The 136,969-nt window shown below is 60.6% G+C and overlaps 3 protein-coding genes across 4 annotated transcripts; all 3 read left to right on the plus strand.

Annotated features, from left to right (window-relative positions):
- Positions 1-11,441: 11,441 nt before the first annotated feature.
- Positions 11,442-55,130, plus strand: LRRK2 (leucine rich repeat kinase 2). The gene is made up of 49 exons (XM_054696796.1): positions 11,442-11,631; positions 12,489-12,574; positions 15,568-15,677; positions 16,916-17,007; positions 18,295-18,429; positions 19,263-19,397; positions 20,769-20,900; positions 21,214-21,333; positions 21,875-22,017; positions 22,085-22,164; positions 22,711-22,817; positions 24,273-24,402; positions 24,807-24,931; positions 25,897-26,000; positions 26,512-26,656; positions 26,736-26,875; positions 28,954-29,082; positions 29,217-29,393; positions 29,824-30,082; positions 31,497-31,685; positions 32,157-32,278; positions 32,501-32,573; positions 32,887-33,077; positions 34,674-34,924; positions 35,029-35,177; positions 35,571-35,664; positions 36,123-36,309; positions 36,970-37,151; positions 38,285-38,514; positions 38,743-38,870; positions 39,156-39,374; positions 40,432-40,633; positions 40,811-40,899; positions 41,068-41,255; positions 41,681-41,835; positions 42,382-42,528; positions 42,593-42,784; positions 43,271-43,417; positions 44,153-44,253; positions 44,794-44,984; positions 47,369-47,529; positions 48,614-48,784; positions 49,321-49,421; positions 49,998-50,192; positions 50,625-50,818; positions 51,702-51,771; positions 51,948-52,132; positions 52,952-53,104; positions 53,537-55,130. The coding sequence occupies exons 1-49, from the start codon at positions 11,442-11,444 to the stop codon at positions 53,940-53,942; spliced, it is 7,602 nt and encodes a 2,533-aa protein (XP_054552771.1). The 3' UTR covers positions 53,943-55,130.
- Positions 55,131-61,120: 5,990 nt separating this feature from the next.
- On the plus strand, positions 61,121-111,034 carry LOC119247122 (uncharacterized). Its single transcript, XM_037513335.2, has 62 exons — positions 61,121-61,177; positions 66,396-66,449; positions 67,014-67,242; positions 67,825-67,942; positions 68,367-68,427; positions 68,551-68,645; positions 69,779-69,989; positions 70,464-70,586; positions 70,762-70,885; positions 71,876-72,011; positions 72,971-73,063; positions 73,591-73,675; positions 74,082-74,219; positions 75,293-75,442; positions 76,962-77,056; positions 77,556-77,681; positions 78,541-78,788; positions 79,854-79,906; positions 79,995-80,095; positions 80,250-80,401; positions 80,651-80,789; positions 81,870-81,974; positions 82,050-82,244; positions 82,719-82,958; positions 83,090-83,246; positions 83,870-83,995; positions 84,337-84,478; positions 85,021-85,209; positions 87,092-87,215; positions 88,606-88,739; positions 88,980-89,372; positions 89,769-90,008; positions 90,249-90,641; positions 91,038-91,277; positions 91,379-91,481; positions 91,776-91,909; positions 92,362-92,541; positions 92,938-93,116; positions 93,289-93,380; positions 93,487-94,442; positions 94,682-95,074; positions 95,176-95,278; positions 95,471-95,709; positions 96,162-96,341; positions 96,798-96,948; positions 97,218-97,814; positions 98,121-98,241; positions 98,354-98,445; positions 98,699-98,877; positions 99,271-102,053; positions 102,563-102,640; positions 103,712-103,747; positions 103,942-103,968; positions 105,395-105,436; positions 106,353-106,382; positions 107,456-107,487; positions 107,570-107,732; positions 107,999-108,036; positions 108,154-108,264; positions 109,258-109,297; positions 109,693-109,801; positions 110,654-111,034. The coding sequence occupies exons 1-62, from the start codon at positions 61,174-61,176 to the stop codon at positions 110,868-110,870; spliced, it is 12,618 nt and encodes a 4,205-aa protein (XP_037369232.1). The 5' UTR covers positions 61,121-61,173; the 3' UTR covers positions 110,871-111,034.
- On the plus strand, positions 85,216-92,225 carry LOC129146018 (mucin-19-like). 2 transcript variants are annotated; one of them, XM_054696759.1, is made up of 4 exons: positions 85,216-85,400; positions 86,287-86,328; positions 87,183-87,227; positions 88,053-92,225. In XM_054696759.1, exons 2-4 carry the CDS (start codon positions 86,310-86,312, stop codon positions 91,727-91,729), a joined length of 3,741 nt encoding a protein of 1,246 aa, XP_054552734.1. In that variant the 5' UTR covers positions 85,216-85,400; positions 86,287-86,309; the 3' UTR covers positions 91,730-92,225. The 2 variants fall into 2 exon arrangements, with proteins under 2 accessions (XP_054552734.1, XP_054552733.1); XM_054696758.1 differs by lacking the exon at positions 85,216-85,400 and having other exon boundaries at positions 85,432-86,328.
- Positions 111,035-136,969: the final 25,935 nt, after the last annotated feature.

Consider the following 136,969-nt stretch of genomic DNA (forward strand, 5'->3'; position numbering starts at 1 on the left):
CTACTCTCATCTGGGGTCTTCCTAAACTGGCGTCTCTTAGAAAACGTGTCTTCTTCAGTGCGGTGAGAGAGGTTTATCTGCAAGTGGGCACACAATTGAAAGAGGAAACGCAATTAGAAGAGAGGGAAACGGCAGCAGGGCCGGTCTGGACAGTGGTGACGCGGGCTCGGGCTCAGACACAGAAAACTTGCAGGAGATGTTGTTGAAATAGATGACAGAGAAGTGGAGACAGGCCGAGTGCGTGACTGGGCGGGTACACGGCTGAGCCCGCCAGCCCGCCTGAAGCGATGTGAGATCAGGGCTCATTGCAAGCCCCCTTGGCATTTTCAAGGAAACAGAACAATCTTAAAATTTGTACGAAACTACAAAAGGTCCTGAACAGCCCCAGCAATCCTCAGGGAAAAGGGAACGGGACCCTCCCCGTGGCTTCACGCCCCTTCGTGAGCGCGATCAGAACAGCGTGGGGTGGGGACAAAACAAGGCACAGACCAATGGGACAGAAGTGAGAGCCCAAAATAAACACGGGAGCCAAGTGTGAGCGATCAGCTCTCAACACGCGCGGACACTTACGATCAGGTAGAGTCTCTTCAACAAAAGGGCTGGGAAACCGGCAGCCGCAGGCAAGAGAGTGAAACCTCCCGGCAGCCCCACCAAAACCAACTCAGAAAGGGTCGGAGACGTGGCCGTAGCCCCCAAAACCATAAAATACACAGAACAAACCCAGGCAGAGCCGTCCTTGGCACTGGCTCCGTGTTGTCACCGGGGGTCGAGCCTAAGGGCAAGGCAGGCAACAGCAAGAAAAACAGGACTGAGGCGAGCTGCGGGCTTTGCACGAGGCAAGGGTCGTCCTGACAGTGAGGGGCGCCCTGCTGGGTGGGGGCAGGATCCGCGCACCATGCAGCTGACGAGGGTTCAGCTACGAGACCTGAGCGCTCATACATGTGACAACAAAAATCCAGTTAAAACATGGGAGCAGGACTAGAGGCTTCTCAAAGACGCGCACAAGCCAACAGACACGTGAGCACTCTCGGCACTGACACCAGGGAAATGCAAGCCCGACCACGCGACACTGCCCGCCCCCCCACGAGCCCATGTCAAAAAGACCAGACACAATTGTTGAGAAGGAGGCGCCCTCCTGGAGATTTCTCAGAATGTTAAAAATAGAGCTGCATGTGCTGGAGCAGTTGCACGCGTAGGCATTCATTTGAAGACGGTGACAACACAAATTTGAAGGGGGATAAACTCGCCTCCATTCACCGCGGCAAATAGTCACAACAGCAAGATGTGGAGACCAACTAAGGGCCCAGGACAGAGGAGTGGATTAAAAAGATGTGGAATACGACTCAGCCACGAAGAGGATGGCTTCTTGCCAGTGGTGACAACACGAGCGGAGGGGGTGCTGGTGAGTGACGCGCGTCAGCGGGAAGCGAACGCCAGGTGATTGGGCGTCTCTGCGGCACATAAAGAAACAGCAAAACAACCAGCAGATCTCAACAAAAATAACCTGGAGACTCAGGAAAAATGTAGAGGCCACCAGAGCAGCAGGGCTGGACGGGTGAGCGGAGGGCTTGCTGCGGCAGAGTGACGCCCTAGGACTTTGCTGGAGGGTGTTTTAGGTCACACACATATCGGGGTGTGGAGTTGCACCCCTAAAATTTATATGGTACTGTAAAACAGCGGTAAAGGCATGAGATTCTATGAAAAGATGCAGGTTTCGCACACATGAGCTGCGGCGGGTCCCCGGGGATGCGTGGCCTGTGTGCTGCTCCCCGCCCGCCGCCCGGGGTCCGCCTGTGCTGATGTGCGGCCATGGAGGGGCGCAGGGGACTTAATGCTGCTCAGACCTATGAACCCCTTTATTGTAAAAGTAAAATGCAGCGTGAGTTAGACGCTTGGATGATGCTGTGGAGGCGCCTCTAGGCCACGAGCAGCCTGGGCACCCCGCCCCCCAATAATCCCATTACTGTGGTGGCGCCCCGGCCTCCCAGCCCCCCCGGCGCCCCCTGGACCCTGGCTCCGCAGCCCCCGGCCCCCTGGACACCGGCTCCGAGGGTGGGGTGGCAGGAGACCCTCTGTGGGGGCCCCCACTTGGTGCTCGCTGCGCACCCCACCCTGGCCGCGCCTCAGTCTCTGGAGGAGGCTGCGCTGGGAGGCCCCGCTGGGCTGGCGCCCCTCAGGCACCTCCAGGCCGTTGCCTGGGTCATCTCCACGCCAAGCGGCAGCTGACACCCCCGGCCGGCTGAGTCACCCCGTTATGAAATGCCCACGTCTCAAGCAGGAAGAGGGTGGGCAGAGCCCGCCTGTGGGGCCCAGGGGAGCCTGAGGCTGCGGCTGACCGCGGCGGGCAGCAGCTGTTGCACAAGCCGCGCACACTGGAGTGGGGAACCCACAGCCCCACGCCCGCGACACTCACTTTCAGTTTCCAGCTCCAGGCCTGCCTCTCCCCGGGGGCCGGGGCGTGTTCCGTGACTGGGGCGGACGCTGGCCTCCCCCAGCTCCGGGCAGCCTCAGTCCAGCTTGGCCAAGGCCGTTGCCTTTGGCCCGCAGTCCCCAGGCTGGCCAGAGCCCAGCGCTCCGTGACGGAGGGAAGGGGACAAGGCAGGAAAAAGGGCCTGAGCCGCCGCCTCGCCCGGCTGCTCGGCCGGGGGCTGCTGTGTTCGTGCGGGACTCACGTCTCTCTCTGCAGCTCACATCAATGTGACTTTCTCCCTGGCTCGACTCCTTTCTCGCAGGAGTGGGGACATGGCTGGTGAGGGCTCCCCCGGCCCTCGGGGGGCACTTGCGGCTGTCCCTGCCCCGGCCACACTCTGGGGAGGCCAGTCCCCGCTTAGACAGCTGCCCTGTTCCGCAGCGCCCGCCCCGCGGCGCCCCTGCTTTGCCAGGACCTGGCGCCTGCCCCGCTCACGGCCCCCGGGGCCTGGTCTGCCGGCCTGGGGCTGCTTGGGGACCCCTCATTTGAGGCTCTTGAAGGAATCGTCCCGGCTACAACATCATGAGCCCCCACAGCTGAAGATGTGCCTGTGAGCCTGAAGATGTGCCTCAAGCCTGAGAAGCCGCGAACAGAGCTGCCCTGTAAAGAGTGTGCTTGAAACATGGAAAACCTAACTACGGGCCCCAGTTTCGCGCTGTTCGAATGGCAGAGCTTTACTTTTGCTGCTGTTAGGTCAGAATAAATCGGATGGCATCTTGAAACAGAAGCGTGTGCTTTGAGTGCTGGCCCAGCGGCGGGCGAGCCCCCTCACCATCGTGCAGAGTCGCAGCTGCGAGACCACAGCCCCTCCCGGGGCGAGGACCGTCCCCAGCAGGGACGTGCGCAGGCGGGCGGCTTTGCCAGGCTGCAGAGGCTTTCGCGCCCGTGAGATCCCCTGGGTTAGCGTGGACCGACATTAGATGGTGCTCGCGGCCAACGCGTCATTAAAATGAACGCATCACAAACTCAGGTAAAACAGGGAGGGGCTCACACTTCATTCCACGAATACTAAAACCACTGACATTGTTGCATTAAAATATGCAGCTTACCTGGGAATGACTGACTATGTTTATATTTAATTCTTTCACCCAGAAATCCGGAACCCCCACGCACCCCAGTCCGCGGGTGTAGGCACCCTGGGGGCTTCCCACCGGCTGGGCATTGCGCGCTGAGTGACCTGCACATGGGCCTCCTACCGGGTTGCTTTTGGGATTTTTACCTGTTGTTTCTGTTGCTCCTGTCCCCGGCTGAGCGTCCGGCTCCAGGGTCCTGCTGTGGACATCCAGGCTCCCCCTGTCACCGCGAGGCGCGTGTGGGCTCCACGGTCCTGCCTCTCGGAGTGACTGGGCTCCTGCTTCTGTCCTGGCCTGCGTGCCCCCAGGGGACACGGTCACAGAGGCGGGGCCAGCAGGAACGCCCTGGGCTCCCGCCAGCCACCTCCAAGACGGGCCACCCCAGGGAGTGCCCCACCGGCCACCCTTCTTAGGCCGCCGGGAAGGGTCTGTCTTTCTGTCCAAATTTGTGAATTAGTGTTTTAGCAACGATGTTTATGGAAACACTCCCCAAACACACCGCTGGGCGCCGCCAGCGCCCCTTTTTATCTTTGCTTCTGGAACGTGGCCCCAGCGCGTGGGTGGGATCTCGGGGTTGTGGCACAGCAGGCGCTGGCGGCCTTGTCGCGGGGTGCAGGGGTGACATGAGGCGCTGAGTGGCTTTGCCAGGCGACCCCGCCACAGCCTGGCTTCGGGGCTGCCCCGTGCCCTGACCACGCACCCCTGCCACCTGCTGGGCTTTGTGCCCCGACCTCACTCGGGGGTCACTCGTCCCCCTCTTCACGCACCTGGATTCGCGGGTGCAGCCCCCCAGGTTTCTGTTGAGGATCTTTGCGTCTGTGCTCATTAGGGAGGTCGGTCTGCAGAGTTCTTTCCCCTTGTCTTTGGTGTCAGCGCGGCCGTGTGGCGGAGCCTCCTGCAGGGCGGTGGGGCGTCCTTCCCAGGGCTTGAGAGCCCTTGCGGGACGGGTGGGCACATCTTCGAATGCGTGGAACTCACCTCTGAGACCACGCGGGCCTCCGCTTGCTTCTGGGGAGGGTTTTGATTACTGTTTCCATTTTGCTGCTGCGATTGGCTTGCTTAGGATTTCTACCTCTTTACTCAGCGTGGGTGATTGTGCGGCTCTAAGACTGTGTTGAGCTTGTTTGCATATAAATGTTCATCGTAATCTCTGATTGTCCTCGGGATTTCTGCTGCATCTGTTGTAATTTCTCCTCTTTCATCCATGATCCTGTCTATTTGAATTTTCTCCCTTTTTATCTTTGTGACCCTGGCTGGAGGTGTGTCTATTCTGTTTATTTTCTCAAACAACCAGCTTTCGGTCTCATTGATCTTTTGCATTGTCTTATTTATTTCTATTTCATTTACTTCTGCTTGTATTTTTATTATTTCATTCCTTCTGCTGGCTTTTGGGTTTTTTTGTTGTGCCTTTTCTAGTTTTTCAAGATGGGAAATTAGGGTTTTTTTGTTTTTGTTCTTTCTTGTGTCTTAGTGTATTGCTGTATACTTTCCCGTTATTACTGCCTTTGCTGTATCATTCTGAAAGTTGTGTCCTCATTGTCATTTGTCTCAATGTATTTCTTAATTTCTTCTTTGATTTCCTCATTGATCCAGGGATCTGTCAGTAGCACGTTCTTCAGTCTCCAAGTAATGTCTTTATGGTCAGAGAAGAAATTTGGTGTGATTTCGATCTTCGTGTCTCTGATGATGTTGGTCTCGTGGCCCAGGCCTGGTCTGCCCTGGAGAATGATCCCTGTGCGCTTGAGTAGAATGCATAGTTGAAGTTTTTTGGCTTCGGGGTCCTATAGATGTCTGTTTTTTGGGTCCGGGTGGTCTAGATCTTTATTTAGGGCTATTGTGTCCTTGCTGATTTTTTTGTCTTGTTGATCTGCCTCTTGAGAGTGAGTGGGGTGTTGAAGTCTCCTTCTGCATGTGTATTTTTTTTTAAAGATTAATTTTTATTTATTTAAACAAGCACTGGGGTGCAAGCCAGAGGCACGGGAGGGTGAGAGGATTCACCAGAGACAGAGCAGGGAACAGAACAGGCAGACTGACGAAACACGCTGCTGAGGGGCGCAGCGGGCGAGACAGGAGAGGTCTGCGCGCCATGTGGGAATCTCCCTGGCCGGCCGGGAATCAAACCGGCGCTGCAGAGGCTGTGGACAGCTTCACAGCACTGCGCTCAACCTGCTGCGCCCCCGGGGAGGCCCTGTGTTTTCCTTTGACTCTTAGGTGTGTTCCCCGAGGCAGCACAAGGTTGGGTTCTGCTTTCTAACTCAGGCTGCTACTCTGTGTCTTTTTATTGGTGCGTTGAGTGCATTAGCATTGAGGGCATTCCTGGTGGCCGGAGACTGTCCTTGCCGCTTTGTTCATCTTCCATGGCCCCTGTTCAGTGCCTTGTCCAGTTCTTCCTGCCCATTTCTCTGTGGGGTTAGATTTTAAGGCTTCTTGTCATATTTCTGGGAGTGGGGTTAGTAATACTGAATTTCCGAAGATCTTGTTTGTCTGAGAAGGTCCTTATTTTTCCTTCGTAGATGAAGGAGTGTTTTTCGGATGAAGAATTCTTGGCTGGTATTTTTTGTCTTGGAGTTGTAAAAAAATGTTACTTCACTCTCTTCTTGCCCGTAGTGTCTCTTCAGAGAAGTCTGATGTCAGCCTCATGGGTCTTCGTTCCAGGTTACCCGTTTCTCCGCTCTCGTCAGCTTCATTATTTTTTCTTTCTCTTGGACCCTTGGTGACTTTGCTATTATGTGTCCTGCTGTAGTTTTCCTTTCATTATGCTGGGTTGCTGTCCTTCTAGCTTCCCGAATTTCTGTTTTCATTTCCTTCTTCAGGTTTGGGAAGTTCTCCTCAATGACCTCCTTGGGTCGCTCTCCCTTCGCCTTCCGGGATTCCCGGGGCTTTTGTATTTCCAGACAACTCTTGAAGGGCTTCGTCATTCTTCTTCCTTTGCATCTCTCCTTTCTTCTTTGTTTCCTTTATATCCGCATCTTCGAGAGTACGGATTCATTCTTCCAGTTCACCTATTCTGTTTTCATGGCTTTTCCCAGAATTTTTAGCTCCTCCGTTCATCTTTTAACATCCTGTGTTTCCTTTAATTCCTCTTTCAAAGATTCGGTCTCGTTCTTCTGTTTGTTGATTCTATTTCTCAAATCACTTTTTTCCTTCTCTGCGGTTTCTCTTAGCTCTTCGGGTGTTTTCATTGTGGCGATTCTGAATTCTCTCTCTGTCAGGCGGGGAAATTCTCCTGTGCCGGTGTGGTTGGGTCCGGAGGCTGAGTCTCGCTGTGGTGCATTGTTTGCAGGAGGCTTGCTTGACCATTTGCTTTCTTCTTTCTTCCCACTGTTTGCTTCCCGATTTGTTCTCTGCTTTGGCGGCTGTGCCTCTGGTGCTGCCAGGCGTGACACTGGGCATTCCTGTGGGGCTTGGCCATCTCTGCCTCGGGCCTGGGCTGCTGTGGTTGGGCACGTGACTGGTGCCAATGGGCGGGTCCGGGTGCGCCTGATGGATGCTGGAGTCCCCCTATGGGCAGGGCTTGGGCACGGGGTTTCCCGCCTCTCCCGCCTGGGCGCCCTTGCAGGATGGCTGGTGTGGGAGGGCGGGGTCGCAGGTGCTCCTGACAGACCTCGTTGGAGAGAGTTTAGATTTAAAATGAAAGTCAGCTGCAGGGCCAGGTCTTGGTGGCACACCCTCTGCGCACCCCATCAGCTGCGCTGCTTTCTGAGGCCACCTCACCTGCTGCTCCAGGGGTGGCAGGAGCCCCATGTCCTGGCCCCGCACTCGTGGGTGGGGAGTTTCAGTGCAGCCTGTGATGGCTGGAGGGCTCTCCAGAGCCTGCTGTGCAGTCAAGAGACAGCAAGGCCCGGATGCACTTAGCCGAGCGAATCCTGACGCCCTTGCGCCAGCTTCAGTGGCCTCCTGAGCCCCTGGGCAGCTGTCCCTGTGGTGACACGGCCACCGGGGGGCCTGCTGGGAAGTCTCGCTGCAGATAGCAGTGTGCTGGGCCTGGCTGTGCCTCCGGCTTAGCGACGTGTAACTTCTCTGACACAGCTTCTTGAAAACAGAAGTCACAGCTGCCTCGGGCTCTGACCTTGAGCCAGCTACGAGGAGTGTCTTTCTGGCCTAATGCAGGATCCAGAGGCTCTCAGTGACTTTTTATTTACAATTACCCATCTCACCAGTGGCAAAGCTCCCCCACAGTGGTCTCTGCGGAGAGCTGAGGAGCCCGGCTGCGCTCTGCCTGCCCTAGAGTCCTTTCTGCAAAGACACGTCACCCCGGTTGGGGGGTGGGCAGCAAACCCTCTTTGGGGCCATTTATAAATGGATACGTGGGCGCGGCCCTTGCAGGGCCTGCTGGCTGTGTGGGCGGGAGAAAGCCGGCAGTCCTCAGGGGACACGGTGCCAAGGATGGACTCCGGGCTGGTGGGCGTGGGCCTGGCGGGCTTTGGGGTCCTTGTCGCCAGGGGCCCGGGGCGTCAGTTTGCGTTTTCCTGCCCTGCTTGGCCACGTAACTAGCTTGTGTATATTCATAGCGTGCTCAGTCATGTTATCCAAGCAAGTTTGCTGCTTTTAAGGCAAACGACTGTGGCTTGTACCCTTTGTGTTCTTTTCTTATGCTAAAATGCCACTTGCTGTGGAGGATTGGAAAACACAGGGACGTAGAAGACCCTAAAGAACACCTTATTCTGCCCCTAACAGGAGCCGCCTCTGCTGGTGTTTGTCTCACCTGCTCTCAGTAGTCTCATCAGCAGGCACTGTTGGTTATTTTTGCAGCATTTGGATCAAAATTCTGTGATTTTATGACGTGTTCCTCACACATAACCTCCCACACAAACTGCAGAGACGAAGTTGGTGAGCGGAAGGAGGCATTTCTCCAGTCATGGAGCTCAGTGACGCTGGACATTTATTTTTATTCTGAAATGAGTGAAGGACACGAAGCGCAGACTCCGACCTGTGCGGGCGGCAAGCAGGAGGCGCCCCTCCCCTCCCAGAGGCCTCCCGCAGCCCCTGGGGCATGTATCACCCCCCTGAATAACATTCGCATTCAGCCTGTCTGCATGTGGCCCGAGTGTGTGGGAGTCCCCGGAGGTGGACACGAAGCCACAGATGCGTGGAGGCCGCACGCGCCCGGGACTCCGCCGCCTCCGACTCGGCACCTGCTCTTGGCGTGCGAGGCTTCCGGTGCGGAGGCAGCAAGACCTGTCCCCCAACACGTTTCTATACATTTCCTTACCCCATAGGTTTTTGCAGGTGCTGGGGCCGAGCGTGCGTGGCGACCTCGCGACCTTCCCCCTCTGTCAGTTGCCTTTTCTATCTTTTGTTTGAAATTAAGGTGTCGGGCCTCTCTGGTGGCGCAGGGGTTAAGTCTCAGCTATCGCTGGCCACTGTGGCCTGAGTCCCATCCCTGGCCAGGGAGCGACCCACAGGGCCCAGCAGACCTCTCCTGTCTCCCCCTGCTCCCCTCAGCAGTGGGTTTCAGGCGATCCACCTGTTCTGCTCCCCACTCTGTCTCTGGGGAGTCCTCTCCCACACCTCGGCCTGCACCCCAGCTCTTGTGTGCAGAAATAAACAAATCTTTAAAATTAGGGTGTTTTTTCCTGTGTGGTTTGTGATAGGTCTTTTTACGTATTATTTGTCTCTTTCTCGGGTAGACCCGTTGCAAAAATTATCCCCCAGTCTGCGGCCATCTTTTAAGTCCACGAAGTCTTTTTTGCCAAGTTTTGAATTGTGATGATTTTGACCATCTTTTCCCTCTGTGAGTTTCTTCTTATGTGAGGTTTTTCCCTGGGATGCCCGAAACTTTCAGTTTCATTTTTCAGATAAAAATGCCCCGTCCACATGGGATTTATTCTCTAATGTGGGGCGCGGTAGGGTGAGGGTTTGGTACTTTTCCCCATGCCCGTCGGCCTCAGACTGACTTACCAGAGAGCCGTGTCCTTCCCATGGCCGGAGAGCGGCGGCGCCCGTCCTGCAGGTGAGGGTGGGCGCTGGCTGCTCTGTGCTGGTCCACGGTCCCCTCTTTAGATGTGCCAGGAACACCCCAGCATCCCCGCAACCTGCTGAGGACGCTGTGCTCGTCCGAGGCCACGGGGGTGTACAGACTGGACTGCGACCCCCTCGGGGCTGCGGGCGGGGCTCGGTGTCCCGTCCAGCGGGCCTGGCTGGATCAGCCTCCTTGGTGAAGAGGAGAAAGGCTGGCAGGGCCTCCGGGTGGCTCTCCCAGTTGCCCTCTCTGGCCGCTCAGGGCTGTCCCCCTGTTGACAGTGCCGAGAGCTGTAGCCTTGCTGAGCGTTGCACCAGGTTGGGGATGTCGTTTTGTGTTACTTTGTGGAGAACCGGAGCCTTCTTGATGTTTCACCTCCTCACCAGGTGCCGTGGCCAGACCACCTCCTCCCAAATGGAGCGTCTTACGTCTTCATAAAGCTCTTCAAACACGCCGTGGACATGTTCCCAGGTGTTCCTGGTTTCTGTGGACACAGACACACACCCCCCCTCATGCTCGCAACTGTGTTAATGGTGTCGAGACTCAGCTTCCATTCGATAATGGCCTCACACTGTCGACCGTCCACACTAAATGACACGCATCTCCCCTTGGGGGCCCCACCCTCGTCCCTGTGACTTGTAAGAACTTTTGAAAAAATTAAAGCTCATTTGTTTTTTGTTGTAGCTAAAGGTTTATTTGTTGGGGCCTCCCTGGTGGCGCAGCGGTTGAGCTCTGGGTTGCGAAGCTGCCGCAGCCTCTGCAGCGCCGGTTCGATCCCCGGCTGCTCCCCGGCCACCGGAGGGGGGTCCCACATGGCGCGCAGACCTCTCCTGCCGCCCGCTGCTCCCCTCAGCAGTGTCCTTCGGTCCTTCTGCCTGCTCTGCTCCCCGCTCTGGCTCTGGTGAATCCTCTCACCCTCCCGCGCTTCTGACCGTACCCAGTGCTTGTATAAATAGATAAATAAATCTTTAAAAAAAAGATTTATTTATACAAGAACCGGGGCCTAGGCCAGATATGCAGGAGGGCAAGAGGATTCACCAGAGACAGAGCGGGGAGCAGAACAAGCAGACTGACGAAACTCACTGCTGAGGGGAGACAGGAGAGGTCTGCTGTGCTATGTGGGCAGCTCCCTGGCCGGCTGGGAATCGAACCCGTGCTGCAGAGGCTGCGGACAGCTTCACAGTGCGGCGCTCAACTGCCTGTGCACAAGGAAGGCCCTTCATTTAATTTTCAACTCTTTTTGGAATTTCTTTCGGTTTTGTTATCACCAGTAATGTCCATTTTGTTTTTCTCCCTAGAAGCAGCCCAAGGAGGCACAACCCCCCTACCCCAGCCCCACCTGTGGCGTCACTCTGGGCCATGGTCCCTCCGACTCGGGACCGTCAGAGTTCCGGGTTTGCCGACCGCTGGACGTTTCGGGAGGCCTGGGGACACTTTGCTCCAGCACTGCAGTCTTGGGGTCTGTGACCCTGGGGCTCTGCAGCCCCCCAGCCCAGCCTGCCAGCACGGAGGCGACCGTGACGGGCGCGTCCAGGAGAGGAGACACGTTCTCACTTAGACCCACATTTGTTTGCAAGGGGCCGCGTGTTTATTTCTCGCAGTGGTCGGGAGGGAGGCATGAGGGAGAATTCCCAGGAGCTTCCGAGAATCGAAAAGGCTGGAACCGGTCGGGAGGGAGCTCAGCCAGGGCGGGGATACTGTTCTGACTGGAAAGCCCTACGCAGGGAAAACCGCGCAGAGGCCCCGCGGCTGTGTGGGTGCCCGGAAGCGCGCCGGTCCTGCCTGTGTGGGCAGCCTCAGGCAGAGGGGCCCTGCAGGAGCCTGATGCCCTTGAACCCCCCTACCCCGCCGTGACCCAGGGTGCAGGGATGAGGAGGGCCCCAGCCCCGAAGCGGGGTGGTGGCCACACCCTAGCCCCACCCGTCTCTAGGTGGGGATGACTCAGGCCCAGGCGCCCCCACGACAGAGCCCGCTGGATGTGGAGCTCCCAGCTGTCCACACTGGTGGCTGCTGGGGCAGCACTGGCCGCGGACACTGTGGCCGCTTCCCCGTCCAGTCTCAGCCCCGACAGCTGCCTGCTGGGCCGCCGGCTGGAGCAGGAAACACCGTGTCCCTGGGGCCGCCCTGTGCCGCCCGCGCTCCAAGCGGGGCGGCCTGTCCAGGAGAGCGGCGCGGGGCATGTGTCCAAGCGGGGCGGCCTGTCCAGGAGAGCGGCGCGGGGCATGTGTCCAAGCCGGGCGGCCTGTCCAGCGAGGGCGGCGCGGGCAGGTGTCTCAGAGCCTCTGCCTCGGCCAGTCCCAAGCCCGGCGCGCGCAGGCCGCGGGCCTCCGGGCTGAGTGCTGGGGTCCAGCGCCCCCCCTGGCCTCGCGCCCTCGCCGGCCTGGGGGAGCGGCGGCGGGACCCCCGGGAGCAGAGGGGGAGCTGGCCGGCCTCCTCCGGGCAGGCCAGGGGGGAGCCGCCCGGCCAGGGGCGAGTCCAGCGGTGTCCCCGGCGGCCTGGAGTCCGGCCTGGCGCAGGGCGCCTGCTGGGCCGGGGCCGCCCCCTCCGGTCCTTTCCCGGCCCGAGGCGGCGCCGCAGGAGGAGCCGCGGGAGGCCCAGCCCCTGCGCGAGGCGAGGCCGGGGGCGCCGGCGAGGACGCGCCGGCCGCGGGGCTGGAGACGGCCCGGGCCGGGCGGGGCGGGGCGGGGCGGGGCGGCGCGCGGGGCGGGCCGCGGGGTGGGCCGGGCCGGGCCGGGCCGGGCCGGGCCGGCGGGCGGGCGGGCGGGCGGCCGGGATGGCGGGCGCGGGCGCGCGGGGCCGCGCGGAGCAGCGGGAGCGGCTGCGCCGGCTGCTGGGGCGGCTGCGGGCCGGGCCGGGGCGCGGGCCCGGCGCGCCGGAGCGGGCGCTGGAGGAGCTGCTGCTGCTGACCTTCGCCGACCACGGTGACCGCGCGCGGGCGGGGGGGGCCGGGGCCTCGGGCCGCGCTGACCCGCCCCGTCCGCAGCCGCCGAGCTGTTCCGGGGCCGCGACGCGCACGGGCCGCTGCTGGCGCTGCTGGACGCCCACCTGGGCGCGGCGCGGGTGCAGCAGGTGAGCGGCGCCCGCGGGCGGGGCGCGGGGGCTTGGGGGGCCGGGCGGGGCGCCGGGCGGGGGGGCTTGGGGGCGGGGGTTGGGGGTTTGGGGGCCGGGCGGGGGGCCGGCGCCGCGCCTGGACGCAGAACGGGCGGAAAAGCGAAACTTGGAGGTTGCGTCACGGGAAGCGGGCGCGGCCCGGGCCCCTCGCTGCCCGCGGCGCCGCTGGCCGGGGCGGGGGGGGCGGGCGGGGACCCCGCGGCCGCGACGGGCCCTCCGCGCGGGGTCGGGGTGTCTGGGCCGCGGCGCCCGCTCGGCTCCCCGCGGCCCCCCAAGCCCGGTCCGGGGCGCAGCGCGTCCGCGCGGGGCTCTGCTCCCGGCCGGGGTGGGGGGACCCCGGGCCGCGCCCCCGGCTCCGGCCCCCGCGCCGTCGGGCCGGGGCTGCGCCTGCGGCGGGGGGTCCAGGCCCGGCCGGGAGCGCCCCCCCCGCGGGGCCTCGGGAGTCCGCGGCCGGCCCGGGGTCGGGACTGGGGGCCGCGCCGAGGCGGGTCGGGGGCCCCTGGAGCCCGCGCGGGTCCGCAGAGCCTTCACGCCCGCGCCCCGCTGCCCGGGCCCCGCCGCCCTGAGCCCCGCCCCGGGCCGGTCCCGGCGTCTGCGCGCCCCGCGTGGCCGGGCGGCCCCTCGGCGTGGGGGGGTTCGAGGGCATCAGGCTCCCCGTGCTGGCGCCCCGGCCCGGACCCGCTGCTGCTCCGCGCCGAGAAGCGCCCGCGGCGGGCTGGGGGGGCGGCGGGGAGGGGGCGGCCGGGGGCGCGCGAGTTTGCTGTCCCCAAGCAGGACACGCGCCCCGGAGCCAGACCCCGCGCTGCGCCAGGCTCTGAGGCCTGTGCCCGGTTTCCGCCTCCCTCTCGGTCCGAGAAGCCAGCGGGGCCGCCCCCACCGCCTCCCAGCCCGGGCCGCGCGAGGAGAGGCCTGAGCTGCCTCCCCGGACTGCTCTGCGGTCCCTGGCTGGGGCGGCAGCAGTTTCCAGGGGGCCGTCGCCTGCGTCCTCACCGCAGGCGGGGACTGTCCTTGCAGGATGAGCCTTTATTACAGCGGCTGCTGGGCGGTCCCTGTGCTTTGCTACCAGTGACCTGTTTACTCACAGAGGCTCCGTTGCCTGAATCTTTTTGCAAAGCGCTTCTCCTGGTGCTGAGAAGAGCAGGCGTCCCCAGCAGGCATGTCCAGCCACACAGGTGTCCCCAGCCACGCAGGCGCCCCCACCAGGTGTCCCCACTCGACGTCCCCAGCCACACAGGTGTCCCCAGCCACACAGGTGTCCCCAGCAGGTATCCCCAGCCACGCAGGCATCTCCAGCAGGCATCCCTAGCCACACAGGTGTCTCCAGCAGGCATCCCCACCAGATGTCCCCACGAGACGTCCCCAGCCACACAGATGTCCTCAGCCACACAGGCATCTCCAGCAGGCGTCCCCAGCCACACAGGTATCCCCAGCAGGCGTCCTCAGCAGGGATCCCCAGGCTCGCAGGTGCAGGGACCAGGTGACATCTGCTGCGACTTAGCACTTACCCTCTAGAAATGGCCGCATGGCATCTCAGAGGCTGGGAGGCGTCTCTGTGACTCCTGGAGGTGCAGAAATAGCCAGTGTCTACAGCAGCATGGTCAGCGCTGAGGGAGGGGGAGGGCGTCCTGCTTCAGCACAGGTGTCCAGCGCTGCGGGGGGGCGGGGTGACTCGCCAGCGACCGGGAGTCACAAAGCGGCGCAGTGGCAGGTGGGCCGTTGGGAGCCAGAGGAGCCTGCAGGAGGCCGGTGTGACCACCGTCTTGGGCGCCCGACGGTTGCCCCCAGGGAGTGAGGTCCTTGTGGGGATGGACATCCTCGCCTCGGCGCCCGCCCGCCCAGCTCTCCACTCTGTCTCTGCCCAGCACGCCCTCTGCCCGGCCTTCCCGCGTCTGTCCTGGGAGGGTCCGTTTCCCTGATTGCAGTGGCCACATCTAAACTTCCGGAGCCGCTCCACCCCAGCCCGTGCTGTGTGCCCACGCCCGGCCCACAGCCCGCCCGGGCTTGCGACAGGCGAGCCACCGCGCCCGGCCGTGGGGCAGAGCCTGGGCTGCGGCCGCGAGCCCTGACACAGAGGGCGGCAGCCACGTGTGGTTTGGAGCTCGACAGTCATCTTAAAAACGTGTATCAGTGAACTTTGCATCTGTTAGAAGAGCCTCTTGCTCGAGGGGGTCCGCGTGCAGGGCCTGTGTGCGGCCCTGCCGGGAGGGATTGTGTAGGGGTGGCCGGTGCACCCTGGGAGCTGGGCCCTGAGCCTGCCCTCCTGCTTGGCCCCTTTTTCTGAAACGGATGCGGCGTCGTGGCTTTGTCTAAAACCCACTCATCTGCCACTGTTTTCTCTCTGCGCCGGGGTGGGCATCCCTGATAAATTATGCTCCCCGCCTGTCTCCACACCCCCGCCCACTGCCAGCCAGTGCTTGTCCCTGAGCCCGACCTGAGGTGGAGGTGCTGGCCCCGCCATGCTCGCTGGAGCGTGTGTCCACGGCCTGCCCTGGAGCTGTGGTTTCTCTCTTCCTCTCTCTCTTTCTTTCTCTCTTTCTTTCTCTCTCTCTCTCTCTCTCTTCAAGCACTGGGTACAGTCAGAAGCGCGGGAGGGTGAGAGGATTCACCAGAGCCAGAGCGGGGAGCAGAACAGGCAGAAGGACCGAAGGACACTGCTGAGGGGAGCAGCGGGCGGCAGGAGGGGTCTGCGCGCCATGTGGGACGCGCGCCATGTGGGACCCTCGCCGGAGGCCGGGGATTGAACCGGTGCTGCAGGCAGCTTCGCAACCCAGCGCTCAACCGCTGCGCCACTGGGGAGGCCCTGGAGCTGTGGTTTCTGGGTCTGCCCGCTGGGGAGGGCCTGCGGAAAGACACGCCGCGTGTGGGGCTTGCTCCCGGCCCGCAGGGCTTCGTGGGCACGGAGGGTTGTGCCCGCCGGCTCGCTGCCCCTGACGCTGTGGCTGTCCCCCCAGGTGGGCTGGTCGCTGCTCTGCAGGCTGCTCGAGGTCTGTCCAAGCTCCACGGAAGGCCTGACGGCGCCCCCCGACATCGGCCCCGACTGGGAGGTGCTCGGGGCCCACCAGTAAGTACTGCAGAGGCAGGAACAGGCTGGGATTCAGTGGGGGCCAGCACAGCCTCCTTCTCAGGGGCTCCCCCGTGGGGGCTATGCGGGGTGTCTGTGTCGCTGGCTTGGGAAACACATGCTGGAGGGAAGTGCCCGGCGTTGTTTTCATCATCAGAACACGGTTGGTTTCTCTTAGACTTGTGAACTCAAAACAAGAAGAGTTTTTGCTTATTAATAGTACAACTGGCCAAACCACTAGTTCTGCAAAAAAATACAGGAACTGAGAAGTCTGAGACTAGTAATTTAAAAGGTTAGATGCCGCCTGGAACGAGAGCGCGTTAGTGCGTTTCAGGACGGCATTCAAGCCCGAGGGCTGCCGGCCCCGGGTGGTCAGGCCCCGGCCCTGCCCGCAGCCTTGCCAGCTCTCAGCCAACAAGGCGCTTTCTGAAAAATGTTCCAGAAAAGTCCTTTCTAGACACTTCAGTTCTTGACAGTTGAGTGTATCTTCTGCCCTGAGCTTCTGCTCTTCACACCTGACTCCCCCGTGAGCAGGGCGGAGCCTGTTTCCTTCCAGCACGCGACGGTGAGTGTCCCTGCTGCAGCTGCAGCTGCGGCCGCGCCTCTCACTGCTGTCGGCATCAGTGGGGGCTGCGACTGGGCAGGGCAGATGCCCGCGGGTCCCGCTTGCCGAGTGCCTCTGCCTGCAGCCCCCAGGCCTGAGGGCATCCGGGAACAGCTCATTTACCGCCAGCCGGGTCGCCATCTCAGACTCATCCCTGGACTCCTGAGGCGGCGCTGGCCTGTGGCTGCAGAGGGGTCCGGGCCGGCCGAGTCGCCGTGGCTGCGGGGCTGTTGGAAGCTCAGAGGGTCATTCTCTGGCACAAGCTGCTCAGGCCGAGCCACACCAGCACACGCCCGTCCATCGTGCCCCCGCCCCCCCGGCCCATGCTTATCCCTGGGTCCCTCGGCTGGAGGTGGCCACGTGGGCGCACAGGCGTGGGGGCCCCGCAGCAGACGCTCAGGCGACCCAGCACCTGGACCACAGCTCCTGCAGTAGGAGACTTCTGCCCCAGAGGCTCCTGGGATTGAACTGGAAGGTTTAGAGGAAAAGCCTCGACTTCTGAAAGGCTGGTCACCTGCCAGCGGCCGGAGAGGACCTGGCTCAGATGGGGGGAGTGCGGGCGGGCAGGTCCCCGGGGTGGGTGCAGGGAGAGACGGCCCCTGACACTCACCACGGCTTCTGCCTCCGTCCACAGGCTGGTTCTGAAGATGCTCGCGGTCCACGGCGCCAGCGCCGACCTCTGCACGGTGGGGCTGAAGGCCCTCGACCTCCTGCTGGCGGCTTCAGGTGCTGGTGGAGTCTGAGTGTGGAACCGCAGGCGCTTCTAGCCGGCGGCTGCGCGTGCCTGGGTGTCTGTCAAGTGCAGTGACGACATGTGTTCTGTGTCAGTGATCTGAGAGCTGATCCGTTCTCGCTCCTGATTTCTTTACTTTTTCTCTCAAAAATCCCACCTGACACCACCCCCCATCTGTATCTGTAGCCCCAGCGCCGCCTCCCACCTGCTTTGGCCTGTTGGCCATTCATTTCCCTGCCTCCTGCTAAGGGCCGGCTGACAGGAGCATTCAGAGGCCAGCAGCCTCCTGAGGGACGCCCGCCGCTGCTGACGTCCTGCGAACGGTCAGGTGGCTTTGGGACGGTTCCCCAAGCTCCAGGAGAGAGGCCTCTGCTCTGCCCCTGGCGGCCGCTGGTGCCCTGGTGGAACGGGGACGTGGGGTGACGAGAGCAGGGCGGGAGGGCCGTGGTGGGCGTCTGGGGCCACGCTGACGGGGGCTGCGGTCTCTCCGCTCGCGGCCGGGGCTTTCCTTTTTTAGCCTCCGGCCATGGCAGGGCTGAGTTCCCGTCTGCAGTCCCCCGGCCCTGGGGTGAGACGGGCAGCAGGACATGGTTGGGGACTCGGAAGCGGATCTAACTCTTTCCACGAGGCCTCGGACCTCGCGCGGCAGGGGAGGTCTCCCTGCACGTCTGGAAGCTCAGCGCAGACCCTCGCTGGCGGCCAGCCCGCAAGCTGCCCAGTCCCTGGCTGATGAGCTCGCGGGTCTCAGAGTCTCCACTGGGGCGTGGCCGGGCCCCTCAGCAGCGCCTCGCGGAGGAGGAAATGCTGGTCCCCGCCCTGCCCAGGCTCACGTGGCCAGACGAGTAGCAGAAGTGGAAGCCCGATGTCCTCTAGCTTCAGGCCACTTGAGCCTGTTTAAAGAGCCACATGTGGTCAGTGGCTACTGAGGTGGACAGCAGGGGCAACATAAAACATGGTTAGAGGAGCCGTCCAGTGGGGAAGCTCCTTCATGGGAAGGAGAACCACGTGTGGCCAGAGGACGCCGGGTGCCCCTGCGTGGACACGTGAGCCTTCCCAGCCCAGCCTGCCCCTGCCGGAGCCTCTGCCCTGTGCCTCGACTCTCCAGTCTCTCCTCGGGGGGCCCAGGGCAGGGAAACTGGCCCGGCGCTGGTCATCTGCGGCCTGGGCTGAGCATCTGGGACCGATGAGTGTTTCAGGATGAGACGCCTCAGCTGTCCCTGTCCCCGCTGGAGAGGCCACGGCGCCGCAGGGCGGCTACTTACGGCCTGTTCTCTCGGCAGGGAGGATTGCGCTGCTGATTCTGGAGGAGGAAAGTGACGTCTTCCTGCTGGTCCTCAGCGCCATGCGCAGCTTCGCGGCCCGCAGTGAGGTCCAGCAGTTGGGCTGCCGCGCCCTGCACGTGCTGCTCGAGCGAGGTGCATGGATGTGGCCTGCCTGGTCATGGCGCGAGGGCCGGGGGGTGGGGGAGGAGCGGTCGTGGCCACGAGCCCCGGGCTGTCGAGGATGGACGGGCTGCCTGGGCAGTGACTGATTGGCGAGGCTCGTCTGCCTGGGCCCAGGCAGGGCTGGCGCGCGGTGGGCGTGGGCTCCGTGCCCTGGGCTCCTCCTGATGCAGTACGTGGGGCGCAGGACCCTGCCGGGCGCCCTTGGTCACAGCGGGTGGGGGCCTGTGGCCCACAGGGGCATCTCTTTGGAGTTGAGCCGTCCTCCTGGGCCCTGGGCAGGTCCCTTGCCTGCGCCTGTCGCTGCTCGTGGAGACGCCTCAGGGAGGGGAGATCTGAGCAGTAGTGTCAGGGCAGGATCCTGCGCCTCTGGGGGCTGTGCCCAGCGCGCCCCGCCCCGGCAGCCCCGGCCTTCTGTGTCCGACCTGGGGCAATGCTGGAGCCCCCCGTGGCTGGGCGCCCTCGCAGGGCAGGTGGAAGGAGACTGTCGTGCCCCCCAGGGCAGGCTGGGCCCTGTCTCTGAGCTGGTCACTGCGCCTTCGAGTCCCCCTGACAGGGTGGCCCGGGCGCTCCCTCCTTCTACCCCCACCCCCACCCACGGCCGCCCTGTTGCTCTGCCGTTTTCTTCAGAATCCCCTAAAAAACTGTAAATTACTGCGTTCTCCCCTGAGAATCCTTCGGCCGCTGACTTGCTCATGCCCGAGCACATGGCGCGCCCAGGCAGAGCCGGGCCCTCAGCCCCAGCAGGTCTGGCCGCGCGTGTGTCTCCCCGACGGCCTCGGCTCTCAGCGGCCTCTGCCTTCCAGTCTCCGAGGAGCAGCTGGCGGAGTTCGTAGAGAACAAGGACCACGAGGTGCTGCTGGAGGCGCTGCGGCTCTTTGGCGGTGATGTGGAGGTGGTGCTGCCCGCCCTGCTGTGCCTGCACGCCCTCGCCGTGCCCTGTGAGTGTCGCGGGTGCTGCGGGGCGGGGGTGGTGCTTGGGAGCTGGCCCTGCCGAGCCCCTTTGCTGGTTCGTGGGGTGACTTACGTACTGGTCCTGCCTGCAGCTGGCTCTGGTACGCTCTGACATGTGGGGGCTGGAGCGTGTCTCCTGCTGTCTGGACCCAGGATGGGGAGACGCACAGGCTGGGGCGGCTGTGGAGCCTGGTCCTGAGCGCAGCAGAGAGCGAGTGACCAGAGATGGGGGGGCAGGGGTCAGGCGTGACCAGGGAAGCCCATGCCAGTGGGCAGGGCATGCGGGAGGGGGCTCAGGAAGGTGCGTGTGTGCGCGCAGGCATGGCTGTGTGTAGTGTGTGTGGACACCCAGGCACCTGTGCGCCCATCAGTGGCGGGAGGGGCAGCAGGGCCAGTGCTGACCCTGGAGGCCGCCAGACCCCCTGAGCAGAGGTGGCAGGGCGGAACCAGGCCGGGGTGGGGCTGCGTGGAGCGGGTGCAGCCGCCTGTGAACCAGCACAGGCCGGAGGTACAGAGGAGCAGGCGCGCCCAAGCTGCCTGGGTTGGCCCCGCCCTGTAGGGCGTCCCTGGCCGCACCCCTGTCCTCGCGCCACCCTGTGCGGCGTCGCTGGGAGCAGATGTGGGGGCTCGGGGGCAGGTCAGTGTGTGGAGCCCAGACCGGGGAGGCTCTAAGCCGCTGCTCCCGAGGCCACATGGCGGGGCTGAGCGGTCAGGGCCGAGCGGTCAGGGCATGGCAGTCCGTGAGCCGAGAGTGCCCCTTTACGTCCTCGTCCAGCGAATCATCTGTGTCCGGGTCGTTTTCCGCCCACCGTTTTCCCACAGAGCGAGTGGTCTCAGGATGCAGGGGTCAAGGCGTTGGAAACAAAGGGCGTGGTGGTCAGCGGGCGCCGTGCCTGTCGCAGCTGAAAGACGCCGGCTTTTCCGTCCAGAGCAAACCATGTCTGTTGCTCTGGGTAAAACGTTTGTTCCAGGCCGTTCCCTTCGTTAGCACACAGTCCCCTGTGTCTGCGTGTTTAAGTCAACACTATTGAGAATGTGTTTCTGGGGAGGCCGTTCACGCCAGGAGGGGCCCAAGGCCCCTGTGGACGCCTCGCTGAGGCCCAGCCTTGGCTCTGGCCTGTGGCCGCCCCAGCACCCGCCGCCTGCTCCCTCCTGCTCGGAAGCCTGACTCTTCAGGAAGCCTGACTCTGCAGCCTCCAGTTCCTGAGTGACAGGCACTGGCCGCCACAGCTGGCCTGTCCTCTTTGTGGCTGCCTGACCTCCCTTCTGGGGCCGGGGAGGCACCACACAGGACTTCAGCAGGGCTGTGGGGCCTCGGAGGGTGCTGACGCACTCCGCTTGACCCTGGCTCCCCGCAGGCAGCAACGTGGAGGTGCTCATGAGCGGCAGCGTCCGGTGCTACAACGTTGTGGTGACGGCCATGGTGGAGTTCCCTGGCCATGAGGGCGTCCAGGAAGTGAGCTGCAGCCTGCTGCACCGGCTCTCGCTGGGTGAGGCCCGGCGCGTCTCCGCGGGCGTCCGTCCCGGCGCGTTCTGGCGAGTGCCAGCTCATGGCCAGCGGCCCTGGTGTCAGGTCACCAGCAGTGTCACCCGTGAGGGTGGGGTGTCGCGGTGGGGCCCCGCCGCTGGCCGCCCTGGCCTCCTTCTGGGCGTGGGCGGCGTCAGGGCCGCAGAGGTGCAGAGGACGCACAGGGCAGGCGCTCCTGCCAGCTGCTTCCCCCTGCTTGGACACGCCGACCTGAAGGCTCTGCAGGACCCGTGACTGCGGCCGCCCAGCCCAGCTGCTGTCTCCCTCGCCTCCAGGCAACTTCCTCAACATCCTGGTGCTGAACAAGGTGCACACGTTTGTGGTGGCAGCCGTGGGGCGCTTCCCGGGGAACGCCGCCCTGCAGGTGGCCGCACTCAGCTGCCTGGCCCTGCTCAGTGAGTACCCAGGGTGGCCATGGGGGACACCACAGGGACCGGCCGTGGGGGATGCTGCGGGGACAGTGGTGGGGATGCCCCCAGGGGCGGCCGTCGGGGAGCCCTGGGGCCAGCGTCTATCCGGAGAGGCCTCGCCCTCGGCACACACTGTCCCCGCAAGCTCCTTGCCTCACCTGCACTGGGAACGGGAGCAGACGAAGCGGCGCGGTGGGGAGGCTGTGCGCAGAGCTGCCTGAGCCTCTCTCATCTGGCCGTGGCTCCGTCCCCGGAGGACACGTGGGCCCCCTGCCACCAGAAGTGCGCCTCCAGCAGCCCCTGCTCAACCCCGGCCCCGGGCTCGGCCCCCTTCAGCCTGTCAGCCCCGTCCGTGCTGTCTCCCCGAGCGGCCACTTACAGACGGGACGGTGGGTGACGCCGGACGTGCTAGACGGGCCTTCTCCTCCCCGAGGCCGCTGCTCCGAGGCCCTCGCCCCACAGTGACGTCTCAGGGCCAAGCCTCACGTCTGGCTCGCGCGACTAACCACGTCTTTGCTTTTTCAAGCCGAGACCATTTTCTTGAACCAAGACTTAGAGGAAAAGAGTGAGGCCCCAGGCGCCACAGCAGCAGCGGAGGACGAGCGGCTCTTCTGGCTGGAGGCCTGTCACCGCGCCCTGGCCGGCCACCGCAAGGACAAGCACGTGCAGGTTGGTCTTGCCGCTGCCCGCGGGGCCTGTCCCGTGGGGGCCGGTGCTGACGGGCGTCTCCCCGCAGGAGGCCGCATGCTGGGCGCTGGACAGCCTGCTCACGCACCAGCGCAGCCTGCACCGGAGGATCGGCGACGAGGACGGCCAGTGAGTGCCCGCTGCGCGCGGGGGCCCAGCCGCCTTCCTGGCACGTCCGCGGGCCGTGCTCTGGCGGAGGGAGCTGTGCCTTCGCGTTGCCCTGAGCATGCCGGCGTGTGCGTTCTGACCCTGCCGTGGGCCGGGCCATGTGTGTCTGGGACCTGCTGTGCCCTGGGTCATGGCGAGGGCATCGTGCACCTTGGGGCTGACCCCAGATGACGCCAGGTATCAGGTGCCCACAGGAAACTTAGCCTGGACGCTGCTGAGTGTCTGACCTGCTTTGGACGCTCCTGCTTTTTGACCGTTTTCGGTATCTCCTCACCTCTGTTGCCTTCTTCTCGTTTTGTCTCTAATCATGTCCCTCCACCTGCCGGCTCGTCTCTCCACCGCTTGTCACTTTGAAGACAGGCGTCCTATTGTATTCAAAGCGTTGGACACTCATGTCCCCTTGGAGCTGTGGGGTGCTGTCCTCTCGGTGGGCGCCGTGCTGGCGAGCAGAGGCTGGTGTGGTCATGCGAGGTCACTCACCCCGGCCCTGTGCTGGCCTCCTGACAGGTTCCCTGTGCACCGGGAGGTGATGCTGTCCATGCTGATGCACTCGTCCTGCCCGGGGGTCTGCCAGGCCGCCACCAGCGCCCTGTCATCGCTGCTGCAGCAGAACAGTAAGGGCACCCCCCCCACCCCGTGACTTATGGTAGGAGCAGCACAGTGTAGTCAAGGCAGGCACGGGCTGTGTCCTGCACACTCGGACAGAGCAGGCGAGGCGGAGGGTGGACACAGTACAGCTAAATACAAGCAGGTGTTTTTCTTCTGCACCTCAAAGCATTACGTGCATAGAGTGTAACCTGCATAGAGTGTTTTCTTTTTTTGCAGAAATTGTATCATTTTATACTGTTTCTTTGGTGTGAGTACAAGAACTGGGGTGCAGCCAGAGGTGCAGGGGTGAGAGAATCCCCTAGAGACAGAGCGGGGAGCAGAACAGATGGATCCACTGAAACACACTGCTGAGGGGAGCAGCGGGGAGGCAGGAGAGTCTGCTGCACCATGCGGGCTGCTCCCTGGCCGGGGATCGCACTCAGGCGACGGGGGCTGGTGATAGCTTCATGGTGCTGAGACTTATCCCCTTGCACCACCAGGGAGGCCCTGACTTTAACTCTTTTCTAATCAAGTTTCACACTTTCTTTTTTCTGATAATAAATTTAAATCCTCGCGTCATTTTTTTCCAGCCGGTGGTTTCCCGAGAAGCTCCCGTTCTGGTCCGTGTACCAGGCCCTTGTGGGCTATAGTGGGTCTTGGGGGGATTCTTGTGCCTGCAGTAAACCACAGGCGGTCACTCCTGCCCACCTTTCTTCCTGCTGTTTTCTTAATAGCAGAGATGTTCTGGGAAGGCGCTGGCTGGATGCACAGTCACGGCTGTAGGATCTGGCCAAGTGTCCACGGGGCGTCTGCTACAGCGTCACCGACGCTGGCCGGTCGGCTCTGTGCCTTGGAGGGACATGGCACTGCCCGGGGCGGGACCCAGACGCAAACCAACTCTGTAGAAGCAGTTGTTTGTTTTAAATTTATGTGGAAATTTAACCGGTTCCCTTATTTTGACCGTTTTTCTTTTTTTAAAAAAAGATTTATTTATTTATATAAGAGCTGGGGTACAGGCCAGAGGTGCAGGGAGTGAGAGGATTCATCAGAGAGAGCGCGGGGCGCAGCACAGGCAGACGGACCGAGAGCTCCACTGAGGGAGCAGCGGGGAGGCAGGAGAGGTCCGTGCCCTGCGGGCAGCTCCCTGGCCGGGGATTGAACCCGCGCTGCAGGGGCTGCGGACAGCTTCACAGCGCTGCGCTCAACCCGCTGCGCCACCGGGGAGGCCCTATTTTGACCATTTTTTCTGTGAAAACACAGGACGCAGGATGTATTGCTTGGGGCGCCTCCGCTCTGTGTGTAAAATCCTCGAAGTGAAACCTCAGGAAAAGGTGGTAAATGAGGGTGGGAAGCAGGCCAGGCCCTGCAGAAACAGACCGGCCGGAGCTGCCAACGCCTCCTGAGCTCGGACGCTGCTCGGCTGCCCATCGCGAGCCGGGAAACCGGCTTTGTCATGTAGGTGATGGGACACGTCCTTACAGCCAATTTCAGGAAGGTCCTGCTGTCCAAAGGGATCCACCTGAACGTGCTGGAGCTGATGCAGAGGCACGCGGGCACCGCGGAGGTGGCGGCGAGCAGCTGCCGCCTGATGAACCGGCTTTTCCAAGGAAGGCAAGAGGCGTGGAGCCGCTTAGCTGGTCGGCCCTGGGGGTGGGCATGGGGGCAGCCGGGCTGCGCCCTGCTGGCCGGGCCCTGTTCTGTATGGGGTGGGGGGCACGGTCAGGCACGGGGCCGTGGTGGGGGGCAGGTCAGGCGGGGCCTGCCTTGCCTCGGGGTGTTGAGCACGAGCCTGGCCCCCGCCCAGGATGGCGGCACGTAGCCTGTCCCAAGTTCTCCCCAGGAAATGCAGCGGCGCCCGCTCCTGGACTGGCGCAGCTGCTTCTGTCCCACCGCTCGGCCCCTGCTGCGGCGCTGCCCGAGACCCTGCTGCCACTTGGTTTGCTTCTGGGCTGTTGCGCTGGGCTTGCGTGGCAGAGTCGGGGCGCGCTTTTAACGGGCGTTTCTGCCTTCCACAGCGACGCCTCCCTGGACACGGTGATGGCCGTGGTCCCCAAGATAATCGCGGTCATGCGCAGCCACGAGGCCGAGCTGCCGGTGCAGCTGGAGGCCACCCAGGCCATCCTGCACTTCCTGGACCCAGGTGGGTGGCGAGTGCTGGGTTCCCTGCTGGGGAGCCCCTGCGAACCCTGTTAGCTTGGGCAGCTCCCACCGCTGGGCCCTGCTCAGGGGACGTTGTTTGTCCCGGAGCCCCTTGCACCTGCCCTCCATTGGTGGGTGTGAGCGCGTGCACAGGCGGCTTATAGGCGCGTCGCTTGGAACCGGGTCTACTGGGTACGGATGTGCCTGTCCCTGCACCCTCGCCTCAGCCCCGCTGCAGCTGTGCTCGCCCCACACAGCCCGGGACGTGCTGGCCCTGCCCGCAGTGGCGCCCCAGCACCCCACCCTGGCCCACGGCCCTCAGACAGTCCGGGGACAGCTGACAGCCGGCCACAGCTGACGCTCGCAGGAGCACGAAGGGAAAGGCTGTGGCTCGCGAGGGGCCTGGGAGGCATGATTGTGAGCTGTCGGCGTAGCGTCCAGCTTCTTCTCTGCCTGGGGCTGGGCTGAACATGGGCGCTGCCAGGCACCTGGGGATGGTCAGCAAAAGGGCGTGGGGCGGACTCCAGCCTGAGTCCATTGGTCCGGGCGTCCAGCCTCCTCGTGGCTGACCCCTCCCGCGCCCGTCCCCCGGCCTCTCTGCCGCTGCCGCACAGAATCTTGAAGGCCCTGCCTGCGAAGCCTCTGGCCCCCTCCACGCCAGGAGACCCTCTCGCGTGCCTCTCGGGTCTGCGATGAGAACCGTTGCTGTGTGTGCCTCAAGTGGGGCCCCTTCCTCGAGACAGAACTGCCTCTCAGAAATCAAGCGTGTGGCTGTGGGTCAGCGCTGACCATTCTTAGCAAGTGGCAGTTTTTTAAATTTTTAAATCTTTACGAGAAAAGTGTGCATTTATCCCTCACACGCGTTTATTTGCACATTCATGTGTTTATGTGCGTTTGGGCTTAATTGCACACTTGTGCATTTCTTCACACACCGGTGCGTTTATTTCTGGTCTGTCCTGCGTGTAGGCGTGCCCGCGGAGAGCGGGGGAGGCCCGCGCCAGCTGGACGCGGCCAGAGAGCAGTGCTGGAGAAGCGGCCTGCACAAGCTGGTCCTGGCGGCTCTGAGCCGGGTAGGTGCTGTGTCCCGTGTCCGCGCTGCTAGCCAGACCCTCAGATGGGGGTAGAGACTCCCAGTGCCGCTGCTGTCAGCTCCGTCCCCATGTGGACACGCAGGCATTTGCTCCCGAGATCCTGTCCAGGCTGGTTTCTGGAAGGAGAGGGGCCAGGAGACCGGCCCTGCCTGGGTCAGGAGGTGCGGCCTCCTTGGGGCTCCGAGCCGGCAGCCACTGAGACCCACCCAGAGGGGGAGCGTCCCAGGGGCCTGGGGTGGAGGCGGGTGGGAGGCTGGGAGTGGCTGCAGGGTGTGGGGCGTCCCCCACAGGCCTGGTCCTCACAGCAGGTGGCTCTGCAGTCTGGGAGGGAGGGGGTCCCGTTTTCTGTGTCTTGACTTGCCGGCTGGAGGGACTGCGGTTTTGGGGCATAGTGCCGGCCGCGGCGCCCCCCTGCACCCCGGCCTGAGCCCGGCCTCTGCTCTGAGGTGGAGACCACATTTCTAACGGCGGCACCGCCCTCTGATTCCAGTTCCCGGGGCACCCTGGGCTCCAGCGGGGCGGCCTGCGGGTGCTGTCCACGCTGGCACTGCTGCCCGAGGCTGTGGAGGTGCTGCGCCTGGACGGCGCTGTGGACACGGTGCTGCCCAACCTGCAGGGGCACCCCCATGACGCAGGTGCGCGCCAGGGCCTGCCTGGGGGTCTCGGGCTCCGTCTCACATTTAAAGCCATTTCGCTCATTTTCTTCTGTTCCAGAAATCCAGCATCTGGGTTTAAGTCTGATAGGACATCTGGCCACGAGCACCAGCCTGAGCACCGGAAAGGGCCCCCTGCTGGCCGCAGTCCTGGTGTCCAGCCTGCGGCGGTTCGAGGGCCTGGCGGACGTGCAGATCGGGGTGCGTGGGCACGGCCGGCGGCGCCTCTTGTGCACCGGGGGGCGTCTAATCCCGGCAGGCGGAGGGTGGGGAGGGTCTCTAAGCCGCTCCTGCTGCTCTCCGGAGCCCCCAGCACAGCAGGCTTGTCTTCCCCATGAAGGGCAGGACACGCGCTGAAGAAACTCCCGCTGGGCTGGGCCTGCTTCGCTTGCGTTTCAGATAAATTGCAGCAGCAGGTCTCTGCGAGGCCCGTTCTGCTTCAGCATCAGCTGTTTCCATCAAGTCGTTTTGCCTCTTGTTTTTTTTCTTTTTTCAAAATTTTTTGAAGATTTATTTATTTATGCATCCCAGAACTGGGGTGCAGGCCAGAGGTGTTTGAGGTGAGAGGGTTCCCCAGAGACAGAGTGGGGAACAGATCAGGTGGATCCACTGAGACACGCTGCTGAGGGAGCAGCGGGGAGACAGGCGAGGTCTGCTGTCCCATGTGGGTAGCTCCCTGGCCAGGGATGGAACTCGTGCTGCAGAGGCTGCGGACAGCTTCATAGGTTGTGTCTTAACCCCTTGTGCTACCAGGGAGGCCCTTGTTTTTTTTTCATGCAGTGAAACATTATTAGTATTTTTCATCAAGTAAAATTTAAAATGTGATGTTATTCATGAATTGTCTGTATGAGGAATCCAAAATGCTAGTGCAGGGCTGAGGGGTGCCCGAAACATGCGGCAGCGCAGGATGGTGCAGGCGTCCCGAAGCCCCCTCTGCTTCCGTCAGGGGCCATGTGGCTCGGCCTTGGCCAGGGGCACAGCCAGCCGGGCCCGCCCACCGCTTGTGTGTGCACGAGGAGCCGCGTGGCCAGTGCTTTAGAATCCCAGGGCTCGGGATCCCCCACCTTTGTAGATGAAAATAACTTGCAGAATCCTGCCTTCTGCGGTGCACCTGCCGGGGTAACTCAGTGGGCCGGAGCTGAGTCCAGGGGGTTGTTGGCGGGGGTGATCTGTGCATCCAGCCTGGTTGGGGGCTGGGGTCTGGGGCACTGTGGAGCCAGGGGCTGGGGACCCGGGGGCTGCCTTTGGCCTGCTAGCACTGTCTCACGGTTGGTGTTTATTGGCTTTAAATGTGAATGTGCATCTCCAGCAGGGCCGGCCTAGGCCTGGGAGCACCTGTGGACCCTCAGGAGCTGTTCTGGGCGCCAGCTCTGTTTAGTTCATGTCAGGGCGCATCAGGACAGTGTTTAGGCTCCAGGCGTGTGACTGACGCCAGCATGTCTGTGCTTCCTCGTGTTCACAGTCAGCGGTTGAACCTGCCCCTCTCCGGGCCTCCCGTGTCCGCCTTTTCTCTCCTGCTAACCTTCGATTGGTCTCAGGCTCCAAAAGCATACTCTTGCTTTACCAGCTTGTCTGTTGGCTGGGTTCTCTGTGTCCACAAGGGAGTGGTCAGTGTCACTGATGCCACCCCGTCCATCCTGCTGTGCAGGCGCACCCACCTTCTTCAGGGCTGAGTAGTACTCCGCCATCTGCCCTTGGGCCCTGGGACTGTCCACAGCCCTTGGCGCTTAGGCACGGAGCAGTGATGACCTGGGGCGGTTAGCGCTTTCCATGTTTGGTATTTTTCAGGGAAATACCTGGAAACTCAAAACAGCAGTTTCAGTGTTCAGGCAGTTTTACCCACACTGTGCTGAAAGGGAATAGAGGCTCCCCGTGAGCCCTGGGTCACACTCGTCCCTGGAGGCCCTGGACCTCACAGCTCCTGCCGCGTGCCGGGCTGGGGTCTGGGCGTGCGGGGTGGCCGACCAGTGAGCCTGTGCTGGGGCCGGTCTTCATGAGCCTGAAGGAGCAGGGGCTGTGGTCGGTCCCGTGGGGCAGCTTTCCAGAGGAGGCACAGAAGCAGCGAAGACCTCTGCTGGCTGCGGTGAGGCCAGCGGCCCCTCCGGCCCATGAGTGCGGCCTGCAGAGGGCGCGTGGCCAGCGAGGCCTACGTGCTCCCCTGGACTTGGTGCTTTAGGGCCTGGTGAACACGCCACGCAGGAGGCAGTTGCCCCTCTGCGGGAGCCCCTAAACCCTGGAGCGCCCCTCCCGCCACGCGGTGGTGACGTCGCCCCTTGCAGGGCCTCCGGACGGCGCTGAGGACGCTGGAGCTGTGGGCGCCCTTCGCGGGGCTGCTGCTGCGGCACAACTTCGACGAGGTGCTCTCCCGGCGGCTGAGCGCCTGCGCCCCCGAGCTGATGGACCCGCAGGTGGGGCGGGTGGGGCTGGGGGCCCAAGGCTTAGGGGTGGGGGGGGCGGGCCAGGGATCGGCGCCGGGTGTGAGGGGCCTGGGGCTGAGCGGTGGGGCGTGTTGGGGGCCGCCACTGACCCCGCCTCCCTCCAGCTCCTGGACCTCGGCTGCAAGTGCCTGGCCAGGCTGGCTGCGGAGGACGAGGCGCGGGGCGCGCTGCTGCGACGGGCCTGCGAGCGCGACGACGGCGTCCTGGCCGAGTGTCTGCTGCTGCTGGGGGCTGACATCAACCACGCGCAGGCCCCGGGCGCGCCCGCCCTCATCTGCCAGGTGAGCCCCCCGCGCCCCCTGCCCCGCTCCGGAGGTCCTGCGGGGCCTTCCCACTGGCGGGCTCGAGAGTAGCGTCAGGGGCGCGGCCTCCCCATACACCCCGTTTATCTCGTGGCCATCTCCAAGCGCTTTCTCTCTGCGGGCCCCGCGAGCCCCTGCCAGCTCTTTTGAGGCGCTCTCCCCCCTGCAGGCTGCGGGGAGCCACCCTCAGTGGTGACCGGCACGTCCAGCGTGCGCCTTCCCTGGGGGTGGACAGAGCGCGCGTGGGACGCAGTGTCCAGCAGGCCCCGCCGCCACCTGTGTGTCCTCCGTGGGGGGTCAGGGCCTCAGGGCCGCGCGCTGCCCAGTGACCCTGGGGAAGCCTAGCCCCCCGCCCTCGTGCCCCCCACCGTCGTGCCCCCCGCCTCCAACGCCCCGCCGCCCGCCGCAGGTGTGCGAGGAGGCACGCAGCCCTGCGCTGGTGGAGCTGCTGCTGCGCCAGGGGCCCCGCGAGCAGGACGTGCGCTCCGCACTGGCCCTCAGCGTGTCCCGGGGCGACGGGGCGGCCATCGGGCTGCTGCTGCGGAGACTCGCGCTGGACCCGGCCCACGGCAGCGCGTGCCTGGGCGGCCTCGGCCTGCGGAGGGTGGAGCCCGCCTGGCTGGCCCCGCTGTTCGCTGACCCGACGCCGAGCCCCGGGGGACAGTCGAGTGAGTGCGGGCCGCGGGGTGGGGGGTTGGGGGGGTGGGGGGTGGCTCCGGGCTTGCGGCTGAGATGGCACTTGGTTCCTGTCGCCGGCACAGGCACCACCGTTTGGGTTTTTTTCCCTCGGGTTGTAAAATGCTCAACAGTGACCCGCATCCTGCAGCTCCCGGCTCACGGGTCGGCCAAGGTGGGCACCCCAGGGCAGAGCCTCCTGCTGGAGCTCCCGGTGCTGGGGCCTGCTCGGGGATGGGTGAACCACCCACTGGTCAGCCTGGCATTGCCCTGTGCCTGAAAGGCCAGTGTCCTGCTGCCTGGCCACCTCCCTGGGCGCCTCCTCCCACCCGAGGAATCCCCCAAAGCACATCAGTAACAGGTTGGCTTGGCTGTCGCCTGCTCCCCACCCAGCCCGGCCCAGGCCACGGGTGCTGTCCCTACCCCCCCTCACCCCGGGAGGTCAGCCGGGGCCCAGTGCTTCCCCAGTGCCCCCTCCCCATTCTGATCCCTCAGCCCTGGCCCTCTGCCTGTCTGCTGCGTGGCCATCCCGCAGCGACCGCCTCAGGTGGCCTGGCTCTCAGACACGGGTGTTGCTGAGGCCCGGTTGGGCCCGATGTCTTGAGAGTGGACATCAGGGACGCCCCTCGGGTCCTGGCAGCCTCTGGGGCCAGGGCAGAGCCCATGAGCGCTTTCCCCCTGAGGTGTTGTGTGACGCTTCTGCGGCTGACAGGCCTGTCCAGGACAGGCCCCTGCGGCCTCGAGGGCCCGCCCTGCCCCGACAGCCACGCCCAGGCCATGTGCCACGGGCCCGGCCGAGCGGACTCCGGCAGTCACAGGGCTGGAGGCTGGACCCCTGATTGCTGCACACACACACTGTGGCAGCCGAGGGCCGCCCCTTCCTGCCTGTGTGGGGCAGGCGCCTGGTCCTGTGAGACCCCACGCTGGCCTTGCTGGCCTAGGGCCCAGGGCCCAGCTCTGGTTCACAAAGGCCGGCTTTGTCCTCCGCACGCAAGCTCTTGCTTTTTTTAAGAAGATTTATTTATTTATTTATGCATACAAGAGCTGGGGTGCAGGCCAGAGGTGTGGGGGTGAGAGGACTCCCCAGAGACAGTGGGGAGCAGAACAGGTGGACCCACTGAATCCCACTGCTGAGGGGAGCAGCGGGGAGACGGGAGAGGTCTGCTGCGCCGTGTGGGCAGCTCCCTGGCTGGGGATGGACTCAGGCCGCAGGGGCTGGGACAGCTTGAAAGCCCTGAGACTTAACTCCTGCGCCCTCAGGGAGGCCCAAAGCTCTTGTGTTTTCAAGATCATTAAACGTCAGCCCTCAGCTGCCCGTGGGGGAGCGAGTGTGAGGGGATGGGAGAGGGGAGTGGGCTGCGGGCCGGTCCCTGCACTGGCCGCCCGCTCAGCCGCCTCTGTCTGCAGGTGTCGGGGCCGCCCTGGCCAGGATGGTGCTGGGGCACCAGAGGAGCAGCCCCGGGGCGGGGGCAGAGGCCCCCCGGGGCGAGGGCAGCCTGGCTGGAGACGCGCAGGACAGGTGCGAGGAGTGGACCCTTGTCACCGAGTTCCTTGTGGACGGCGTGTTTTCCCAGAGTGACGACCCCGACAGTGAAGGTATCTGCTTACCGTGAAGCACCGTCCGGCCTGCCTTAAAGCTCACCCCGCTGGGGGCGCGCCCGGCCTGGGGACCCAGCCCGACACCCCTCCTTTGGAGGAAGCTGCTCGGGCTGGACGTGTGGATGCCCGGGCTCCCCACGGGCTGCGCTGTCCCGAGCCCCCGGGCGAGGGTGGGTGTGAGTCGGGTGCCCTCCCCGCCCGGGACCGCCGTCGCCCGAGGGGCTGGCGTGCGAGGTGTCTGTCCACACGGCGGGACTGGGGAGGAGCTGCCTTTATTAAGATCAAAACTCCCACGAGCGCTTCCAACCCGGCTGTAGGTAGCTGGGGGAGGTGGGCGAGAGACGTCCACCCACGTGAGAAGCCACAGCCTGACGCTGCAGGCCCTCCGAGGACTCCAGGCCTGCGGGACGGCGGGCGGCGGGGGCTTTCTCGCTGTCGCAGCCTCTGCCCGCTTCTCCTCACATCCAGGCAGCGAAGGCTCCGATCCGGCGGGAAAGCTCGCACGCTCGGGCAGCCCGGGCGGGTCTGGCCACCTCCTCGCCTCGCCGCGCCCCTGCTACTTGCCCCGGCCCCTGCGCCCCGCCCTGCCGGTGAGGACCCCGCCCCATCACCACGCCGCCCTCACCCGGGCTGGGGCCGAGACCCGGTGCACCCCCATGGCGCGTCCCCCTGCGGCTGTGGGGACTCCATGTGCTCCTGGCTGCGGGTGCCCCCCACCGCTCAGACCCCGAGGGCTGGGGGGCTCGGACAGCCCCTGAGGCTGGGATGGCCCGGGGGTCTCTGCGGAGTCGGGTGGAGCGTCTGTCTCCCAGCAGGGCCCCATCGGGGATCAGGAGGACTCCAGGGAGGGGAGAAGGAGCGTCTTGTCCCCCGAGGACCCCCCGCGTGAGTGTGGGCCGTGGTGGTGTCGCACCCGCCTCCCCGCTGTCCCGGTCACCTTGCCCAGCCCTGCACGTCCTGCTCTTGAGCTGCGGAGATGAGACGGGGGTGGGGGCGCTGCAGAGGCTCGGTCCAGGCTGCTGAGACCTGAAGTGTGACTGGCGCCCTCTGTGCCCTCGACCCTGCGCCCTCCGCCGTGTGCCCCACCCTGCCCCGGGCAGTTCTGGACTGGCCTTCCCGCCGCGGGTCCCTGGTGGGCGGGCTGTGGACCGCCCTGGCAGACTCAGGGACCTGCCTCTTTTGGCTGGTTGTGACCCAGGGCCCTGGGGCAGCCTGTCCCCCCCGCCCCCGGAGACGGGGCGCATCACGTCCTTGGACTTGTCGGCCAACGAGCTGCAGGACATTGACGCCCTGGCCCAGAGGGGCGGGCTCAGCGCTCACCTGGAGCACCTGGAAAGGCTGGAGCTGCACCAAAACGCGCTCTCGGGCCTCCCGGCCCAGCTGTGCCAGGTGCGCCCTGCCCAGCCCCGCCCCGCTGCTGCCTGTCTCCCTCCTCGCTGCCATCCCACCGGCCCCCGGCCCCTGCCACCCCGCCCCCGCAGCCCCCTGCACCGGCCAATTCCATCCCTGCCCCCATCCCTGCCCCCTGCCCCCCGATGTGCCACCCCCGTGCAGCCACCTCCCTGCGCTGGTGTGCCTGTGACTTCAGGCCCCGGGGGGTGCTGTCTATGTCCTGGACGTGACTCCCCTTCTCTGTTTGCTCAGAAACGCCTTGAGGGCGGCAGGAGGTGGGGGGTTCGCAGACCTCTGCCTCTGTCCGGCTGTATGAGAAGGGGCGCGGCTGCGGCGTGAGCCTGGCAGACCCTCTGTCAGATGAGCTGGGCCTGCGCAGCCCCGGCCTCAGGAGACAGGTGGCCCAGCGTTGCCGTTTTGCTCAAAGCTCCTGTTTTGGGCGGGGGCGACTTTGCCTCTCGTGGTCACATCCTGTGCTGGAGGTCAGGGGCCAGCGGGCAGCGGCCGGGGCGAGTGTCTGGGTTACTCAGCTCACGTCAAGCTGTGTGTCGAGGGTGTGAAGGATCAGACCTGCTCAGTGTAAACCTGCTGTGGCACAACGTGGCGCCCGCCCTGCCTGGGGGTGCTGGGGCAGCGTCGGGTCCTCCTGCTAGGGTGGCGTGTGCAGGGGAGAGGAAGGAAAGGGGTCCCCACGGCGCCTGTGTGCGCGGGGTCTCCTGCCCCCCAACGGGGCGGGACCCGGGTTCTCGCACTGGGTGGGTCTGTGGGTGCAGCAGCTCCTGGACCCCGCCCGGGACAGCTGCGGGCGCCCCCGCGCCCCCGGGAAGGGCGGCTGGGGCGGCGGGGTCCACCCGCGTGGCCTCCAGGGAGCTGCGTCGAGAAGCAGGGCAAGGAGAACGGGGACTTGGCCTCGGGAAAGCAGAGCCTGACGGCGCGGGCACGCCGGCCCCGGCGTGGGAGACGGACACCCGACTCGGCCTCGCCCCAGCCCTGACCCCGAGCTGTTTTGCCGTCGCTGGTAACTGAGTCTCGCTCCATGGAAATATTCTGATCAAACCTCAGGAGCTGGTGACTCACCAGCGTCTGCTCTGACCCCCGGGCAGCGCAGGGCAGGCGCTAGAGCTCTGGGGCCGGGGGCGGCCCAGGGCTGCGGGTTGCCCGGCGCAGGTGGATGCACGTCTGCGGGGTGGAGAGGGGGTTGCTTTTGGTATTTTAGCTCTTTGGCAAATAATCCTGATGACAAATAATCCTGACAAACATTTAGAAGACACAGACGGGGCAGGTAAACGGGAGCTTTGCGTTTGTCGCGGTACGATCGGAATTTGCTTCAATGGGGATTTGAGATGTAACGTTCCTTGGAGAGAGGTTCTGCGCAAAGTGTGCGCCCGCAGCGTGCTCCCGTGTGTTAAGTGTGTTGGTGTGTGACATTCTAGTATTTCGAAAGCCTGACCCGAGGTTGCCGGCCCGCGAGGTCACTCTCAGGTTGCCCAGGCCTGTCCTGCTGCTCCCCAGCGTCCCACGGCCCCGCCCGGCCTGCCCATGGGGTTGCGGTGCCCGGTGGGCTCGGCCGGCTCAGGCGCGCCTCTCCCGCAGGTCCTGAGGCGCCTGACGCACCTGGACTTGCACAGCAACAAACTCACGTCCTTCCCGGCCCACGTGCTGAGCCTGAGCCGCCTGGCCTTCCTCGACGTGTCCAGGAACGACATTGGCCCCCGTGTGCTGCTGGACCCGGCGTTGTCCTGCCCGGCACTGCGGCAGCTGAGCCTGGCCCACAACCGGCTGAGCAGCGTGCCCGAGGGCCTGGGCGCCGTGGCCAGCGGGCTGCAGCAGCTGGCCCTGGAGGGGTGAGTGGGTGGCCATGGCCGCAGGCCTGGGCTGCAGGGCGGCCGTGGTCTGGCCTCCCGTGCCCTGTGGGCGCCGGCAGCACCGTGCTCTTGTTCCCGGGCAGGAACGAGATAGCTGGGACATGCCCCTGCCTGTGCTTGACGGAGCTGAGGGCCTTAAACCTGAGTAAAAACCACATCTCGGACCTGGCGGGCGGCTTCCTGGAGGCCTGCCCCAGGCTGGAGAGCTTCAGCGCCAGCATGAACCTCCTGGGTAGGGCTCCTGGCCCAGGCCCTGGGCGCTGCGGGGAGTCAGGCGCAGCCTTTTGGGGGGACGTGGCAGTGTTGAGAACCTGGCTGTTCCCGTGCAGCGTGCCGGCTGCCATGGGGTATCTGGGCATGGCCGACGTGGGGGGTGGGGGCATGGCCTGGAGGGAGCTGTGGGGGGGTAGGGGTTGGGGACGGGGGGTCGCGGCCTGGACACACTGGACTCACAGCCCACATCTCCCCACCGTCCGCTTTGGGCCTAGGGGGCCGCAGGCTGAGCTGGGGCTCGGGCTGCACTGAGGGCGTCCGGGTGGGCAGGAAGGCGCCTCGGCGGCCACGCGCATCCTTGCCACGGGAGGGGGCCAGCAGATGCCCCAGACACTGTCTCTGCTTCCTCCAGCCACCTTGCCCACCCTGCCCCCCTCCTTGACGAGCGTGAAGCTGGCCCAGAACAGGTTCGCCTGCGTCCCGGACGCCCTGCTCAGCCTCCCGCAGTAAGTGGCTCCGGCGGGGAAGGAGCAGGTGGCGCCTGCGGGTCCAGCCCCGGATGTCCTGCGCTCCGGGGCCCCTGCGCACACTAGGGCAGCAGCTGATGGACACGTTCATGTTTCTGAAGCAGAGAAATCAGGTCTCGAGTGGGTGCAGCCTGTGTGTGCCTATTGCACACCCCACATGCCCCCCACACGCCACTGACCTCAGGCAAAGGCGGGATCCCAGACCCGACCCCGGCAGCCTCACGGGAGGGTGCGGTGCAGGCACTGGGCCCTGTAGTTTGTGGGCTTCTAGCCTGCGGCCCCGTGGAAAGGGCGCTGGTGCCGGCGCCCACAGTCCTGGAGTGCCACAGGGTCAGCCACGGGGTCCGCGCTGAGGTCTTGGTCTCATGGTGAAGGCGAGGGGTGAGGCGGCTGTGTGTGCTGGGCGCTCACTGGCCCTGTCCTCTCCCGGCTGTCAGCCTGCGGTCCTTGGACATGAGCAGCAACGAGATCCAGAGCCTGCCGGGCCCGGCGCACTGGAAGTCCCAGAACCTGCGGGAGCTGCTGTTTAGCCACAACCACATCAGGGTCCTGGACCTGGGCGACAAGGCCTGTGCCTGGGCCCGGCTGGAGAAGCTGCACCTGGCCCACAACAGGCTGAGGGAGGTAGGCCCGGCCCCGGCCCCGCCCAGGGCCAGCACCAGCCTCACCTCTGCCCGTCTCAGAGCCTCGTGTCAAACCCGCTACTTGCTGTTTGCTGCTCTTTAAAGGAGTCGGGGTTGGGGGAGACCCTGGGGGGGCCTTGTGCCGCCGTTGGGGCCTAGGGGCTGTGCCAACGCGGCAAATCATAAAACCTGAAAGAACTCGCTTGTAGGAAGCAGAGACCAGAGGTGTGCGGGCGCGACCCCCGCTGTCCTGAGCCATCTGGGGCCCGCGGGGTGGGGGGCAGCTGCCACGGCTCCCAGCCGAGTCGGCCCCCAAGTTTGCGTCCTCGTGCCCCTTGCCAGACGCGCTCCAGCCGCTGTCGCCTGCGCTCCTGGGCCCGGCCCGTCCCCCGCGCCCCTCCCCCTCACGCCCCCCACCCCTCTCTGCAGGCGAATCGGGGTGTCTTCTGTATGAAAGCAGCGTGCGTGCCCGGGGGGTGGGAAAGGAGACGCCCCGTGTATGCGACAGCCGTGCAGGGCATCTGCATGGGGGGGGTGTCTGCGGGGGGTGCTGGGGTCCGGAGAAGCCGGCGGGGGGTGCCCAGGACTCCCTGGGGCGCCATGTGAGCCGCCCGCTCCCCGCTGCTGCTTCCCGGCACTGAGCGCGGCCCTGTCTCTTAAGCTGCCCCCCGAGATCGGCTGTCTGCAGAACCTGGCCTCGCTGGACGTCAGCGGCAACGCGGAGCTGCGGTCCTTCCCCAACGAGATGGGGAAGCTGAGCAAGATGTGGGACCTGCCCCTGGACGACCTGCGCCTGGATTTTGATTTCAAGCGCGTCGGCTGCAGAGCCAAGGACATCATCAGGTGAGGCCGCTCCGCCTGTCGTCTCCGCCCCCAGCTGCGTGGGCGTCGTGGTGGGAGCGGGGCGAGGGGGGCCGCGGGGCGGGCCGTGGCTCCCCAGCCGGCCCTCCTGGCCCCATGGCCTCAGGATGGGCGGCACAGCGGTGTCCGGTCAGGCGGGCCCCAGTGTGTCCCCTGCCCTGCTGCACACGGTCACCGAGGGCCTTGGGGTCAGCACCCTGCCCGCGAGGGCGACTCCTCCCGGTACCGAGACCAGCCCCCTGCTCCCCGCCACGCCTGGCTGCACCCTGCAGAGTCCGGCTGTGGTGGTGGCTCATTCCAGCCTCCGGCCCTTTCTGGCAAGCAGCTCCGAGGCCGCCCCGCCTCTGCCCGCCCCTCTCCCCTGGGGCACCCTCCCCACCCGGCCAGCTCCGTGTGGACAGGGGCCCGCACCCCCAGTCCCTTCTGCCTGGTCCTCCGAGATTTCCTTGGGCCCCTTTATCCCTCCTCGGGAGGACAGCCTGGGTCTTCGTCCACCCGCTGGACGTAGTTTGCAGGGGAGGGTCGGCCTCCTGCGTCCGTGTGGCCCCGCCGTGGCCCTCCTGCTGGCGTGATGTCCGAGTGGAGCCGGCAGTCCTCACCAGATGCACTGGGGGTGGGGGTCAGCCCGCTGGCCTGTGCCCTGTGGTGCCCCATGGGGCCGCAGGCCTGCGCTCGTGCGCCCACGTGCATGTGTGAGTGTGCATGCCGGGGTGTCAAGACACAGAGCACACATGTGCACGCACACGCTGGAGCACGCACACACCCACCCACGGGAGCGCACACGTGCACACATGCTGGAGCACAGACAGGTACACACGCTGGAGCGTACATGTATACACACGCTGGCACACACACCCACGCTGGCGCACGCACCACTTCTCTCCGGTCTCTGGCGTCCCGGGCTCTGCACTTTATATCCCGCACACGGACGCGGGCGCTGTCTGGGGCTGGCCTCGCGCGCTCCCCTCCGCCCCGGCACACGCGGATGTCTTAGAGACATCGGAGGCGGGACCGAGCCTCGGCCGCAGTGTGGTGTCGGCGCACGGGCCCCGTGGCCGCCGTCACCAGCACGCTGCGTCACAGGCTGCCCGCGCCTCACGGCTGCCCCACGCCAGGTTCCTGCAGCAGCGGCTGAGGAAAGCCGTGCCCTACAGCCGGCTGAAGCTGCTGGTCGTGGGGAACGCGGGCAGCGGCAAGACCACCCTGCTGCGGCAGCTGATGAGGGCCCGGAAGGCCGAGGCCGCGGCGCCCGGCCCCACGGTGGGCATCGACGTCCGGGACTGGCCGGTGCCTGTGCGTGGCAAGGGGAAGCGCGACCTGGTGCTCAGCGTCTGGGACTTCGCAGGTGCCTCGTCCGGGGCCCCTCCTGTGCAGTCGGGGCACCCGGGGGCGGGGGGCTGGAGTCGTCCCAGAGCCACTAGTGTCTCCTCGTTTCTCCCGTCCTGGGTGGCCCGGGGCGGCCCCGGGCATCGGTGGCCTGCGGAGCCCGGCGCCTTGCGGGGGCGGCAGAACAGCCTCTCCACGTGGTGGCGCCTCCCGCGGGTGGGGATGGACCCTGCGCGTGTCCCCGCAGGCCGGGAGGAGTTCTACAGCGCCCACGCCCACTTCATGACCCCCCGCGCCCTCTACCTGGCCGTGTTCGACCTCAGCAAAGGGCCGGCCGAGGTGGAGGCCATGAAGCCCTGGCTCTTCAACATAAAGGTGCTGGACTTGGACGTCGTGTGTGTGGTGTGTGTGTGGTGTGTGGTGCGTGCGGGGTGTGTGTGTGTGTTGTATGTGTGTGTGTGGCGTGTGGGGTGGGCCGGGTCTGGGTGAGCAGGTGCTTCTGTCCCCTCACCCGCCCGTGGGGCTGTGTCTGGTGGGCATTGGCTGGGGTCAGCCACGCTCTGGAGGGTTCAGCCACAGTAAAGTGCAGTGATGGGGTGACGTGGGCCACCCACTGGCCCCGTGTCTCCCTGGCCTCTGTCCTGACCCCGCCTCCCGCAGGCCCGCGCCTCGGCGTCCCCCGTGGTACTCGTGGGTACTCACCTGGACATCTGCGAGGAGGGCCAGCTGCAGGCCTGTGCAGCCAGCGTGGCCCAGGAGCTGCTGGGGCGGCGGGGCTTCCCGGCCGTGCGGGGCTGCCACTTCGTCAACGCCACGCAGGACTCGGACGCCCTGGCCAAGCTGCGCACGGCCATCATCAGGGAGAGCCTCGGCTTCAAGGTGGGCCTGGCCGCGGCCTCGGGGTCTCCTGGCTGCGCACTGGGGCACATGACCCTTCACAGCGCTTCCCATGTGGGCCTGCGTCCTCTCACCTCCGCAGCCCTGTGGCCCCGAGTGCCGTCCCTGCATGTCCCTCCCTGCTCTGGCCCCTCTATCCCCCTTGGGCTCCTCCTTGGAGGAGCCAAGTCCTTCTTGGTCAGCCGTGCTGTCCCTTCCTTGGGGCCTGCCATCGCCCCCTCTGGGATGCCGCTGCTTGTCCGGCTTGTGGGGCTGCTGGCCTTTTGCTGGCCAGGTGGCTGGCCGGCCCCTCGGTGTCCTGGCTGTGTCCAGCTTGTGGACACACTCTGGGCGGCCAGACAAGCTCCGCCCTCCTCTGGCGAGGTGCATCGGTCAGGGGGCGCCTGGTCACACGTGCGGAAGGCCCTGCCTGGGCTCCGGGGACTGCGCTTTAAACCGTGCCGGGCCGCCCAGCTCGGCTGCGCCCACTACGTTGTGCCCGTGGGGGGTGCTGAGAGCCGTGGCCAGCTGTGGGCCGTGGTGTTGTGTCTCGCGGGAGAAGGACGTTCACAGTCCGTTTTCGTCCCTGTGGGACGGTTGGGTGCAGGGGCGAGGGGCTGGGGACCTCCCTACGGGAAGGGCTCCGGGGCCTGGCCCTCGGGGTTTACTTTACGCGCCCAGTCGAGATAGCAGGTCGAGCACGGCGGCCGGGTTGGCAGGCGGGGAGTGCAGGGTGGGGGCTCATCTCCCGAAGTTCACAGCAGGGCGGCGCCCCTCCCAGCCGGGCCTGCAGACCAGCTCTGCGCGAGGGCCTCGATGGGGCGGGCCCTGACCCTGACGCTGCCGCCATCCCGCTAGCTGTGGGGTGTGGGATGGTGGGGACAGGGAATCCTTTGCGAGTGGGGGGTGCCCGCAGTGCCCAGGGGCTGGGGGGCTGGGGGTGCTGGGGTGGCCAGGGGTCCTGGGCGAATGTTTCCATGCCGGCTTCTGCAACGTGGGGTGTCAGTTGGGGGCTGCCCCAGGCCCTGAGATGGGTGGTCAGCTGGGTCCATCTCTGCAGATCCGGGCCGAGCCCGTGGTGGGGCAGCTGGTCCCTGCCTGCTACGTGGAGCTGGAGAGGCTCGTCCTGGCGGAGCGCAAGAGCATGCCGGCCGAGTTCCCCGTGGTCAGCCGGCAGCGGCTGCTGCAGCTCGTGAGGGAGCAGCAGCTGCAGCTGGACGAGAGCGAGCTGCCCCAGGCCGTCCACTTCCTCAGCGAGTCAGGTGGGCACCCGGGCTGGAGCTTGTGCGCGCCCTTCCCGCTGCCCCAACCCTGACCCCCGCCCCTGATCCACCCGACCTGCCCCCCTCCGTCCCCTGCCCTGCCCCTCCGTGGGGTCCCACATCTGCCCCGGGGGCCTTCCCCCCACCGCAGCCGTGCTCAGCGTCCCCCCGCTGCAGGGACCCTCCTTCACTTCCAAGACCCCGCACTGCAGCTGGACGACCTGTACTTTGTGGACCCCAAGTGGCTCTGCAAGGCGGTGGCCCAGGTGGGTGTCTGGCCGCGGCCGCGGGGCAGGAGGCGCAGGCGGCCCTGGGGTCGGGCTGTGCTGGCCCCACGCGCCCGCAGCCTGGCCAGCCTCGGCGGGTAAACGCCTTCCTGGACCCGCGGAGGGAGCCGGGGCGGCTCTGGGGGGACTGACGCGCGTGTCCCCCAGATCCTGACGGTGAGGACGGAGGGGTACCCGAAGCACCCCCAGGGCATCGTGTCCCGAAGAGACGTGGAGAAGTTCCTCACCAAGAGAAGGCGCTTTCCCAAGAAGCACCTGCCGCAGTACTTCAGCCTCCTGGAGAAGTTCCAGCTCGCACTGCCCCTCGGGGAGGACCTCCTGCTGGTGCCAAGCAGGTGCGCACCCCTCGGGGTGCGCCCAGAACTCTCCGCGCACGCGCCATGCTGTGCTCACAGCTCCGCAGCCCGGCCCTAGCTGCGTGGTGCGGGGTCACGCCGTGGGGCCGCAGCGCACCTGCCCCTGGAGGTGGGGGTGAGGCAAGGGGAGGCCGGGGGTGGGCCCGGCGGGGTCTGGCCACCACGCAGCTGCCTTGGGGACCAAAGTGCCCCAGGCCTGATATTTCCGCACTTTTTTCTGGGCCGTGCGTCTTTCTGAGTTTTATTTGATCCCTTAATGGTCATGCGTGATCAGAGGAGCCCGGGTGAGACCCTGGGTTCTGCGTCCGCAGCCCTGAGTGGTGCCGGCTGGCCCCCGGCGGGCGGCCGCTGAGCCGATGGGGGCGCAGAGGAGGGCATGCCATGACCCTGCGCCCCCGCCTCAGCCTGCCCGGCCACACGCCGGTGATCGAGCTGCCCCACTGCGAGAACTCGGAGGTCACTGTGCGGCTGTACGAGACGCCCTGCTTCCCCATGGGCTTCTGGCCGCGGCTCATCAACCGTGTCCTGGAGATCTCGCCCTACATGTTGTCCGGGAGAGGTAGGCGTGGGCGGCCAGGCCGGGTGTGGGTCCACGTGGGTCAGCTAGAGGGATGGCGGGAGGGCGCGGTGGCCGTGGGCTGGGCCTGGCACAGGTCGGAGCAGCCACCTGCACACCGAGGTTGCAGTGTGCCCCCTCAGTGACGATGGAGCACAGATGCCATTTTCCCGAGTTCACTTCCCCGTGGGGCAGCTGAGCCGGGAGAGGAGCAGGCGGAGCCGCAGCGCGCACGAGGGAGGGTGGTGAGGGCTGGGGGCAGGCGCCGCCCTGCCGTGACAGGGACCGGCTCCGTTTAGGACAGGCGCCCATTCTCGGCCCCTCAGCACCGGGGCCTGGGGCTGGTCAGGCCACCTGCTGGGCACTTGGTTTGTTTCATTGCGAATTTCGGGTAAAGAGCAAACGTCGCATCTAGCGAGCCGGCGAGAGCGCCTGCGAGTGTGGCTTGCCTGGCACGGCCACTCGAGCAAGGCCACCTCCCCCCTGGGCCACGCCTGCTTGCCCAGGGCTCGCCGTGGCCCCGGCACACGAGGTCTCTCCTTCCTGCAGAGCGCGCACTGCGCCCCAACAGGATGTACTGGCGGCAGGGCGTCTACCTGAGCTGGTCCTCCGAGGCCTACTGCCTGGTGGGCGCCGAGGCCCCGGACGGCCGCCCCGAGAGCTGCCTGCGGATCACCGTCCCCTCCTGCAGGAAAGGTGGGCCTGGGAGCCGGCTGGGGCGCCCGCTGTGTGGGGTGGCTGCTGACCGCCCTCTGCGCAGGCCGCATCCTGCTGGGCCAGGCGGTGGACCACATCGATTCGCTCCTGGAGGAGTGGTTCCCGGGGCTGCTGGAGACAGACGTCTGCGGGGACGGGGAGACGCTGCTCAAGAAGTGGGCGCTGTACAGCTTCCGCGATGGCGAGGAGCCCCAGAGGATCCTGCTGGACGACCTGGCCCGGGAGGCAGAGCAGGGTGGGTCTGGGCATCCCTGACCGCCGCGGCCCGTGGGGCCTGGCTGTAGGACGTGGGCGGTGCTGCGTGGCGTGGCTCACACGGCCAGGGTGGGGGCCAGTGATCAGATGTGGGCATGGGCAGCACTGGAGTCCACCCGCCACCTAGTGGACCTAGGAGTGGGCTCATTGCAGTCGATGTTGATTGAGCCTTTACTGCTTGCTCTAGCTTCCTAGAGCAGGGTGCAAGGAGTCAGGAAACATGATTATTTCTGTATGTCACAAGCACAGATTTAGCTACATCGAGGAAGGATGGAGGGGCCCAGGGGCCCGGGGTGGCAGGTTGTGGGGGCCTTGGGGACACGTGTCTCAGGTGTGAACCTGCCCCTCAGCCAGAGACGGTGTCGCACGCCCGCACTACCTCTGTGAAAATCACATGGCGTAAAGGTCAGAGTCCTCATTCACCTGGGAAAGAGTTCAGTTTCCTAAAGGCGTTTTCTGTCCCCAGGAGACCTCCTGGTCAGCCCAGACGAGCCCCGGCTCACGGTGCCCATCGCCCAGATCGCGCCCGACCTGATGCTGGCTGACCTGCCCAGGAGCATCGTGTTGCGTCGTGAGGCCCTGGAGCTCCAGCAGGCGCCCGAGCTGCTCCTGGGTGAGGCTCGCGTGGGGCCGAGACTGAGCCGGGGACGTGGTGTCACGATCTAGAAAGTTCTCTTCGTCAGCCGGCACAGCCTCTGGAGCTGCTGGTCTGCTGCAGGCTGAGCTCTGAAGTGACTCGTTACAGATCCGGGGTTTGCTTGGGTGGAGGCAAGACAGGACGGGGCGAGGACAGGGCTCCAGGGCAAACAGACCTGGAAGCAGGTCCTGGGTGGGCGGCCGAGGGAGGCTCTCAGTGCCGCCCGCCCTTCCAGCTGCAAAAAGACCAGGAGCCCCCCCCCCCCGAGAGAAGCAGCTGCTGGCCGCGGCGGCCATGGCGCGTCCTATTTAAACACACACGTGAGGCCTTGGGTGGCCACTCAGCAGCTGGGGGCCCTTCCCCTTTGGGGGCTTCCCCAGCGCCGTGGAGGGAAGGGCTGTGGTGAGGTGCAGTGCTGCATCAGGGTGGCAGCGGGCAGCAGGCAGCGGGGTGGGCGGGGGCAGGAGGTCAGCTGATTTTCATCCGGGCCTCCCAGTGGTGGTCACAGGCACGGCTTGTTTTGTCAGGGTGCGGGGAGTCAGCGCTAATTTCCAGCAGAGACTGGGGCGAGCGTGCTGGGCGGCGGTGGGGAGGGCCTGAGGCAGGTAGGGCTGCGCCAGGGGCCAGCCCCCACACACAGCGCCAGCCGGCCACTGGGGCTGGGGTCACCAGGGCCCCCAGCGGGGCTCCAGGACCTTCCTCTCTGCCCAGGCGACGGCAGCTTCGGCTCCGTGTACCGCGCACGCTACGACGGGGAGGAGGTGGCCGTGAAGATCTTCAACAAGCACACGTCGCTGCGGCTGCTGCGGCAGGTGAGGCTGGCGGAGGGGCGAGGCCCTGGGCCCAGCTACAGGCCGGTGCTTGGTCTGAGCATGGCCAAGCATGGCGGCGCGCTCCGGGACCGGGACCTGCCCTGCTCCTCTCCTGCAGAGGGGCGTCCTGAGGGGCCTGGGGTCGGCGCAGCCACAGCAGAGGGAGGTGGGTGGCTGGGGCCCCAGAGCGGGTGGCCCAGACCAGCAAACACGCGCCCCGGGCTTGGAGCTGAGTGGAGTGGGCCCCCCCACCCCCAGCAACGCTGCCGAGCAGGGTGCGGTGAAGGCCCACCCCTGGGCCGGGCGTGTGGGTGGTCACTGGGGGGTAAGGTCACTGCAGGGTGGGCGTGGTCACTGGTGGGTGGAGGGAGACTTGGTGTCTTCGGAGCAGGAGCAGCACTTCCTTGGACACCCGCCGGGGCTCTGGTCTGGGGAGGACCAGAGCTCCCAGGCCATGTCTGCAGGCCCTGCCCCCTGGAGGCCAAGCTGGGGACAGTCTGGGGCCCTCTTGGTGCGCACCTGAGAGCTGCCTCCCCGCAGGAGCTGGCCGTGTTGTGCCGCCTGCACCACCCCAGCCTGGTCTCCCTGCTGGCGGCCGGCATCCGCCCGCGCATGCTGGTCATGGAGCTGGCTGGCAGGGGCTCGCTGGACCGGCTGCTGGAGCAGGGCCCCGCCGGCCTCCCCCGCACCCTGCAGCACCGGATCGCCCTGCACGTGGCCGATGGCCTCAGGTGAGCCATCCCTGGGGGCCGCCTGGCACTGCCCATGGTCCCTTACCACCACCATGCTGTCCGGCTGCCCACATCCGGTTCATCCTGGCGTCCTGCCCCGAGCTGGTCCCCACAGACTAGTTCTGGGGGGGGGCGGGGCTCAGCCCCGCTGGACGGGGTGCCCTCTCTGTGGCACCCCCTGCTCTGCAGCCCCCCAGGCAGTCGTGGACCTGGGCTGGTGGGCAGCACCACCCACACACAGCGTCAGGCTGTCACCTGCTGGAGAGGCCGGAACCAGGGAACAGCTTGGTGTGGGGGGTGGGGGGTGCGGACGCAGATGTGGGTGGCTGCAGTCACTCTGGGCAGCAGCGGACAGGCTCCCCGTCCAGGGCGCTCTGCTCCCAGCATCCCCTGACCTCTGTGTCCCCCCGGTGCCCATAGCCCAGCGCCCAGCGAGGTGCCCTCATCCCCAAGCCCGCTGTCTGGCCTGTCCTTGCTTGGGCAAAGCGGGAGGCTTGAGGAACTCGGGTGTCCCCGGCCTCCCATGCGCTGTCCACTGTGCCATGTCTGGGCCCTCGCGGAGAACGAGGTGGCCACTGGCCGCTACCTTGAATGGGAGAGGAAAGGCCTCTCGGCAGCACGGACACTTGACAGTGACCGAGCCCCCCCCAGTTTACTTTCCTGGACTGTTTGCTGACACCTGCGGTCACCTGTGCCATCACGGCGGACCGACTTCCACTCATGGAAGCCACGCGCTGGGCTGGTGCAGCTGTGAGGCTGCGCTTGGGAGGAATAAACCCCGAAGTGGGACAGCCTGCCCCCAGGCCCTCCCGCCGGCTGCCACAAGGGCAGGCCCCGGGGCCCCGGGCTGGTGTCTGCGCTCTGTGGGGTGGGCGGGCCTGGCTGCAGTGGCTGTTTTCCTCCTGCCCCCGCCTGCCCTGTAGGGCAGGAGGCACTAATGGACGCTGCTGAGCCCTCAGCAAACTCCTTTCCAGTCCACCGCCCATGTGACGGTCAGCTCATTAGTGGATGCGTCTGCATCTCAGCCCCAGGCCAGGCCAAGATGAATAGGCCCAGTGTCCGCTGGCAGCTAGGCCGCACCTCCTGCGGCAGCACTTAGCAGGTGTCCTGTCCAGGTAATGGGGTAAATATTTGTCGTAAAATGTCAGCCATGCCCTGGAGCTGCAGGCGGACACAGGAACCCGGTTTGCCTGTGTGAGTCCCATCCAGAAGCGACGTGGGGGTCCCTGAGGCCTGGAGGTCCGGGTGCTGGGGCCTGAGGACGGCCTGCAGGTGCTCCCGGGCACAGGCTCAGTGGGCGCCCACTAGTACCCCCTGCCCTGCTGGGCAGGGGGAGTAGGAGGGACACGGGGCAGCGCCACAGGTCATGGAGGTCAGGTGCCCCCGCCCACCCCCGCAGACACCAGGCTGGGGGCCGTCACCCACAGTCGCGTAGGAGAGACCGGTGGAGATGGACACACTTGTTTATCTTGCCTGTTTTTTTTTTAAAGATTTATTTAATTTATACAAGAGCTGAGGTGCAGGCCAGAGGTGCGGGGGGTGAGAGGATTCACCGGAGACAGAGTGGGGAGCAGAACAGGCAGACTGATTGAAATCCACTGCTGAGGGGCGCAGCGGGGAGACAGGAGAATCTGCTGCGCCATGTGGGTTGCTCTCTGGCCGGCTGGGAATCGAACCCACGCTGCAGAGGCTGCGGACAGCTTCGCAGCGCTGCGCTCAACCCACCGCACCACCAGGGAGGCCCCTCTTGCCTGGTTTTCACCCTTTACCGAACGACCGACCCAGGGGCTGGGTCCAGCGGCCAGTCTCTGAAAGGAAAAGTTTCAGGCCCCCACGCCCCCTTGAGACCTGCTCCAGCCCCAGAGTCCTTTGTCAACTTGACTTCGCGTCAGACCTGACTGACCGTAAATCCTGCTGCACGCGGTTCGGCAGGGCGGTTGGGAAGGCTTCTGTCTTGATTATTACTGAAGAAGTGGACCGTTTGCCCCGCGTGTGGAAGCGGCTGTCGCGTCATTGTCGAGAGAGAAGTGAAGCTGTGTTCCAGGCGGGGCCGTGCTTTGCTCTGGTTTTGAGAAAGTCAAAACTGTTTAAAAGAGGGAGTTTCAGCGAAACCCCATCAGTTCTATCAGCACATCCACGGTTAAGTGCCCGCCTGCCCGCGGGGGCCTTCACAGGCCAGTTGGGGGCCTCTAGGAGCCAGCGGGGGCCGCGCCTCGAAGCCCCCACCAGCCGGCATCAGGCCACCTGCCCCCGCCACCCCCTGGGCTGAGGTCCTGCCCGTCTGTGGGCCCTGCCCCCAGTCAGCTGGGCCCGTGTTGCTGCCCCCGTGGGGCACCTCGGGGCGGATGAGTGTCCAGCGCGCCCGACGGTGTCTCTGGCCGCAGGTACCTGCACTCGGCCATGATCATCTACCGGGACCTGAAGCCGCACAACGTGCTGCTCTTCACGCTGCACCCCAGCGCGGCCGTCATTGCCAAGATCGCCGACTACGGCATCGCCCAGTACTGCTGCCGCATGGGCATCAAGACCTCAGAGGGCACCCCAGGTGGGCCGCGCCCGGGCCCCTTCCCTGGGGTGCTCCTGCCAACCTCCCCGGCGCGGCCCTGCCCGGGACGCTCCTCTTCACACAGAGCCTTTATTTATTTTCTTACATCACTGCTGCCTCCTGCGGTGTTTGCTTCCTCCCTCGGGCGTGGTCCTGTGTTCTCTGCCACCCCAGCCCCCGTTACCCTCCACCATCCCTCGTGCCCGCCCTCCCCTGGCCTGCCCACCCCCCCATGCTGTGTGCCTCAGGCCCGTGGCCTCTAGTTTGCCTTTCTCCTCGTCCGGGAAACATCAGAGCAGAAAGATGGGGTCTGCGTGGGGAGGGTCTGTTCCCACGGCGGGCTGTGGTGTCCCTGCCATCCCGAGACCATCCCCTCGCCCGCCCGCCTGCTCCTCCACCCCCACATGAGTCCCTGAGTCCACCCCAGGCTCTGGACACACACACACACACACGCCCTTGGAACAAGGGCAAAGCCCGCCACTCCCACTGCCAAGAAAGCAAACCGCTGCCCGGGGCACGCGTGTGCTGCTGTCCTGCCCCGCACCCCTGCGGGCAGCTCGTCGCCTAAGGTAGTTTCCCAGGTGTTCCGGGTACGCCGGTTCAACCCTGCTGCTGTTGTGGTCAGCTTCCTCTTGGTTGTTGCTATTTTTACTGTTATTACTTATCTTGGACCTTCTCTCACATCTTGAAGACTGAGAGCGGCCCCCCTCTGTTAGCGAATGAAAAGCTTTGCTCCCCTCTGAGGGGGTTTCGGGTTTTCGGGCGGCCCTGGGCTCGGGCTGGCTTGGCCGTGGGCCTGTTCTCACCTCTTCACGAGGGCAAGGGGTAGTCAGAGCCCTGGGGTAGGGGCCACGGCGCTTCTGGAAGCCCCTGCCCCCACCCGCGTAGATCAGGGAATGAGAAATAGGGCGTCGAGATGCCTCCTGTTGGTTCCCCCTCCCTCTAACCCCCCCATGAGCTTTCACTGACTCACCCTCGTCCTCAGGGCCACAGGGGTCGGGTATCTGGCTGCGGAGGCGGCTCCATCCCAGGAGGGCCGGTGGGGACCGCCCGTCGCCATAGCTCCGGCCTCTCCTCGCCCCAGGGTTCCGCGCGCCCGAGGTGGCCAAGGGCAACGTGGTCTACAACCAGCGGGCGGACGTGTACTCCCTGGGGCTGCTGCTCTACGACGTCCTGACGGCCGGACGCAGGATCGCAGAGGGGCTGAAGTTTCCAAACGAGTTTGATGAGTTGGCCGTACAAGGAAAGCTGCCGGGTACGTCTGGTTTATCTAACAAGATGTTTGAATGGTGGCGGCGGCTTCGCGTGCACGTGTGTAGTGGTAGTTTCATCTTCGTTTCACGGCTGGTAATTTTTTTATTTAGCACATGAATATTCCTATTTGACGTGTCGTAAAAACCACGTAAGAAAAGTAGCACATTAGGCTGAACCCTGGGTCAGTGCCGATGTACATGGCATCGCAGCGAGGACCCTGAAGGAGGCCACGGCAGGTCTGTGTCCTGACGTCCGTTTCCTGCAGTGAAACAGCCGTGTTAAGGCAGAGAGAGCCCCTGTCCACGGAAGCCTGAGACGCCAGAGGCGTTTCCACGAGCTGGAGGTGCAGGTGTTGAGGGAGTGTGTCCGGCTCCGTCTCAGCCGTCTCTGTCCCACAGACCTGCAAGCGCCCCGGGGCCCGTGGAGATCAGGCGACAATCAGGCTGCGGGTCCGCGGGGCGCCGGAAAGCGTGACCTTTGGCCTGTCTGAACAGAGAGGCCTGCTCTGCTTTTCTGACCGCCCCTCATGTGTTCTAGACCCAGTCAGAGAGTACGGCTGCGCCCCGTGGCCGCTGGTCGAGCAGTTGATCAAGAAGTGCCTGAAGGAGAACCCTCAGGACAGGCCCACCTCTGCCCAGGTACCCAGCGGTCACCGCTCACCCCTGTGCAGAGGCCGGGGGCTCGGGGCCTCGGGGGCCCACGGGCACAGACTCCCCACACCTCCCTGGGGCCCTGCATCTCCAGGATGTGGCTGCCAGGCCTCCCGGCCCCGCATGTGGGCTGCATCCAGCACAGCGGCCGGACCCGCTGCCCGTGCCGCCCGCTCTCCGGGTGCCCAGGCCCTCCCCGCCGGTCTCAGGACGCCTGTGGGTGTTGTCCACCCCCACCTGGCGGAGGAGCCCGTTTCTGGCCAGGAGCCCCAGCCCAGAGTGTGGGGTTTGGAGTGGGGCTGCAGGGTTTCCGCTCAGGGGGCCCATTTGAGGTTTTCTTTCCCTTCCAAGCCACCTGCAGACGAAAGGAGGTGTCTCAGCTCACGGGCCTGCGTTTCCCCTTGCCGCCTCTTTGGGGCCCACTTGAGGGGACGCCCCCCTCGTGTCCTGGCCGGCAGCGGGGTGGGGTCAGCAGCTGTGGGGGTATGCGGGGGGAGGGCGGCATCCACGGGGTGGGGTCGGCACCCCAGGCTGCTCACGCGCCTCCTTCCCCGTCACCCCCAGGTCTTCGACAGCCTGACGGCGGCCGAGCTGGTCTGCCTCGCGAGACACGTCCCGCTGCCCGGAGACCCGCAGGCCGAGTGCGCGGCAGCCTGGAGCCTTGGCGGTGGGCGCGTGGGCGTCTGGCTGGGCTGCGGGCGGGCCAGCAGCGGGCATCTGGCCAGCCTGGACCTGCACACGGAGGCGCTCACCTCCCAGGTCCTCCCTGACCCCACAAGGCCTGGCGGCGTGGGGGGGGGGGCGCCAGTTGGCGTGGGGGGCAGGGCCTCCTGACAGCAGGGTGCGTGCGCCCCACCATGGGCGTCTCGCCTCAGGACCCCGGGCTCTGAGCTTGGGGAGTACCTCTGAGAAAGGTCAAGCAGCCTGGGGGGGAGATGGGGGGCACTTGGCAAACGTGGAGTACCCAGAGGAGAGGGGGTGCAGCTCCTTGAGGGCCTTGGCGCTGGGGCGGCTTTGTGACGGGCATGTGTACCCCGAGACCGCTCCAGTGATGGGACAGACACGGAGGCCGCCAGGCCTGCCTTGGGCTGTCAGACGCACCCGGAGGGGACGGTCGTCAGCAGGGCAGGGCGGAGGGGCCGGCGGGTGGGAGGACCTCCCGGCAGAGGCCTCACGTGCATGTCTGTCCAGGAGGTGGCAGATAGCCAGGTCCTCTGCCTGGCCCTGGTGCCCCTGCCGGCCGACCAGGACGTCTGGGTTGTGTGCGGGACCCAGTCCGGGGCGCTCCTGGCTGTCAACGCCCAGGACGGGGAGAGGAGGCACGCCCTGGGGCGCATGACGGATGCCGTGACCTGCATGTGCTGCAAGGCCTTCTGCGGGCAGAGGTGCGGCCGGGCGGGGCAGTCCTTGGGGGGCTGGGGGAGACTGCGGGATGGGGGGCAGTAGGGGGCGGCAGGGGGCCACTGTGCAGGCTATGGGGGCGGGGCGGGGCCCCTGACCGCCCTCACGCACCCACTCAGCCGTGGCTTCCTACCTGTTTCCACCTGTCCTGGCGGTGGAGGCCCGGAGATCACTGTCCCTTGCCGGGGTGGCCGTGAGTGGCCATTCGTGCCCGCAGCCCCCAGCCCTGCCCTGGGGACCTCCCATCGCGCCTCCCCACACCTGGTTACAGCCCGTCTAAAGGCGCCAGTGGACTAACCCAAATGGGAGACACCCGGTGGCTGAACGAGTAACTGGTCACCTCGGTGGGCGCGCGCCGGGAGCCCTGGCCAGTGGCAGGTGTCTGCGCTGTCACCCCCAGGCAGCCCAGTGGAGGCTGTCCCTGCGCGCTGCTCTGATTAGGTTCAGGCCTAGATAGCACGTAGGAAGCCCAGGTGTTTGGCAGCTGAAGCCCACGCTCCGCTGGCGATGGCGGGGGGGAGGGGTGGTGTGCTTGGCATGTTGTCAGGGAGGAACTTCACTAGAGCCAGGGCTTGGGCAAGAGAGGCCGCTGGGGACGGGGCGGGGAGGAAGGGTCTGTCCGTCCAGAGGGCAGGGCCTTGAGGTGCTGGGGCGCAGGGGCCTGAGCCCTCTGAGCAACCCACTCTCCCCCAGAGGCTGGAGCAGGGACGTCTCTGGAGGGCCATGTGGGAAAGGGTGGCCGGCCCAGGCATGGACAGGCCTGGTCTGTGACACTGTCCGGGAGAGGGGGCGGGTCTCCCTTGAGGGGGCGGGGGGTGCGGCCTGTCTCTTGATTTTGCGACCCTCTGATCTCTTTCCTTCCCGCAGACAAAGCAGTTTTCTTTTGGTGGGAACGGCCGATGGCACCTTAGTGGTTTTTGAAGACCGAGCCGTCAAGGTAAAGGAGCACGCCGGTCGGTCGCGTCCTGCGGCCCTTGGTTTTCTGGGTGCCCGTCCCCAACCTGGTGTCCGGGGCCTCTGGGGCCAGAGCTGCTGCTCGCCCTTGTCCCCACCCCACGCGCCGTGAGCGCCCACGGCCCGGCGCCCCTCAGGGCTGGTCTTCTCTCTGTCCAGAGCCCGGGAGCCGCCCCTCTGCAGACAGTGACTCTGGGGGACGCCAGCACCCCCCTGCTGTGCTTGAGCGAATCCGCGAACTCAGCTGAACGGAACCTGGTGTGGGGAGGCTGCGGGACCAGGGTCTTCTCCCTTGGCCAGGACCTCTCCGTGCAGACGCTCATCGAGACCCGCACCAGGCAGCTGTGAGCCCCCCCCCGCTCCCCCACCAGCCAGCTGTGAGCCCCGCTCCCGTGGGGTCTCATGTCTGCCATCCCTGGGCGTCTCTGAGGATGCCTAGTGTGTGCTTGTGAGAGAGTAAACGTGCACTTAGAAAGCCCTGCAGCGCAGAAGCGATCGGTGGTCGCCATCCTGCCCGTGTCCGGGGGAGCACGGGCACCCGCGGCAGGCTGGCGTCCGCAGCAGCGGCCAGTGTGGGGCTTGGGCCAACCGGCCCCTCAGCCATCCGTGGCTCACATGGGGCAACTGCTGTTCACCTGCCTTTTCCAGTTAGCTTTTCATTAAACGTTTCTCAGCGTCGTTCACTCGGGTGAAGTGACTGTTTACAGTTGCATGAACGCAGTTTTTTCCTCATAACTTGGCTGGCCTGTGTTGATGCAAAGATCCCCTTGGCTTTAGTATCTGACGCCACTGCCTCCAGAATGAGTCTCAACACCTTGTGTTCTAAACCACTCGAGGCGTGAGGGGCCTGGTTCTAATTTTCCAAGCGTTCTTGACATTAAGGACTTTACTGCGACTGCGTGAACTTGCAGATGTTATATCTCAGAGACACGCAGATGCCTGGGATACCTGGACAGCGTAAAGTTCTGTCAAGAACCAGATGAAACAAGTTCAGTCTAAAACCAGAAGTACACACTGGTTTTCTCTCACCCCCGAGGGGAGCCCGAAAGACCCAGGGCAGCCAGTGGCTCATGCACTGCTGGTCAGCAGGCTGGGGTGCGGCCTTGTGCGGCCGGGAGCCTGGGGCTGAGCAGGAGGCGACCAAGGACTCCCCCACCCTCCAGGTTCTCCTACGGGGCATTCGGCGAGGCCAACGTCACAGCTGTGGTGGGGGACATGGTGCTCTACGTGGCCAAGCAGAGCAGCCCCTTCGTGGAGGTCTGGGACCAGAAGACCCGGAAGCTATGCCAGCTCGTGGACTGTGCCCACTGGTTAAGGTGCCGCCTCCGGTCTTCAAGCGTTTATGGGAAGCACATCTAGAATGGGGTGTGTGCGCCTCAGTGTGCAGCACAATTATTCTCACTCAGAACGTTGTTCACATGTGCATGTGATCAATTTCCCCGTAATTCACAAATAATTTCCCTTTGTAACTGGTGTTGGTGGAATGCTCGCAAAGCCGACTTCGTCTTCTTTAAATCGGGCAAATTCCTTTACTGGGTGGCAGGCTTTTTCTGAAAATTGTGTTTACCCAATTTATTTCAGAGTTTCTGAAAGTTCAGAGGCTGCCGCCTTTGATGATGTGTTCAGGCAGGAAACGTGGCCTCAGGGCCCGTGGCAGTGACGCCCTGTGTAGGATGGCGAGCCCCCCCAAACGCCCCCACCCAGCCCCTGCCTGGCGTGGGGGTCACCAGGCCGCCTTCTACTTGCAGGGAGGAGGCGGCACCAGGAAGCAAGGACTGCAGGCCCTCAGCCACCTACGTGGGGAGGGTGAAGGCGCTGTGTCTGCAGAAGAACACAGCCCTGTGGGTGGGCACCGGCGGAGGCTGCATCCTACTGCTGGACCTGTCCACGCATCGGCTCATCCGGCTCATCCGCGGTTTCTACGACTCCGTGCGGGTCATGGTGACCGCACAGCTGGGCAAGTCCCCAGGCTTCTTGCCTGGTCCCTCTCTCTTTTTAAAGATTACATGTTTACTTGTTTTTGTCTTCTTGCACAGTCGTTCATTTTTGTACAGTGACTGGTTTCTCCCCCAGGTGCGGCCCCCACGGTTTTTCTACCACCACAGCCCCCCAACTGTCACCCTGTCCCTTGAGCTCATCCCTCCTGTCTTCTGACCCCTCTCCTTCCCCTCCCCTACCATGTGCCTCAGACCTATGGTCAGCTGCCCTGGTTTGTCTTTGCCTTGACCTTTTGTTCCGTTTCTCTATATTGCACATATGGTTAAAACCATTGGTATTTATCTTTTTCCTTCTGGCTATTTCACTGAGCATCATTCCTTCCGGCTCCATCCATGTTGCTGCAAATGGCAAGAGCTTATACTTTTTGATGGCTGCGTAGTATTCCATTTTGTGTTTATAGACCACATCATTTTGATCCAGTCGCCTCTTTTTTGGGCATTTGGGTTGTTTCCGTATCTCAGCTGCTATAAATAGTGCTGCCATGAACACAGGAGGGCAGGTGTCCTTTTGGATTAATGTGTTTGTGTCCTTTGGGCAGATGCCTAGGAGTGGAGTCGCTGGGTCATAGGGTAGCTCCATTTGCAGTAGTTCGGGGACCCTCCACATGGCTTTCCACAGTGGCTGGGCCAGTCTGCAGTCCCTGTTCTCTGGAGATTTCAAGTCTGCTCTTCTAAAAATTTGTTCTCACTGTCCCATGTCCCTGGGGCTGTCTTGGCGGCTCTTGGCCTGAGCTCAGACTGGGAGCGGGTAGAGGAGTGGGTGCTCCCGTCCCCCAGGAATCAGCGGTGGAGTAGCTCTGAGCATTGGGGGGTCTTGCTTTCTCTTTCTCCTTTACACTTAAGGCACAAATGGGAACTCTATCACGTTGAGGTATTTTTGCTTTCAACAAAGAAATTACATATTGATTCTGATCCTAGTCTAGCATCTGTCCTTATGAAAGAATCCTGTTAAATAAACTCATGGTCCTGTGGCAGCACAGCCAGCACCACAGTCCACAGATGTGGCAGTTCAGGATGTTTTACTCAGGCTGTAATGTCGTCTTTTGTCTGGTTCCTGCTTTCCGGCTTTAGTGTGAAGAAACCCTAACAGCACACAAGTATGCTTTCTGCACACGTAATTCCCATTTCCTTGTTTTTTTGCCTGTGGTTTGGCTTAGAGAACAGCAGTGGTCTCGACACAGAGTCGATCGATCGCACAGTAGCAGTGCAGGGCTACGTCCTGTAGTTAAAGCGTCTGTACATTTAGAAATAAGGCGTAAATGTTTAGAGCCTGAAGAAAGTGCTGAATCGTTTCTCCAGGCTGTGCTGCGCTCCCCGCGCTGCGGCGCGGTGTGCCCTGCGGGTCCCTGGACACGGCGCGCACTCCACTGTGAGGGTGCTCCACAGTCCTCCCAGCGTCCTCCCACAGAGAGCGCCCCTCAGCGCACGCCCGCCTCCCCGCTGCCTGCCCGGGCCCGATTACCCTCAAGGGCTGCTCGGCCGCCCTCTGGCCTCGCCAGCCGCAGACCGGGGAAGCTCTGGTGTCCGGCCACAGGCCCCCCCCCCCCCCCCCGCGTGAGGCCACGGCCCCGCCAGCTCCCCGTGGGTGGCACGGAGCTCGGCTGTGGGTTTCTGCCCTCCCCGCTCCTGGAGTCGCGCGGCTGGGTCCGCACGTGCCTGTCCTCTCGCAGCGGCTCCCGGCCCTGGGGGGATCGCGGGGGTTGGGGGGCTCTCTGTCTGTGCCAGCTTCCACAAACACGGCTCGTGAGTTCTGACTATGGCAGGGGGTGCTGGAAGGACGCGGACCCGTTTTGCAGAAAGGTTTTCTCAGATTTCACGCAAGTAATAAAACCATAGAAGGAGACAAGAAGTTTTTAACTTAAAATGCTGGTCTTTTTGGAGGGGCTTTTTTTTTTTTTTACCATACACGAGATGTCTCCTGAAAGGAAGGACTTAAGTCCCCAGGATTTTATCTCTTGAAATGTGAACAACTATTTTTTTTTGTTTTAACAATTTACATTGTTTTAACAGAAAATTCCTGTTTGTTTTTTTTCATTTTTTGGGGTAAAGGAAGCTTTAAAAACGTCGTGCTGGTTTTGGGGTACACCCGGAAGAGTTCTGAGGGTTCGCAGCAGGAGAAAGGTAATGTTGACAGGACAGGCCCCTGACAGGCAGGTGTCCTGGCCACCCCGGCCCTGACGTGGGCCTCATGCCTGAAGCCTTGCTGGTTCTGGCTTCTTCGCAGCACAGATAATTCAGACACTCTAGAGTTAGGTTTCAGTAATTTCAGTGTTAACGTGTTTATTTTTTTCAGAGTAGCAACATCAGCCACCATTAATAGGGGAATAAGTGCGAATTAGCCCAAATTTAAACTAAATGTCCATATTTTCCTGTAAGTGACCAATACCCAGATGGTCTGATTCTGAACAGTGTCTGGAAAAACTCAGAGAATGAAATGTCTGGTTATTAAAAGGTCCACACGCCTTTTGAAGTGTTAGTATTTATTTTTCTGTAATGAGTTGCAAATGTTTCCAAATATAACCTGTTAAAAACAGCAGTAACTTAGTGCATTATTCCCTGTTTATGCCTGCATTTGTCTAAGGCAACTGCATATAAAACAACGAAATTGAAATAAAATAAAGGTGCTTTGTCACATCTTGGAAATCAATGCCACTTTTTATTTTTCAGAGCTTCAGTCTTGCGTGTCTGTCTGGGACATCAACCTCCCTCATGAAGTGCAGAACTTAGAAAAGCACATTGAAGTGAGGAACGAACTCGCTGAAAAAATGAGAGGGATCTCTGTGGACTGAGGGCTGCCGAGTCCGGCCTGCGGAGGAGAGTCTCTTCTTTTGTAAAATTTCTTTAAAAAATGTTTACATATGAAGGGTTTTCCACTCTTTGAAAAGATCGTGTGTTTATGAAGGAGTGTTAATATATTTTATTTTAAACATAAATGTCTCCAAACAGCTGCCAGCGGGAGTATATTTTAAGAGAGCTATTTATATACAGTATTTTAGTTCCCCGTAGGTCGGTTTCTTCTGCAGGTTCAGCAGTAGGATCTGAAAGGGGCTTACCTTGCAGGCCCGTCTCTGCTGCACTGTGGGCGCTTCTTGGCGCTGGCGGCGCCTTGGGGCCCGAGGCCAGCAGGGGGCGTGGGGCACAGCGTGCAGAGTGACCCTCAGAGGCAGGGGCTTCGGAGACCTGCCGGCTGTGGAGACCCTCGGTTTGGGGGCTCTTAGGTGTGTGTCGGGGCCTCCAGGTGTGGAGGCTTCAGTTTGCTGTTCGTGGTCCCGGCCTGCCTTGCACTGCAACACCTGCTCCCCAAAGGCGGCCCCTCGGCCCTGGTGTTCAGGCAGAGACCCTGTCCCCAGACCCTGTCGCACCCCCCCCCCCGCCACCCCTCCCCGGCATGGGGATGCACCTGCGTGGGGCTCCTGGCCAGGGGGCGTCAGGCCAGGACCCTGGTGCGCGCTGACCTGTGCGGAGCCCCACCCCCTGCTGTGGGGCCCCCTGCCGTGGCCCCCCCATCCCCGCCCCTGGGCCTGCTGGGCGCGTCCTCCGGAGCTGGAGAGGAGGCGGCTGCGGGTTCCTCCAACGTCCCCACTTTTCTACAAAAGACAATCATGGAGAAATCTGTAAATGAACATTGTATTTAAATGGAAAAATAAACATGTTGGAGCGTGTTTATGCATCGTGACATCGTGATGTGTCCTCGCGCTGGCCTGAGTGTCCTGGGGGAGGGGTCGGTGTCGTGGGTGACCATGGGGGGCGCTGGGGACAGGCAAGTGGGAGCTGGTTTCTGGGGTGCTGTGGGTTCTGCCGGGCCTGGCCCTGGACACTCGGGGCGCTGGGGGACGCTCCTCCGCCTCTGTTGGTTCCTGGGCCGCAGAATAAAGACAGACCCTGGAACTGCGGACTCAGCAGGCCACTTCATTTAGGATCAGACCCTGAAGTTAGCTGCAGCTTTAGAGCTTCCTGGGGAGGCCGAGGGGTTGGGGGTGTCGACAGGTGAAGAGCTGGGCCTTGTGGGGACCGGCAGACGCTGGGCCCGGGCTCGGGTGCGCGAGAGGGACCAGCCTGTCCCGAGCACACAGCCCCGGCGCGTCCGGGCGTCCTGGTGCGCCAGCCCCGGGGCTGTGCACCTGCACAGCCGCTTGGCAGGGGCTTCGGTGCCTCCCGCCCTGCTCACGGTGCTGACCCCGCACCCCGGGCCGGTCCTTGCCCTGAAGCCCCATCTGCTCTCCGGGACTGTGCCGCGGGCGCTGAAACCCCGGAGCGGACAGGACCTGCGGCGGCTGGTGTGGCAGATGCCACCGTCCTGCTGATTTCTGGGTTTGCAGAAATGTCGGGGTGTCTGCCAAGCATGAACTGGGGTTCGGGCTTGGTCGCCCCGGCCTGTGGCCTTGAGTGGGCGGCACGGGCAACCGGGGCGTGGTGGGGAGATGCCAGGGCCAGGACCCTAAGGCGGTGAGGGGCGCGGGGGGCAGCCGCCCAGTGGGGTCTGTGGGCGTTGGCGCATTTCTCCCGCTCCCTGCCCTGCCCGGGTCCAGACGGACACAGGCAAAGTCTGACTGTGACCCCAGGACATCACTCGGGGCCGCCCAGCCCCCTGCCCCCTGGGGAGTATGGGTGCTGCCCCCCTGGCGCCGGCCATGTGCGGCCCCCCTCCAGGAATGACCCAGACGGCCCTGCCTGTTGAATCGGCCCCGGGCGTTTGGGGTGCTCTTCCCAACGCTCCCCTTTCCTGGGCTCTTCTGCTTTCCCCTGCTAGTGCGGGGCAGAGCCAGCCTCACAGCCAGCAGCGGCCTGATTCTGTGGGTGCCTCCCCATCCCCCCATTTACCTGCCACCCAATCCCCTAGGCCCACCCCAGCGCCTGACCCCGCCCCAGACCCCTGCCCTGCCCTGTCCCCCTCCCTGCACCCCTACGCCCAGATCCCCACCCTGACACCCCGCCCCAGACCCCTCCTCCCCACGGCCGCGTGTCCCCCAGGAGACACCCACCCCCCTGCGCCCCTTCTTTGTTTCAGGACGGGGCGCCCTGCCCCGGGTGGCCGCGGGTGTGTCCCTCCATGTTTGCGCTTCTCGAGCCCGAGGACGTCCGGACTGACGGGCGCAGATGGCGCGTCCGTGGCTAATCCCCTGTTTGCCGAGGGCGGGGGGCCTGGCTGCCCGCTGGCCCGGTCGGGAGGGCGCGGGGTGGGGGGGGCGGGCCTGTCACCCAGGGCCATGAGGCCTATAAAGCGCGGCTGCCGCCGGGTCCCGCAGCCTGGCCGCCCTCGCCGCCATGAAGCCCGCCTGGCTGGGCCTGGCGGCCGCGCTCTGCACACTCTGCTCAGGTACCCGTGGCCGCGGCTCTGCCGCCCGTCCTCCCGCGCCGCGTCCTGCCGCCCTCGGGCCGGGCCAGAGCCGGTGTCCAGCCGCGGCCGCCGTCGGGCCGAGCACCGGGAGAGGGGCTGGGAGAGTCAGCGGAGGGGGCCGCGGCCGGGCCGCCCTGGGCCCTGTCCAGTTATGACGGCCCTGCGCGGCCGCCCCACCCGGGTCAGGGGTTTCCTGCGCCTGTTCTCGGGCGTGGCACGGCCTGAGGGCCAGGCCAGAAAATGGCCGGTGGGAAGTCCAGGTGCTGCCCCAGACGCGCTCATGCTGGGGGGCGAGTGTGAGTCTGGGGCTGTGGGACCCCCCTGGGCTGGGGGTGCCTGAGTGCGCCCCTGTCACACGGGAAGCAGCGCAGGCAACGCCGTCAGCCCAAGGGCTCTGGTGTCCTGGGATGCAGACGCGTATCCCGCTGACATCCCCCACTCACCCCTCCCAGCCCAGCCGGGTGCAGGCCCCGGAGGCTGCGCCCCAAAGTGGGCGCGGGACCGGCGCATCCTGCGGCCTCCCAGGAGCCATCTCCTGCCCCGGGGTGGCTGCCCTCTGGCAGAGAGTGGGGGAGCCGGTGCCCCACACACTGGATGTTGGGGGCTGCGGGCCCCGCAGGCCAGCGCAGATCAGGGAGAGGGGCTGCCCTCCGTCTTGTCCGCTGGTGTTTGCCCGGTGGAGGCGCAGCCTGGAGGCTTCCCATTGGAGCAGGACTCAGGGGACAAGCCCTGGCTCCTCGGCAAGGCGGCCACGTCCTAGGCAGGCAGCTCTGCCTCGCCCACGCAGGCCCCGGGTCTGGGGGCTGGAGGAGCGCTGCCTTCCTGCACCCCGGCGGCTCCTGTGCCCCCACGCTGCCCAGACCCTGGCTGAGGAGAGTCCCCGCCGAGCGGGGTCCAGACCCCAAGATCAGGCGAGGGCGGGGAGGACCGGTCAGCAGCCTGCCCCCGTCACAGGGGCTCCTCTTCCCTCTTCCCGCAGGTGTTAATGCGGCCAGAAGCGGCTCAGGTAAGCGGCCCCGATGTCTCTCACTGTGGCAGGGAGGATGGGGCAGTGTCCCAGGCCGGCCTGGAGGACGGGTCAGGGCTGCAGACGCTGCGACCTGCCGACACTGCGAGCTGCCCTGGCCGGTGTCTCTCACTTGCCTTCCCTGTGAGGCGCTGCTCTGGGGCGCCCTGTTGGCACAGGCAGTGGGGTTCCCGGTGCCACCTGCCCACGGCGCCCCCAGCGGGCCAGGAAGGGGTGGACATGGAGGCCTGCCCGGCGCCTGCAGGCCCAAGCCGTCCTGTGGGGTCTGCTGCGCCCTGGCTCCCACTTCACTTGCCTGTCTAATCTAAACACACCCCGGTGCCTGGGCCTGCCCGCCCCTCTGGGCAGCTGAGTCCTCCTCCAGAGGGGGCAGCGAGCTGGGCGTGCGGGGCTCGTCCCCGTTCTTGTTCCAGCCCCACCGCAGGCTCTGGTGTCGTGTCCACCCCTGTCCTCCTGGCTCATACCCAGGGGGTGCGGTTGCCAAGCGGCTGACAGGGCGAGGGTGCTGGAACGTGGCCGCCTGGCATGGAGGACGCCCTGGCGGGTAGCCCCGGGCCGGGGCCTGCTCTGTGTGGCCTGCGTTTGGCTTCTGCCCCTGCTTTCGTGCCCTGGTCCTCCCAATGATGCTCGGAGCCCACAGGCCTCTGCACACCCAGAGGCTTCCTGGGCCGAGCTCCAGGTGGGGCTTGTCCTCTGCCCCACCGCACACGGGCGTCCTGTGTCAGGGCTGGCTCTCAGTGGCTCTGTTTGCTGAGTGGTCTCACAAAGCAGGGCCTTGAGGGAGCCCGCCGCCTGTGGCTTGCCTGACCTGGAAAGGACCAGGCGCCTGCAGGCTCAGGCTTCCCCCACGGGGGCGGGCCCAGGTTTTCCTGACGCCCGGAAGCCTTAGAGTTCCTGCCCGGCAGGAGCCGGGAAGGGTGGAGCTGGTGAGGGGCCACTGGCGGTTTCCAGGAGACAGTCGGCTCTGAGTTGTGGCCCAGCTGGTGGGGCCGTGGGTGGCAGCGGCCCCGGTGCGGCGTGGACATGGGTGCGTTCTCTGATTCTCCGTGTTTCTATCTGGTAGCAGAAGAAGCCCCCGCAGGATTTGGCGGCACAGAATTTGGTGACTCCACCTCAAATCGAGATGAAGTAGATGCAGGCCCCTCTGGCCTGAGCGGATTCGGTGTGTTGGCTGGGAGTGGAGGGGCCGCCGCTGGCCCCGCTGCTGGCAGAGCAGGTACTGGAGCCTTGGTTCCTGCTTCAGTCGGAGACGTGGGCCCTCGGCCCCGGGGAGGACGCGGTCTGTTGGCCGAGAGGCCGTCAGTCACCTGTTCTTGAAGGACCTGCTGCTTCCTGCATAGGTCGGCGAGTGAAGAGGCGGCACTGGCAGGCTGGCTGCCTGGACGCCCTCTGCCTCTGTGACTTGCCCTCTGGAGGCCCCGCTCCTGGGCTTTGTGCAGGGAGCAGCCTTGGTGCCCTGGGGGCAGTTTTGAGATGCTGACTGTGAATGTCAGCTTTCACAGTCAGCATTTTAAATTCCCCTACACTCATTTGAAAAGGTTGTCTTGAAAAGAAGGCCAGAAAGAATGGGAGGGTCCGTTTATTCAGAATTGAAATCACAAAAGCTGTCAGGGCCTTTGTTCCTTGCTGATTAATGAACCAGCTTAGTGAGTTAAAGTGGTAACAGCTTGATTTTCCAGACTCACTTGGGTTTTGCCTTTGATTTTGGGCTTGGGACAGGAAGAAGCGTGGCCCTTGGCCCTCAGCGGGGGCTCTGCCTAGGGGGCCCCTGGGCGTGGCCTCAGGGCTCCAGTGGAGCGAGAAGAGGCCTCCTGTGTGCAGATCACTGGGCCCGGTGACTTGCTAAATTCAGCAGATGGCGCCAACAGCAGGGAGGCCGCGGGGCGGGGCCTCTCAGGGGCATGTGCTGGGCTGGGGCCTCAGGACACCGGGTCTGGACTGGAGAAGGTTGGGGGGAGGGTGGTGGGCTGCGGGACAGAGGGGGCCGCTGCCGGCCGGCTGGCGTAGGATCTCCAGCACACCTGACCCTGGTAAATTTGATCCTGCAGTTAAAACACTGGTGCTAGACGCACTCACAGTGAACTCGCTAACCAGAGGAGAGTAACTCAGGTCCATTTTGATGTTTCATCAGTTGGCAAATGGCCACCTGCTTGGGAATCCAGAGCAGAGGACGGAGAAGCTGCCTTTGGTTTTGGAGATGCTGCCGGGCGCGGGGGCGCGCAGTGCCCGCGACCCACACGGCTGGAGAGCAGGACTCGCAGGGGGCGCCAAGGGGTGGCTGTCCTGGGGTGGAGATATTTTTCTCACTTGTGCACAAACATTTTGAGTTGCTCGTTCTCAGCACACCCTGTGACCGGCATTTCACACCCTGCAGGCGGCGCTGGTGGGAAAGGTGGAAATTCAGTGGTCGGTGATGGTTCTGAAAACGTGCGAAGGAATGTGGGGGCCACTGGGCATCGGGGGTCTGGACCTGCTGACCGTGGAAGGGACGGCACTGTGGGCGGCGTGGCTGCCTGGACCAGCTCCAGGGACCCTGGATCCGGGGTCCGGGCCAGCTCAAGTACTCCACTCAGCGCAGTTGCATTTTAAGTATTTCTTGTCATAATTAATAGTAATTTGAAATTTCTTAGCCGGGAGGATCTGTTTTGGACTTGAGGGAAGTATCGTGCTGCTCTGACTTGGGACAGTCTGTTCTCACTGGGCCGTGTTGGCGGCCGCCGTCCAAGGCAGTGACACGTACGAGGAAATCTAGTCAATGGCTTTGGAGTTGACATTGGCTCCTGCGTGAGCAGAGAGGACTCTCAGGACGCATGCGTCTGTGTTCTCACGGCCACAGCCTGCGTCCTGCTGGTGTTCCCAGAGCAGAAGTGGGGAGCCAGGCTTTGGGGCATAGCAGAAAGCTCGTGAGGAAATGGGTGAAAGGCCTTTGCCCTGGGCCAGCTGGGGTTCTGGTCCAGCTCGAGGCCAAGCAGGCGGATCAGAGGGCTATAACCTGTGTTCAGCTCTGACCTCGTGGAGTCTGAGCTGGTTTCGAATGTTCCTCCTTATTTTATTAACGTGTTTGCTTCTCTGCTAGTAGAAAAGTCTTGGTCATCTTATTTTGAGCCTGGAGAAAGGACAGGAGACACTGAATTTGATTTTGGAGATTCTGGTTCAAATCGATTGGATGGCAGAGGCCTTAGTGAACACGGAGCGAAAGGTACCGGAGCCCCGGGGTCCAGTGTATGATGTTGGTTGTTTCTGTGCTGGAAACACCGGTCACAGAATGCACTGAACATTGTCTGGTGAGGGTGTTGCGTGCGGGTCAACATGCTGGAGACGATTTTGGAAATTAAGGGTTTTGGGCTCGGCGCCAGTGAGGAGGCCTGGGCCAGCTGACCACAGGCAGGCCATGTCTGGGCTGGCCAGGCCCAGTGCTGGGAGCCAGGCGGCCTGCCGACCAGGTCTGGGTCCATTTGGAACGGGCTTCCAGCTCTGCCATTGTTTAAGTAATGTCCTCGTGTTCCCATTAGAGGAGAGCATCTGGCTCTCCAGCGTCAGCGTTGGAGACGGAGCTGAGTTTGAGTTTGGAGGTGCTGGTTCGCGTGGGCTCCCCGGTGCTGGCCCTGGCCGCTCAGGCCTGGCATGGAGGCGAGAGGGCAGCCCGGGAGCAGGGGCCGAGCACCCCGGCGGAGGCTCTGCAGGCGCAGCCCGTGGCGAGGGCCCGCCGGGCCTGCCGGAGCTGGGAGGCAGTGGCAGGAAGCGCCGCGGTGGATCTGCCCGGGCCGGGGGAGCGAGTCCTGTGTATCCTATCCCGGGCGCTGTTGCCAAAAGACCCAAACGATGGGCCTATTTCCTTTAATCACACTTGGTTTTCCACCAGGCGCGAAGGTGTGGTCTCCCGGTCCTGGCAGTGGAGGCAGGAAGGGCACAGTTGGACCCCACGGGCTCGGGGCCACCAGCCCGAGCAGCGCAGGTACCTGTGGCCTGGCCAGGGTTCCCGGCAGGCACCGTGTCCGGGGAACAGAGTCGTGTCTGCTGGTTAGCAAGTGAGGACCCCGAGATAAATCTTAAAGGACAGGAATCACGAACCTCCTGTTTGCAAAAGCAGCCAAGCTCGGCAGTGGTGTGCGGGCCCCTGTGCCGGGCATGGATGGCCTGGCCCCCATGCTGGCCGTGTGGGGCTCCCCATGCCGGGCGTGGACGGCCTGGCCCCCGCAGCATGCAACCGTCACCTACTGCAGTTTTGCGTGCGCGGCTGAGGGTGCAGGCGGGACTCATGGGGTCCAGCTGTTACGCTGAGCCTGGGCCTGGCGCCTCAGCTGTTTGCAGGTTCAGGTCGTCCTCTCTGAGAACCTCCTCAAGTGGAAACACCAGGCTGTGCAGTCTTGGAGGCGAGCGTTGCTCTAATCTGATCAGCTACACCAGGGGCCGCCCATGCCAGGCCCTGCGGGCGCCAGGCCAGAGCCAGCCTCCGGGCAGGGGTCTGGGAAACACCCTGGTTCGTGTTTCAACCCAACCTCAGGATGAAAACTCTTGTTCAGTTAAGCGTGAGCAGCAAGGCCCTGCCGGGAGTCCGTCTGCCTGAGCTGCTCAAGCTTCCGGCCACTGTCTGTCGGGTGAGGCTCGGACGGGAGAGCAAGAACCGAGCCGGGGTCACTCTCAGCCTTTGGGCATCAGCTTTGAGGTCAGCGCTTCCTGGAAGGAGGAAATCGGAAATCGCTGGTTCTTCTGGCCCTGACTTGTGGTCGAGACCGAGGCTGGAGAGCCTGGGGTCAGCCCGCTCCGGGCCGCAGGCCTGCTCTGGGCTGCTGGAGGGGACTTGCCCTCCCTGGCCAAGGGTGGCCGGGACTCCAGACGGTGTGTTCGGGCGTCAGCTCTGGGCTTCAGGACAAGCCAGGGAGGTGTCTGTGAGCCGGTGCCTGGGCCCCCGGCCCGCTCCCCGAGCCCCAGGGGACCCGGATCCCCCAGACCTGAAGCGACTCCGAGTGGGGCTGTCTGGCGGGGGCGGGTGGGGCCTGAGCCGGGTCCCCGAGAGTCCTCGGCTGTGGCTCCGCCTGGCTGGCCCGGGCCCCGCGTGAGCCGGTCCCCCAGCATCCCTTGCGGCTCTGGCCCGCCGGGCCCGCTGCCCGGCCCTCTCCATCCCGTTTTAAGATGCTTTTTCTCTTTTTCACCCCACTGAGTCACCCCCAGACAGAGCCTGATCGTTCTGTTCCGTTTTGAATGAGGTGCTGCTGGCTCCTCCCACGCAGAGCCCAGGGAGGAGCAGGGTGTTGAGGAGAGTTAGATTCTGTGTTTCTCTGAAGCCAAAGGTTCTTTTGTCTATTGATTTACTAGGACTCGACGTTACTACGTGTTTTTCATGTTAAAGTGACATGAAACAATTTGTATGCAGGAGAGGCTCCATCACATTTCAAGAGAAACAGAATAAAACAGTGCAGTTTCCTGGAGTTTCTTTTATTTTTTAAATATTTACTCATTTATGCACACAAGAGCTGGGGTGCAGGCCAGAGGTGCGGGGGGTGAGAGGAGTCACCAGAGACAGAGCGGGGAACAGAGCAGGTGGATCCACTGAAACCCACTGCTGAGGGGAGCAGCGGGGAGACAGGAGGGTCTGCCGTGCCCTGTGGGTAGCTCCCTGGCTGGGATCGCACTCCGGCCGCTGTGGCTGGCGATGGCTTGATAGCACCCAGACTTAACCCCTGTGCCACTGGGGAGGCCTCCTTGATTGTTTTCGTTGAGCTGCTTTTAGACAAGTAATGCCTGCAGCGGGTGGCACCTGCGGACACAGCAGACAGCAGGGGAAGGGTGGATAAGGCTCCCTCGCAGCCTGGGCTTCTCTCTTGCCGCCCAGCCCGCACTCTGGGCCATTCCCGGAGTCCACCCGGTCGCTTGGCTTCACAAAGGGCCTTAAAAATGGCCAACTGTGGGAGCCAAGGCTTGGGGGCTCGCACTGTCCCTGCAATCGGGAGAATTGCATTTTCTTTGTGTGTCCATCACCGAATCATTGGTGCACATGGAGGCACTTGGATGAAACTTGCCTCGAGCCCATGGGTGAGGCTTGGGGCGAAATGGGTTGGGAGTGCTGCTGGGGTGCAGACACTGCCCTGGAGGGGGCGAGATGGCTGTGCTGGGGCCTCTGTGGCCATGGGGCCCTGCCCAGCTGTGGGAACACAGGCACCCCTGGCCTAGCCTCCACCCTTGGGGTCTGCGGACGTGAAGCCGCCTGTGCCCACTGTGACATGGCTGTGCCTTGTGCCCCGCAGGCTCCCACATTCCGGAGGCGACTCCCAAGTACTCGGAGACAGACACCATTGTGGGTGAGTGGAGCCGTTGCCTTGCAGGGCGCGCAGACCAGGGCCGGCCCATGCTGAATCCGTCAGCTGGGCCTCCTACCGCCTGGCAGTACGTCTTGCTCTGACCCTCTCCTGAGATACACCCCAGACATGTCCACATGAGGTCGGTTTGGAGGTGCTGGGTCCCGAGAGTGGCTGCAAGGTTCACTCTGGGGAAGGCCTCCCCAGAGCCCCCCTTTTGGCGGCACCAGCGAGTTCCCAGGTGACAGAGACGCTGGTTGTGTCCAGAGGGCAGGTTTGTTACAAGAGGGAGGGAGAGCAAAGGGCACTTGCATGGACACAGCGGGCAGCGAGGCAGCACGAGAGGGATGGATTTGCTGAGAGAGGCCTGCGTGGTCACAGGGGGCAGCCTGGGGGAGCCTCCCCAGCTGAGGGGTCAGTGAGGAGAAGCCCCGGCATGGCCACTGGTCCCAACAGGCAGGAGGCTGCTGCCCCGTGGAGGGACAGAGTTGGCAGCGGGGGTCTGACATGGGTCTAGGCGACCAGCGGCAGCAGCCTGTGCTAACTACAGTGCCCTCCCACCCACAGGCGAGGCGTCCACGTGGGGCAGCGGCTCCTACAAGGCCTTCGACGGCCACATCTTCTCCTTCCAGTCCTCCTGCCCCTACACCTTCTGCCGCCACTGCGTGGAGTCGGGTGGGGACTTTGATGTGGAACTTCGGCGCAGCCCTGGCGGCGCCATCGAGAAGACGCGGGTCACCATTGATGGCAACGACATCTCCATCCTTGGAGACCTCGTCGTGGTGAACGGGGAGAGGTGAGTGTGGGCGGGCAAGGCCGGCAAGCGGGAGGGAGGGCCGAGGTCACCCTGTGCCCCGCCCCCGCGCTGGACGCTCCGTGGCTGTGACCTCCGGCTGAGGTTTGGGGCGTGGGTCCCACGCGGGCAGGGCGGCCTCTGCCAGGCTGTTTCGAGGGCCCAGATGCAGGTGGTGTGTGTCCGGCGGCGGCTCCTGCACAGAGACGATCATGTGTGTGCCAGGAAGTGCACACGGGCTACAGCGACGGGCTCGGGCCGTTGTGTTTGGAAATTGCCGCCGCGGTGACGGGGTGGGGGGCCTCGCCGGCGACCCCAGGGCCAGCGCCTTTGCTGTGGGTTTCACTTGAGATTTTTCAAGTCGTCTGATCACGTTCACCGTTTTTCTCTCATTCGTTTCTCTAAAGCCTCAAGTATTTATTCATCGCTCCTCACAAGCCTTCAGTATCAGAAAAAAGTCATTCTGCTTCTTCTTCAGAAATTATTAAAACAGGAAGCCTGGGCTGCTATCCCTCGTCAGGCCGCGCTGGCTGCGGCACGTGGGCTGGGCGCGGCTGGGCTGACCCGCTGTGCTCTGCTCCGCAGAGTCCAGCTCCCCTACACCAACAAGCTGATCCACATCCGGACGCTTGGGGAGTACAAGGTCCTGAGCAGCCGCCGCGGGACCCTCACACTGATGTGGGACAGAAACAGCAAGCTCTCGGTAGGCCCAGCGTGAGGCCCGCATGTGGGGCTCGGTGCCTGTGCGTCCAGCCCCATGCGTCCAGCCCTCTGCGTCCAGCCCTGTGCATCCAGCCCTGTGCGTCCAGCCCCGTACGTCCAGCCCACTGCGACCATCCCCTTGCATCCAGCCCTGTGTGTCCAGCCCCATGCATCCAGCCGTAAACACAGGAGCTGTCAGGGACACTGCGGCTGCGGCTTCGCAAAGGCCCCTGCCGCTGCCCGCTGCGTCGCTCAGTGTCCAAAGTGCCAGAAAGGCCATGCTGTTGTCAGGCTGCTGTCCAGCCGACAGGCTTGGGGTGTTGGGAGAAGGTGTGGCCCCGCCCAGCAGGAGGGCTCTGGGGACCCCCAGCCCAGAGGCAGGTGCCCCTCCGGCCTGCACCCACCCGGCCCTCTCTCTCCCCCAGCTCACTCTGCACAAGCAGTACGAGACCTGCGGCCTCTGTGGCAGCTTCGGCAGCGCGCCAGGTGAGGCTCTGGGCACTGGATGATCCACACTCGCCTGAAGAAAGAGAAACTGTGGACAGAGCCCCAGGCCAGTCTGGAGGCCGCGCGGGAGCTGGGACCTGACCAAGCACCTCTTCCTTTCAGGGAACATCTCCGAGCACCTGGCCGCCAGCAGGATCCCTGGGGACTGCCCGGAAGCCGTGGCCAGGACCCATGAGGTCTGCGCGGACGGGGTGCAGGTAAGGTGCCACCGGCCTGGCCGCCTCTCTGGGCCTCACACTTTGCACTGGAGCCCCGCAGACCTGGGCCCACGTGTCTCCACTCCACCCCCATGCCCGTCACATCCGGGCCTCCCAGCCTGCGCTGACCATGCAGAGACTGCGCACTGGCCCCCAAACCTCGGCCCGCACCCTAGGTGAGCAGCTGAGTTGTGTCCTGGTGACACCCTGTGGGCTCTGTGCGCCGCCGCTGAGGGCTGGCGCCGGGGCCTGGGGGGATGGCACCCTCCCTTCCGGCTCTGCTCAGAGCCAGCTGCCCGGGGCTTGTGGACACTGTGGGCCTGCTGGGCCCCTGGGGGCGTCACCCCAGAGCCACCTTGTCGCTCCCAGCAAAGCAGACGGAGAGGCTCCCAGGAGACCCCTTGCCCTGAGGCCTGGCCTGTGCCCCGGGCTGGCAGGGAGACCCCCACCGGCCCCTTTGCTCCCGTCACCTGATGGAGATGAGGCCTGGGGTGACGCAGCCTCGCATCCTGGTGTGCGGTGGGCGGCATGTCCTCCTGGCTGGCCGGTTTCAGTGGCGCGGATATGTGACGGGCACCCCAGGGCCCTGCAGAGCCCAGAGCCTATGCCCTGGCCAGAGGCCCCGGCCTGCCCGCTAGGGCCAGCACCTGTGTGGACGGCTGTGGGGCTCGGAGAGCAGGGTCCTTGGGTCCTCCCTGAGCTCCCCATTCCGTGGTGCCAGTGGGGTCCAGCTCTGTTCAGGAGAATGGGCTCCCGCAGGGGCGCTGGCCCCACACCACGGCGGGGAGAGCTGCAGCGGCCCTGTGTCCCATCGTCATGGGGGCTCGTCCTGCACCGCTGGCTTCTGTTGACTGACCAGGGGGTTCCTCAGCCCCCGAGGCCCCTGCGATCTGGGCTTCGAAGGATGCGGGGTGACAGCTCGGTGGGCGGCGCCGACGGAGGGATTTCTCCCCTGGCGCGGCAGAGTGGGACTTTGGGGCCACGCGGGGAACTGGCTTGACTTGCTCAGTAGGGCCTGAGGCTTCGCGGGCCCTGGGTCTCCTGTGCGCTGGGTCCCTCCCGTCGCTGCTCCTCCCCCGAGCGTCCCCCCTCCCCCGCTTCCTGCGGGGCTGACGTGCCTGCTTTGCCCGCAGCACTGTGACAAGATGATCCGCGACTACTTCGAGCAGTGCGGGAAGGTGGGCCCGCTGGCCCGGGACTACCAGGCGGTCTGCGTGGACGAGTACTGCCGGGCCCAGGGCCGCGCCTCCGCCTGCGCCACCTTCTCCGAGCTGTCCCGGCTGTGCGCGGCCGACGGCCCCGGCGCCTTCGAGGCCTGGCGCGAGGACCCCGAGGTGTTCTGCGGTAGGTCCCGAGGGTGCGCTTCTCTCAGACACGGTCCTGCCGTGAGAGGGGAGGAAGCCAGGCCCTGGGGTGGGGGGCAGCCCCAGTCGGGTGGGAGCTCAGCAGGGTGGAGCCCCCCCCCACCCCAGGCCAGAGCAGCAGAACGCCGAGAAGCCTCCACAGGAACGTGGAGGAGCCCCTGGCGTGGTGACGAGGACTGAGCTAGTCCTTCCCAAGCTGAGTCGGCACTGGGTGTGAGCTCCACGCAGTGCAGAGCCCTGGCCCTGGCATGTTCCGTGCGCGGTCCCCACATCCCAGGCCAGGGGACGTCGTGGCGCCTGCATCCTCCACGCTGCTGTGAGGGCGGCGGTGGGGCTCAGCAGGAGGGCGGTGCAGTTGCCTGAGGAGCCCCCCCCAACCCCTCACCCCTGCTCCCATGTCCCTGCCCCGTGCCTCTGCCCCTGACCCCGTGCCCCTGCGTCTCTGTTTCTGCAGAAAAGCCCCTCTGCCCCGAGGGACACGTCTACAGGGAGTGTGTGCCGGCAAACCCTGCCACCTGCTCCAACGTGGCCCCCTTCCAGGACAGCGAGTGCGTGAGTGGCTGCACCTGCCCGGAAGGTACTGCATCTTGGCTCTTCCCAGGAATGGCACGGCCCCTGGGACGGCCCCAATCACATGCGTGGGCGCCCCCTGCTGTCCCATGGTCCCGCTGGACGCTGCCTGTCCCCCCCCCCGGGAAGGGACTGAGGCATCCCCGGGCCAGGGCAGGCGTTGACCACGGTGCCACCCGCAGGTTACCTGCTGGATGACGTTGGAGACAAGGGCGGCTGCGTGCTGAAGGCAGAGTGTCCTTGCGAGGCCGGCGGGAAGGTGTACCAGACAGGGGATGTCCGTGAGGGGCCCTGCGGCTCCCAGTGGTACGTGGGTGGCCTGTCTGCCATCCCCCGGCAGCTCTGTGGCCTGGTCATGCTGTTCTTTCTCTCGCTTGATTTACTTCCTCCATCCACCCTGCGGCTCAGGAGTCAGAGCAGCCTCGTCACGGTTTCTGCCAACCTTCCATCCCAGGTGCCCTTGCACAGGACGCCAGCTTCGTGTGTCCTGACGGGCACCAGACGCGGTCACCAGCCAGCCCCGGGCCTGGGAGGACAGGCAGCAGCTAGAGAGCCGGGGCCGCAGGGCAGCTGCCCAGCGAGTGGTCACACGTGGCCCAGCTCTCCGCGCCCCCCACCTGGCCGTTGGCCCTAGTGCAGGCGGTGGCAACTGCCTCAGGGTGGTCCTGGGGTGCCCGTGGCCTGCTGAGTCAGAGCAGTGTCTTCCTCCCTCTGTGCCCCACACCGTCGCAGTGGCCGCACCTGGCTCCCCCGCGACGCTGCGTCTGCAAGGAGGGTCTCTAGGCAGCCGCTGTGTGCTCCTCCCCACACGCTGGGACGGTCAGTGGGGACAGGAGGTCAGTCACAAGCCGAGGAATGGCTGCCATGACCTGTGGGGTACGGCGCCGCCTGCAGAGGCTGGCCCAGGCTGGATGCAGCTGCAGGTACCAGAGGCTGCGCGCAGGGACTCGTTCTCTAAGAAGGCGAAAGTCAGAGCCGCGGAATCCGTGCTGACCGCGTCTCCTGGGTCACTCCCGCTCTCTGGCCCTCGTCCTGCTGCGCAGTGCCAGTGTGCAGGTCCATGCGAGATTTCACGGTGACTCTTCTAGGTGCCTTTTGGCGTCTGGGACGTGGTGTTTGAAACCGTAGCCCCCGCTGACCTGAGGCCTTGTACAGAGCTGGCGGGCGGCGGGGACAGCCGTCCAGCAGAGTGTCAGGACTCGCTCCGTCCAGCCTCTGGCTCCTGTGCTCAGGCTATTTACTTCGCGCCAGGAAGAGCCTGCCTGGCCCCCTAATGTAGCCGTTGTGTCTCCCCAGCACCTGCCAGGAAGCCAAGTGGTCGTGCACTGAGGCACGGTGCCCCGGGAGGTGCAAGGTGGAAGGAAGCTCGCTCACCACCTTCGATGGGGTCAAGTACAGCCACCCGGGGAACTGCCACTTCCTGGCCATCCACGTGCGTAGCCGCCCCCTTCGCGCTTCCCGCAGGCCCAGTCCTTGCCATTAGCACCTGCTTTAAAAACGGGTCACAAACAGCTCCTCATTCCTGGCACACGTGTGGCGAGCCCTGCCAGCCCGTCCTGCTGTGCCCGAGCTGCCCAGCGGGCAGAACACACAGCCCCGCGTCCACTGGGGAGTCTCCCGCGTCGCCTGCTCGCCTGCTCCCCAGCCCCTCTTCCCCTCACAAGGCGCCCCCACCCACCAGCCCCCCCTTATGTCTGTGTCCAGCTCTGAGGATGCAGATGGGCATCGGTGGGGCCTCGCCTTCCTGTGAGACTCTTTTCAGAAAAAAGAGAGACCCCTCAATACTGCCAGCCTGGCCACAGGCCCACCCTGTAACCTGGGTGGCGGCTGCCCGGGCGGCGCTTGGCCCTTGGCCGGGACTGTCCATCTCCCCTCCTGGCAGGAACCCAGCGCGTAGGGTTGCCCATCCTCGTGCTGGTCAGCGTCCAGTGCCTAAGAGTCCGGCCACTGCCAGCACGTTCTCGTGTTCCTCTTGGCTTCTCAGGCGGCTGGTGCCGGGCATGTGGCCCGCAGGAGGGCGACCCAGCTTGTGGGGAGAGTGGGTGGGCAGTGGCGGGTGCAGGGCAGTGCTCGCCTGAGCCGCGCAGACGCTGGCCTGGAGCAGGAGCGGCAGCGCCTCGGCCCGCAGTCCATGGCAAAGCGCCTTTCCCAGGCGGAGAAGCTGAGCTGGGAGGGAGGTGGTGCTGAGGAGCCTCCTCTGAGGGTTCCCTGCAGGGGTCGCGCCGCCCAGATGCCCTGCGGCCCCGTCCCTCCCACCCCCCACTGGACCAGCGGACCTGCATCCAGTTCCAGAAGCACTGGCTACCCCGCATGCACGAGTCGCACTTGGGGTGTGGCGCAGTGTCTGCCGTCACTGAGCCCTCAGCCAAGTGCAGTGCGTGTCCCTGACAGGACGAGGACTGGTCCGTCACCGTGGAGCTCCGCCCATGCCCCAGCGGCCAGTCTGGGACCTGCCTGACCAGCGTGGCGCTGCTCTTGAACTCGGTGAGTGACCAGCTGCTGTGCTGCTCAGACCACGCCCAGCCGGGGCTGCTCAGACTCAGAACCCCGGTGGTGGAGACAGCCGTCTGGGTGAGGGCCTGGGTGCGAGTGACGCTGCCGGGTCCGCAGGATGCTCGGCACGTGCAGGGTGCCAGAGGCCTCAGCGCACCGCCCCCTGCACCCCCTGGCCGGGCAGAGGCGACTTCGCTTGCTTATACTTTCTGCAGTTGGAACGGACACCGCAGCCAGAAAAGGCCTGCGTGGGGCGGTTAGCCGTGCCGGCCGGGAGCTTTCGGGTCTCGAGTTCCCTGTCTGCAAATCAGGGCTAAAGATTCCTTTGGGGTCTTCTCCAAAGCACTGTGCTGGGAAGCAAGTACGGCAAAAGCTTTAGGAATGTTCTGCGTTGCGGACATTTGTACGTGAACTGAATAAAACTGTGCGTCTCTGGCACACCAGCTTGGGCCCACGTCACACTAAGGGGAGTTCGTTTCCCACATTCAGGTGAATTAACCATGTGCTTTAAATATTAGTCCGTTTCAGTCGACAAATACGTATTCAATAATGACGGGACCGTCACGAATGACAACATCAGAAATCAAAGTTACTACTATTCAGGTAGGTTTGGTAATGACACTAAAAGTAGATGTCATTTGTTTTTATTTTTATTTAGTTTTAAAGATTTTATGCATGCAAGAACTAGGGTGCAGGTCAGAGGTGTGTGGGGGGGAGAGGACTCCCCAGAGACAGAGTGGGGAGCAGAACGGGGGGGTCCACTGAAATCCACTGCTGAGGGGAGCAGCGGGGAGACAGGAGAGGTCTGCTGCGCCCTGTGGGTCACTCCCTGGCTGGGGAGCAAACTCAGGCTGTAGTGGCTGGTGATGGCTTCATAGTGCTGAGACTTAGCCACTGCGCCCCCAGGGAGGCCCAATTTGCTCAATTTTTAAAGGTATTAAGTGTCTCTGTTATTAGCAGATTGCATTGAAGCATTTTAATCACTGCTCTTAATGTGGCACTTTTGCAGACAAATTACAGATCTTCAGAGTGTCTTCCTCGTACCTGCAAGTGGAGACACACTTCCACGTGAAGATGCAGATCCAGACGGTCCCCGTCATGCAGCTCTACCTGTCCATGCCCCCCGGCCGGTTCACGGACACAGTCGGTGGGTGCCGCCCTCCCCGCCCCGGCCCGGCCCGTGGTCACTGCATGTCAGCCATAAAAGTACTCGTGTAACCTCCCGAACATGCGGTGGCCACGTCACTCCAACCTGCTTTCTATTGGAAAAAGTTCTATTGCAAAAAATGGTCTTCAACACTTTACACCTTGTGAGATTTTTCAATCAGGGTATTCAGTGAGTTGGGATTTATGTTGTATATCACGTAGCTAAGGCTTTGTGCTTAGCACAAAAAGGGCTAAGATGCACTTTTTTTTTTAAAGATTTATCTTTTATTTATTTATACAAGCACTGGGTACAGTCAGAAGGGCGGGAGGGTGAGAGAATTCACCGAGCCAGAGCAGGGAGCAGAGCAGGCAGAAGGACCAAAGTACACTGCTGAGGGGAGCAGTGGGTGGCAGGAGGGGTCTGCGCGCCATGTGGGACCCTCCTCCGGTGGCCGGGGAGCAGCCAGGGATCGAACCGGTGCTGCAGAGGCTGCGGGCAGCTTCGCAACCCAGCGCTCAACTGCTGTGCCACCGGGGAGGCCCCTAAGATGCACTTTTATTTAAAAGCCTTGTTGTCAGTCCCAGCCATGTCACTGCTCATCTTCTGGGCCCTCTGGTGTGAGGTGGCTGCCATAGATATCAGTTCTCATGGCTGCTGCTGGGCGTCGTGCCAACAAAGCAACCACGGCAGCCGGAGGCGACCAAGCCTTTGCAGCAACCCACTACCTGGGAAGGTGACTTGTATGCTCCCAGGGATGAGGATGACTCAGGGCAGGAGGGCGCAGATAAGGGCCCACTGAGCGCAGGGCATGTGGTCACATAAATGCCGTCATCAGCCTCTCCTCCTTGGAGCAGGTGTGGATATAGCAGAGACAGGAGCAGCACAGGCTGGGGCCAGGGATGTGAAAAAAAAATGGGCATTAATTCGTGGTGTCAGGAAACAGCACTTTATGTGTAAAGAGTGACCAGCGCATGCTCTGGGGCCGCTTCCTCGGGCTTTGATTGGATCAAAGATCCGGGGGGCTGGACACCCCCTCAGCGCCGAGGCACCATTGAGCGCCGTGTGCTCCTCAGGGCTCTGCGGCTCCTACAACAACAGAGCCGAGGACGACTTCATGTCCAGCCAGAACATTCTGGAGAAGATGTCCCAGGCCTTTGCTGACTCCTGGGAAATGATGCCCTGCCAGAGAGCAAGCCCTGCCTCCTGCATCAGCATAGAGAAAGGTATGGCCAAGGGCGCTGGTCGGGCACTCTGGGGTCGAGGCTTGCATGGTGACAACGTGGGCATGCCTGGTCCTGCTGGCTGGTCTCCCAGCTCCGCCGGTGTTCGAGGAAACAGCAGAGACACAGTCGGGCTGGCTGAGGCCAGGAAATACGTCGGCCATAGGGAAGCAGGTTGACTAGTTACCCAATTCTTGGCATCATCTTTCCCTCCTTACCGAGTCTCCCTGCAGTTGCAGCATTTCAGGGTGAGAGCAGACGGCACAGATCACTTGTGCGTTACTCGTCCCTGTCACTTGGTTGTGCAAGTGATTAGAGCAGAAATAGGCGCACCCCAGTGCCTGAGCTGCTGGTGCCTCCTGTGCACTAGACATACCAGCCTAGCAAAGTGGCTTGTCAGGCGCCTCTGAGCTGTTGTGATCCAGCTTGTGTAGCACCTGAGTTCTCCACGAATCCAACTCAGTTTATCCACAGAGACTCTCGAGGACCCTATGAGGGTGTAGCCCCTCAGCGTGCTGTGGCTGGGGCTGGTCTCCTGACAGCGGACATCAAGCCGTGACCCCAGGGTGCAGGTGCAGGTCTTGCCCTGGTTGTCACCTGCTCTTTCACAAGGAATGCAAGCGACTAAAATACATGTTGATACATAAGTTTCTGAATTAATGTGCATATTCAAGAAGACCGCATAGCTTGGGACAGTATTTAAAAATTTCTAAGGCAATTCCTTTTGAAAGTTTTGGTGCTTGTTTTGATTTCAAAAATGTTAATGTGTCAAGTAGAAGCATTGAGGTCAACAAAGCACAAGATGCTGGATGTTCACAATGCTTGTAGGTAGCACAAGTGGAAACAGAAGAGGTAAAAAAAAATGTGTATCTTATAAGAAATCAAGGCAATTGATGACAAACTGAACTGTGAATGACTTGAGCTAGAAAAATTAACATTTAGGAAGTGTTAGCAGAGCTTGTCCTTCTGGGTCACCAAGCATTTGCCTCTTGGATGCTTTTCTGGTGACTTTTCCTTTCTGTTAATTTGGAAACTGGGTTATTTATAAACCAACCACATGTCAACTGGGCACCTGAACGCTGACACTCGTGCTTGGGTGAGTGGTATTGGTTATCTCAGGAAAGCTGAAGGGACCCTCTGGGGTGGCTGAGACGCGATGGGGTGGTGCAGTGCTGGCTTCTACCATCCTACTATAATTTAGACATAAACCTATGTTTTAGATTAAAGGCACCTAAATAAATAATCTCCCTTTGTTCCATTTTTATAGACAGTGCATATCAGAAAAATCTTAGTGGCTTTAATTACAAGAGTCCGAAGCTGATAAAGATTCTGCTTAGCTTGAGCATTTCTGATTCGTGGTGTGCTGTTTTTCATACAATAACAGCAAATTAGTTTTATCGTAGCAAATGTATTGAAGCTTAATTGTTTTAATAAAGTCAAAACTGTTAAAATTTATACTTTTTCTTCCAGTTACAATCACGACCCTGTTGATAGTAACTTGGGAAGTGTTCGTTTCTTCCAGAGAGGTTTGCGGAAAGGCACTGCGGGATTCTCCTCGACACCAGGGGACCCTTCGCCTCCTGCCACCTGGTGGTGAACCCCAAGCCCTACCACGAGGTATGCCCGGGACAGCAACCACGCCCCGCAGCTGCACACACGTTGAGGGCCTCCCTGGCGCCTGGGCGGGTCTCGGGCTGTGGCCCCCACGGCCTGAGTTCGATCCCCGTGGGGAGCGGCCCGCAGGGCGCAGCAGACTCGCGCTCTCCGCGCTGCTCCCTCCGCGGGTGTGGCAGCCCGGCCCGCCCTGCTCCCCGCGCTGTCTCTGGGGAGTCCTCCCACCCCGCCTCTGGCCGCACCCCAGCTCTGCTGCGCAGAGTTAAGTAAAGTCTAAGAAACGGGGAGAAGCCCCGACGTGGGCCGGCGTCACGGTCCGCGCCGAGGCCCGCGGCTCCCCTCTCGCCCGGAGCCCGCCCGGCCGCCCAGCCGGGGCCGCGAGACGCCCGGGCGGGCCCGTCCCGGGCTGGGAGGCCGCGCGGTGCTTCGCGTTTCGGGGGGAGTCCGCGGAGCTCCAGGGAGCCCCGGGCGGCCCCGTCTCACGCCCCCCCCCGCCCCCCAGGAATGCAAGCGCTTCACCTGCACGTGCGAGCGCGGCCGCGACTGCCTGTGCGCGCTCCTGGGCAACTACGTCAAGGCCTGCGCCGAGCGGGGCACGCTGCTGGCCGGCTGGCGCGACGGCCGCTGCTGAGGGGCGGGGCGGGGCGGGGCGGCGGCGGGCTGGGCGCGACGGCCGCTGCGGTGAGGGGCGGGGCGGGGCGGGGCGGGGCGGGGCGGGGCGGGCGAGGCTGCTGGCCGGCTGGCGCGACGGCCGCTGCGGTGAGGGGCGGGGCCGGTGGGGCGGGGCCGACGTCGCCCCGCCCCCTTAGCCCCACCTTGTGCGCCCGGACGCCGGGGCCTATCGAGATGACGTCATGACGTCCTGCCACAGCAGCTGCCTCCGAGCCGTCCCTGCGCTTTGCTTCCGGCTTTGCCTTCCTCAGCGCGTCCGCGTTCGCGCCGGGGCGCGCGGGTGTGTGTGGACGGCCGCGTCTGTCGCTGCCGGAGGCGGCGTTCATGCGGGCTCTGTGCGGTGACGTGGTCGTGGCGGGGCCGTCGCTCCGCCCGGCTCCGCGCCCGCCTTCGGCTGCGCGGCTGCGGCCGCCCCGGACGTCCTCTCGGGCGCCCTCCCGGCTCCTCGGGGAAGCCCGAGCCGTCTTCAGAACCAGACGGTCCCAGGACCCGCCCCTGAGTCCCGCGGCCCGGCCCGCTAGCGGAGGACGGCCCGGCGGGCTCCCCGCGGGTTCTGTCCCCGCCGTGCTCTCGGAGGACCCTCCCTCCTCGCGGGTGCAGCCCCAGGCGTCCCCGGGCAGCCGTCCTCCCTCCCCAGCACTGCGTGAGGCCGGCACCGCCCCGGGGGCAGGGCTCTGCCTGGCACCGCCCGCGAGCGTGGGCCAGGACAGCCCTGGGAAAAGCGGAAAAAATAATTTCATTCTTCTTGGTCCGCGTGTCCCGCTGGGTGCCCGTGATGCCCTGGGCTCGCGCCACCATCTGCACCTGCGCCCACAGAGCACTCCTGTCCAAGCGGCCTCGTCTTCAAGTACAACGTCAAAGCCTGCAACAGCTCCTGCCGGTCCCTGTCGGAGAGAGACAGGAGCTGTGACGTGGAGGATGTGCCAGTGGATGGCTGCACCTGCCCCACCGGCACCTTCCAGAACAGCGAGGGGCGCTGCGTGCCCAAGTCCCAGTGCGACTGCTACCTGGACGGCCAGGTCCTGCAACCTGGCAGGCTCATCCACCTCGATGACAACAAATGGTAGGACTGGCGCCGCAGCCCGCGGCCTGGGCTTTGCTAGCTACGTTCCCTGCCGAGGCTGGCACCACCCCTCTAACCTGGAGTGCCCTGCCCCACTGAGGCTGGAAGTGGCTCATCCTACTCTGGAAAAATCCCTGTCAGCCCCCACGTGCAGACACCGTCCCAGCTGCCTCTCAGCTTGGGGTGCGTGCTGGGCCAGGTTGAGCAAGACACCCCTCAGGACATGCTTGGAAGGTGGCACCACACAGCTGCCGCAGCACTGGGCCAACCTGGAGTCGCTGGCTGGTCAGAGGCAGGGCTGAGAGATGGCAGCTGGGAGCAGTGGCTCAGGCCTAGTGTCTGTGGGATGACTTGCCCACACCCTCCCTCAGAGATAGGCCATTCTTGGCGGTGTAGCTGCAGGAAGCTGCTCTGAGACACGCAGGATGCACTGCCCTCGTGTCTGTGGTCCCCGAAGCCGGTCTGTGTCAAGGAACAGCTTTGCATGACCACTTAAAGGCGAGCATGCAAACGTGGCTGGGTGTGCCCAGTCTGCCTCTGTGGATGCTGGACATCCACTAGCTCCACTTAGTGAAAGCCAGGCCCCCAGAGTGGCTTCTGTCTCACCCCCACCGAGCTCTGAGGGGCTGGGCGCTCTGCCTGCCGCCTGGGTCTTGCTGCCTACCTGCTGTGAGGAGGCCTGGCCTGAGCTCTGTGTGACGCACCCACAGCCCAGACCTGTGTGTGCTCTTGGACCCTGCAAGGCTGTCCCCACTCAGCTCTCCTGCTCGCCAGCGGGCCTCGCCCCCAGCAAGGGCCAGACATGGCCGCCCTCCTGGGGCTGTGGATCCTCCTGCCCTGCTGCGCCCCCAGCCTCCGCGTGGGGCCTGGTACCCAGGCCCTGGTCAGGGTCGGGCATGCCTGCTTGGGTCCCCTTCGCGCATCATCTGGGGTCTGTGTCTCACTCAGTGGACTAATAGGATGGAGCAGATGGCTCACGAGCAAGGGGGCGGGGGTGCTGTGGAAGTTCGTCGAGAGGCGTCTGTGAAATCTGAGGTCTGATGTGTCACTTTCCTTCATGCCCAGTGTCTGCCGGGACGGGCTCCTGCTTTGCCAGACACCCATTGACTTAATGCTGCGTAAGTGTGGGGTCAGGTGCTGAGGCGCTGCTGGGGGATGCACAGCCCAGGCCAGAGGCCCTGCTCACCGGACTCCCTTGCTCTGCAGAGAACTGCTCTGGGGGCGCCGAGTATGTGGACTGCAGGGACCCGAAGGCGCAGAGGCGGGTGGATAGCACCTGCAGCACCCGGAACATCCCCACCTTTGATGTGAGTCACGCATCTGACCAGCTGTCCCGGCAGGAGGAGATGCGGGGAGAGGCGGCGAGCAGGCCCACAGCCTGATGCCTTTGGCCTCTGCGGTTGCTCAGCTGCTGCGCCGTGGCCACGGCCTCTGGGGTCTCACTTGGGCCTCTTCCCGCAGGAGAACTTGCCTTGCAAGCGCGGCTGCTACTGCCCAGTCGGGATGGTGAGGGACTCGAGGGGGAAGTGCGTCCTTCCCGATGACTGTCCCTGCTCCTTTGGCGGCCGGGAGTACGAGCAGGGCAGCGTCACCGCGGTCGGCTGCAATAAGTGGTGCGTGGGGTCCACCGTGTGCCCTCTGGGGTGGGTGCAGCCGCCCTGTCTTTGTGGGCAGGGTCGTCCTTCCAGCTGTGCCAGAAAGTCATGGCCAAGGCGAGTTAGAGGAGAAGCAGCTTTGTGGCAGCCACTGCCCGTCCCGTGCTGAGCGTCCGCGGGTCCCAGGTTCGCCCCGCTCACACCCACGCAGACCACGCTCGGGTGTCTGATTCCCATGTGAGGCGCTGATGCCCCCTGTCCCCCCAGCACCTGTGTGAAGGGCTCATGGAACTGCACTCAGCACGAATGTCAGAGCACCTGCCACATCTATGGGGAGGGCCACGTGCGGACCTTCGATGGGCGGAGCTACAGCTTTGACGGCCTCTGCCAATACTCGTTCCTGGAGGTGAGTACCTGTCTCCCGAGGCTCCCTCCTTCACCTGTCGAAAGTTGGGGTGCCGGGGCAGCACTGTGCATCCAAAGGCATCAAGTCAATCATTCATTATTTGGGAAGGGGTTGCGCATCCTCAGACCTCGGAATAACTGACCAATCATGCCAGACACACCGGGAGTGCAGGCTCGCACCAGGGACACGCGGGAGGGGGGCAGGAGGGGCAGCGTCCACTACTGAGGACCTGGGCAGGCGCCTCTACCCCGGCCCCACCTCCGGACGGCTGCCGCAACGCCAGCCTACAAGGTCTCCACTGTCTGTCATCAGAGCAAAAACCCTCTTCAGTTTTAGCGGAAACAGGTGCTGATGTGGGTCCTGGGGAAAGCAGAGTGGGGTGATGGGATCTTAGAGAAGAGGGGCACCCTCCCCCCAGTAGTGGCCCATGTCCCTGGAGGGTCTTCCTCTCCCAGCCTGACAGTCAGAGCCCTGTGGGCGTTTCTCCACCGCAGCAGGACTGCGCAGTGACCCTCAGAGCCGGCGCGTCCTCTGACTTGTGACTTGCGGGCTGCCCTGGGCTCTGCTGGCAGAGGCCAGAGCCAGGCAGCAGCGGCAAGCACGGTGCCAGGGTCTCGCTGTCTCCAGGCTGGGGCACCAGCCCGTCACTTCTTAGCTGAGCGTGCCCATGTGCTGTCACCCGGGCGCTGCAACACTGGAGCTGGCACCGCCCCACGACAGATGCGCAGCTGAGTGGGAGCGGCGAGGCCAGCTGGCAGAGGCCAGGGTGCCCTGGTGTGCCCTGTTGCCTGCTGGAGCCTGCTCCTTGCCTCCCGCAGCTTCCCAGGTTTCAGAGAGAGGGCGGACACGCACTGCTTGGGATCTACAATTTACTTTTGAATATCAGGTCCATGTAAATCGCCGAAGGGGAGTAAGAAAGGCCCCTCCCCTAGCTACTCAGGGAGCCCAGTGGACCTGTGTGGTGGCGGGAGCGAGCCCCGGGAACTGGGCCGCACAGCACACGCCATCCGGTGGTGGTGGAGGATGCGTGATGCCTGCTGGGGAGGTGCTGGTGCTGATAGCCCCCGCCCCGCCTGCCAGGATTACTGCGGAGGCGAGAACGGCACGTTCCGGATGTTGACAGAGAGCGTCCCGTGCTGCGAGGACGGGCTCACGTGCTCGCGGAAGATCGTTGTGGCTTTCCAGGTAGGCGCGGGCATGGCGACTGGTGCTTCTGGGTGCGGCTGGCGCGGGAGGCAACCTGAGCCCATCTGCTTCCAGGACCAGAACGTCGTCCTGCATGACGGCAAGGTGACGGCTGTGAGGACTGCCGAGAGCAAGGAGTGCGAGCTGCGCGCCAACGCCTACTCTGTGCACACCGTGGGCCTCTACCTGATTGTCAAGTTCAAAAGTGGGATGACCGTGATCTGGGACAAAAACACGAGAGTGTCCGTGATCCTGGACCCACACTGGCATGTACGTGGGTCACCAGGGCTGCGGCGGGCACTGGCTGGGCCGGGCCTGGGGGCGTGAGAGGGGCGGGCAGCCTCGAGCGCTCAGCCTTCGATGACTGTGGACCCGAGCAGAGTCGGTGGGAAGTCAGGGCATCCCCAGGCTGCTGGATCCCACGCAGTGGCTCTGCTGCTGACGTGAGGCACAGTCGGTGTGTATGTGGATGTGCACGTCCGAGAACCCACGTTTCCGTGTGTGTGGCTCAGGCTAGTGAGTAGCAGTAATTTCTTGTCCTTGATCATCTTAGTTGATGTGCAGTTGTGTCCCACTCCTGGATGAACGGGAACAGTGTGCTGTCCACAATTCCTGGTTTCCTTCCCAAATTTGGGGCTGAGAGTAGACCCGGGACCGCTGTGCCCTGCAGATGCCCCCCGCGGGCTGTCCCCCTCACTGCCCCGGGGGCATCTTGAGCCTGCGTGACCCCGTCTGGCTGTGCAGGGCAGAGTGTGCGGCCTCTGTGGGAACAACAACGGTGACCTCAAGGACGACTTCACCACACGGCATTCCTCGGTGGCAGCTGGCGCATTGGAGTTTGGGAACAGCTGGAAAACGAGCCAGGAGTGTGCGGACACAGTGGCGCAGGTGTTCCCGTGCGACTCCAACCCGTACTGCAAGGCCTGGGCCGTGCGCAAGTGTGAGATCATCCGGGACAGCACCTTCCGGGACTGCCACAGCAAGGTGGGCAGGGCCACAGCAGGTGCACGGAGCAGGTGGTTGGGGCCACGGAAGGAGGGCCAGGGGCAGGTGCCGCATCCAGGTGGGAAGGGCCTTGGCTGTGTGCTCAGTGCTGGCCCGACCCATGCCCCCAGGTGGACCCCAGCGCCTACTACGACGCCTGCATCGAGGAGGCCTGCGCCTGCGACATGGAGGGCAAGTACCAGGGCTTCTGCACGTCGGTGGCCATGTATGCTGAGGCCTGCAGCGCTGTGGGTGTCTGCGTGACCTGGAGGCGGCCAGATCTCTGCCGTAAGTGGCGTCAGGGTGGGCGGCCTGAAAACGGGTGTGGCGGAGGCCCCTGTAGCGCAGCCAGCCCCCCTCCCGCACTTCCTGCCACAGTCACACAGCCTTGCCTGGCAAGGCTGGGGCCTGGCGATGCGCCCGTTTGGGGTGGGGGGCGGTGCCTGTTTTAAAATCCAGCACCTGGCACGCCCGTCACTCACTCAGTTGCAAGAGGTCCCTGTGCGCAGGCCGGGGACGCCTCCATGCTCCGATGAGCGGGGGCCGTCTTGTCTGTCTAGCATCCCCGGTGCCCCTCAGCGCCCCCACCCGCGTGTTAGTTTTGGTTAAAAATGTGAGCTTGGACACGAAAATCGTGAATCTGGATTATGACCTACATTATCTCAAAATGGGAAAATTCGCGTTTGCCTTTCCATTTCAAACGACTGTTCATGCCTGATTTAAAGGAAAATGCATTTGGACGCTGAGTGTTACCCCTTTGCCGGGAGCTAGTTTCCGTCACACAGCACATGGGCAAAGGCCGCCTCGCTCAGGCTGTTCCAGATACCCCCTCCCCCTGGAGCCGTGGGCAGGTGGGGGCGGGTCCCGTGGCAGGCGGCGCGCTGCCTTGGGCCTGACGAGCTATCTTGCAGCCGTGTACTGCGACTACTACAACTCCCCTGGGGAGTGCAGCTGGCACTACGCGCCGTGTGGGACAGTGACCGCCAAGACCTGCAAGGACCACGTCATCGGCCAGAAGTTCTCTGCACTCCTGGAAGGTAAGACAGCTCAGTGCCAACCACAGAGTGGTGAGAGAGAATTAGGCTAACAACTTAAGACTAGAAAAATGTGAGTTTTGGCCAATTCAGTCTCTTCTGTTTTGTAGTTTAGTGAAGAATTACTTCCCTCTGTTATGCTCGTCCTGTTTCTAGACTAGGGACGTTTTCTCTATAAACCCCCCTTGATAGCAGCTCGTGAGGATGCCATGGGGTGGCCCCAGGGTCTGTCCCTCCGCCTTCCCACAGGCGACCTTGTCTGGAATCAGTGCCTGGCCGGGCCCATCTCTGTGCTGGGTGCTGGGCTGGGCCCTGGGGTGCAGTGTCCATCCCTGTGCATGCAGGCTGCTACGCCCAGTGCCCTGACGCTGCCCCCTACCTGGACGAGAACACCATGAAGTGTGTGACCTTGTCTGAGTGCAGCTGCTTCTACAACGATGTGATCCCCGCGGGGGGTGTAGTGCAGGACGACTGTGGGAGGACGTGGTAAGTCCCCCGATGCCCGTGGCGGTTCTGACTCTCAGCTCCCGGGAGAAGCAGGGTGCTGTTCCCCTCTGTCCCTACGAGGGACCACTTGGCGTTGGTTGTATGTACCTGTGCCTGTGGTTTCCGTAAGTCCCCAAACCTGCCGGTGTTTTGCTCCCCCTGCACTAAGCAATGCAGGCAGCATCACCAGGCAGCACCAGGTGAGGAAGAAGCTCTGATGGAAATGTCAGGCTGAGTTCAAGGCTCCAGACAGAGCCTCGGAGGCCAACATGGGGTCTCCACTAGTGCGTGGGGGCCTCCCAGAGCCACAGGAGCCTGGGAGGCAGGGCTCACAGCCGTGTCCTCTGGCCCAGATCTGCGGTGAAGTGACTGGGCCCCGGCAGTCAGAAGCAGCCAGTGGCCGGCCTATGCCTGGGGGCTGCCCCCCAGTCGGAGCTCTCCTGCTGAGCTCCATGGCGACTATCACAGACACTTTGGCTTTAAGCTTGGGAGGTGCTTGTCATTAGGAGTTGAGATCTCAGATTCATTCTTTAATATTCCAGCTACTGCATCGCGGGGGAGCTGGAGTGCAGTGGTGAGTGTGTCCCCTACCCCGTGGTCAGCACAGAGCTGGCCCACACCTCTCCGGCCTGTGGCAGCCATCCTGGGGCTGGCTCAGCTCCTATGCTGCCTGGGCCCTTGGAGTCCCCCGCAGAGGGTGGGGCCGGTGAGACTGACAGAGACAGGGTTAGGTGATCGGGGCTGCTCATAAGCCACACACACCCCAGAATAATCCCATTGAGCTTGGTGAGAACATGCTGTGTGCAGGGGAGAGGTGACGCAGGTGCCCCTGCAATCTAGGACTTTGTTCTACGTTTTTATTCCTGTAAATAATACTAATTTACGGTTGTTTCAGAAAAGGACACTAATTCAACATTTAGAGGTAAGATCATATTCGTGCTTTAGATGTGTGTTTTGGATTTCTCTTTGTGGTTAATCCTTTGTGTTTCTGTGTGAACCTGGGCCAATAGAGTTTGCTGGTAAATCTGCTGATACCAGAATCGTACAGTGAACAGTTATCAGAACATGTCAGAATGTTGCTTGGCTATACTCTGAGCCAAGGTAAGGAGGCAATCAGATCTATGTGCTTATTAAACAGCATCTTCCGAAGCTTGGCGTGTTTAGACAACAAATGGGACAATAGCTGTGTCAGAACCCACAGGCGGCGCCAGATAGGGGCGACCTGTGTCCCCTCCAACCCTGGCTGCCATGCACCCCATGGCATCTCGGCTCAGTCCGCTCAAGGGTGTGCTGGCAGAACGCAGCCACTGTTGTCTGGGACAGTTCACTTCCCATGCAGCTAAGTGTTCCTGCACCATGGTGGTGGCCGAGCCTGTGTGTGGGGTGGCCCTGTGGGGGTGGAGTGGTCCCAGGTATGTGGTCCAAAGAGGGGTTTCATTTCTGTTGAATGTATTTGGGGTCATGTCAGCCACTGGGGAGCCAGGGCTTAGCTGTGGGTGACACACTGAAGCTATTTAAAGCTCAGTTATTACTGTTCACTCACCTGGAGACAAGGTGTCCACATCAGTTTCTGAACCCAATTCCGTCCCCACGAGTCTTTGACTGAGTGATGACAACAGACAAAAGTTCCTGGTTTGGGATGGGAATAGTTACCATATGATGTGATTAACTTACATAAAAACGTGTTTTGTCTGCGTACGATCTTGGAAAATTTTACTTAATTTATGGAAACTAGTTTCTTGAACTAAATTTCCCAGTAAAAATTATTCAGGTAATGCGTTTTCACACACTGTGTCTTTCCCAAATAGTCTCCACCTCGACAGTGACATCCATGCCCAGCACTGAAGCAGGTAAGATGCACCTGTTAGCTTTTGCTTCTCAATTAGCAGCGAAAGGAATTTACGACACCGTCATTGTGCCCCTTTTTTTTGGATCTGTCATTCCGCGCTGACTCATTCCCTAAAGGCCAGGCAGCAGGTCCCATGTCCAGTGTGACACGACCAAGCAATAACTTTCCTCCAAATTAGCATGTCCTCAAGACACTTCACGCACCGTGGTTGTGGAGAAAGTGCCTGCTACACAAAAGTACATGTTGAATTCCTTGTAGCTCACTTATAGTTTCTCTTTTGCTCAGACCAAGGAATTTTACCTTACTTGGCAGGGGCAGGAGAGTACAAAAGTACACTGAAAAGTGTTAGCGTTTGATAAGTACACGTAGCCGTTACACGTAATCACATGCTGGCAATCTAGAGGTATCCAAACGGCTCTCAGTAAATGCTCTGTAACCTTGTCCTTCAATGCCGTTGAACACACATTTCCACTCACGCCTCTCGGGCCCGGTCACAGCAGTTGTGCTGGTTGCAGCACCGGTCGGCCGCCCCTCCCCCACGATTCTGTTATCCTGGCACAGCTGCTTTTGCAGTGATGACATTTTGGGGGGAAATGTACTCTTCAACTCTAAAGGGGCTTTTAGAGGAAGCTTTTGATGAATACACGATGCAAAGTGATAGTTCTTTGACCTCTTACTTGTGGCCTATAGATTTGTAAAGTTTAATTTCACATTTTGACAGCCGTTTACCTATGTGGTCTAGTTTCTCTGAAACTTAATCTCAGGTTGATCAACTTGAAAATGACCTCAGGGGTTCTCTGGAACCTGACTTTCCTCTCCTTGGAACTCATGTCTGTGTTGTTTTCTCAAAAACAGCAGCATCCACTCATGGAATCACAGCGTCAGGCGGTAAGTCTCCAGGTGGGTGAATCTATAGCCTTTCAAATGCCGACAAGATGTAGGAAATTTTCTCAGCTTATGTATCAGAACCAACATAGCCACTGCCTATACATAGGGTCTGTTTCCTAGCCGAGCACTGCCTGTCGTCTGCTCATTCCTCCTCTTTGAAATAGCAAGTGCCTTGAAGCTACAAGGCTCACCATCCTCCTGCTCCCCATGACAAGGTCCCAAACCGCAGTGCTGCACTTAACCACACACTTGTATGATGCACGCACGGCACTTCTGTTTCCTGGCCCAAACTTTCTAATGCAGGTTTTGAGTATTGGCACAGAATTTTTGGTGAGAGAAAGACTCTTAATATTAGGTATACAAGGTGATATATTTGATAATGAGATGTTTGGCCACTGGAGCTGACTCCCCTTCTCCAGAATACAGAGACAACGTAACCTCCAGACTCTGGGGATTACAATTATCTTTCATGTTTTAGAATCACTATGGTCACTTTAGGTACCTTTATAATTCTAAGTGTTTTCTGATTATCTGGGAATTAACACAGTCCTCCTAAGCAAAGCACAGGTTGGGACTGCTCTGGCAGAAATTGCTGATAGAAAATACAAGGTAGGGAATGAAAGGCATGACATAAGATGGTATTTATCACGTGAAAGAAAGAAAAATTAAAGGGGAGAAGGTAGAATGAGTGCTAGGGTAAAACATGGAGAGAGAAAGCATTAAAGTATCATTGCACATATACTGTATGATTTCATAAGCATGAGAGGACTAACTGTGCTGAAATAAGTGACAACTGCACAATCATTTGTAGAAAAGTAACAAGATCATCTGTTGCAGAAACTGAAACCAGGAGACCACAATATAAAACAAAAGGGACAACTGTATCATACCCCACATATTCAGAAGTGACTGAAACAAACTTAGAAGGATCAAGGACAAGAGAATCATCACCAAAGGAATCAAGGACAACTGACAAAATAGTTGATACCTCACAAACAACTGGACCATCAGGCAAGGGGACAGAGCCAACAGGTGTATCATCTAAAAGCACAGGAATTACAAAACCATCAAAGGCTAACTCAGGAACATCTGAATCAGGATGGAGTGGGGTAGCGAACACTTTGTCATCGTCCACAATTAAAGAAAGTAGTAGAATTACTGGTAAAAATACACACACAACTGTAGAATCCGGCACGAGGACAGGGAACACGAAAACATCCCAGGAAAAATCAGAGACAGCAAGAACCGATGGCTCATCTACCATTGCTGGGCCATCATCTGAAGAAAGAGGGACAACAAGACCCTCGGGTGCCAGGACGGCCACCATGGGACCCGGAGCCGAAGGTTCTGGAACTGCTGGATCCTCGCCCAATGGTCCGGGAACGACTAGCTCTTCGCCGAGCGGATCCAGGACAACAGGGCCATCTGCGGGAGGCTCCGGCACCACGAGGTCACCGTCAAAAGGACAGGAGACCACGGGCTCACCCGCTGGGGGGTCTGGCACGACGGGCGCTTCGGGTGCAGGTGCTGGGGCCACTGGGTCGTCTCCCAAACCGCCACGGACAACTGAGTCGTCACCGAGGGAGTCGGCCACAAGCGGACATTCCTCTCGTGAGACCGGCAAGACTACCCACAGGCATCACGGCGCAGGTGGGACGGGAGCCACGGCTGATAGCCGAGAGACAACTGGACATGCGTCCCGAGAATCGTCGACAAGTGGCCACTCCGGTGAGGGCTCTGGCACAACAGGACCATCTGGTGTAGGGACCCGCACCACCCGGACACACGGTGGAAGTCCAGGCGCAACGGGTGCATCTGGCGTGGAGTCCAGCAGCACCCAAGGCCACGGTGGCGCATCGGGAGCCCCCCGGCCCTCGGGCACAGCACCTGTCGCCCATGGGTCATCATCCTCCGAAGAAAGCGGGACAACAGGGTCCTTGGGTCCTGGGTCGGCCACCACTGCACCAGCTACCATAGGTTCTGGTACTGCCGGAACCTCGGCCAATGGTTCGGGAACGACTGGCTCTTCTCCCAGCGCATCCAGGACGACCGGGCCATCTGCGGGAGGCTCCGGCACCACGAGGTCACCGTCAAAAGGACCGGAGACCACGGGCTCACCCGCTGGGGGGTCTGGCACGACGGGCGCTTCGGGTGCAGGTGCTGGGGCCACTGGGTCGTCCCCCAAACCGCCACGGACAACTGAGTCGTCACCGAGGGAGTCGGCGACAAGCGGACATTCCTCTCGTGAGACCGGCAAGACTACCCACAGGCATCACGGCGCAGGTGGGACGGGAGCCACAGCTGATAGCCGAGAGACAACTGGACATTCGTCCCGAGAATCGTCGACAAGTGGCCACTCCGGTGAGGGCTCTGGCACAACAGGACCTTCTGGTGTAGGGTCCCGCACCACCCGGACACACGGTGGAAGTCCAGGCGCAACAGGTGCATCTGGCGTGGAGTCCGGCAACACCCAAGGCCCCGGTGGCGCATCGGGAGCCCCCCGGCCCTCGGGCACAGCACCTGGCGCCCATGGGTCATCACCATCCTCTGAAGAAAGCGGGACAACGGGGTCCTCGGGTCCTGGGTCGGCCACTACTGGAACTGGTGGCGAAGGGTCTGGAACTGCTGGATCCTCTCCCAATGGTCCGGGAACGACTGGCTCTTCTCCGAGCGGGTCCAGGACGACTGGGCCATCTGCGGGAGGCTCCGGCACCACGAGGTCACCGTCAAAAGGACCGGAGACCACGGGCTCACCCGCTGGGGGGTCTGGCACGACGGGCGCTTCGGGTGCAGGTGCTGGGGCCACTGGGTCGTCCCGCAAACCGACACGGACAACTGAGTCGTCACCGAGGGAGTCGGCCACAAGCGGACATTCCTCTCGTGAGACCGGCAAGACTACCCACAGGCATCACGGCGCTGGTGGGACGGGAGCCACAGCTGATAGCCGAGAGACAACTGGACATTCGTCCCGAGAATCGTCGACAAGTGGCCACTCCGGTGAGGGCTCTGGCACAACAGGACCATCTGGTGTAGGGACCCGCACTACCCGGACACACGGTGGAAGTCCAGGCGCAACGGGTCCATCTGGCGTGGAGTCCGGCAGCACCCAAAGCCCCAGTGGCACATCGGGAGCCCCCCGGCCCTCGGGCACAGCACCTGTCGCCCATGGGTCATCATCCTCCGAAGAAAGCGGGACAACAGGGTCCTTGGGTCCTGGGTCGGCCACCACTGCACCCGCTACCGTAGGTTCTGGTACTGCTGGAACCTCGGCCAATGGTTCGGGAACGACTGGCTCTTCTCCCAGCGCATCCAGGACGACCGGGCCATCTGCGGGAGGCTCCGGCACCACGAGGTCACCGTCAAAAGGACCGGAGACCACGGGCTCACCCGCTGGGGGGTCTGGCACGACGGGCGCTTCGGGTGCAGGTGCTGGGGCCACTGGGTCGTCCCCCAAACCGCCACGGACAACTGAGTCGTCACCGAGGGAGTCGGCCACAAGCGGACATTCCTCTCGTGAGACCGGCAAGACTACCCACAGGCATCACGGCGCAGGTGGGACGGGAGCCACGGCTGATAGCCGAGAGACAACTGGACATTCGTCCCGAGAATCGTCGACAAGTGGCCACTCCGGTGAGGGCTCTGGCACAACAGGACCATCTGGTGTAGGGACCCGCACCACCCGGACACACGGTGGAAGTCCAGGCGCAACAGGTGCATCTGGCGTGGAGTCCGGCAACACCCAAGGCCCCGGTGGCGCATCGGGAGCCCCCCGGCCCTCGGGCACAGCACCTGGCGCCCATGGGTCATCACCATCCTCTGAAGAAAGGGGGACAACGGGGTCCTCGGGTCCTGCGTCGGCCACCACTGGACCCGGTGCCGAAAGTTCTGGAACTGCTGGATCCTCTCCCAATGGTCCGGGAACGACTGGCTCTTCTCCGAGCGGGTCCAGGACGACTGGGCCATCTGCGGGAGGCTCCGGCACCACGAGGTCACCGTCAAAAGGACCGGAGACCACGGGCTCACCCGCTGGGGGGTCTGGCACGACGGGCGCTTCGGGTGCAGGTGCTGGGGCCACTGGGTCGTCCCCCAAACCGCCACGGACAACTGAGTCGTCACCGAGGGAGTCGGCCACAAGCGGACATTCCTCTCGTGAGACCGGCAAGACTACCCACAGGCATCACGGCGCAGGTGGGACGGGAGCCACGGCTGATAGCCGAGAGACAACTGGACATTCGTCCCGAGAATCGTCGACAAGTGGCCACTCCGGTGAGGGCTCTGGCACAACAGGACCATCTGGTGTAGGGTCCCGCACCACCCGGACACACGGTGGAAGTCCAGGCGCAACGGGTCCATCTGGCGTGGAGTCCGGCAACACCCAAGCCCCGGTGGCGCATCGGGAGCCCCCCGGCCCTCGGGCACAGCACCTGTCGCCCATGGGTCATCATCCTCCGAAGAAAGCTGGACAACAGGGTCCTTGGATCCTGGGTCGGCCACCACTGCACCTGCTACCGTAGGTTCTGGTACTGCTGGAACCTCGGCCAATGGTCCGGGAACGACTAGCTCTTCGCCGAGCGGATCCAGGACGACAGGGCCATCTGCGGGAGGCTCCGGCACCACGAGGTCACCGTCAAAAGGACAGGAGACCACGGGCTCACCCGCTGGGGGTTCTGGCACGACGGGCGCTTCGGGTGCAGGTGCTGGGGCCACTGGGTCGTCCCCCAAACCGCCACGGACAACTGAGTCGTCACCGAGGGAGTCGGCCACAAGCGGACATTCCTCTCGTGAGACCGGCAAGACTACCCACAGGCATCACGGCGCAGGTGGGACGGGAGCCACAGCTGATAGCCGAGAGACAACTGGACATTCGTCCCGAGAATCGTCGACAAGTGGCCACTCCGGTGAGGGCTCTGGCACAACAGGACCTTCTGGTGTAGGGTCCCGCACCACCCGGACACACGGTGGAAGTCCAGGCGCAACGGGTCCATCTGGCGTGGAGTCCGGCAGCACCCAAGGCCCGGTGGCGCATCGGGAGCCCCCCGGCCCTCGGGCACAGCACCTGTCGCCCATGGGTCATCATCCTCCGAAGAAAGCGGGACAACAGGGTCCTTGGGTCCTGGGTCGGCCACCCCTGCACCTGCTACCGTAGGTTCTGGTACTGCTGGAACCTCGGCCAATGGTCCGGGAACGACTGGCTCTTCTCCCAGCGCATCCAGGACGACCGGGCCATCTGCGGGAGGCTCCGGCACCACGAGGTCACCGTCAAAAGGACCGGAGACCACAGGCTCACCCGCTGGGGGATCTGGCACGACGGGCGCTTCTGGTGCAGGTGCTGGGGCCACTGGGTCGTCCCCCAAACCTCCACGGACAACTGAGTCGTCACCGAGGGAGTCGGCCACAAGTGGACATTCCTCTCGTGAGACCGGCAAGACTACCCACAGGCATCACGGCGCAGGTGGGACGGGGGCCACAGCTGATAGCCGAGAGACAACTGGACATTCGTCCCGAGAATCGTCGACAAGTGGCCACTCCGGTGAGGGCTCTGGCACAACAGGACCTTCTGGTGTAGGGTCCCGCACCACCCGGACACACGGTGGAAGTCCAGGCGCAACAGGTGCATCTGGCGTGGAGTCCGGCAACACCGAAGGCCCCGGTGGCGCATCGGGAGCCCCCCGGCCCTCGGGCACAGCACCTGGCGCCCATGGGTCATCACCATCCTCTGAAGAAAGGGGGACTACAGGGTCCTCGGGTCCTGGTTCGGCCACCACTGGACCCAGTGCCGAAGGGTCTGGAACTGCTGGATCCTCTCCCAGTGGTCTGGGAATGACTGGCACTTTTCCTCGAGGATCCAGGACGTCTGGGCCTTCTGCGGGAGACTCCGGCACCACGAGGTCACCGTCAAAAGTACAAGAGACCACAGGCTCACCCGCTGGGGGTCTGGCACGACGGGCGCTTCGGGTGCAGGTGCTGGGGCCACTGGGTCGTCCCCCAAACCGCCACGGACAACTGAGTCGTCACCGAGGGAGTCGGCCACAAGCGGACATTCCTCTCGTGAGACCGGCAAGACTACCCACAGGCATCACGGCGCAGGTGGGACGGGAGCCACGGCTGATAGCCGAGAGACAACTGGACATTCGTCCCGAGAATCGTCGACAAGTGGCCACTCCGGTGAGGGCTCTGGCACAACAGGACCATCTGGTGTAGGGTCCCGCACCACCCGGACACACGGTGGAAGTCCAGGCGCAACGGGTCCATCTGGCGTGGAGTCCGGCAGCACCCAAGGCCACGGTGGCGCATCGGGAGCCCCCCGGCCCTCGGGCACAGCACCTGTCGCCCATGGGTCATCATCCTCCGAAGAAAGCGGGACAACAGGGTCCTTGGGTCCTGGGTGGGCCACCACTGCACCCGCTACCGTAGGTTCTGGTACTGCCGGAACCTCGGCCAATGGTTCGGGAACGACTGGCTCTTCTCCCAGCGCATCCAGGACGACCGGGCCATCTGCGGGAGGCTCCGGCACCACGAGGTCACCGTCAAAAGGACCGGAGACCACGGGCTCACCCGCTGGGGGGTCTGGCACGACGGGCGCTTCGGGTGCAGGTGCTGGGGCCACTGGGTCGTCCCCAAACCGCCACGGACAACTGAGTCGTCACCGAGGGAGTCGGCCACAAGCGGACATTCCTCTCGTGAGACCGGCAAGACTACCCACAGGCATCACGGCGCAGGTGGGACGGGAGCCACAGCTGATAGCCGAGAGACAACTGGACATTCGTCCCGAGAATCGTCGACAAGTGGCCACTCCGGTGAGGGCTCTGGCACAACAGGACCTTCTGGTGTAGGGTCCCGCACCACCCGGACACACGGTGGAAGTCCAGGCGCAACAGGTGCATCTGGCGTGGAGTCCGGCAACACCCAAGGCCCCGGTGGCGCATCGGGAGCCCCCCGGCCCTCGGGCACAGCACCTGGCGCCCATGGGTCATCACCATCCTCTGAAGAAAGCGGGACAACAGGGTCCTCGGGTCCTGGGTCGGCCACCACTGGACCTGGTGCGAAGGGTCTGGAACTGCTGGATCCTCTCCCAATGGTCCGGGAACGACTGGCTCTTCTCCAGCGGGTCCAGGACGACTGGGCCATCTGCGGGAGGCTCCGGCACCACGAGGTCACCGTCAAAAGGACCGGAGACCACGGGCTCACCCGCTGGGGGGTCTGGCACGACGGGCGCTTCGGGTGCAGGTGCTGGGGCCACTGGGTCGTCCCCAAACCGCCACGGACAACTGAGTCGTCACCGAGGGAGTCGGCCACAAGCGGACATTCCTCTCGTGAGACCGGCAAGACTACCCACAGGCATCACGGCGCAGGTGGGACGGGAGCCACGGCTGATAGCCGAGAGACAACTGGACATTCGTCCCGAGAATCGTCGACAAGTGGCCACTCCGGTGAGGGCTCTGGCACAACAGGACCTTCTGGTGTAGGGTCCCGCACCACCCGGACACACGGTGGAAGTCCAGGCGCAACGGGTGCATCTGGCGTGGAGTCCGGCAGCACCCAAGGCCACGGTGGCGCATCGGGAGCCCCCCGGCCCTCGGGCACAGCACCTGTCGCCCATGGGTCATCATCCTCCGAAGAAAGCGGGACAACAGGGTCCTTGGGTCCTGGGTCGGCCACCACTGCACCCGCTACCGTAGGTTCTGGTACTGCTGGAACCTCGGCCAATGGTCCGGGAACGACTGGCTCTTCTCCCAGCGCATCCAGGACGACGGGGCCATCTGCGGGAGGCTCCGGCACCACGAGGTCTCCGTCAAAAGAACCGGAGACCACAGGCTCACCCGCTTGGGGGTCTGGCACGACGGGCGCTTCGGGTGCAGGTGCTGGGGCCACTGGGTCGTCTCCCAAACCGCCACGGACAACTGAGTCGTCACCGAGGGAGTCGGCCACAAGCGGACATTCCTCTCGTGAGACCGGCAAGACTACCCACAGGCATCACGGCGCAGGTGGGACGGGAGCCACGGCTGATAGCCGAGAGACAACTGGACATTCGTCCCGAGAATCGTCGACAAGTGGCCACTCCGGTGAGGGCTCTGGCACAACAGGACCATCTGGTGTAGGGTCCCGCACCACCCGGACACACGGTGGAAGTCCAGGCGCAACGGGTGCATCTGGCGTGGAGTCCGGCAACACCCAAGGCCCCGGTGGCGCATCGGGAGCCCCCCGGCCCTCGGGCACAGCACCTGGCGCCCATGGGTCATCACCATCCTCTGAAGAAAGCGGGACAACAGGGTCCTCGGGTCCTGGGTCGGCCACCACTGGACCTGGTGCCGAAGGGTCTGGAACTGCTGGATCCTCTCCCAATGGTCCGGGAACGACTGGCTCTTCTCCGAGCGATCCAGGACGACTGGGCCATCTGCGGGAGGCTCCGGCACCACGAGGTCACCGTCAAAAGGACCGGAGACCACGGGCTCACCCGCTGGGGGGTCTGGCACGACGGGCGCTTCGGGTGCAGGTGCTGGGGCCACTGGGTCGTCCCCAAACCGCCACGGACAACTGAGTCGTCACCGAGGGAGTCGGCCACAAGCGGACATTCCTCTCGTGAGACCGGCAAGACTACCCACAGGCATCACGGCGCAGGTGGGACGGGAGCCACAGCTGATAGCCGAGAGACAACTGGACATTCGTCCCGAGAATCGTCGACAAGTGGCCACTCCGGTGAGGGCTCTGGCACAACAGGACCATCTGGTGTAGGGTCCCGCACCACCCGGACACACGGTGGAAGTCCAGGCGCAACGGGTCCATCTGGCGTGGAGTCCGGCAACACCCAAGGCCACGGTGGCGCATCGGGAGCCCCCCGGCCCTCGGGCACAGCACCTGTCGCCCATGGGTCATCATCCTCTGAAGAAAGCGGGACAACAGGGTCCTTGGGTCCTGGGTCGGCCACCACTGCACCCGCTACCGTAGGTTCTGGTACTGCTGGAACCTCGGCCAATGGTCCGGGAACGACTGGCTCTTCTCCCAGCGCATCCAGGACGACGGGGCCATCTGGGGGAGGCTCCGGCACCACGAGGTCACCGTCAAAAGGACCGGAGACCACGGGCTCACCCGCTGGGGGGTCTGGCACCACGGGCGCTTCTGGTGCAGGTGCTGGGGCCACTGGGTCGTCCCCCAAACCGCCACGGACAACTGAGTCGTCACCGAGGGAGTCGGCCACAAGCGGACATTCCTCTCGTGAGACCGGCAAGACTACCCACAGGCATCACGGCGCAGGTGGGACGGGAGCCACGGCTGATAGCCGAGAGACAACTGGACATTCGTCCCGAGAATCGTCGACAAGTGGCCACTCCGGTGAGGGCTCTGGCACAACAGGACCATCTGGTGTAGGGTCCCGCACCACCCGGACACACGGTGGAAGTCCAGGCGCAACGGGTGCATCTGGCGTGGAGTCTGGCAACACCGAAGGCCCCGGTGGCGCATCGGGAGCCCCCCGGCCCTCGGGCACAGCACCTGCCGCCCATGGGTCATCACCATCCTCTGAAGAAAGCGGGACAACAGGGCCCTCGGGTCCTGGGTTGGCCACCACTGCACCCGCTACCGTAGGTTCTGGAAGTGCTGGAACCTCGCCCAATGGTCCGGGAACGACTGGCTCTTCTCCCAGCGCATCCAGGACGACGGGGCCATCTGCGGGAGGCTCCGGCACCACGAGGTCACCGTCAAAAGGACCGGAGACCACAGGCTCACCCGCTGGGGGGTCTGGCACGACGGGCGCTTCTGGTGCAGGTGCTGGGGCCACTGGGTCGTCCCCCAAACCGCCACGGACAACTGAGTCGTCACCGAGGGAGTCGGCCACAAGCGGACATTCCTCTCGTGAGACCGGCAAGACTACCCACAGGCATCACGGCGCAGGTGGGACGGGAGCCACAGCTGATAGCCGAGAGACAACTGGACATTCGTCCCGAGAATCGTCGACAAGTGGCCACTCCGGTGAGGGCTCTGGCACAACAGGACCTTCTGGTGTAGGGTCCCGCACCACCCGGACACACGGTGGAAGTCCAGGCGCAACAGGTGCATCCGGCGTGGAGTCCGGCAACACCGAAGGCCCCGGTGGCGCATCGGGAGCCCCCCGGCCCTCGGGCACAGCACCTGGCGCCCATGGGTCATCACCATCCTCTGAAGAAAGGGGGACAACAGGGTCCTCGGGTCCTGGTTCGGCCACCACTGGACCCAGTGCCGAAGGGTCTGGAACTGCTGGATCCTCTCCCAATGGTCCGGGAACGACTGGCTCTTCTCCTCGGGATCCAGGACGACTGGGCCATCTGCGGGAGGCTCCGGCACCACGAGGTCACCGTCAAAAGGAGGAGACCACAGGCTCACCCGCTGGGGGGTCTGGCACGACGGGCGCTTCGGGTGCAGGTGCTGGGGCCACTGGGTCGTCCCCCAAACCGCCACGGACAACTGAGTCGTCACCGAGGGAGTCGGCCACAAGCGGACATTCCTCTCGTGAGACCGGCAAGACTACCCACAGGCATCACGGCGCAGGTGGGACGGGAGCCACAGCTGATAGCCGAGAGACAACTGGACATTCGTCCCGAGAATCGTCGACAAGTGGCCACTCCGGTGAGGGCTCCGGCACAACAGGACCTTCTGGTGTAGTGACCCGCACTACCCGGACACACGGTGGAAGTCCAGGCGCAACGGGTCCATCTGGCGTGGAGTCCGGCAACACCCAAGGCCCGGTGGCGCATCGGGAGCCCCCCGGCCCTCGGGCACAGCACCTGTCGCCCATGGGTCATCATCCTCTGAAGAAAGCGGGACAACAGGGTCCTTGGGTCCTGGGTCGGCCACCACTGCACCTGCTACCGTAGGTTCTGGTACTGCTGGAACCTCGGCCAATGGTTCGGGAACGACTGGCTCTTCTCCCAGCGCATCCAGGACGACCGGGCCATCTGCGGGAGGCTCCGGCACCACGAGGTCACCGTCAAAAGGACCAGAGACCACAGGCTCACCCGCTGGGGGTCTGGCACGACGGGCGCTTCTGGTGCAGGTGCTGGGGCCACTGGGTCGTCCCCCAAACCGCCACGGACAACTGAGTCGTCACCGAGGGAGTCGGCCACAAGCGGACATTCCTCTCGTGAGACCGGCAAGACTACCCACAGGCATCACGGCGCAGGTGGGACGGGAGCCACGGCTGATAGCCGAGAGACAACTGGACATTCGTCCCGAGAATCGTCGACAAGTGGCCACTCCGGTGAGGGCTCTGGCACAACAGGACCTTCTGGTGTAGGGTCCCGCACCACCCGGACACACGGTGGAAGTCCAGGCGCAACAGGTGCATCTGGCGTGGAGTCCGGCAACACCCAAGGCCCCGGTGGCGCATCGGGAGCCCCCCGGCCCTCGGGCACAGCACCTGGCGCCCCTGGGTCATCACCATCCTCTGAAGAAAGCGGGACAACAGGGTCCTCGGGTCCTGCGTCGGCCACCACTGGACCCGGTGCCGAAAGTTCTGGAACTGCTGGATCCTCTCCCAATGGTCCGGGAACGACTGGCTCTTCTCCGAGCGGGTCCAGGACGACTGGGCCATCTGCGGGAGGCTCCGGCACCACGAGGTCTCCGTCAAAAGAACCGGAGACCACAGGCTCACCCGCTGGGGGGTCTGGCACGACGGGCGCTTCGGGTGCAGGTGCTGGGGCCACTGGGTCGTCCCCCAAACCGCCACGGACAACTGAGTCGTCACCGAGGGAGTCGGCCACAAGCGGACATTCCTCTCGTGAGACCGGCAAGACTACCCACAGGCATCACGGCGCAGGTGGGACGGGAGCCACGGCTGATAGCCGAGAGACAACTGGACATGCGTCCCGAGAATCGTCGACAAGTGGCCACTCCGGTGAGGGCTCTGGCACAACAGGACCATCTGGTGTAGGGTCCCGCACCACCCGGACACACGGTGGAAGTCCAGGCGCAACGGGTCCATCTGGCGTGGAGTCCGGCAGCACCCAAGGCCCCGGTGGCGCATCGGGAGCCCCCCGGCCCTCGGGCACAGCACCTGTCGCCCATGGGTCATCATCCTCTGAAGAAAGCGGGACAACAGGGTCCTTGGGTCCTGGGTCGGCCACCACTGCACCCGCTACCGTAGGTTCTGGTACTGCCGGAACCTCGGCCAATGGTTCGGGAACGACTGGCTCTTCTCCCAGCGCATCCAGGACGACCGGGCCATCTGCGGGAGGCTCCGGCACCACGAGGTCACCGTCAAAAGGACCGGAGACCACGGGCTCACCCGCTGGGGGTCTGGCACGACGGGCGCTTCGGGTGCAGGTGCTGGGGCCACTGGGTCGTCCCCCAAACCGCCACGGACAACTGAGTCGTCACCGAGGGAGTCGGCCACAAGCGGACATTCCTCTCGTGAGACCGGCAAGACTACCCACAGGCATCACGGCGCAGGTGGGACGGGAGCCACAGCTGATAGCCGAGAGACAACTGGACATTCGTCCCGAGAATCGTCGACAAGTGGCCACTCCGGTGAGGGCTCTGGCACAACAGGACCATCTGGTGTAGGGTCCCGCACCACCCGGACACACGGTGGAAGTCCAGGCGCAACGGGTGCATCTGGCGTGGAGTCTGGCAACACCGAAGGCCCCGGTGGTGCATCGGGAGCCCCCCGGCCCTCGGGCACAGCACCTGGCGCCCATGGGTCATCACCATCCTCTGAAGAAAGCGGGACAACAGGGTCCTCGGGTCCTGGGTCGGCCACTACTGGAACTGGTGGCGAAGGGTCTGGAACTGCTGGATCCTCTCCCAATGGTCCGGGAACGACTGGCTCTTCTCTGAGCGGGTCCAGGACGACTGGGCCATCTGCGGGAGGCTCCGGCACCACGAGGTCACCGTCAAAAGGACAGGAGACCACGGGCTCACCCGCTGGGGGGTCTGGCACGACGGGCGCTTCTGGTGCAGGTGCTGGGGCCACTGGGTCGTCCCCCAAACCGCCACGGACAACTGAGTCGTCACCGAGGGAGTCGGCCACAAGCGGACATTCCTCTCGTGAGACCGGCAAGACTACCCACAGGCATCACGGCGCTGGTGGGACGGGAGCCACGGCTGATAGCCGAGAGACAACTGGACATTCGTCCCGAGAATCGTCGACAAGTGGCCACTCCGGTGAGGGCTCTGGCACAACAGGACCTTCTGGTGTAGGGTCCCGCACCACCCGGACACACGGTGGAAGTCCAGGCGCAACGGGTCCATCTGGCGTGGAGTCCGGCAGCACCCAAAGCCCCGGTGGCTCATCGGGAGCCCCCCGGCCCTCGGGCACAGCACCTGCCGCCCATGGGTCATCACCATCCTCTGAAGAAAGGGGGACTACAGGGTCCTCGGGTCCTGGTTCGGCCACCACTGGACCCAGTGCCGAAGGGTCTGGAACTGCTGGATCCTCTCCCAGTGGTCTGGGAATGACTGGCTCTTTTCCTCGAGGATCCAGGACGTCTGGGCAATCTGCGGGAGACTCCGGCACCACGAGGTCACCGTCAAAAGTACAAGAGACCACAGGCTCACCAGCTGGGGGGTCTGGCACGACGGGCTCTTCGGGTGCAGGTGCTGGGGCCACTGGGTCGTCCCCCAAACCGCCACGGACAACTGAGTCGTCACCGAGGGAGTCGGCCACAAGCGGACATTCCTCTCGTGAGACCGGCAAGACTACCCACAGGCATCACGGCGCAGGTGGGACGGGAGCCACGGCTGATAGCCGAGAGACAACTGGACATTCGTCCCGAGAATCGTCGACAAGTGGCCACTCCGGTGAGGTATCTGGCACAACAGGACCATCTGGTGTAGGGACCCGCACCACCCGGACACACGGTGGAAGTCCAGGCGCAACAGGTGCATCTGGCGTGGAGTCCGGCAACACCCAAGGCCCCGTTGCTGCATCGGGAGCCCCCCGGCCCTCGGGCACAGCACCTGGCGCCCATGGGTCATCATCCTCCGAAGAAAGCGGGACAACGGGGTCCTCGGGTCCTGCGTCGGCCACCACTGGACCCGGTGCCGAAGGGTCTGGAACTGCTGGATCCTCTCCCAATGGTCCGGGAACGACTGGGTCTTCTCCGAGCGGGTCCAGGACGACTGGGCCATCTGCGGGAGGCTCCGGCACCACGAGGTCACCGTCAAAAGGACCGGAGACCACGGGCTCACCCGCTGGGGGGTCTGGCACGACGGGCGCTTCGGGTGCAGGTTCTGGGGCCACTGGGTCGTCCCCCAAACCGCCACGGACAACTGAGTCATCACCGAGTGAGTCGGCCACAAGTGGACATTCCTCTCGTGAGACCGGCAAGACTACCCACAGGCATCACGGCGCAGGTGGGACGGGAGCCACGGCTGATAGCCGAGAGACAACTGGACATTCGTCCCGAGAATCGTCGTCAAGTGGCCACTCCGGTGAGGGCTCTGGCACAACAGGACCATCTGGTGTAGGGACCCGCACTACCCGGACACACGGTGGAAGTCCAGGCGCAACGGGTGCATCTGGCGTGGAGTCCGGCAGCACCCAAGGCCCTGGTGGCGCATCGGGAGCCCCCTGGCCCTCGGGTACAGCACCTGGTGCCCCTGGGTCATCACCATCCTCTGAAGAAAGCCGGACAACAGGGCACTCGGTTTCCGGTTCCGCCACCACTGCACCAGGTGCCGAGGGGTCTGGAACTGCTGGATCCTCACCCAATGGTCCGGAAACGACTGGCTCTTCGCCGAGCGGATCGTGGGCAAGTGGGCCATCAGCTGCACCCTCAGACTCCTCCATTGATTTTTCAAATGTGATAACCACCTCTTCTTGGTCTTCTATTGGGGAGCTTGAAAACATGGTAACCTTGTCTGCAGGTGAGTTATGTTTCTGAACTTGTAGTTAATGAACAAATTTTCTTTTTCTGTTTTGTTTTTTAAATATTTATTTTTTTTTCTTAATTGAAATTTGTGGGCTAACTTACTCAGTTTGGTAATCATAATTTATTTTATTTTAATCCTTTGATCTTTAGAAAAATTTGTACTTTATCCTTGTATTGTCTTTTCCATTTGACAACTTGCAGTAGATGGGACTTGAGAGCTTCCTCGTATTTGTGGGCGAATCTCCACTGTAGCTTCCGTCTCTGGTCCTGCCCTGCTGGGAGCCAGGTTCAGTTCTCCTGTATGGAGTAATGGAAGTAGAGCGTGATTGTGACCCATTTGGGATCTGAGTTTTGGGCAGTTAACAAAGGACCAACTTTTGGGAAAGGGTGATTCGAGATATGTTATACTGTTACCATGTGAACTTGAAATTTATTTATTAATGACCGTAAGTTTTGTATTTTAATCATTAATGATGTCTAGATAACAATTACCTCTTTAACTAGTGACAACTGAAGCACCCAATGGAGAAGCCTCAGTAGCAGGTCAGCGCACAGCCAGCTTCACCACACCTGTAATGTCAGGTGAGTGCGGAGGTGAACTGTCCATGCAGGTTGGAGCTCAATGTAAGCTTCTCTGAAATATCAATACTGAATTGTGCCATTTTTTTGGTGCATGTTTTTGCTGTTGTGTCACAATGGAAGAATAGAAAACTGCCTTCCCAGCGCCCCTTCTGTCACTAGATAGATCTTAAACTACAATGTCAGAAACAAGCCTTCTAAAGCAACAGCTACGAACACTCACTATGCAATATACTCTTCTATTATGAACATGTGATTTTGTCAGCAGCTGGGAGCTGCATAGTATTTTTATCCACAGTTTCAGATGATTTAGACCGAGATATTTAGTCAGCAGATGCAAGTGAGGGTGCTTGGCACTGCAGCCTGACCCTCACCTCATGTTCTCTTCAGCAGCAGTGGTATAAGCAGGTTACGGAAGAAGGACAGAGTAAACCATGTTTTCTTCTTGGCAAGAAAATATGCTGAGTATGGAGTGACTTGATTATTGTGTTTTTAATGAATACAGAGGCACTTGATCTATTTTGTGACTTCCTATGATTAGTCAGGTGAATGGCCATTTACACTCTCTCTCCCAAGCCATCTCTACCGACTTGAATCAGTGAGATAAGCCCTTCTCGGAATGACACACTTGTGCTTTTTTTTTTTTTTTTTAAATAGAGGCATGTTTTATTTATTTGTTTGTTTGTTTGTTTGTTTTTGTTTATACATGCACTGGGTACAGTCAGAAGCGCGGGAGGGTGAGAGAATTCACCAGAGCCAGAGCAGGGAGCAGAGCAGGCAGAAGGACCGAAGTCCACTGCTGAGGGGAGCAGCGGGCGGCAGGAGAGGTCTGCGCGCCATGCGGGACCCTCCTCTGGTGGCCGGGGAGCAGCTGGGGATCGAACCGGCGCCACAGAGGCCGCGGGCAGCTTTGCAACCCAGCGCTCAACCGCTGCGCCACCAGGGAGGCCCAGACACACTTGTGCTTTGAAATAACACCTTATAGACCAGGGCAGCTGTCACACTGATGTGACTATATAAGATGAATTAAAACAAATTCTCTCTGAAAACCTGAATGTGCTCTCTCCTTAACAGGCTCAGAGAGCGGAGTCCCTCCAGATCTCATTGTCGGTGAGTAGGGCTTGATGGCTGTGAACATGCCCTGTGCAGTGCAGCTAGGAATGCCTGTTTCATGCCAACCCTGACCCAGATCTAAGGGGCTGTGGTATTTTCCCCAAAATACGATCTCATGTGAGCAAATCTTTATGAATGGAGACAAACCAGAAGTGAATATTTGTAAATATATTTGTGTTTTTAAATTTCAGAGCCATCAAGACAGCCTGAGGTAACAGGTGAGGAAACAGGAGACAATAAGTGTTTGATGGAAAAATGGGGTCAGAGTAACTACAACTAAAAACAAAACAGCAGAAGGCTCAGAGGTCTAGTAAGAGGCGTGGGCATCAGGTTGCACCAGCAAGGGCTACCCCTTCTGATGTCATAACAAAGGCTTACATGTGATGAAATTCTACACTTGTGTGCAAATGCACAAGTACATAAATACAAAAACAACTCCAGAATTCTCCCTCTTGATCAGGAAAGAAAGGACCTTATTTCTCACACATGGGTGTCCCTTGCCAGTGCTGTTTCCAGAGGGTGGGAGTGGGAGGGGAAAGCTTTATTGGAGACTGGTGTCTTTTTATTTTTAGAAAATATTTATTTATTTAGGCATACAAGAACCGGGGTGCAGATCAGAGGTGCGGGTGGTGAGAGGACTCCCCAGAGACAGACTGGGGAGCAGAACAGGCAGATCCACTGAAATCCACTGCTCTGAGGGGAGCAGCGGGGAGACGGGAGAGGTCTGGGGCACCCTGTGAGTATCTCCCTGGCTGGGGATGCACTCAGCCTGCAGCAGTGACAGCCTGAGAATTCGACCCCTAGGCCGCGGGGAGGCCCCGATGGGTGTGCTTTTAAACTTCATTTTAAAAGAGAAGCAACACGAGCGTGTCTGGAACGTCCCCCTGCCTCCTGGCCCCTGGCGTCCTGTCACGACCCAGCCCAGGGAGGCGTCGCCTGTCTATGCACGGCCCCCATGGGTGGGGCAAGATCCCAGGCCGCCCATCCTCTCTGGATGCAGAGCAGGCTCCGGGGCGGCGGGCCTGGGCTGGGAGCTGGCCAGGGCGGACGCTGCCTCTGGGGGGTCGGGCAGTGGGGGAGCAACCACGGCTCAGCCTTGCGTCCTGGCCCTCGGCCAGCTCAGGGTCTGCCATGGCCCCGCCCCTGGCAGCGGTCAGGAGCCCAAGGGCTGAGATTGGCGGGTGTGGGGCCAGCCTCGAGGGGTGCCCGGGCAGGGGGTCCCTGGAGCCCGTGCAGGCCAGAGTCGCGTCCCCTGCCTCCCTCTGCATTGCGGGTGCCTCCGTGGGAGCTCCCGGAGTAGCCGCTGCTGCTGGTGTCTCTGCCGCAGGTAACCAGGCAGCTCGGAGCCGCCGACCTTGGCGCCCCAGGCTGCTGCCCACGCCTGAGGTGGCCTCTGGGAGAGAAGCGCCAGTGAGGGGCTGCGGGCTGGCTGGGCTCCGGGAGCTGCGTGGGGCACCGCTGTGGGCGCGCCTTGGCTCTGGACTTTGCTGGCGGCTCTGGGTCGGGCGGGCCCGTGGCCCCGTGTCCATCTCCCCGTGCTCCCGGGAGTGGGCCTGGCCGGGACCCCGTGGGCCTGTCCCCGCCTCGCGCCGGGACACGCCCCTGGGAAGACGTGGGCATGACCGTCCGCTTCTTTCTTCTCAGAAACCCCCGGAGAAGCAACGGAAAACCAAGGACACACGACGGGTCAGTATGGGGAGCCTGGCCCCGGGCGCTGGCTGCGTGTGGGCGTCTGTGGCCCTGAAGCCACAGGCTCCACGGGCGCAAGGCCATCCAGGCAGGCGCCCCCTCCAGCACGTTCCCCCCCAGCCCGAGGACTCGCGTGGCGGGGTGCAGGGAGGTGGTGGGGTGCAGGGAGGTGGCGGGGTGCAGGCAGGTGGTAGGGTGCGGGCTGGGCGCAGGCTGGGTGCGGGGAGCTGGCTGGGCACGGGGAGCTGGCTGGGCATGGTGCTGAGGCTGGCCCACAAGGAGGGGCTGTGTCGGGGGCAGAGGTGGGCACGCGGAGGCTATCCAGGCTCCCCAGACCCGGGGCTCTGAAGCAGAGTCTGCCGCACTGGGGCGTCCCGGCCGCCGGCCTTGGTACGGGCTGCAGCTCCTCCAGGAAAGGTGGCTCCGGATCTGCGTCTCAGCTGGTTCCTCTGGGCGCCGTGGCTGCCGGTTCTTCCCTTCCTGCAGGAGCCACGGGCCCGCGGAGGTGCTGCTGCTCCTGTGCAGCCTTGCTCTTTATTTACTCTGAGCTTGGCAGGGACGGAACAGGGACCTGGTGTTTGGCTTGGAATCTGGGTTTGACTTCGGGTGCCCAGCCGTGGCTTGCGGAGCCGCTCCTGGGCGGGGGTGGGGGGCACAGCATGAGGCAGGGTGTGGCCTCACAGCCCACAGGGACATGTGCCCTGTGGCCGGGCCTGCCCCCAGAGCCACCTCGGAACTGCCGTGGGAGCCACGCACCTGCAAGCTGGGGCGGCGCCTGGTCCTGGTCCCCGCCAGAGCCAGACGTGAGGCAGGGCGCGTCTGTGGAGACTCTGCTGTGGCCATCATGGTCAGCACAGGCCACCCTGGCCGCACTTCCCTGGGCCAAGAGACTAACGTGCTTTTCTCCACACAGGCTGCCCCACGCCCCTGCCGCCACCTCCAGGTATGCCCCGCCAGCTCTGCAGCGCCCCACGCCCCAGCTTCTGGCTGCGCCTTAGCGTTGTGGCTGGGCGGGCAGCAGCTGGGGCCTCCCAGCCGCGCTGCGCCCCCGCCCTGGGAAGTGGTCTGAGCTGCCTGCCTGGCCAGACATGTGTCCTGGGGCCATGGGCCTGTGAGGGCCCCGGGTCACCAGTGCTGGGAGACGCGTCGCCGTGGGGGCTTCTTGGACCGGCAGCTCCAGGCGTTTCTGTTCTGAGGACAAAGCAAGAAAGATCTGGGTTAGCTGGATCCTGTAAATGTGGGGTACTCAGCCCCGCTAGTCTCCAGCCAGTTGGCTGATGGCAGCGAAAGGCCCCCTGTCGTTCACCCTCTTCACCCCTGATGGGCGAAGGGGCTTGCCGAGAAACGCAGGTGACCCCAGATGCAGCTGAGACAGGCCTCACTGGAGAGTTGGGAGCAGGTCTCAGCCGCCCGCACGGCCACACACCCACACGCCCGTGTTCCCTCTTAGCCTCAAAAGGTTTACTGGTCTAAATTCCACAAGGATGGGTCCAATTAATACGAAAGTTTGAGGACGAAATTTCCATCATTTCCATTCCAGTAACAGGCACCGATGCCTGTTAAGAGACCCCGCACTGGAGCATCCAGCCGTGGCCTCACGTAGCAGGCCCGGAATCTGTCCCTGCACAGATGGACGTCCCCTAAATGGGAGTGCTCAGGGCCCTTCAGGGCCCTGTGTGTCGGGGAGGCCTGGGTGCTCCCTCCGGGGAGCGGGATCTGGGCGTGTCACCGGCAGGCCCTGGGGAGCAGTGGGCTCAGGCTAGGTAGTAGGGTGTCCATAGCCGGACACCCTCAGTCAGGGGCTTTTCTTGCAAGCTGATGGGGGATGCCCCGCATTCCCAGGCAAGCAGACTGAGGTCCCAACTGTTGGTGGGCTGCTTGGGGGGAGGGGCTGGACCTGACACGTGGCCTGAGCTCCTGTCAGTGGGTGTCGGCTGCCCGCTGGGGACCCGCCAGGAGCAGAGGGCTCCGTTTTGCCTGATCTAATCACTAATGCCCCCCGTTTCATGCTGACAGTGTGCCACGGCCCCCTGGGAGAGGAGAAATCGGTAAGTCCACTGCTCGCTGCCCTGCCCATGCTGGCCACCCGTCCTGGCTGGCCAGGAGTCTAACCTAGCATTGCGCCCACAGCCTGGAGACACCTGGACAGTCAGCTGCCACAGGTGCACCTGCTCTAAGGCCCGGTCTGTGGCCTGCAGGCCACTGGAGTGCCTGCCCCTGCCCACCTGTGGGCCTGGCGAGAGGCTGGTGACGTTCAAGGCCAATGAAACCTGCTGTGAGATCGGCCACTGTGGTGCGTACACGGCACGACCCCGGGTGGAGTGAGCCGCCTCCTCACCCAGGACTGAGAGGCTCTCGCTGGGCAGGGTGGATGGTCACCCAGACAGGGCCCCTCTCCTGGGGGAGACCCAGCCAGGGCAGCCGAGACTGTGACGGCCGATCCATGGAAATGGGGCTATGGAAGGGCTGGTCACTGGTATGACCTCACACACGTGTTCTGCAGTGTTTATGTAGGATCGCAGTGTTTATGTAGGATCGAACCATACATATGTTTTTCAGAGCCGAGAACATGCCTGTTCAACAATGTTGACTATGAGGTGAGGCCATGTCACTTTGCAGTGTTTTTAGTAACAGAGTCATTAATAAGTAGGGGCTGTCGCGGCTCACAGGAGGAAACTGACGGGCCATTCTGCCTTCCTCCCTCCCTCCTCCAGGTCGGCGCCTCCTTCGAGGACCCCAGCAATCCCTGCGTCTCCTATGCCTGCCAGGACACGGGCCTCTCAGCGCGGGTGCAGACCTGCCCCAAGCAGATGTGGTGTGCAGAGGTGCGTGCCCAGTGGGGCGCAGACAGCCAGGGGCCCCAGCTTCCATGCCAGAGATACTGCCTGTCATTACTAAGCATGATTTCCATATCAAAGGGCATTTTTCCAGGTTCTGGAAAGTAAGAAAGTAGTCCATTGTTCTTCTAGAAGAACTTTATTCTAGAAGAATAGAAAGCATGTTGCTATTTCATTATTATTTTAAAAGATTTATTCATGCATCCAAGAACTGGGGAGCAGAACAGGTCGATCTACTGAAACCCACTGCTGAGGGGAGCAGCAGGAAAACAGGAGAGGTCTACTGTGCCATGTGGGTCAGCTCCCTGGCCGGGATTGAACTCAGGCCGCAAAGCCTGGCAATAGCTTGATAGCACTGAGACTTTAACCCCTGCACCACCAGGGAGGCTTCACATTGCTATTTTTAAACAACAAAAACAAGTCCCAGAGTCAGTGAGATAATCATTTTCTATGAAAATACAGATTTTCATAAAATCACAAATATGTCTGCTACTCAGGCAAGGCAGCTGGATTAATTAGTGCTGACATCTAAGTCACAGAGGAAGGCTTGCACTTAACTCGGTCTCTTTCCGAGGAGATAACTGGTCAGAGGGTCCAGGCTGTGCTGTGGTTTGGGTTTCTGAGTTGGTGGATTTTTGCACTGTGTGGCGCTGGCAGGCGTGCGATGAGGTGCTGTCTGAGAAACAGCCTGTCGGGGCACCGCTCTTCAGTGACATTATTTTGAAAATATTTTTCAATTAAATGAAATGAAGAGTCCTGTATTATTTTAAGAGAACTTAGTCTGTGTCATGTCCCTTTCCTGCCAGGGCTGAAAGCCTATGGTCTCGCTACGCTGGCTGAGCCCCCAGCTGCTGCAGGCCGCCTGCACCTCTTACCCCCCGGCGGCCGCAGCAGCCCTGTCCCACGTGGCGTCGCTAAGGAGGCGTTATCTGTGGATGCGTACAGAGGTTTTTAATCTTTCTTTTTTTCTTATTTCTTTAGGAAGACAGAGTCTATGATTCAAACAAATGCTGCTACACATGTAAGTAAACCTCAGCCCCGGCGGAGGTGATGCCAGTGGTGATGAAATATGTTTCTTCAGGGGCAGCTAATGACCAGGGTGTTCCTGGTTCCGTCACCCGAGGCTGTGTCTGCTCCGTGTATTCCAGTCACTCGCCCATCTTGGTCGCCATGTTCTTAGACACCACTGGTGTCTAAGGGGGACACTTAACTTCTGCCCCACTCCCCTTGGTCCCACCCACCCCCTCCCCCTAGTCCCAGGCGCTCATCTCAGAGCATCAGTGGCTTTAGTGAGTATCCAGCAGCCACCCAGCTGAGCGTGGAGAGAGTAGACCCGGCTCCACGGCTGCCCTCACCGCCTGTCAGGAGGCTGAGGCTGAGCTGTGGAGCCCCCTCTGATGCTTCATCCTGCCCTAGGCAAGCCGAGCTGTAGGGCTGCCCCGGTGAACGTGACCGTGCAGTTCGGAGGCTGCAGGAGGCGGGTGGAGATGGCGCTGTGCAAAGGAGACTGCCGGAGGACCCCACGGTGAGTCCACCGCCCAGGCTGGGAGCCCTGAAACAGCGCGGAAACACTTCACATAAGAGCTGTGACCAGAGCCTGATAAAACAAATACCTGAAGTATTGAGAGAACACTGAAAAGCACAACATTTCAAATAGTGCTGAATCAATTTCAGCGCTTCTCTTGAGTGTATCACAGAACATGGCCGGGCCTGTGTTTTCATATAGCAACAGCAGAGAGCTCACTCTTGGTAGGGTGTTTTTAACCTGAATTGCAGGCATACACACGATTTTCCTTTCATGTGTAGATTGGTACATGGAGAATAATAATTTGGTATTATAATAATTTGGTATTAAGATGCTTATTTTTTAATATATTCATTTTTTTTTTTTTGCATAGAACTGAGCTGTAGGCCAGAGATGCAGGGGTGGGGTGAGAGGATTCTCCAGAGACAGAGTGGGGAGCAGAGCAGGCAGATCCACTGAAATCCACTGCTGAGCAGCAGGGAGACAGGAGAGGTCTGCTGTGCCCTGTGGGTCAGCTCCCTGGGGGGATCACAATCAGGCTGCAGGGGTGACAGCCTGACACTCAGCCTCAAGGCGCCAGGGAGGCCCTAAGAGGTGCATTGAAAGATGCACTTTGCTTTGTCTCTTGCACCTTTGTGCTGTAAATATGAGACCCTGAGCCCCACTTTGGGTGTCTTTTGTTCTTACACAGGAGTTACCCTGAGCCACTTGAGTTTAGGGAGGGGCAGCAAGCTGGAGGCTGCTGGGCTGGCTGGAAACTTGCCACATCACCTGGACAGTTAGAACTGGAGCATTGACCTCAACGTGTTGCAAAATACATTCCAAAAATACCCGTAACCTTTTTCCTTTCAGGTACAATTATGACATGTTCCAGTTAGAAAATTCGTGCCACTGCTGCCAGGCTGAGGCCTACGAGCTGAGAGACATCGCTTTGGACTGTCCAGACGGCAGCACCAAGGCCTACACATACAGGCACGTCACGGGCTGCTCCTGCAGGGACCCGTGCCAGGCGGCCCTCGCCCAGCAGGCCCTGGCCCCGCCGGCCCTGGCCTCTGGCAGGTCGCGGTGACCCGCAGCTGTGGGCGGCGGCTAGTCATTTCCTGAGCGAGCAAGCCCGACGCTGGAGAGTGACAACAGCGATCCCTTCGGCGCCGAGAGTGACTCTCACGATGCTGTATTTCCCTCGGTGACTGGATCTGAAAATAAAGAGTGTGGCAGCAGCGGGGCCTCCGTGCTCACTGCGGGTCCGGCGTCGCGCGTCCGGGAGCGGCGGTTGGGCCGGCTGCCCTGCCCGCCCAGCCCGGCCGCCACCCGCGGCCTCCCCACCCCGGGGCCGGGTCCCGCGTCTCCAGCTCCCCGCAGGGCCCGCGCCGCCCCTCCCGCTTCCCTCCGCACCCGCGGGCGCCACGTGACCGCGGCCGTCACGTGTACTCGGCGCGGGCGCCACGGGGGCGTCGGGCCCCGCGGGAGCGGCTGAAGCCGCTTCAGTCCTGTCGTGAGCCCGGGCGGCCCTCAGGACGGCGCGGGCCGACCCAGACTGACGGGTGCCCGCGGCCGCGGGCGGCGCCCCCGGGTGGAAGCCTGGGCCACCCGCAGGCCGCCCGTCTGCTGGAGCCGCGCACCTCGCGGGCCGGGCCTCCCGGGGCCGGGGTTCGCGAGATGGCGCCGGCCGGGCCCGCGGGCGGGGGTCCTGTGTGTTCTCGGCCGGGCGGCCCCGCCCCGCCCAGCCGGCGGCTGAGCCTTCGCGGGGTCCCCCTCAGGGCACGGGCTCGCCAAGGTGGCGGGCGTCCCTGCCGCCATTTCGCCGGGGGGAGGGTGGCGTCATCGCCCCCCCCCACCGTGCTTCAGCCCTGTCGCCCCGCGCTCTGGGCCCCGACGACGCGGTCGGCCCGGCCCGCGCGTGGCGTCGGAGCACGGCTCGCGGGCGACGTCGCGGCAGGGGCGGAAACGCGCCTGGACGGGAGAAGCCGCGGGGCCGGGAGGGGGCGCAGCGCCGGAGGGGGGCCCCGGGCAGGGAAGGGCTGAGGGGACGGGGAGCCGAGCGAGGAGCGGAGCCCAACTCTGCTTCCCACGCTTCCCGGCGCGGGGCAGGTTCCCACAGCGGCCGCGGGCGCAGCCTGGAGGCCCCGCCTCGGACGCCGCCCGCCCTCACCGCCCCCAGCCCTGCCTGGAGGGGACGCGGCAGCCACGTGTCCCGATGCGGGTGCCACGTGACCGAGACCTGTCGCTCGCGGGTCGCAGGCACGTGACCAAACTGTGTGGGGCGGGAGCCACACGGCCCCTGTCACGTGTGCTGGGCGTGGGCGCCATGTGACCTCCGCCGCCGCGTGCCCGGCCAGGAGTTGAGATTCCTCCCGCGCGCGCGAAGGAGAAGCTGCGCCTGCGCAGGGCGCGCCGGCGGCGCGGCGGGGGAGAAACGGGCTGTGTCCGCGTGGCGCGTCTGGCCGCCCCTCGCGCCGGGATTGGCCTCTGAGGGCGGCGGCGCCGGGAGAGCCGGTGCTGGCGACGTTCTCAAGGAGACGCCCTGAAGCTCACGCGTGGTTCGCCCCTCAGGCCCCCCTTCAGCTGCGCCTCGACACCCGCAGCCGCTGACCCCGGGGCTGGCGCCTGGGCCTTCCCTGGGGCCGTGTTTTCTGCCGCTGGGCGACTGCACGTGGGTCCCGCCGCCCCCCACCCCGCCCCCACGACAGGCGCCGGGCCTGGGCGCCCTCTGGGCTTCAGCGGCTTCATCATTCTGAGCGCCCCCCTCCGCCCCCTTCCCTCCCCTCACTACCCCTGCCCGCCGTCCCCCTCCCCCCCCACACCCTCCTCCCTCTCCCCCCGACCTCGCCTCGCCGGTAAACGCCTTCGCTTGCGCGTCGAAGCAAAACCATCTCCCAAACAGCCGCAGCGTCTCCCCACACGGTGAATCTCTTCATGTCCTTGTCCAAGCCGTGCTCGGGTTTCCTCGCTCCCCCCCAAAAGTGAAAAACACGATTTATTTGAAAATAAGTTAAGCCAAGGGATCTGCGGTGTCCGGCTGGAGGAGGAGCCCAGACCCGGGAGGCCCTCGGCTCGGCTCCGCCCTGCGAAGGAACCACGGACTGTCGGACTTTTGGCTTCTGGTCTGGCGTCCCCCGCACCGGCCCTGGCACCCAGTGGGTCCTCAGAAAACATCCGGGGAAATGAGGACGTGGGGAAAGCCCTGGCCTGGCCTGGCGCCCAGCGGGTCAGGAGTTGTGGGGTCTGAATCTCCCCTGCGCTCTGGATGGCACCGGGCTGCAGCACACGGGGGTCCTCAGGAAGAACGAGTCCTGGGGTGGCCGGGTGCACGGAGCATCCACAGCACCCGCCCTGGGGGCCTCCACGTCAGAAACCAAGCGCTCCGGTTCTTTCCTGCGCCCGGCCATTGGCACACAGTAGGTCCTCCCGAAGCACCCCCCCCCCGGACCTGAATGCAAGTCCCCCCGGCATCCACCCGAGAGTCGCCGAAGGGGAGGGACAACGCACAGATGCTTCCTCCCAGGGCCGCGGACGCCATCTAGGTCTCCGCGCACACTGGGGCCCCCAGAAATACTGCGCTGGACTATTGAGCTGGACGCGCCCAGGCCGGAGCCCAGGGTCACAACCACGCGGTCCAGCTCCTCCCTCTCGCCCAGTTTCCCGCCCCTGGCTGCGCACACAGTGGGTGCTCAGGAGACGCCAGCGGGGTGGCTGAACGGGTGAAACGAGACCCCAGTTTCCAGGGGCGGATTTCACTGAGGCGAGAGCCGGGCCTCCCCCGCGGGACGCCGGCGCCCCTCCCGGGGCGGGAAGCGGCTTCTCTTCCCTGGGGCCCCTCACCAGCTTCCGCGCGAAGCTCCTTCTGGGGGTTTCCTCCGTGGGCACCCGCGGGTCTGCGCCGGTCTCCCCGGGGGACACGCGGGGACACAGCCGTCACGCGGCGGCCACGGGCGCCCTTTCTCCCCCGGCCTGTCACCGCCCGCGGGGCCGCGGACCCTCCGGGCCCCCTGACCGGCGCCGCGGGCTCCTGCACCTCCGCCCCGGTGCTGGGCCGGGCCGCGCGCCTGCCCCCCGCCCCTGAGCCCGCGGGGAGGCCCCAGGGGAGCCGCCCCGGACCGTGCGCGCCGCCCGAGGCCGGCGTCAGAGGGTCCCGGCACCCCCAGCCCAGCGCAGCGGGCGCCGGCGGGAGCGCGGGGGGGGGCGGCCCTGTCCCCAGAGGCGGGGGGGAGGGGCCGCGCAGGCGGAGCCACCGGGGAGGGCTCGAGGCCACCGCCCGGCAGGAGGCCGGACCGGGCAACCCCTGCGCCCCCAGCCCCCGGCGGGCGCGGACACCCGCTCCCCAATCCCGGCCGACGGTGAAGGGGCTCCCCGCCGCCCGGCTCCCTAGGCCCGGGCCACTGGGTCGCGTCCTCGCGGGGCTCGTGCTGGCGCGCGCCAACCCCCCTCGCCTCGGCCGCCCGACCCGCCAGAGCCGCGCGCGGGGCTGAGCCCGTGGGCGCCCCCTGGCGGCCGTGTAGACGGCGCCTCGGCCGCACGGCGAGGGGGCGGGGCGGGCTGTGCGCGGGCATCGGACCGGGAGGGCGGGCGCGGGGCTACGGGGGGGGCTGCGGCTGCGCGGGCCGCCCGTCTCCCGCGGGTCCGCGCCTCCTCCCGCCGCCCGCCGGGACCCCCGGTAGCCCCGCAGCCGGCGGAGCCCGGGACCCTCCGCACGGGGCGCCCGGTTCTCCGGATGCCCGGCCCGCCGCAGCCCGGGGCGCCCGCCCGCCCGCGGTGCCAGGCCCGGTCCAGATGCTGGTGTCCAGACCCGGCGCCCGCGGACGGCGCCCCCACCTTGTGCTCTCCCCGAATGCGCGAGAACCCCTGGGTCAGCGGGTTGTTGCCTCACGTCATTCCACCTCCCCATCCGCCTCGGCCGCACCGCCCCTCCGCGCCACCAGGCGGCGCGCGCCGCTACTCCGGCCCTGGTTTCCCCCGCGAGCCTCTCCTTCCTCGGCCTCGCCCCGCCCCCTGCGTGTTAACGTCACGGCACTGCGCGCTGACGCGGGAGCGGCAGCCCGGGGCGGAAGTGGCAGAAACGCGGAGGCCAGGAGCGCCCGCCCCGGCGGAGCGGGCCCGCGGGCCGAGGAAGGAGAAGCCGCGGGGTCAGCGCGCAGGCGTGAGGGGAGCGCGCGCCATCTGGTGGCGAGGCGGGGAAACGCGGCCTCGCGGGGAATCCTGAGGAGGCCCCGGGGCGGGCGGGGCCGGGGCGGGCGGCGCGGACGCCCCCTCTCTCACTGTGGGGGGTGCAGCCGGTTTGGGGGACCCTCTGTGGCCGCAGGTCAGTGTTCCCCAGCGTGGTTTTTTTTTTTAAGATTTATTTATTTATGCAAGCACTGGGTACAGTCGGAAGCGCGGGAGGGCGAGAGGATTCACCAGAGCGGGAGCGGGGAGCAGAGCAGCAGAAGGACCGAAGGACACGCTGAGGGGAGCAGCGGCGGCAGGAGGTCTGCGCGCCATGTGAGACCCTCGCCCTGCGGCCGGGGATCGAACCGGCGCTGCAGAGGTTGCGGCAGCTTCACAGCCTGGCGCCCAACCGCTGCGCCCCGGCGAGGCCTCCCCAGCCTGTTTGATGCACGAGGACGCGACCTGCTGTTTCCACGGCTGCGGGAATGCCAGGGTCGCAGCATTTCCAGAGACGTGGGCGCTTCGCCTCCGTTTCCGTCTGATTTTCTAAACTTCAGCTGCAGCAGGACGGGCGGGGGCGCCCCCGTGAGCACCCCGGGCCTTCCTCTCACAACCTCACCCCCCCAGCCCCTGCATCCCCGCCCCGCCCCTGCACCTGCAGCCCCACCCCTGCTCCTGCAGCCCCGCCCTCTGCACCTGCAGCCCCTCCCCTGCTCCTGCAGCCCTTCCCCTGCACCTGCAGCCCCTCCCCTGCTGCAGCTCCTCCCCTGCACCTGCAGCTCCTCCCCTGCTCCTGAAGACCCTCCCTTGCAGCCCCTCTCCTGCACCTGCAGACCCTCTCCCGCTCCTGCAGACCCTCCCCTGCTCCTGCAGCCCTTCCCCTACAGCCCCTCCCCTGCACCTGCAGACTCTCCCCTGCTCCTGCAACCCCGCCCTACCCCAACGCTGGCATCTGTCTCCCCAGTGGCCGGGCTCGCTTTGGCACTTGCTTCTCCAGACTTGGGGTGAAGTCCTTGCCTGCGGGAACCCGGTTTCTTCAGGAACCACCCCAGAGGGAGTGGAGGGTGAGGACATCTCCCTGCCCGTGGCTGACTGCAGAGCGGTGAGTGGCTGGGCGGCCTGGCTGTGGAGAGCTTTGCGCGGGTCATTTTGGGTCCTGGAGGAACATGGGGGTCAGGACGTTCCTGAGTGTGACCCTGTGGGTGTCCAGCGCCCCTGAATGAAAGCGCATCCCCTGTGTTTGCTCCCGGCTCCTCCCTGCTGCACCGATCAATCCCTGGATTGGTTTTCTGGCTCTCCATTCTGTTCCATTGATGTGTGTGTGTGTTTATTTCTGTGGACTTAGAATATAATCTGGGGAATGTATTGTAAACTTTTCTGGGGCTGACATCCCCCTCCCCATGCCAGGTCTAGCAGGCAGGAAGGCAGAGTCGAGTCCCAGTCTCCCGGGGTGCAGGTTCTGACCCAGTGGGTTGCATGGTGCCTGGGGCTCTGCATTTCTCATGGGGTCTGAGATGCTGCCCGTGCTGGGCCTGGGCCCACGTCTGGGGGCCGAGGTGTCACTACCTGTTGTGCAGGTGATGTGGCCATTCAGAGCCTTGAAGGGGGTTTGACCCTGGAAACTGCCTCATGAGGCGACTTTACAATAACCCTTGAATAGAATCCAGACTTTCTTGAGCCTTGAGTGACCAGGAGCCACACGGCCTGCCATACTCTGGCTACAAGTCTTTGGTTTTCTAAAATGGGTTATTATTAACCGATTCAGTGTCAGTGCATTGAAAGCAGTGGCCCTCTCTGCATCACTGAAGGACTGACCCGAGAAACCCCACAGCAGTGACAGCTGGGCGCTGTCACCAGTTGGGGTGGAAAGTTTCTTCATGGGGAATATGTGAGACACTGAAGGGCCCTTTCCAAGCTCTTGAGATCTTTTCTCTATAGATGGTGCTAAGAGGATTCCTCCTATTTCAGGGATTGCGTAAACCACTCTGACTCATATGGGAACTGGACATTTTGGAGATAATTCACTTTATCTTTTTTATTTTTAAAGCTTTTGTTTATTTTTTTAATAGAAGAACTGGGGTGCAGACCAGAGGTGTGGGAGGGTGAGAGGATTCACCAGAGACACAGTAGGGAGTAGAACAGGCAGATCTACCAAGAATCACTGCTGAGGGGAGCATCAGGTGAGACAGGAGAGGTCTGCTGCACCAGGTGGGTAGCTCCCCAGCCAGGCGTGAACGCAGACCATTGTGGTGACAGCACTGAGATTTAACCCCTAGGCCACTGGGGAGGAGGAGGCTGCACTTTGCCTTTTAATGTGTTAAACTGATGTTACCTCCTTCCTTGCCAATCCCTCTGTTATGCTCACTTTGGAGAGCAGTTGAATTTCTCTGGAAAGGAGAAAGGAATCAGCATTTATTGAGCACCTGCTGGAGCAACAAGTTCATCGCTTTAGTTCCGTCATCTCCATTAATGACGCTGTAGAGCTATTATTCCTACCATGTAGTCATGGACACTGAGGTCCAAAAGGGATCCGTGACTTCTCTGAGATCAAAAAATAAGCACAAGGGCCAGATATATTTGGACTCCCAAATCTTTGTATTTTGTACTGAACCGGAGGTTTTAAAATGAGGGTAAATTGTAACCCTCTTGAAGGCCAGGGGGAGGGAAGGCGTGTAGGCGCCCCCACCCATCCTCAGAACAGGTCCTTGGGTGCTGGGTGTCCTCCATAAGGAAGGAGCTTTGGCCTAAAACAAGACAGAACAAAACTTTCACGTTGCATTGCACTGCGTGAAGATGCTGACGTTAATATTGAACGTGAATGACTTCATAGTTTTAGAATGGCTCTCACCCCAAACATGGTTGCTACTCATAAGAGACTGCAGTTAAAAACAGCCTTTTTCTTTTTTTTTTAAATTAATAAATTTTATTTTTATATTCCCCATACAATTGCAATCCCCCCATTCTGACCCCAATCCCTCCCCTCCACCACCCCCCCCAAAATGTCTCTGGTTCATAGTTTTTGTTGATTTTGATTTTCACTTTCTTATAGTTATTCATTTTCCTGGTCCCTTATTTAAGTTTTCTAGATTCCTGCTATGAGTGAGACCATCCGGTATTTTTCTTTTTCTTTTTGGCTTATTTCACTGAGCATGATCCCTTCCAGCACCATCCATGTTGCTGCAAATTGCATGTGTTTATCTTTTTTGAATGCTGAGTAATAGTCCATGGTATATATGTACCACATCTTCTTGATCCAGTCATCTATTTTTGGGCATTTGGGCTGTTTCCAAAGCTTAGCTATTGTAAATAGTGCTGCTATAAACATAGGGGTGCAGGTGTTCTTTGGAATTTATGTTTCTGTGTCCTTTGGCTAAATACCTAGGAGTGGAATTGCTGGATCCTGTGGAAGCTCTATGTTTAGTAGGTCCAGAAATCTCCACACAGCTCTCCATAGTGGTTGGACCAGTTTGCGCTCCCACCAACAGTGCAGAAGAGTTCCTTTTTCTCCACATCCTCGCCAACATTTGTTGTTGCTAGTTTTTTTAATATGTGCCATTCTCACTGGTGTGAGATGGTATCTCATGGTAGTTTTGATTTGCATTTCCCTGATTGCAAGTGATGTTGAACATTTTTTCATATGCCTGTTGGCCATTCGCATTTCCTCTTCAGAGAAGTTTCTTTTTAGCTCTTCTGCCCATTTTTTGACTGGATTATTTTTTTGTTGTTGTTGAGTCTCATCAGCTCTTTGCAGATTTTTGTGATCAGTCCTTTATCATTAGTGTTGTGTGCAAAAATGTTCTCCCAGTTGGTGGGGTTTCTCTTTGTTTTGGTTATTGTCTCTTTTGCTGTGCAGAAGCTCTTTAATTTGATGTAGTCCCAGCTGTTGATCTTTGCCTTCACTATCACTGCTTTGGGTGATGTGTCTGTAAAGATGTCTTTGATGTGCAAATCACGTAGTGTTTCGCCTATATTTCCTTCTATGTATTTTATGGTTTCAGGTCTTATGTCTAGTTCTTTAATCCATTTTGAGTTGATTTTTGTGTATGGTGTGAGGTAGTGGTCAAGCTTCATTCTTTTGCATGTAGCGACCCAGTTTTCCCAGCACCATTTATTGAACAAACTTTCTTTGCTCCAATGCATAGTCTTTGCTCCTTTGTCAAATATTAGTTGACCATAAATCTGTGGGTTTATTTCTGGATTTTCTATTCGATTCCATTGGTCTGTATGTCTGTTCTTGTTCCAATACCATGCAGTTTTGATGATTATGGCTTTGTAGTAGAGTTTGAAGTCTGGGAGTGTGATGCCTCCATTCCCTTCTTTTTTTTCAGGAGAGCTTTGGCTATTCGGGTTTTTTTGTGATTCCATATGAATTTCATCAATAATTGTTCTATTTCTTTGAAGAATGACATTGAAATTTTGATTGGAATAGCATTGAATCTGTATATTGCTTTTGGTAGGATGGCCATTTTAATAATGTTTATTCTCCCAATCAGAGCAGGGGATGTTTTTCCATTTCTTTGTGTCTTCTTCTATTTCTTTTAACAGTGTTTTATAGTTTTCTTTGTATAGGTCCTTTACCTCTTTTGTTAGATTTATTCCCAAATATTTGATTTTTTGTTTCAATAATAAAAGGGATTTTTTTTTGATTTCTTCTTCTTCAGATTTATTGTTTGTATATAGGAAGGCTACTGACTTTTGGGTGTTGATTTTGTATCTGCCACTTTACTGAACTGATTGATGAGTTGAATTAGTTTTTCTGTGGAGTTTTTGGGGTTCTCTATGTATATTATCATATCATCTGCAAATAGTGATAGTTTGACTTCTTCTTTTCCTATTTGGATTCCTTGGATGTCTTTCTTTTGTCTTATTGCTCTGGCTAGGACTTCCAGTATTATATTGAAAAGCAGTGGTGAAAGTGGACATCCTTGTCTTGTTCCAGATCTTAATGGAATTGCTTTCAGCTTTTCACCATTGAGAATGATACTGGCTGTTGGCTTGTCATATATGGCCTTTATGATGTTGAGGTACGTTCCTTGTATCCCAAGAATTTCAAGGGCTTTTATCATGAATGGGTGTTGCACTTTGTCGAAAGCTTTCTCAGCATCTATTGATATTATCATATGGTTTTTATATTTCTTTTTGTTGATGTGTTGGATAACATTGATTGATTTTCGGATGTTAAACCATCCTTGTGTCCCTGGAATGAATCCTACTTGGTCGTGGTGAATTACCTTATGGATACACTGTTGGATTCTGATAGCTAAAATTTTATTGAGGATTTTTGCATCAGTGTTCATTAGGGAGATTGGCCTATAGTTTTCTTTTTTTGTGTTGTCCTTGTTCGGTTTTGGCATTAGTGTAATGTTGGCTTCATAGAACGTGTTAGGTATTATACTTTCCTTCTCAATTTTTTGGAAGAGTTTGTGAAGGATAGGCACCAATTCGTCTCTGAATGTTTGGTAGAATTCATTTGTAAATCCATCAGGTCCTGGGCTTTTGTTTTTGGGGAGGTTTTTGATTACCATTTCAATTTCGCTAATTGTAATTGGTCTGTTTAGGTGTTCTATTTCTTCTTTATCTAGCTTTGGGTGATTGTAGAGTTGTAGGAATTTGTCCATCTCCTCTAGATTGTTGAACTTGTTTCCATATAACTGTTCATAGTAGTTATTAATTATTCTTTTGATTTCTGCTATGTCCGTTGTGATTTCTCTTCTTTCATTTATTATCCTATTTATTTGTGCTTTCTCCCTTTTTGCCCTTGTGAGCCTGGCTAGGGGTTTATCTATTTTATTTATTTTTTCGAAGAACCAGCTCTTGGTTTCATTGATCTTTTGGATTGTTTTTTTAGTTTCAATTTCATTTATTTCTGCTTTGGTTTTTATTATTTCTTTTCTTCTACTGGTTTTGGGGTTTTTTTGTTGTTCTTTTTCTAGATCTTTGAGCTTCGAGATTAGGTTGTTTCTTTGAGTTCTTTCTTGTTTCTTGATGTGAGCATCTATTGCTATATATTTTCCTCTTATTACTGCTTTTGCTGCATCCCATACATTTAGGAAATTGGTGTCCTCCTTGTCATTCAATTCAAAGAATTTTTTAATTTCTTCTTTTATCTCCTCATTAGTCCAGTGGACTTCCAGTAGTGTGGGTTTCAATCTCCACGAGGTAGGAGTGTACCTTGCCTTCTTTTTATGGTTTATTTCTAGCTTGATGCCTTCATGGTCAGAAAAGATGGTTGGTATGATTTCAATCTTGGTGTATCTGTTGATTTTTGTCTTGTGCCCCAGTATATGATCGATCTTAGAGAATGATCCGTGTGCGCTTGAGAAAAATGTATACTCAGATTTTTTTGGGTTTAGTGTTCTATATATGTCTGTTAAGCCCAAGCACTCTAGATCCTTATTTAGAGCTTTAGTGTCTTTACTTATTTTTTGTCTTGTTGATCTATCCATTGATCTATCCATTGATCTATCTATCCATCTATCCATTGCTCTATCCCACTACGTATGTGTTTTCTCTGATGTCTGTTTTCAGAGATGCCAATAGTTGTCTGATATATTTTGGTGCTCCTTCGTTTGGTGAATATATGTTAATGAGTGTTATTTCTTCTTGAAGTATTGTCCCCTTGATCATAATGTAATGACCATTGGGGTCTCTTTTTATCTTTTTAAGTTTGAAATCTGTTTTATCTGATCTGAGTATAGCTGTTCCTGCCTTCTTTTTTGGTCCATTTGCTTGTAGAATTGTTTTCCATCCTTTAACTTTGAGTCTATTTTTATCTTTTGCAGCTAAATGTGTTTCCTGGAGACAGCAAAAGGTTGGGTTTTGTTTCTTAATCCAGCCTGCAACTCTGTGTCTTTTTATTGGAGAGTTTAGTCCATTTACATTTAGAGTTAGTATTGATCTGTTAGCATCTGTATTTGCCATTGTGTTTGTCTTTCCTTTGATTTTATTTATTTATTCTTTTAATAACTTTCTTTGGCCTTCTTTTGTTGTTATTCGTCCCTCTGAGGTTCTGGCTTTAGGACTCCTTGTAGTATTTTTTGGAGTGGGGGTTTAGTCGTAATAAAATTCCAGAGTTTCTGTTTGTCTGGGAAGGTCCTTATTCTTTCTTCAAAGAGGAAGGAGAGCTTTGCGGGATAGAGTATTCTTGGTTGGCATCTGTTTTCTTGGAGTCTGTTGACTATGTCCCTCCACTCTCTCCTTGCCTGTAGTGTTTCTTCAGAGAAGTCTGATGTCAGTCTGATTGGTTTCCCTTTGAATGTTATCTGTTTCTTCCCTCTTGTTAGTTTCATTATTTTTTCCTTGTCTTGGATTCTTGGGAGCTTTACTATTATGTGTCTTGCTGTATTTTTCCTTTCGTCATGGAAGTTTGGTGTTCTTCTTGCTTCTTGTATATCAATTTTCAGCTCCTTCTTTGCGTTTGGGAAGTTCTCTTCAATTATATCCATGAATATTTTCTCTGTTCCTACATCTCTCTCCTCTCCTTCTGGGATTCCTATAACTCTTATATTTCCTTTCCTCATGGAGTCAGATAGTTCCCGAAGTCTTTCTTCGGTCTTTTTCCTTCGTACTTCTCCTTCCTTTTCTGTTTTAGTTCTTTTTATTTCTGTGTCTTCAAGAGTACTTATTCGTTCTTCCATTTCATCTATTCTGCTTTCATTGCTTTTCCCAGAGTTCTTTAGCGTCTCCATTAACTCTTTGATCTCCTGCATTTCTTTTACTTCCCTCTTTAGGGACTCAATTTCATTCTTCTGGTCATTAATTATTTTCCCCTTATCATTGTTTTCCTTTATGACTTCTGTCAGTTTTTTAATCACAGCAATTTTAAATTCTCTATCTGGAAGGCTCAGATGTTCTTCCAAGTTACTGTCGTTGCAATCTGGTAGATGGTTTTCTTTTTGCGGTGTGCTTTTTTGCTGAAGAGTTGCTGGGTTGCATGTGGTTTTTCTACTCCCTACTGCCTGTTTTCTAATTTGCCGTATTCCTTGTGAGACTGTGTTGCTGGTACTGGCCAGCATCTTGGGCGACCTTCCCAGCTCACCACTGGCTCCTCTGGGGAACTTCTGCTGGGTTCACAAGTCTCCAGCAAAGAAAGGTCCCTGCTGCAAAATGGCGATGTGGGAACATGCTCCCCTGCACGCCCGGTCTGCCCCAGTGGTGGGTGCTGCTCCCCTCTGGGCTGGAACTGCAGGCTAGAAGGCGCCTGGCATGGGCAAGCCTCCCAGCTTACCTCTGTCTCCTCGGTGAGCCTTCTGCTGTGTTCACACAGTCTCCAGCAAGAAAGGTCCCTGCTGCAAAATGCCGGTGCAGGGGACACGCTCCCCTGCACGCCCGGTCTGCCCCAGCGGTGGGTGCTGCTCTCCTCTGGGCTGGAACTGCAGGCTAGAAGGCGCCCGGCATGGGCAAGCCTCCCAGCTTACCTCTGTCTCCTCGGTGAGCCTTCTGCTGGGTTCACACATTCTCCAGCAAGAAAGGTCCCTGCTGCAAAATGCCGGTGCCAGGGACGCGCTCCCCTGCACGCCCCCAAAACAGCCTTTTTCTAATGATTCCCACACAGCAGGCTTAATTGCTGCACCTGCCAGAGAAAATTCCTGGAGATCTAGAACAATTGGTGAGGAGGGGATGCGTCGGCAGTGCCTGCAACATTGTTCAGGATGAGACCCCCTTTAGGAGCCTTTATTTATATTGTCTTAGGGTCTTCCCTTTCCTTAAAGACCATCTCTTTTTTCCTTTCTTTTTTTTTTAAGATTTATTTATTTGTTTGTTTGTTTGTTTGTTTATACAAGAACTGCGGTATAGGCCAGATGCTCGGGAGGGTGAGAATGTTACAGGGCAGGGAGAGGGGCAGCCCAAACCCCACAAACCTGCCTATTCGAAATGGGTTCTGCCATCCGCCGCATCAACACAAAACATATGAGACTTTAATGAGAAGGAACTTTAATACAATTTGGAAACAATACAGGAAAGGCAAAGAATCTAGTTTCTAAATCAACACCCAAAGTTACCCATCCCCTTGTGGGTAAAACTCCATCCAAATGGGATTGGCCCAGGGCAAGGCCCTAAATCCTGCCACAAGTCTAAAGCATCTTCCAGTGGGGACCCACAGAAAAGGGTCAGAAACAACCAGACAAGCCTGGAAGGAAAAGAGCAAAATCAAAATCAAGATAAAAGCTGCCATTGTCACCTCCCCATGGGTCTCACCCACGACTGTGTCACCTAGTCCACGACCAAAAGACAAGCGCAGTTTCTTCATGTGTCTCTAGGCTCCATGCGCCTCCTCCAGGTCTCCTTCTGGCTCCATCCTGCTTCCTTCCTCAGTCTCCTCTGCAGCTTCTTCTCTCCCTGCTCAGCTCCACCCTCCATTGGGTGGGGCAGGAAGCCTGGAACCTCCCCATTTCCTGGGGACCCCCCTGTTACAAGAGGAGTCACCAGAGACAGAGCAGGGAGCAGAACAGTCAGATTGACTGAAATACACTGCTGAGGGGAGCAGCGGGGAAGACAGGAGAGGTCTGCCGCACCATGTGAGCATCTCTGTGGCCGGTGGGGATCGAACCAGCACTGCAGAGGCTGCGGACAGCTTCACAGTGCTGCGCTCAACCGCCTGCGCCACCAGGGAGGCCCTTGTGTTCTTTTCTTACATAGTTGTTCATTTCTGTCTAGTTATTGGTTTCTCCCCTCAGGGGTGGTCCCCATAGTTCTCCCACCACCATAGCACCCATGACCCATCACCTTGTGCTCTTCCCTCCCCTCTGTTTACCCCCCCTCCCCCTCCCTGCTGAATGCCTCAGGTCTTTGTCAGCCTGCTAGGGTTGTCTTTTTCTTTACCTTTTGTTCTGTTTCTCTATATTTCACATGTAAGTGAAACCATCTGATGTTTATCTTTCTCCTGTCTTATTGTGGCTAGCATCATCCCTTCCAGCTCCATCCATATAACCACAAGCATCATGAATTTGTCTTTTTTGATTGCAGAGTAATATTCCGTGGTGTAATTATACCACAAAGTTTTGGTCCATTCATCTATTTTCTGGCATTTGAGTTGTTTCCATGTCATGGCTACTGTAAATAGTGCTGCAATAAACACAGGAGTTCAGGTTTCCTGTTTTGTTTTTGTCCCTTAGGTAGATAGATTCCTAGGAGTGGAACACTGGATCATGCGTAGACCCATTTTCAGTGTTCTGTGGAACCTCCACACAGCTGCCCATAGAGGCTGGACCAGTTTGTGCTCCCACCAGCGGGGTCAGAGTCTCCTTTCTATCCTCTGCTTCTCCAGCATTTGTTGTTTCCAGTTTTTCTTTTTTAATGTGGAGCCTTCTCAGTGGAGTGAGGTGGTAGCTCATTGTGGTTTTGATTTGCATTTTCCTGAGATCAGTGATGCTGAACGTCTTTTCTGTGCCTGCTGGCCATTTGCATTTCTTCTTTGGCAAAGTGTCTTTTTACTTCTGGCATTTTTTTTGACTGGGCTGTTTTTGTTGAGTCATGTAAGCTCTTTGTAAATCTTTGATATCAGTCCCTTAGCTGTCATGCGGTGTGCTGATATTTACCCCCATTTGGCAGGTGTCTCTGTGTTGACCATCTCTTGCTGGTTAGCCCCAGCTGTCTACATTCTCTCTGGTTTCCTTGCTTCTGGAGAAGAAACCTCAAAGACGTTTCTGAGGATAGTGTCATTGAGTGTTGGCCTGTGTTCCCTTCTGTGTATTCTATGGTGCCAGGTTTCACATGCAAGTCTTTCATCCACTGGAGTTGGTTTGTGTATGGTGTGAGGTAGTGGTCTAGTTTCATTCTTTTGCATGTTGCAATCCAGTTTCCCCAGCACCATTTATGGAAGAGGCTATTCTTGTTCCAATGTATATTCTTTGTTCCTGTGTCATAGTGTTATAGGGCAGCCCCAATACAAAACGGGTTGCCTGACTGTGGGTCCTCACCCGTGCATTTAAAAGGACTTATCAATACTCTACTGCAGGCACACACGAAAGGTTAATAAAAGGTTTATTTACAAGGGAAGGGCAAATGAGGAAATGTAAAACTCAGGGAGAAAAATGGGAGACAAAGTTTTAAATGCATCCTACCCGATCCTCCAATCTGGAATCCCAAATGGTACTCTGAGAGCTGGCCGCGAGCCAGGAGCTGTGAAGCCAGGAGGCGAGCGAGAAAGCGAGCCCCCCCCAAGGCCCATGTGTTTGGTTTTTATACCCAACCCTGGCTGCTTAACTCCTCCCTCAGGTCCCTGCCACCTTCCCTTTGGTGGTGACAGGATTTGTCTTTCCCAATGTCCTGATGGCTTTGGTCTGGAGTGGGGGTGGAGTCCACAAAGCCTGTATGGGATTAGCTCAGGACATCCTTTCCCCCTAACAATTGGTTAGTTCACCATTGGTCTCTGTGTCTGTTTTTGTTCTAATACTGTTTTCATTATAACAGCTTTGTAGTATTCTTTGATGGCTGGGAGTGTAATACCTTGTGGGTCTGCCACTCCTAAGTGGATTGTTTGGCCACCATTTTGTCACCTATAGTTCTAAGCAAGGTCAAGATGGCTTGGTCAGTTAGATGCAGAGCCCAACCCTTCAAGGTGCCCTTTCAAATCAAACAAGAGCACAAAGCCGGATTACGCTGGGAAGGCTATGCATCACGAGGTATGACCAGGAACGCCTGGGGACCTGAGGACCAATGCATAACAAAGGACCCCAGAAGCTGATCAGTGGAAGCCTTGTTGATAAGATTAGAACCTTGGCTGGGGATTAGGGTGTGACCTCCATGACAATACCGAGTCATCCAGCAGATGAGAAGTGCCTGGAGGGCAGACTCACAATCCCTGATCTTCTACATTCTTCCCCTTTCTTTGATCTCCTATCCCTTCATCTCCTTCTCCTTTCCTTTTGCTCCTCACCCTTACAACTGATGCTGTGGATCAATAAGAAGGCCAGGATCTTGTGCTGCAGCAGCATCCTGCATTATGTAGCGTGCTCCACGACTCCCGACTCTCGTTTATTTATCAGCGTGGTGTTGCCCAGTGCAACAATAGCTCCTTTCTCCTCCACCCTTTTAGTCAGAAGAACTTTCGCTACTAGAGGTTGCTGTGATCCCACATGAATTTGAGCCCTATTGGTTCCATTTCATTGAAGAACACCATTGTGATTTGTGTTGGAATTGCATGGAATCTGTAAATTGCATACAAATAGGAAGTCGCAACTAGGTTTGTTACGTTTTTCCAATTATGGAACATTCATAAAACGAGTGTTAATAAAAAATGTAGGTGTTATTTTCTGTAATTTCTAAAAAGGTGTTGTTTTCTATGATTTCTAAAACAGACAAAGTAGGTCTGTTCTGTAGAGATGAAGAAAGGATGTTAGAGATGGAAAGGCAATGGCATTTTATCATAGAATAGATGACCAGTTATTGATCGTATAATATTAGGATATTAATCCACATTTCTGCTGATGGAACGCTCAGTAAGATCATCCCTTTGTCACCTGCTTCATGGTGCCACCAGAGAAAATGTTGCACTTAAGTGACTTACTTGCACGCTTTATAAAGGAATTAAGTCAGGAAATTCAAAGGTGAAACTGGAAAACATGAAGTTGATAATGAAGTTAGAGCCACGTCTCTGGTCAGGTGTGTCTGTAAAATCCACAGTCCTCAATTGCGGGCTGGTCACCCGCCACTGGACAAGGCAGGGCCAGACCCACTGATCCGTGGATGGTCCTTTCTGAAGCTGGGCCTGGGGTCTGACTTTGTACCTGGCGAGCAAGGGCACTTTGCTGCTGTCTTGGGCGGGTTGGGTCACGTCCTCCTATCTTTGCCTCCCTGGGGAGAGGAAAGGGAGGACCCAGATGTTTCCCGAGGGCTGTTTGCAGTCCTTCCCTCGGTCCTCGCTGCCCTCACAAGACAACCTGTTTGTCACGTCATTTATCTACAGCCTCAAAAATCTCTTCAGTGGCTCCCACTGTCCGCGCTCAGGCTAAAGTCCAAGCCTCCAGACAAGCTTACGAGAGTCTTGCCATCTGTTCCTGCTGTCTCAGGCCCGCGGCCCCTCTCTGACAACCTCCTTCTCTCTGGCTTCCCCATTCACCTGACCGAGTCCGTGTCAAGGGTCATTTCGCAGCAGCCCTGCTGGTCGCCCCCTCGACCAGGAGCATGTCAGGTGTCCCTTCCAGGGAAGGCTGTGACGTCTCAAGCTCCCTGTCACAATTCTTGTGGGTCTGTTGAGGTTCCCTGTGCCCCTGATTGCTCCTGAGGGTGCTCTGAGCTATGGGCTCGGCTCAGCCCGTGTCCTCATCCAGCAGACAGTGGGCGCTCAGCAACAACAGGTGAAGGGGTCGTGTCTGCCTCTCAAATCGAGGGGATACTTTCATTTGTACAGATAAGGAAATGGAGGCTCAGGTATTAGAGGAAAAAACTATCTTCCCCACCTCCAAGCCTCCCTGATGAGCGTAGAACCTTCCATTTTGTCAGAGCGGGTGGTCTCTGGGCTCTGGCCTGTCGGCTCCTCTCTCTCCCCTACTCGGTGCAGGCAGAGGCGCAGCTCTGGTGCCTGCTGGGGGGAGGTGCCGGGGCAGCCCCACCCACCTCTCTCTCAGCAGTCAGGGGCCTCCTGGAATGAGCCTGCCAGGCGGGCGCTCATCCCTCGTGGGCAGTGAGGAGAAGGTGCGGTTGTCACACCCCCAGGGCGGGGCTTCCAGCCATGGTGAGGGTGCAGGGGCTCAGAGAGTCTGTGCAGCTTCTGTCCCAGGTGGTGACCAGCTCCAGTGGGACCCGGGTGTGGTGGACACAGCTGCAGGGCGAGCTCCAGGGTGGAGCGTGGTGCATTTTTACCTTGTTCCATTGGGTCTTCCGCTCAGAGCGCTCAGAGCACAGTTTCACGCGCTGGTGGGTCTCCTGGCCCCCCTTCACAGTGTGAGTTCTGACCCAATGGGTTGCTCAGGAGTGAACCTGGACCTCTGGCCTCCTCCATGCCCACAACCCAACCTGCCAGTGCCTGGAGGTTTTCCACATCCAGCCCTCCCTCCTCTGGGTCCTCCTGACCAGTGCCCCCCACTCTGCCATCAGCTGCCCACAGGAGATGCTCCTCACTCTCCCCTCCCTCTGGGCTCCCCTTCTGCCCAGATGGAAGTGCAGAGGGTGCCGCCCCGCTGGGTCCTGCAGGACCAGGTTCCTGCCCCCACCCCTGCTGGCCCCACTCCCCCCTTAATGGTCCCCCCCACCCCCTGCAGGCCCAGGCTGGGACTTCACTCCAATTCTTACGGGAGCCTGGCGAGGGTAGGATGGGACTCACGGTGGTGACACCCACCCAATGGTCCCGCTGCATCATGGCGGTGTGGAAATTCAAAGTGAGCTACAGGTAAATAGCCCATGTTTCCTCCGAAGATGGTGACAATGTAAAAAAATGTAAGATGAATGGGGAAGGCTCGAGTGTCCTCACGTCTGGGGTGGAAATGTTGGTGAGGATGGCCATTTTGGGGGCCTGTGTGCAATTCCATTTCAACATTGCTCAAATGGGTTGAGACTAGAACACCTGTTGCCATCATTGCTACCTTGAAAGTCACCGTGTCAGAAACAATTAAGGTCACAGATAGACATGGCAATACCTGTCTGCTCTGTGTCAGTCGCTTCCTTTCAATGACAGTGGACAAAATTTATTTCAAGGGTACCTTTTTAGCCAAAAATAAAATCCCCTTTTTAAAAAATGGGAGTTAAATATTGTTGGCATTCTTCGGTTGCTTGATGCCTCTTACTATTTCCAGTTGTTCTTTTTTTTCTTCCATTTCCTTGAGCCTTAGCACCCTTTTCATTTATGAAACTTCTGACCTTGTACGGTTTACAAGTTTATGTAGAAATAAAACCACTGTTGAATTACCACAAAAGAATCTATATAAAATTGATACCACCCTCTTTCCTGTCAATGATGGAACCTCTGCTGAAATAATCAAGTTTTCATTTCTAGGATGAGACGTAAAATGAACGAGTTCTGTTTGGCAGGACAGTAAATTTATATCGATCTGTGACAGTTGATTTGGAATACAGGATTTTCATTCTATTGTGTTCTCTATTTCTTTTTGAAAAGGCAGTGAACTAGGAATATCTGATAAGAAATGACACACTGGGATGTAGATTCTGAGGAGAAGACAGGCTTCTGAGGAGAAAAAACTGAGGAGAAATACTGTAGAAAGGAGGGTTGAGGAGAATTATTTGAGGAGATATGACATGTTGGAAAGCAGATTCTGAGGAGAAGACAGGCCTCTGAGGAGAAAATCTGAGGAGAAATGCTGCAGTAAGGGGTGTTGAGGAGAAATATCTGAGGAGAAATGACACCCTTGGAATCAGATTCTGACGAGAAGACAGGCCTAGTGGAGCAAAATCTGAGGAGAAATACTGCAGTAAGGAGTGTTGAGGAGAAGTATCTGAGGACTAATGACACATTGTGAAGCACATAGTGAGAACACAGGCTTTGACGAGAAAGGGGGGAGGAGAAATACTTTAGTAGGAGTGCAGAGGAGAAATATCTGATGATAAATGACAAGTTGGGAAGCAAATTCGGAAAAGACAGGTCTCTGAGGAGAAATACTCCAGTAAGCAGTGTTGAGAAGTATCTGAGGAGAAATGAACCCCTAGGAAGCAGATTCTGAGGAGAAGACAGACCTCTGAGGAGACAAATCTGAGGAGAAATACTGCAGTAAGGATTGTTGAGAAGTATCTGAGAAGAAATGACACTTTGGGAAGCACATACTGAAGAGAGACAGGCTTCTGTGGAAAAAATAACTGAGGAGAAATACTGCAGTAAGGATTGTTGAGGAGGAATATCTGTCAAGAAATGACTTGCTAGGAAGGAGATTCTGAGGAGAAGACAGGCCTCTGAGGAGAAAAAAGTGAGGAGAAATACTGCAGTAAGGAGTGTTGAGGAGGAATATCTGAGGAGAAATGACCCCCTGGGAAGCAGATTCTGAGGAGAAGACAGGCTCTGAGGAGAAAAAAATACTGAGGAGAAGATACTGTAGCAAGGAGTGTTGAGGAGAAATATCTGAGGTGAGAGAATGACACATTGAGGAGAGCAGAATTCTGAGGAGAGAAGACAGGCCTCTGAGGAGAAAAATCTGAGGAGAAATACTGCAGTAAGGAGTGTTGAGGAGAAATATCTGAGGAGAAATGACAGCAGATTCTGAGGAGAAGAGGGCCTGTAGATCTCTGAGGAGAAGTAATATCTGAGGAGAAATGACCTGGTGGGAAGCGGATTCTGAGGAGAAGACAGGCCTCTGAGGAGAAAATAGTGAGGAGAAATACTGCAGTAAGGAGTGTTGAGGAGGAATATCTGAGGAGAAATGACACCCTGGGAAGCAGATTCTGAGGAGAAGACAGGCCTCTGAGGAGAAAAAAGTGAGGAGAAATACTGCAGTAAGGAGTGTTGAGGAGAATATCTGAGGAGAAATGACACCCTGGGAAGCAGATTCTGAGGAGAAGACAGGACTCAGTGGAGAAAAATCTGAGGAGAAATACTGTAGCAAGGAGTGTTGCGGAGAAATATCAGGTGAGAAATGACACATTGGGAAGCAGATTCTGAAGAGAAGACAGGCCTCTGAGGAGAAAAATCTGAGGAGAAATACTGCAGTAAGGAGTGTTGAGGAGAAATATCTGAGGTGAAATGACACGTTGGGAAGCAGATTCTGAGGAGAAGATGGGCCTCTGAGGAGAAAATCTGAGGAGAAATACTGCAGTAAGGAGTGTTGAGGAGGAATATCTGAGGAGAAATGACCCCCTGGGAAGCAGATTCTGAGGAGAAGACAGGCCTCTGAGGAGAAAAAAGTGAGGAGAAATACTGCATTATGGAGTGTTGAGGAAGAATATCTGAGGAGAAATGACACCCTGGAATGCAGATTCTGAGGAGAAGACAGGCCTAGTGGAGAAAAATCTGAGGAGAAATACTGTAGTAAGGAGTGTTGCGGAGAAATATCAGGTGAGAAATGACACATTGTGAAGCAGATTCTGAGGAGAAGACAGGCCTCTGAGGAGAAAAAAGTGAGGAGAAATACTGCAGTAAGGAATGTTGAGGAGGAATATCTGAGGAGAAATGACCCCCTTGGGAGCAGATTCTGAGGAGAAGACAGGCCTCTGAGGAGAAAAAAGAGAGGAGAAATATTGCAGTAAGGAGTGTTGAGGAGGAATATCTGAGGAGAAATGACCCCCTGGGGAGCATATTCTGAGGAGAAGACAGGCCTCTGAGGAGAAAAAAGTGAGGAGAAATACTGCAGTAAGGAGTGTTGAGGAGAAATATCTGAGGTGAAATGACACGTTGGAAGCAGATTCTGAGGAGAAGACGGGCCTCTGAGGAAAAAATCTGAAGAGAAATACTGCAGTAAGGAGTGTTGAGGAGATATATCTGAGGAGAAATGACTCCCTAGTACGAGAGTAGTGAGGTGGAGATATGTGAGGAGAAATGACACCCTGGGGAGCATATTCTGAGGAGAAGACAGGCCTCTGAGGAGAAAAGAGAGAGGAGAAATACTGCAGTAAGGAGTGTTGAGGAGGAATATCTGAGGAGAAATGACCCCCTGGGAAGCAGATTCTGAGGAGAAGACAGGCCTCTGAGGAGAAAAATTTGAGGAGAAATACAGCAGTAATTCTTGTAGAGGAGAACTATCTGAGGAGAAATGACACTCTTGGAATCAGATTCTGATGAGAAGACAGGCCTAGTGGAGAAAAATCTGAGGAGAAATACTGTAGTACGGAGTATTGAGGTGAAATATCTGAGGAGAAATGACACCCTGGGGAGCAGATTCTGAGGAGAAGACAGGCCTCTGAGGAGAAAAAAGTGAGTAGAAATACTGCAGTAATTCTTGTTGAGGAGAAATGACCCCCTGGGAAGCAGATTCTGAGAAGAAGACAGGCCTCTGAGGAGAAAAATCTGAGGAGAAATACTGCAGTAAGGAGTGTTGAGGAGAAATATCAGGTGAGAAATGACACATTGTGAAGCAGATTCTGAGGAGAAGACAGGCCTCTGAGGAGAAAAATCTGAGGAGAAATACTGCAGTAAGGAGTGTTGAGGAGGAATATCTGAGGAGAAATGACCCCCTGGGAAGCAGATTCTGAGGAGAAGACAGGCCTCTGAGGAGAAAAAAGGGAGGAGAAATACTGTAGTAATTCTTGTTAAGGAGAAGTATCTGAGGAGAAATGACACTCTTGGAATCAGATTCTGACGAGAAGACAGGCCTAGTGGAGAAAAATCTGAGGAGAAATACTGTAGTAAGGAGTGTTGAGGAGAAATATCTGAGGAGAAACGACCCCCTGGGAAGCAGATTCTGAGGAGAAGACAGTCCTCTGAGGAGAAAAAAGTGAGGAGAAATACTGCAGTAAGGAGTGTTGAGGAGGAATATCTGAGGAGAAATGACCCCCTGGGAAGCGGATTCTGAGGAGAAGACAGGCCTCTGAGGAGAAAAATTTGAGGAGCAATACTGCAGTAATTGTTGTTGAGGAGAAATATCTGAGGAGAAATGACACTCTTGGAATCAGATTCTGACGACAAGACAGGCCTAGTGGAGAAAAATCTGAGGAGAAATACTGCAGTAAGGATTATTGAGGAGAAGTGTCTGAGGAGTAATGACACGTTGTGAAGCAAATACTGAGAAGACAGACCTCTGAGGAGAAGAAACTGAGGAGAAATACTGTAGTTAGGAGTGTAGAGGAGATATCTGACGATAAATAACACGTTGGGAAGCAGATTCTGAGGAGAAGACAGGCCTCTGAAGAGAAATTCTGAGGGCAAATACTGTAGTAAGGAGTGTTGAGGAGAAAAATCTGAGAAGTGACACCCTTGGAAGCATATTCCTTTGAGAAGACAGGCCTCTGTGGAGAAAAATTTGAGGTGAAATACTGTGGTAAGGAGCGTTGCGGCTTTTCCCCCAGGTGCAGGCTTTTCCCCATCAGGGATGTGGGTTGTCCAGGGCTTGCGTGCGTTGTGAAGCACATACTGAGAAGACAGGGAGTAGAGGGTCTAGGGAGTTTCTGGCGGCCCCTACCCACGGTTCTGAAATTGTCACTTTTGTGCCTTCACATTGGGTGAGTGGGGCCTGGCTCACCTGGGGGCTGAGTCTGCGGTTTCTCAGGTCAGCTGGGGCAGGTGCGGGCTTTTCCCCATCAGGGATGCTGGTTGTCCGGGGCTTGCGCGTGCTTTGAGGTGACTGGGGGGACCTATTTGCATTTCCTGGCTGTGGGCGCAGTCACTGTCTGCCTGTGGCTAGATTGGGGTAGCCTCCCTGACAAGTGACCTCGCACCTCTGCCCAGGCTGCTTCTGGGGCTGTTAGTGCGAGTGGAGGGTGCAGGTGACCCTCTATCCCCCGGCGAGTGTGGCCAGGGCCAGGGGGTGCTCAGAGGGTTTGGGGAGTCCCGGGGATGCAACAACTGGATATCCAGGGTTCCGGGCGGGGTGGGGCCTTGAGCGGCGCTGCCTCTGCTGAGGGCCGGCGAGTAGAGAGGCCCTGGCTGGGGGGTGGCACCGGGACAGGGACGGCAGCTGCTGCCCGTGCAGGGGGAGCTGGGGTCAGGAGCCCCCGCACCGTCCTAGGACAGGAGGTTGCTGCCCTGAGCGAGGTCTCTCCATCGTGATCCCCATGGCGGCGCCCTCTCTCCTACAGCTCAAATCGTGCTCAGCTTCCCTGTGAGAACTGGGGACCATTTCAGGTCATATTCATGGGCTTCCTGGGGGGCAGGAGGGTACAGATGGAGATCCCCAGCTTGGCCAGCCCCTGCAGGACAAGTCCACCCCCGCAGGTCAGGAGCAGCCCTCAGGGCGCAGCAGACCTCCCCGTCTCCCCGCTGTCCCCCTTAGCCCTGGATTTCAATCCATCCGCCAGTTCTGCTCTCCACTCTGTCTCTGTTGACTCCTCTCACCCCCGCACCCCTGGCCTGTACCCCGGTTCTTGTATAAATAAATAAATCTTTAAAAATAAAAATAGCATTTTTCTAATTATTCACACACAGCAGGCTTCCTGGCTGCACAGGCCAGAGACAATTCCTTGAGATCTAGAACAACGGATGAGGGGAGGCCTCGGCAGTGCCTGCAGCAGTGCTCAGGTGAGACCCCTTTAGAGCATTTATTTATTTATATTGTCTTAGGGTCTTCCCTGTCCTTAAAGACCATCTCTCTCTCTTTTTTTTTCTTTTCTTGCATCGTTGTTCATTTTTTTAGTTATTGGTGTCTCCCCTCAGGGGTGGTCCCCACAGTGCTCCCACCAAAATAGCCCCCGTGCCCCATCACCATAATCCCTTGTGCTCTTCCCTCCCCTCTGTTCACCCCCCTCCCTCCCCCTCCCGGCTGGGTGCCTCAGGTCTTGGTCAGCCTGCTAGGGTTGTCTTTTTCTCTACCTTTTGTTCAGTTTCTCTACTTTTCGCATGTAAGTGAAACCACCTGATATTTATCTTTCTCCTGCCTTATTGTGGTAGCATCATCCCTTGCAGCTCCATCTATATCGCCACCAGTGGCATGAATGTGTCTTTTTTGATTGCTGAGCAGTATTCCATGGTGTAACTGTACCACAACGTTTTGATCCATTCATCTGTTTCCTGGCATGAGTTGTTTCCATGTCACGGCTATTATAAATAGGGCTGCAATGAACACAGCAGTTCGGGTTTCCTGTTTTGTTTTGTTTTTTTTTGTCTCTTTGGTGGATTCCTAGGAGTGGAACGCCGGATCATGTGTAGACCCATTTTCAGTGTTCTGAGGAACCTTCACACAGCTGCCCATAGTGGCTGGACCAGTTTGTGCGCCCACCAGCGGTGTCAGAGTCTCCTTTTTCTCCGCCACTTCTCCAGCATTTGTTGTTTCCAGTTTCTCTTTTTAAATGTGGAGCCTTCTCAGTGGAGTGAGGTGACAGCTCATTGTGGTTTTGATTTGCATTTCCCTGATATCAGTGATGCTGAACATCTTTTCTGTGCCTGCTGGCCATTTGCATTTCTTCTTTGGCAAAGTATCTTTTTACTTCTGGCATTTTTTTTGACTGGGTTGTTTGTTTTTGTTGAGTCATGTAAGCTCTTTGTAGATCTTTGATATCCCTTAGCTGTTATGTGGTGTGGTGTGCCAATATGTTCCCTCATGCAGCGGGTATCTCTGTGTTGATGACTGTTGCTTGCTGTAGCCCCATCTATCTACATTCTCCCTGGTTTCCTTGCTTCTGGAGATGACTCCTCAAAGACGTTTCTGAGGATCATGTCATTGAGTGTTGGCCTGTGTTCTGTTCTGTGTATTCTATGGTGCCAGGTTTCACATGCAAGTCTTTCATCCACTGGAGTTGGTTTGTGTGTGGTGTGAGGTCGTGGTCTAGTTCCATTCTTTTGCATGTTGCAATCCAGTTTCCCCAGCATCGTTTATGGAAGAGGCTACTTTTTCCAATGTATATTCTTTGCTTCTCTGTCATAGGTTAGTTCACCATATATGGGTGGTTTTATTTCTGGGCTTAAATTTGATTCCATTGGTCTCTGTGTCTGGTTTTGTCCCAACACAGTTTTTATGAGAATAGCTTTGTCGTGTTGTCAGCTGTCTGGGAGTGTCAGGCCGCCATTATTTCTCTCTTCTAGTCAGGAGAACTTTCGCTACTGGAGGTTTTGTGATTCCATATGAATTTGAACAGTATTGGTTCCATTTTGTTGAAGAACACCATTTAAAGTTTCATCGAAATTGCACTGAATCTGTAAATTGTATACAAATAGGAAGTCCCATCTAGGTATGTTACTTTTTCCCAATTATGGAACATTCATCAAACAGAGTGTTAATAAAAAACGTAGGTGTTATTTTCTATAAATTCTAAAAAGACAAAGTAGGTCTGTTCTCCGGATGAAGAAGGAATGTTTCAGATGGAAAGGCAATGGCATTTTATCATAGAATAGATGACCAGTTATTGATCGTATAATACTAGGATATTCTTCCACCTTTCTGCTGATGGAACGCTCAGTAAGATCATCCCTTTGTCATCTGCTTCATGGTGCCACCAGAGAAAATGTTGCACTCAAGTGACTTACTTGCGCATGCTTTATAAAGGAATCAAGGAGAG

This window comes from Talpa occidentalis, unplaced genomic scaffold (genome assembly GCF_014898055.3).
Source record: "Talpa occidentalis isolate TD23 unplaced genomic scaffold, MPIMG_talOcc4v2.1 talOcc4.16, whole genome shotgun sequence".
NCBI lineage: Eukaryota > Metazoa > Chordata > Mammalia > Eulipotyphla > Talpidae > Talpa > Talpa occidentalis.

Excerpts from the sequence above, each read along its gene's own strand:
- LOC119247122 (XM_037513335.2), top strand. Across the intron at positions 102,054-102,562 it reads CATGGTAACCTTGTCTGCAG|TGACAACTGAAGCACCCAAT; the intron begins GTGAGTTATGTT and ends CTCTTTAACTAG. Across the intron at positions 108,265-109,257 it reads AGCAGATGTGGTGTGCAGAG|GAAGACAGAGTCTATGATTC; the intron begins GTGCGTGCCCAG and ends TTATTTCTTTAG.
- LRRK2 (XM_054696796.1), top strand. The coding sequence starts at position 11,442 with ATGACTCAGGCCCAGGCGCCCCCACGACAGAGCCCGCTGGATGTGGAG. Across the intron at positions 32,574-32,886 it reads GTCCCCCGAGGACCCCCCGC|GGCCCTGGGGCAGCCTGTCC; the intron begins GTGAGTGTGGGC and ends GTTGTGACCCAG. Across the intron at positions 37,152-38,284 it reads AGAGCCAAGGACATCATCAG|GTTCCTGCAGCAGCGGCTGA; the intron begins GTGAGGCCGCTC and ends GCCCCACGCCAG.
- LOC129146018 (XM_054696758.1), top strand. The coding sequence starts at position 86,253 with ATGCGTTTTCACACACTGTGTCTTTCCCAAATAGTCTCCACCTCGACA. Across the intron at positions 86,329-87,182 it reads CATGCCCAGCACTGAAGCAG|CAGCATCCACTCATGGAATC; the intron begins GTAAGATGCACC and ends TCTCAAAAACAG. Across the intron at positions 87,228-88,052 it reads GTCAGGCGGTAAGTCTCCAG|AAACTGAAACCAGGAGACCA; the intron begins GTGGGTGAATCT and ends CATCTGTTGCAG.